Consider the following 122,126-nt stretch of genomic DNA (forward strand, 5'->3'; position numbering starts at 1 on the left):
TCCCTAAATACATGCTATCTGAATGGGATATTTAAAGGCTTTCATATAAGAAGAAAAAGTTCTTATTCCTTACACAGAGTTAAATATGTATTTAAAGGTTGCATGTATCTATAAAAAAAAAAGTTTGTTCTCGCAGTAGCCGCACTTAACTAAGAGACTGACTTTGGCAGAACTGAACCCAAAAGATGTGGGTCTGTGGAGCACTAAAGTTACTTCAGTTTACCACATCTTGTTGCATTCATTTGACCCTCTGAGAGTGCCCTCATTAATTCAAATGTTCATTGCCCACTACGTATCAAGCTGAGTTCTAGGCTCTTAAAAACAGGTAATATTTAACAGATAAAATTTAAGTATTTCCATGCAAGTATGGCTCTAGGTCTGAGGATAAAGCAGCAACTGAGATCAACTTAGGACCCTCCCCTCCTAGAATTTATGCTCCATGGTTGGGTTTCTCAGCCTCAGCACTATAGATGTTTTGTGCTGCCGTGTACATTATAGGATTTTTGCAGCATCCTGGTCTCCACCCACTAGGTGCCAGTAATGCCATCCCTAGCCTCAAGTTGTGACAACAAAAATTATCTCCAGACATTGCCAAGTGTCCTCTAGTTATTTTTAGGGTGGTTTGTGGGGGAGAACAGGTATTGAAGGGCAAAATCACACTGTTTAAGAACCACTTATCTGGTGGGAAATACATTAATTTCAGGTGAGTGTTAGGGGTACAAAATGAATGGTTTAGTATGGTGAATGAGAACATAGGCTCTGGAACCAGATTTCTGGGGTTTCTAATCCTAGCTTCACCACTTCCTAGTTTGTGACCCTGGTTAGATGCCTCAATTTCCTTATCTGTGGAATGGGAATAATAGTGGCACCTACTTCATAGGAGTTAAAGAGAGTAAAATAAATGCAAGTATCATCCTCTAGGTCAATATATTTTTAATTTTGTATTCTGCTGATAGAAATAAGGCTGTAGTTACACAGAAAACACCATTGTGTCCCATACAAAATAGTAACTGCACCTTAGGGATGCAAATCATACGTAGAAATACTTAAGTGCTTAAATGGAAAAGTGCTAAAGTAATTCAATCAGAAAACTTGAGTTCTTTTTCATGTCCCCAAGGACACTTGGAGAAACTTGAATTTTAGAAGAAAACCGGAAGGATAGTTCACTGAATTTTTCTAAAAAGTGTAAAAGCCCTATTTGACTTTTTATGTTGACTCAACTCTTTTTTGTAAATATTTACCTCGTGGATATTATGCATAGAAAGCTTTAAAACCTCCATTACCTCCATTGCTTTGCTTTTTAATCATCTTTACATGTGGGGCAACAAAAAAATCAAAACTCATCACTGCAGTCTATTTTTACTTTACCTCAATCTGTGTCTTCATTGAATTAAATCCCCATCTGTTCTCTCTCCTCTCTATTAAATCTTGAAAATACAGGGAGGAGTTATAGTATTTTAAAATTAATATTACTACAACCTTATCTGAGAAATTTTAGCATTTGCAGGCTTATCTCTCTCAACTTATCATTGAGCCTTAACAACTTGTGATTTATAGGACTCTTCAAAAAATCTGTAACTTGTTGCAGTGCATCAATACAGCTTGTTTTTTACAAGTGCATGAGAGAAGTGTTAGGTTGAGAGTAGAACTACAGTTCCCTTAACTGGCTATTGGGAGAAATATGCAGCATGAGCCTTTATTAGGATATTGATACTTACCAAAATAGGCTACTAAACCTATTAATGGAAGAATGAAGTTTGTAGTTTTGATATTTATCTTAGAAAGGTAGAAATAAAATATTGCTAAATACCTCCGTTTTCTAAATACTACAGGTACTTTTCAGATTTAAAAAACCTATTTCAGCCCTAGCTGGAGTGGTTCAGTGGATTGAGCACCAGCCTGTGAACCAAAGGGTCACCGGTTTGATTCCCAGGCAGAGCACATGCCTGGGTTGCAGGCCAGGTCCCCAGCATGGGGTGCCTGAAATGCAACCGCACATTGATGTTTCTGTCTCTTCCTCCCTACCCTCTCCAAAAATAAGTAAATAAAATCTTTTAAATATATATATATTTCATGTTGTACATACTTTGAACTTGCTCTCAATTTTTTCTTAATCCTCACCAGAGGATGTGCTTATTGATTTTAGAGCAAGAGGAAAGGAGAAAGAGCATCGATGCAAGAGAGAAACATCAATCAGTTGTTCCTGTAGGCTGCACCCCCTAGCCAGGGCTGAACTCATTCCCTAAAACATCATTGTTAGTGGCCTATATATTACGGATCTACCTTAAGAATTAAAAGATACTGGCCTATATTAGGGAAAGCTAGCTGATTTTTGTATCTAAATCAACAGATGTATTCAATATAACGTGTCTACCTTGTTTTATCATTTATAGGCAATCAGTAATTTCTAATTTGTCCCTGATGTGTGGCTCTGTGGTTTGGGCATTGCCCCACAAACCAAAGGGTTGCCAGTTGGATTATGGTCAGGGCACATTCCTGGCTTTCCAGCCAGATCCTTGGTTAAGGGAGTGTGAGAGGCAACTGATTGATGTTTCTCTTACAAAGTGATGTTTCTCTCCCTCCCTTTCTCCCTACCTTCCCCTCTAAAAAATAAAGTCTTTGAAAATATGTGGAGACAGTTTTTACTATTTTATGAATCTAGTTTAACCTGATTTTCCTAATACAGTGACATAAATGAAATAATAAGCATTTTGGTCAAAATGCAGGTTTTTCTGAAAACTAGACAGCTTATAGATCTTACAGGATTTTTATGTGAATCAGATACTTACCTAAGTTTAAAGGTTTATAGCAGTTTTTAAATAGGCAGAAATCAAAGCCTTTAATGTTTTTGTTATCTGCCATTATTACCTATTAAAATTGCTATTTATAGTGTAGTAGTTTATGTCCCCTATGAGCATTAAGTTCAGAACAGGGAACTATTACAGTCATGTGCCATATAATGTTTCCATAAATGACAGATCACATATATGGTCTAGGTGTGTAGTAGGCTATGCCATATAGGTTTGTGTAAGTGCAACCAATGATATTCACACAACAAATCATGTAACAAATTTCTCAGAACATATTCCCCCTTGCTAAGTTGATAATGACTTCATTGTCAAACTTTGAATGCAACGTGCTGTGTTTGGGGGCAAAGGGAAGAAACAACGGATAAATCCAGTCCCTGCTGGCAAGGTACTCAACGTTATCAGTGGTGGAAAAGACAAGTCAAAAAGTATCAAATAAGTGAAAATCTAATAGGATATTCCACTAAAAGATCATACTCTGTTATCCATACTATGCAGATGGCTAACAGGAAAAGTTGGATTTTGCTTTAAAATGTATGTATTGTTTGCTTTATACTCCTATTGGTTTTACTCAGGTCAGTGTTAGATTCTCTGAGCAAATCAACTAGTGATGGAGAACTTCATGGCTGGCAGAAAAAAGTGAGTATCTTTCCATACTAGAAATGAAGTAATATGATTCAAGTAACTTTTGACCATGGTTTGAAAGATATCCTAGGGAAGGGTAATGGCAGACCTAGACTTAACCCAGCCATCTTGTAGTCTGCTTGAGTCTAAAAGCATGAAGTAAATAAGGTTGGAGCTGTGATGAGAAGGGGAGCCCAAGAAATTCTTAAAAGGAATAACTGGAAAATTGGTTAATGGCTTAGATGCAGAGGCTGAAGGAAAAAGGAAAATATCTGATTATATTAGCAGAACCAGAGGGATTGAGCACCAATGATAAATTAAGCCAGCAAGGAATCGTTTTTTAGTGCATGACGGAACGAATTTTTTGGTAAGACAAAGTCTGTGTTAAGTGAAATATTTTCATGAGTATCTTCTGGAAAGAGTCTATGTTAACAGTTGGACATTGAAGTCACTGATGTACAGGAGGCAACTGAAACCGTGAATGTGAGTGGAACTTTTTACAAAGATTGAGCATGGAGAAAGAAAAACAGGACAGCCTGGCCTAACTAAGTGAGCTGGGCTTAGGCTGGGGCTGGGGAGGTGAGGGTTGTGAACGAGGACTGCTGGTACAGAGACAAGGCGAGACAAGGCTGCAGAGAGCCTTCTGAAGCCGAGAACACAGTATCTTTGATAGCAAGAGAAGGTTCCCCTCTTCCGTGCTATTGGCCAGCAGAAATCTCATTCTGGGGACACATCATAGTTTATATCTGTCTCTGTATATACTTCTTAGTGGAGAATTGGCTACTAATCTAAGATGATAGGATAGCTTTGGAAATACTGTCCTCTAAGTAGTACCAAGTCTATGGATGTCTGTGCAGGAGCTAGAAGGTTTGTTTCAGAGCCAGTGTTGACAAACTTCAAATTCAGCTGCACCAAGGCCACAAGACATCTTTGAAATACATGTTTTTGAAACATTTCTCCACATACCTTTCCAATAATACGAAAATTTTTGCTCTCTTTTTTCTTAAATGATATTTTGGTGTTTTACCCAAAAAAAGTGTGTTGGGGAATTCTAACTGGATCCTCATGTTGATCTATTTCTATTATTTTTCTAAAAAGATAATGTCCTAAACAGTATGTATTAGTTCCTAGGGCTACTGTAACAAATAAGCACAAATTTGGTGGCTTAAAACAACAAAGTTTCTCACAATTGTAGAGGCCAAAATTCCAAAATCAAAAGTACCGTCACGGCCTCGCTCCCTCTAGCAGCTCTCAGAGAGAATCCATTCCTTGCTATTGCTGTTCTGGGAATTAGGCCACAATCACTCCAAACTCTGCCTCCCTCTTCATATCTCTCTGTTTCATCTCTCACTTTTAAGGACATTTGTGATAGCACGTAGGTCCCCTCAGGGTAATCGAGGATCTTCTCTAGAGCCTTAACCACATCTGCTAAGACAATGTTTAAAATAAATGTAACATTCACAGGTTTGGGCATTAGAATGTGGACATACCTTTGGGAGACATCAGCCCACTTTCTACTAACTTCGCAGTAGCAAAGACTAACATGGGTCTACATGAGAATAACCCAAAATATGCTGAATTAAATCAGACCTAGTAGGTTCCCTAAAGAGATTCCACCTAGGTAGAAAACCCCCAGGATTAAGCTACTCTTCAGGGATTCTTCTCAGGGAAGCTTAAAATCAGATAAAACTTTGAGGAGTCTACAATAGAGGTCTAGTCGGCTAGTTCCACAATTCCAGAATCAATATAGTGCCCATGGAATGCTGTGTTAACCATTGTCCCACTGAATTACCTTCCACTTGTGTTAGCATGCATCCTGTCTACCATAAATATTTTCTATTTTTCAGTGATGACAGAAATTTCCCCCTTCCACTGGGTGATATAAATAGCAAACTTAATTTTCTTTGTTTTTCATTTTCAGACAGACAAGCAGGCGTTTCCTCCACCTCACCTCCCCCCGCCCACCTTTAAATGGACGTGATTTATATTAGAAGAAAATTAGTGCTGTGAAACCAAAAAGTGTCATGACGTAGATTTTAATCCACTTCTGCACAGATTGGATGTTTTATTTACTAACTTTTTTTTTAAAAAATGGGAGTAATGGACAGCCACAAGTATTAAATGATAAAAATGCATATGGTTAGAATGAAGTACATTGAACATTCAAACTAATTAAGGATTAATTCAACACAATGGGTTTTGGGGGGGGGTTTATTCACATTTGTTAGCACACCCTGCATCAGGGGTGAAGTTTCTACATTGGATCATCTCCAAATAGACCTTATTCATTAGTTATTTGAAGTAATGATAATAAGGAGATGGTAATCATCTGTGTGTTTTACATGGCTGAGACACATGTCCCCAAAAGTTGGTTCAGCCATCCTGTCCTAGAACTGTTCTGGAAATAGTTTCACTCATTCATTCCTTTGAATTTTCTGACTTTCTGAATTGTACAAGACTTAACTGAAGAGTTATTAAGTATGTTATTAAACTAAAAGAGTAATTCCTGAACTATATCTTGGGCTTCTTGCAGAAACTGGACTAGCTAGTAATTAATATTTAACACCTGACTTTTAATTTTTCAGCCAGCTCTTAATTTTTCAGAAAGAGTCACCACCATGACACTTCATTCATCAGTGCTGTCATAGAGGGTATCCCTAAAGAAGGAAGTAGCACCCGTTACCCGGCCCCTCATCCTTCCACTCTACCCTTGGCAGGATGTAGCTAATACTGGATACAGAATTAATGATTTTGTTACCCTCAGCCCCCTGCCAAAGCTCTCATTCAGGGACAGTAAAGAGGACAGATCTCAGGATGTCATCCAAACAGGATAGATGTGATTTGTCTGCCCTTGAACGTGAATACCATTTACAGCGCTACCTGCCCCCCAGTCAGAGCTGTATCTGCCCAAGAGTCATCTACACAAGGCTATTACATCACAAGGAAGAAATTTCCAATGCCCTTATGCATAAAACTCACTGAGAGGAGCAATTGCGACTCAACTGACTCAACATCTTTATCTCATTTTGAAGAAGAAAAAAATTCCAGGAAGCAAAAGATTTTGACAGGTCTTGATCTGTGCAAATGAACCCTAAAACACCGTATGTGTTAAACCAAAATATATTCCGTATCTAGCTTTAAATCTGGTTTGACTCTAACTTCTCTTTTCCAAAGGAAAACAGTCTGTGGAATAGTAATAACTGTTAAAGAATAATTATTAACCTGTTGTTATTACATAGTAACAATCTGTGGTATCATTTCCATACATCGACTGTTTCTTCTGCTCTCCTGCTATCCTGTTAGGTAGAAAATGACAAAAGCTTAAGAAAATTGTCACCCAGTTTCCCCAAAACCAATTAAAAGTGGGGAATGGTGAAAAAGGAAAAACCAGTAAATGGTAGCTTAATTCTTGGTTCTTAAACATGGTGTATCTGTGAAAAAAGACATTTCTAGACTGAACAACTCACAGGCTCTGATAGGTAAGAATAATACTAGTTACCATTTCTTGGACCCCCTACTTTATGCCATCCACTGCTCTTAGCACTTACGTGTTTGTCTTACTCCCCAAAACAATGCTCTGAAATAGGGGCTATTAGTGTCGCCTAATAATGTTAATGGCTACATCAAACAATAGAATGAAACATTCATTATAAACATAGGAAAATGACATTATTTTTGCTGATTAAAGTGAATACTTCAAAAAGCTCAAAAAAACCTATAAGAATCATTCAGGAACTTGAAACGTGGCTGGATACAAGGTCAATATGTCAAAAACCAGTAACTTTTTTTCTACATCCACAATAAGCACTTAGAAGTTGATACAGGGAAAAATATGACACAAAAACTATATATGTCCCAAGGAATAAAGCTAACAAGAAAGCTATTAGAAAACCTTATTAAATGATATAAATCAAGATCTGAACAAATAAATTCTTGAATGGGAAGACTATAAAAGCAATTCCATCAAGTGAATATTTAATGTAATATTCCAATTTTAATTTCAACTGGGTAAGGTTTTGAAATTGAAATTGTATTAAATGATCTTAAAGAGAAAAAGAAATGGCATTAACCAGTAGAGTAGAATTGAGCCCAGAAGCAGATACCAGTATATAACAAGTTAATATATAACAAAAACATTGCAATAAGAAAATATTACTTATAAATGATGCTGGCACACTCATCAAACTGAAGAAAATAAAAGTTCAAATTCCTATATCATACAAAAAGCACATCGTAGATATATTGAAAAATTTCAAGCTCTAAGTAAAACAAAATCATAGGAGCAAATCAAAGAGATGAAGTGAAGTCTAGAGATAGTGGAGACCTTAGCTAATTCAAGACTCAGAAGCTGTTTTAAAATTAAAATATTTTATATAAATTTAATTGCCAAAATAAAATAATATAGATTTAACTTGCTTGGAAAAATATATTACAAAGTCAGATTTTGGAAAACAAAATAGGATTAATATCTATAAAATATAAATGGTTCTTAGAAATTGAAAACAACACCCCCCTAAAAAAGGATGAAAGATACTAGTAAGCGGAGAGAAGCAATTCCAGATGACCCATAAACGAAAAGACGCTCAAACTAGTCACAAGAAGGATGCAAAAAGTACCAAGGAACCCAATACACCAGCAAAAATTGCAAAGGAATAACACTGCAATCCCAGGAGGGAGCTTGGAGCGTGAAAAAGGAGTCTTACATTGCTGATGGAAATGTGCATTATAGTGCCTTTGGATAAACCAAAATTTTAACTTGCTGTCTGCTAATGTCTTTTAATATTCAAAATATGCGTATCAGATCCAGCTATCCTACACCTGATAACTAGACCAAAGAAACAAAAGGATATATACTCAAGACTTTAGTGACACACTATAAGCAAAAGCAGAAATAGGATAAATGACCATCAATAAATAATGATTGGATAAATTATGATTCATAGAATATTATGCAGCCATTAAAAATGACTTTGATGTTGCCCTGGCCAGGTGATTCAGTTGGTTGGGGCATCATCCTGTACACCAAAAGGTAGCTGGTTGATTTCCGGTCAGGGCACATAACCTAGGTTACAGGTTCCATCCCCAGTAGGGGCATAAATGGAAGGCACCAATTGATGTTTTTCACATCAATGTTTCTCACATTCTCTCTCTCTTCCCCCACCCATCTCCCTTTCTCCCATTCTCTCTAAAATAAATAAGAACATATCCTCGGGTGAAGATTTTTTTAATTACTTTGATGTTTCCTGATTGACTTAGAGTAGTGATTTTCAACCTTTTTAATCTAATGGCACACATAAACTGATTACTAAAATTCTGCAGCACACCAAAAATATATTATGGCTATCTGACAAAAAAATAGGTACAATTTTGACTGATTTTAATAATAATAATAATAGTAATCACCCTTTTTGCTCCAAAGGGACTTTTTTAAAAATCAGGTACTGCCCTGACTGGTGTGGCTCTGTTGATAGGCATCATCCTTCAAAGCATCAAGTCGCTTGCTGTTTGATTCCCCATCAGGGCACATATCTGGGTTGTGGGTTCGGTTCCTTGTTTGGCACATACAAGAGGCAACCTATCAATGTTTCTCTCTTACATTGATGTGTTTCTCCCTGTCTCTTTCTCCCTCCCTTCCTCTCTCTCTAAAAATAAATAAACAAAATCTCTATTTTAAAAAATCAGGTGTGTATACTTGTATATAAGGATTTCTGTATACCAAGATTTACCGATTAGATGCAATCTTACTGTGCAACGTGACTAATAAGATGCAACTATTTTTATGACCTATGTATTTGTGGGTCAAAACAGGGCACTCACACCAGACTGCTATTGTTGTGTTAGTTGCTGTCACTTTTTTTATTTGACAATCTAAAGGAGAAGAGGCCAGGGCCCCTGACTTAATAGCCAGGTATTGCATGTTTTCTTAAAAATATATTTCATTGGCCCTTGCCTGTGCAGCTCAGTGGGTTGAGCACTGGCCTGTGAACTGAAAGGTTGGAGTTTCCATTCCCAATCGGCACATGCCTGGGTTGTGGGACATGTCCCCAGCTGGGGGCATGCAAGAAGCCACCAATCAATGTTTCTCTCCCTCTTTCTCCCTGCCCTCCCCATCTAAAAAAATAAATAAATTTTAAAGATATTTTACTGATTATGCTATTACAGTTGTCCCAGTTTTCTCCCCTTTGCCCCCTTCCACCTGGTACCCCCTCTCCAAGCAGCATTCCCCCCCTTAGTTCATGTCCATGGGTTGTGCATATAAGTTCTTTGGCTTCTCCATTTCCTATACTGTTCTTAACATTGCCCTATTTTGTACCTACCAATTATGCTTCTTAATCCTTGCACCTTTTCTCCCATTCTCTCCCTTCCCCTCCCAGTTGATAACCCTCCAAATGATCTCCATATCGATGATTCTGTTCCTGTTCTGCCCGTTTGCTTAGTTTTTTTAGATTTAGTTGTTGATCGTTGTGAATTTGTTACCATTTTAATGTTCATAGTTTTTATCATCATCTTTTTCTTAAATAAGTTCCTTGAACATTTCCTGTAATAATGGCTTTGTGATGATGAACTCCTTTAGCTTTACCTTGCCTGGAAAGCACATTATCTGCCCTTCTATTCTAAATAATAGCTATGCTGGATAGAGTAATCTAGGTTGTAGGCCCTTGCTTTTCATCACTTTGAATACTTCTGGCCAGTTCCATCTTGTCTGCAAAGTTCCTTTTGAGAAATCAGCTGATAGTCTTATGGGAACTCCTTTGTAGGTAACCAGCTTCTTTTCTCTTGCTGCTTTTAAGATACTCTCTTTATCTTTAACCTTTGGCATTTTAATTATGATGTGTCTTCGTGTGACCCTCTTTGGGTCCAACTTGTTTGGGATTTTCTGAGCTTCCTTAACTTGCATGTCTATTTCCCTCACCAAATTAGGGAAGTTCTCTTTATTTTTTCAAATAAGTTTTCAATTTCTTGCTCTTCCTCTTCTCCTTCTGGCAACCCTATGATTCGGTTATTAGTACATTTGGGGATGTCCCAGAGGCTTCTTATACTATCCTCTTTTTTTTCCATTCTTTTTTATTCTTGCTGTTCTAGTTGAATGCTTATTTCTTCTTTGTGTTCCAAATTGTTGATTTGAATCCTAGCTTCTTCCCCTTCACTTTTGGTTCCCTGTAGATTTTTCTTTATTTCACTTAGTGTAAATTTCATTTCTTCCTTTATGTTGTTACTGTACTCAATGAGTTCTTTGAACATCTTGATCACCAATGTTTTGAACTGCGCATCTGATAGGTTGTTATCTCCATTTCGTTCAGTCCTTTTTCTGGGGTTTCATTCTCTCTTGTGAGTCATGTTTCTTTGTCTCCTCAATTTGGCAGCCTCCCTCTGTTTGTTTCTGTGTATTGGATAGAGCTGCTTTGGCTCCTTGTCTTAGTAGTGTGGCCTGTTGTAAAAAAGTCATTAAATATTTAAGTCATTAAATTATTGTTGTAACTTCATACTTAAATCAGAAAAAAGAAATCATTCAAAAAGACAAGAGTTTAGCATTTATTTATTTATTTATTTATTTTCCTTGCCCAAGTACATTTTTTTTATTGCTTTTAGAGAGAGAAAGGAAGAGAAAGAAATATCAGTGTGAGAGAGAAACATCGATTAGTTGCCTCCCATATGTTCTTAGACCAGGGATCGAACCCAAAACCTAGATATGTGCCCTGACTGGGAATGATATTCAAACCCTTCAGTTATGGGACGATGCTCCAACCAACTGAGCCACAGCAGCCAGGGCTAGGTTTCTTTTATTACCTGAAATTCAACCTTTTCACACAGTTATAAAACTTCAGCTGATCTTGTGAAGGACAAAGAAGCAGAAGGGCTCCCCTAGGATGGCAGTTTCCTAAAGATGAAGCTCAATCATTTAAAAATTGCAAATAGGAAGCCAGGATGCTTTTGAAGCATATATTTACCTAATTCCCTTTTGCAGCACAGACTCAAGCTTTCAAACAAGTTTCAAGGGCAATGTTCATGACAGACACAGCTTTCTCTTGGCATTACATTGCACTGCCAATACTTATATTCTATCATTTTATGCTTTAAATGCACTCCTATTGATAGAAACTGCATAGTTTGCTCTTATATGTCAATATGTTTGTAGCTCAATAGAAACATACTCAACATATTTTAAAAGTGAGTTTCTGCTCTTGATTTATGAAATATACTTTATTTTTAATCATAAAAATAACACCTTGAAAATTTTATTGTTAGATTTATTTTATTTTTATCGATTCATAGCATCATGGCATGTTGTATCCTCTTAAGGATACATTTTTATAGATCCTCTAATGAGAAGATATTCACTTATAGACAAAGAGAGCTGTATATATATGGTAATTATCCATTCACATTTTTAATAATTGGTTACAGTGTTTCTCAAAACATTATCATTTAGTCAGATAATGATGTGTGTTTGTTTTCCCTCTGTTCATTCCCCCTCCCTGCCTTCTTCTACCTCTCTCTTTATGCAAGTAGCACATGCCTCCCGTCTGCAGCCAAACCCTGAGGTCTGGACATGACCTGCATTAGGTGAAGTGGACTGAACAGTGAATGTCTTCATCTGTGTTCTTAGCACCACAGAAGCCACCCCTCTGGATTCTTGTGCAAACCTCAGAACAGAAGAGAAAATCCCCATCATGTCTTAGTTGAATTTCCTGCCTTCAACCCACTGAACCATGCACGATGAGGACTCAGTCAGAAGACCACATAAAAAGAAAAGTGACTTTTCTTACCCAGCTGAATTTATGGGGTAAGGTTCATGCTAGCTACCTTCTTTACATAACAAAATCTAAAAAGTGTAAATCATGTTATTTAGAGAAAATAGAACAAAACAAAAGACCTAATAAATCATTTTTCAGAAACGCAAATATGTGTTTGATTTGCAGGATTTCTATGCCAAGCAGAGATGTATATGAAAATAGTAAGGTAAAATGCACAAGCTGCAATAATAGTTTTGTGGTTTAGCTGGGGAATGTGTTATATCAACAGGGAATAATGATTTTAGTTTTTCAATTGCCCTCAAGATCATTTCCACTATTGATGAGGCCTAAGATGTCTGTAAAGAGGAGTCACTGAATTAATTTATTTGTCTGGCAAACTTTTTGTCAGCAGATTCTCCACTACCTTGAAAATGCCATTAACTACTCTGTGCTAAAATACTAGAAGCACAAACCACAATGAAACCTATATTGAGCTAACTCTTACTGTTAGAATTCTATGAAGCAATACTATATTTATGATTTCATGTTAAAAATCTTCCAGACATCAATGTTTAAATCACAATCCAGCAATAAAAAAGTAACTTGAAATTAGTTTTACATTTCGCCATTTTATTTTCCTCTTCGAATTGATCACAATTTGAGAGAATTAAGGAGAGAGAAGCTATAATATAAATTATTTGAGGGTTCTTCCTGTTTTTAAGATCCACAAGATTAAGATGACAAAGAAACCTTTTAAAGTGGTAGAGAGTACTGTGAAGTACCCATATATGATAGAATATAAGATAAATAAACATAAATTCAATCTAGTCATACAAATGTAGATACTCTTTCTAGAATATTTTTTGAGAAATCGAATGCAGTTTTGCTGATTGGAAATAACCTACTCATTCAAGAAAAATGTGAGCACCCAGCAAGTGACAAAAGGTAGAGATGAATAAAACAGATATGGCTTCTGCCTTCTTGCAGCTGAACAAAAGAGCAAACACTTATATTGAATATTACTACATGTGGTACATTATAAGATTAGTCAATGTTTACTGAGTGATTATTATATACCAAACACTGTTCAAAGTGATTTTTATATATTAATTCACTTAATCTTCACACTAAATCAATGAGGTGTGTACTACTATTTCTGTTATAGAGAAGTAAAGAGGTAATTTGTCCAAGGCTCCACTGAGTAAGTGGGGGAGCCAAAGAGTTTTTGTGTCTGTACCACCTTTCAAATTGCTGCATAAATATTATTTTATTGTTGGTACAAATTTTTTGAAGACAATACTCTCATTAACTCTATTTTACAGAAGAGGAAACAAATGCAGAGAGGTGAAATAACTCATCTAATATGAACTGACCAATATCTTACCCACTGTACCATGCTACAGTTCTTTATTGGGAAGAGAGAAAAGTAAGTGTGAACTAGGCTCCATGTTGACCCCATTTACCCTTGGAGTAAGGCATTTGTCCTCAAACCAGACACCACAACCACCCCCTACTCCCTGTCATCCACCCAACCTCACAAAAAAATCCCTAACTGAGAAGACATTCTTTCCTACAGAATCATATCAGTGTCTTGTGGAGTCCTTCCATTAGCCTCTTTCCTATCCATGAAGCCCAAATAACACATCCAAACCTTGGAGGGCACTCCCAGTTTATACTCCACATTTAAATATTTTTCTCCCTCCCCTGTTTCATACACTTCTTGAAATTTAACATTTTTTTCTATTATTTTGCTGCCTGATCTGGATTAAACTCACATCTTGCAGATTCCCTCTAAAATATATTTAAAGCTCTGTTTTGTTTCACATCACTGATGTTTAACTACTCGGAAATATCTCTGTCCCTGGCTGGTGTGGCTCAGTGGATTGAGTGCCAACCTGCAAAGCGAAAGGCAGCCAGTTTGATTCCAGCCAGGGCACAGGCCTGGGTTGCAGGCCAGGTCCCAGTTGGGGGTGTCCAAGGGGCAACTGATCTATGAATCCCTCACACATCGATATTTCTCTCTCTTTTCCCCTCCCTTCCCCTCTCTCTAAAGATAAATTTAAAAAAAAAAACAAGAAAAAAATCACTGCTACTTATGCATAAAAGTGTGTCAAAATTTTATTCTCATTACCAAGAGCTGATACATCGTGAACAGGAAACCAAATTAAGTAAAAAATAATTTGGGGATAATTTTGTACTATATATGCCATATATGCAACTAAAACATATATATAAAATATATAGTTATATATATAACATATATGACAAAAATATAGTTATATGACTAAAACATTGCCTTGTACAACAATGTGAATGTATTCAATGCCAGGGAATTACACACTTAAAAAATGGCTAAAATGGTAAATTTTATGTTGTATATATGTTACCACAGTTCTTAAAAATAAATAAAAGAGCTCATTGACATGAAGGGAGAAAAAAGAATAAAATATTGGCAACCAAGCACTAATATCAGTTTGCAAGATGTAATAGTTTTACCTCATAATAGGTTTGAAGTAAGAATATTTTAAGAAAGTAATGGCCAAATCTTATTTGGTAATTATGGCAGTGATTTAAAATATTCATGTATTCCATGTTACGATCAATTAAGTATATTTGAATAGGTTAGCTTACATTATTTTCCCATTAGTGAATTTCCTTTCTCCCCCAATCTGTATTTCCCAGGTCAATGCACAGTGTCTGGTAAATCATAGACATGATTAATATTTGTGAAAGCACGAATAAGCGATTCCTCAGGAGTATAGCCACTGAACTGCTTTCTATGGAGAACAAAAGGAGACTTTGCAATCATATTTATATTTACCAACATGAAGTATTAATAATTATGAGCTCTTCATACAGACAGGAAAAAAATATTTTGCTCTTATTGTAGCATCAGAGAAAAAAAAAAGAATTGGAATTGCTTCAATTCGATCTATGTTACTAATGCTTCCAACACCATGTCTCAAGTTTGATGTTGTCACATGAACAGATAATTATTATAAGAGTTAGATAAGATCATTTTGAATATGTATAATATGCCATGCATAATATAATGCCTGGTACTATTCTAAGGCTATACACATTTTAACTAATTAAATCCTCATAACAATCTTATGATCTAGTACTATTGTTACACCCAGAAAAAGAAACTGGGGCACACACTGGCACCCAAGTCACATAGCTAGTAAGTGGTGGAACCCGGTTGCGACCCCAAGCAATTCAGCTCTCAAGTCTAAGCTTTTGACCCCTTTGCTCTATTGCTATTTTTATATTTAGTCCTCATAACTACTTTAAGAGAATATCTCATTTATAGGGATTTTACAACAGTCAAATAGCTGAGAAACTGCAGAACTGAGATTCAAACCTAGAAAGCCTGATTTTCAAGACTGAGCTCTCAACCTCCAGGCCTCTTGAGCCAAGCCATGTTTTAAAACTACGCATTGTGGTTGGTTCATGATACAGTGAAGAACTGCTATTTGTGTTCAATTCATGATTTATTGTTATTTGCTACACTTTAGCATGTGGTTCAGTTTAGTTCAAGTCCATGACTTGAAATAAATTCCTTAATCTTTCTGCAATTCTCCTTCTTCAGGTAAAAAGCATATTATGAAATTATAATAGCATGTTTGCAATGTTTTGAGCTCAAAGAAGAGAACTGCTCCTCAAATATTAAAAAAAAAAATCTCAAGTCTGAATAAGCTGTTAGAATCTAAGTACTCCCCTTTGTTTTATATAAGCTGCCATGTATCCTATAACTATATACAATATTCTAACTTTTGGACATGGCAAAAAATATTAAGCATCTACCTTAATTTACTAGTTCATATCTGACTTATTAGAATACTTAATGAATTTATTAAAATATTTGTTTGCATTTCAATGGGACCATGCTGTGAAAATAAATTGCCTTAAATAAAACTAGGCACAGTGAACTAGACAATAACAACAAAATTATCCAGTCTCACCAAAGACAGCCACTATCAATATTTGGTATGATCTTTGTTCAGATTATTTTTTAAAGACTTCATCTTTTTTAGATCAGTTTTAGGTTCACAGCAAAATTGAGAAGAAGGTACAGAGATGTCCCATATACCCCTGGGCCCCAAACATGCAAAGCCTCCCCCACAGAATGTTTGGGAAATTATAGCTGAATATAGCTAGAGGATAGCATTTGAGGTAGGGAAAATGGCAAAATGATGTCAGTGTCAGAAAGGCAAATTGGATCCTGAAAACTGAGTCTTTTACTTTTACAATGCAATCAAAACAAGTTTGGCTGAAAAGGGAGGGACAGAGAAAAGACAACAGCTAGAAAGGAGTTCCAGGTGAAAGGATGCTTCCTTCTGAAGGGGAAGAGAGGTCAGGCAGATTTTGGAACTGAGGCAAACTGTGCCATCTGATGTGATTAAGTGAGAAATACTCAACAATACCTATGTAGTATCCCTGTACCCTGCCCCTCCAAATTTTTTTTAATTGATGAATATTCTGCAAAAATTGGTCTGAAGTCTTAGCAATATTAACATTTTTTGTAAGTGTCTGGGGACTAAAGTAGAACAAAAAGACATGACAACTAAATGCATAATCCTCTACTGAATCCTGTTTTGAAGGAGAGCTGTTAAAAAAATCATTGAGACAATTGGGGAAATTTGAATATGTGTTCTGTCAATGTTAAATGTTCTGATTGTTAATTTTACTGTATTAGATTGACCAAGAAGTTCGTTTGATTTTTCCGTAAGATGGCTTTAGTAGCTAATAGCATTTAGTTGTCTTTAACTTCATTCAAAACAATTTTGTTAGACTGTATCGTGACAGCTGTCATATCAGCATGCATTTAAAAACAAACATCGAAATTGGTGAATTTTTGTATAGCCATTTTAATATCAAAGGTGGAAGAAAATACACAACTTTTTCAGCATATTATGCTTTATTATTTGAAGAAAGGTAAAAAAGCAACAAATGCAAAGAAAAAAAAAGACTTGTGCAGTGTACGGAGGTGTTGTGACTGACTGAACATGTCAAAAAATGACTTGCAAAACCCTGGCTGGTGTGGCTCCAGCCTCGGAACCAAAAGGTCACTGGTTTGATTCTCACTCAGGGCAAATGCAGGTTTGTGGGCCAAGTCCCCAGATGGGGGCATGAAAGAGGCAACCAATTGATGTTTCTTTCCCTCTCTCTCCCTTCCGACTTTCTATTTAAAAATAAATTTTTATAAAAATGATTTGCAAAGTTTTGTGCTGGAGTTTCTCGCTTAATGCTCCATGGTATGGTAGACCAGTTGAAGTTCATAGCAATCAAATCAAGACATTAATTAAGAACAATCAATGTTATACCACGTGAGAGGTAGCTGAAATACTCAGAATATCCAAATCACTAAAGTTATTGGTAAAAGTGATGTGTCTTTTATTTTACAGAAAAAACCATATAGACTTTTTGGCCAACTCAATATTAGGTAGAAGAATGTTTTATCCTCGATTTAGGATATGCACTCTGAAGTACTTAGGAGTGAAGTTCAAGATGTCTACAGTTAACTTCCAAATGGTTCAGGCCCCCCCCCCCCCCCGCCGCCCGCGGGAAAAAAAAGAGAAAGAAGGAGAGCAAAATATTAGCAATTGGTGGAGTATATTGACACCTATTTTACTATTTTTACAGCTTTTCTGTAGTTTTGAAATTTTTCAAAATAAAAAGTTGAGGAGGAGAGGAAAGCAATGATGTTTGATTTCTTCAGCTTCAGGTTTGAGTATTTTGAGGATGGATGTTTACTTATTGAGCAGTTGTTCTTTCTTTTCATTTTTTAAAAAGATTTTATTTATATATATATTTTTAGAGCGATGCAAAGGGAGAAAGAGAGGGAGCGAAACACCAATGATGTCAGAGAGAAATGTGATGGGTTGCCTGGCCCACAACCCAGGCATGTGCCCTGACAGGGAATCACATCAGTGACCTTTCAGTTTGCAGATGAGGCCCAACCCACTGAGCCACACCAGTCAGGGCCTTAGCAACTGTTCTTTCCCAAGCCTTTTCTCTGGCTTCTTAACCATTCTGTAGTTCCTCATAGGTTTCTAGTAAAATCCCTGTCATTGAATCCAAAAACCCTAAAAATAAAGCTAGAATGTATACAGTATGCACCACACAAGTTTACTCAAAGTACTTTGAAAGAAATCCAATGAATATATTTTTAGGGTAGTATATGTTTATATCTACTAATTGAATGTGTCAAAAATGAACCCCAGGGCACTTCACAGCAAGTGTTCTCTCTTTACCTATGAACTGAACATTGGGCTAATCCTTTACCTAAAACCGCTCTACCTTTTTATAGTGTGCCTTATGGCCAATCACTTCAAGTACATTATATGGATAAAACACACTGGAACCCAATTGCCAGGAAACACATGGTAAGAACCTGAATCACTGGCTTACGCTTTGAATAAACTTGCCATAGCACTGACAAAAATCATTAGGATCACGATTCACTTTCCATAGAGAACAAGTGTGCTTTTGTACAGGAAAATGAGGAGAAGGGAAGAATGAGAGAGCACCAAGGTGGGACTGGTTAAGTAGGTTATTAAAGGAGAAAAATCACCATTTTGATGACGGCTGTGCGCAGCGTCCTTTGACATCTCGTTTTTATTCCTCTCAAGAATCTAGAGATAAAGGCGTTATCTCCATTCTACAGATGGGAAATCTGCGGTCGCAGGGGGTTTGGTCCTACAAAGAGACCAAAGCCACACGTTTTTTTCAAAACGTCATGATGTCTAAGCGGGAAAAAGGTATGAAGAGGCCTTTCGAGGAACGAAGGTTCCCAGGATTAGGGCAGAATGTAAATGCCTAAGACAAAAATTCGACTGATTTCTTCAGGGCCATAACATACTACTTTCTGTGTACGTGACGCTTTGAAGTACAGGGCAATACCATCACTTTTCATGCTTATTAAGGCAGGTGATCGTTTTCTCCTTAATAGGGAAACATACCAAGTAAGGAACAAATAGCCGTTATGGAAAACAATTTCAAAAACAGTAGGCTCCTTCTCACATGGAATACCAGGAAACGACTTCAGATTTTTTTTTCTAAACTACCAGTATACGTAAGTTTCGCAGTAGGAGAGCCTGGGCCTTGACCACGCCCACAAGTGCCAGTCTGGCTAAGTGGCAGCCGCGCATCAAGGCTAAAACTTGTCAGGCCCCGTTCCCGGAGCCCCGCGCTGTCCCACGCAGGCACACCTTCGCGCCTGCGCAGATCGGATCTGCTCCTGCAGGCGGAAGTTGTCGCGGCGCTACTGGCGAAAGTTATTTCTTCCCCGCTCCGCCTCCCACCCCGCCCAGTCTCCCCCGCCCCACCACACCTCTATTCTCTACGGCGACTTAGCGAGAACACTCTTCCGGGTCGAAGGGTTTGCTTCCGGAGAGCGGGAAGGCTGAAACGAGGTAGCTAGACTGAAAACAAATTAACAAGATTTTCGGTGGAGAAGTCTGTGGCCATGGACAGGTCAGTTCTGGTGGTGACCGCTGGGCTCGAACACTTGTCCCTCCTACCTGGCAGAACGAAGCAGGTAGAACCCAACTCCCAGAGGAAGCTAAGGAGGGCGCCGGTGCTGATTTCTAGGACTTTTCCGGGGCTGAAGGAGGCTCTGTAGCTGATGGAAGAAAGACCGCTTCGGTGGAAAAGGGATGCGGAAAGATAGTCCCCTGCGTTCCCAGGGCGGCTTTGATTTATCTATTGATTTTTTGCGTAACATTTTTCGCTACTGGGGTGGGCGAGGTAGGAGATGGCCCGGCTTGTGAGATGCTGAATGACCGGCCGGAGAGCACAAAGCCAGTCGATAACGGAGCTAGGAATCTCATCTCAGGCTTTCTGATTACAAGTTACAACATCAGATAGTTATTGAATTGAGTGTTCTTATGACCCTGACGCTATGCTAGCCGTCTGCGACAAAGATGATAGATTTATTGAAGTTTCTTGGTTTTGGAGAATTCGTTGTATAGTGGAGGAGAGGTACAGGCGGTTTTGTACTGCTCTGTAGGAAAATAAATGAAGCAATTAATTCTCCCTGCCACGGGAGGTATCAGGAAGACCTCTCAATAGAGGTAACTTTCTAGTTGGCCTTTGAATAATACTAGTAGCCAAGATTGAGTGCCTTAAATACTTCATATTATTGACTAACTTAATTTTCGCAACCATCCTGTGGGGCTAGATGCTATGATCGTCCTGTCATAGACAATACTGGAACTAAAAGAGGTTAAGGAACTTGATCAACGTTAGGAAGCTAATAAATAGAAGAACTAAGTTGCCAGCCTGGATCTGTGTGTCTCCAGACTCCAGGAGGCAGTTTGATGAGTTAGTGTTCACCAGGTGGACCGCGGGGGCAAGTTTTCTCTGTAAAACATGCACAAGGGTGTATGAATAGGAGAGTGCATGCTTTGTGTAGGTAAATGGTTGCATGTATATGTTTGTATGGGGGTGATGTTTGTGGCTGAATGTAAGGCTGAACTCACAAGCTGGGATCAGATTGTAGAAACCATGGTTGAAAATATGGACTTGATTCTGTAAGTGAAGGAGAAGCACATTACATTCTTTTCTTAAAATACAGGTCTCTTAATTCACACAATTTATTTTCTAGCCCTTAAGCTGAGAATACAGAGATTATCTGGAGCATTGTGACTACAATAGAGCTGAGTCAGGAGACACCCTTAGAGTACTAGAATTCCTTTTTACTTAGTCTCCCATCTCACTATGGTTTGAAGTATTTTGGAGACTACAGAAAATCCTTTTAAGAGGTAGCTCTTGCAATTTTAGGGAATTCTTCAATACAAGAGGAAAAATTTACCTTCATGAAGCAGTTATCTAGTATAGATTCCAAGTGTTGAAATAATTGCAAAGAGGAAAAATACACTGAGTGTTAGAAAAGCAAAGAAGTCTTTATGCAGGTAAAATTTAAGCAGGGCTTGGAGGGATAAGCAAGATTTGTAGCTGGGGCATTGTCAACAAAAAGCAAAGACGTGACTACTTAAATGATATATACCTTGACTGATTCAGGGTCCTTTGCTCCTAATATGGTTATAAAGTTCTTTGCAAATGCTGTATTCTTGTTTCATTCACATGAGCTTGATTATGCTATTTTAGGAGTGGCTTTGGAGAGATGTCATCCCCTGTGATCCGGGAGGCAGAGGTGACACGGACCGCACGGAAGCAGAGTGCTCAAAAAAGAGTTTTAAGTATCCTTTGCATTTTCAGTATCATTATAAAAATTGCAGCATGTTTGGAATAAGGATTATAGAATTTTCTTTTTTTTTAAAGGTGTTGAACATTAGGTGTAATAAAATGCTGCAGAAATTAATTTTTTTTGACTCCTCAGATATGTTATTTGGTAAATAGGCTGAAATTCAATGAGATTAAGATTTATGTCTTCCTAAAACTTAGGATACTCCATTACTAGTAACTGTCATATTATGGTTAGCTGCTGCTGAAATTAGATATCCTTTTTTAATTTGAAATGTGACTAAGAACTCTTAGTTCAATGTGCAGTAATCTAAGACCAACATCTAAGAACTTAAATGGTAGAAAGACTTATTTTACTCTTTGCATAGAAAAAAATGATAGCCATAAAATACCTTGTTGAAAAACCTATTCATATATTTTGTATAGTGTAAATAAAATTAATTTTAACATAAATGGTGTTTTTTCTATATGGAAAACTTTTCTTAACTTCCTGCAGTTCGGGCATCCCAAGATGAAATTTTTGCTAATACCACACCAAGAAACCAGGTTACCCCTCGAACACCCTGCTTATTTCGACCACCTTGTAAGATTATTTTGCTTTTAAAGCATTTAATAATAATAGTAGTAGTAGTATAGTAGTAGATAACACTAAAAATAGACATAATATATAATATTTTATTGCAATATCAATAAGAACAAATAAAAATGATTGCAGTTGCTATTCGTTGAACTCTATACTTTACGTAAATACTACTATAATTAGGATGTAGGTATTATCTGTTTTACCAAAACTGAAAGTGAGACTTGGAGAAGTTAATACTGATAACATAGCCAAGTAACTGTATAAGTAGTGGAACCAGAATTCAAATAATGATCTGCTTGCTCCAAAGCCCATTCCCTCTACACTAAACTGCCTCCTTAGTATGTTATTTTATAAAATTAGAATATGAACAATCCACTGACTCATTAGTGTCCTTTTTTTACTACTGCTCAGTTATGTTACAATGAGAGCATCTCTGTTTGCAGTAAAATTTTTCTTGATGGGCTCAAAAGTACCAAAATAAGTTAAAATATTCATATTGTGGAAGTGTTAATATGTAAAGTACTTATTTGGTTATAATCAAAGTAATTGAAAACTGAAGATTATTTGTTCTTTATTGTTTGTTTGCTTGTTTGTTCTCCTTTCATGATCAATGCTCATGCACTCTGGATTCTTTTTACTAACTTATTGTTTGTAGTTACTCCACCAAACCGAGGCTTACTCAGGCAGCCAGATGTTTCCTGCATTCTTGGAACAGGAGGGAGGTCTCCCCGGGTTACACAGTCTTCAGGGTTCTTGGGAAATCTGTCTATGGTATGTAGAAAAATAGGGCTGAAATTTTCTCTCTTTTATAAAAGTATGATGCTCTTTAGGAATCACTAGGGTACATTATTTGAATAGCAGAAATATAATATAAACTGTGATGTAGAATGACTTCGACCTAGGTGTTTAAAATACTGCAGTAAAAGAAAGAATTGCATCTCCCTGAGAAGAAGGAAAAAGGAGAGTTTTGTTGGAAAAGTAGAGTATTGATAGGCACATTTAATTCCAAAAACAAGATAAAAACAACTCTTCTATATTTGGCTCTGTACTTATTTAAAAGGCACAGATTTTTACATACATTTTAAATTGTCTAAACTTGTTTTCTGAAGAGTTGTTTTGTATGTTAAACCTCTCTTTGTCTTAGAAGTTTCACTTGATCTTTAAAATATTTATTATAGACGTGTGGATTTATAGAGCGTAACAGTGATCTGGTCATTGAAAATTTTACTCTGCTTATGAAACCGGCTTATTTTGGCAAGATTTATCTTGTACTTAAAAAGATAAGTGAATTAACTGCTCTGGGTTTAAGCAAAAGATGATTTTTATTATTTACTACTTCAGAACTGCAAGATTAATAGTAAAGTTATTACTCTCTTAAAGACAATGGTAGGATAAGTGTATTGGTTATTATAAAGGTTAAGGAATTACTGTTTAGTCAAATGTATTTTCTTGGTTTGCTTTGCCAGTTTTAACAATTGGTCGTAAGAGGTGGTCTTGGATATATAGGTTGCCCTGAAGAAAGTAAAATTGCTACATTAATTTTACCATATTTTCCAATGAGATTTGATCTTTAGACTAATGAGAAGTATCTGGAAGAGACTCAACTGTTAATCAGTCTTTAATAGCTGAAGCTTAGTTCTCCTCAGCCCGTTAGTACTATCTCGTACTATATCATGAATATACAGGGTTCCAGCACCCATCTTTAGCATTTTTCCTTGGGAGACTGATTTAAAGATACAATTTTATGATTCCTCATGCCTGGATTTTAAATAAAAGTGAATTTTTTAAAACTTTATTATGGGTATTTAAAAATATGTACAAAATAGAACAGTAGCATAAGTCTGCATGTGTTCATTCCTGTTTCAACAGTTACCAATATATGCCCCATCTATACACATAGCATTTTCCCTATATTACTTTACAACTCTCAGATTCCATAACCATTTCATCCATAAATATTTCAGTGCATACCTTTGAGATATAGGGACACTTTCTGTAACATAAGATAAGCACAGTACAGGCCTTGTTTGAGTGCACCTTGCAGATACTGCTTTTTTTTTTTTTTTTTTTAACAAATCGAAAGCAAGACCCTCCACCAGCAAAGAAGTTATGACTCACTGAGAGCTCAGATGATGGTTAGCATTTTTAGCAATAAAGTATTTTTTATTAAGTTATGTGCAGTTTTTTTAAAGATATAATGCCATTGCACACTTAATAGACTACAGAATAGTGTAAACATAACTTTTATATATACTGGGAAACCCCAAAATTCATGTGACTCACTTTATAGCTGTATTTGCTTTATTGAAGTAGTCTGGAACCAAACCCACAGTATTTCTGTTAAACTATTAATACATTTAAACCACCCTCATACACACACAGACTATAATAATCCCTTTACTGTTTCACGTATCTGCTTTTTTATTATCTATTTCATTAAGTGTTCACATTTCCTCATTTGTGTCAAATTTTTTAAGTTGGTTGGTTCAAATCACAAATTAAATGAGGTCAACACATTGCATTTGCTTGGTATGTCTTTTAAGGTCCTCCCTCATCCTTTTTAATTTACCATTTATTTGTTGAAGAAACTGGGTCATTAGTCCAGTACAAAGTGAAAAACTGAAGTGCAATTGGAGCAGTAGAACTTCCTTATTTGCCCATTAATATCAGCTTAAATATTACAAAATGTGATCTTTATTGGCTTTTTTTTTAAGTATGGAATAGGGTTAGGTAGCACAAAGAAGAAAATGATCAAAAAAGCCATACCTTTTTGTTTTTAATAGCTCCTGTGGCTATATCTTGAAAATGGAAAATATAAATAAGGTTAAAAAAATTTAATAGTATCAATGTCTTTATTCACTAAATTACAATAACTCCATTCCTTTTCTCTATCTTTCTTTTTTATAAGGTAACTAATCTGGATGACAGTAATTGGACCGCTGCCTTCTCAGCACAGCGTTCAGGGCTCTTCGCAAACACGGAGTCCCACGGTGTAACAGAGGACGTAACTCTCAGCGCTGTCATGTTACGGGAGGACGATCCTGGAGAGGCGGGTAAAATGGCTTTGATCTTTGTATCAGAGTAGGTTGTCGTTTTACTAAGGTTAGGGAAACTATCTCCTCCTGTTCCTGAATGTCATCATTAAATTTTTTGTTGTTAAGCTAATTAGCTATGGTAATGACTAAGCCATCTAGAAGTTTAGAACTTCGCCTTGGTTCTCAGGTGGAGCAGCATCTTTTTTTTTTTTTTAATTTATAAATCATGTTTATTCTATTACGGTTGTCTCAATTTTTCCCCTTTACTCCCCTCCACCCATTCCACCCTCACCCCCTGCTCCCACAGTCAATTCCCACTCTTTTGTCCACGTCCATGGGTCATTCATACATGTTCTTTGTCTTGTCCCTTCCCCTTCTTTCCACCATTGTCCTCTTTCCCCATCCCCTCTGGTCACTTTCAGTCTGGAGCAGCATCTTGCCATTTTATCCTTCAGTGTAAATAGCAACCTTTAGGTTTTTAGCAGACGAGTCTGTAATATTTTTATTCTTTTCATAGTTGTGCTGTTGAAAGAGCTTCTTTTTTTTTTTTTTAGGTTTAATTTTTATCTAATACTGTTGACATGTCTTTCTTTGGCCTGGATGCTGATGCTGTGTTTTCAGATAGTATTGAGATCTTTCTAGTTTTAGGTTGGTTATTGACATTCTCTTTTGGGGAAAAAAGATTTTGCTTTTAGTGTCTCTGTACCTACACATTATTACATAAGTTCTTTATCATTTTATCATCATCATAAGCTAACATTGTAAATAATATATATATTTAAAGATTAGCCCCTTATCAAGTGTATGGTTTATAAATATGTTCCCTTATTTCTTAGGTTGGCTTTTCATTTTGTTGATTATTTCTTTTGCTGTATAGAACTTTTTAGTTTGATATAGTCTCACTTCTTGATTTTTGCTTTTGTTGCTTATGCTTTTGGTGTCATAGCCAAAACATTATTGCTGAGACCAGTATCAAGAAGCTTTTTCCACCCTGGCTGGTGTGGCTCAGTGGATTGAGTGCTGGCCTGAGAATCAAAGATCTGCTGGTCCAATTCACAGTCTAGGGCACATGCTTGGGTTGCAGGCCAGACCCCCAGTAAAGGGGCATGCAATAGACAACCACACATTGATGTTTTTCTCCCTGTCTTTCTCCCTCCCTTCCCCTCTCTAAAAATAAAAAAATCTTAAAAAAAAAAAGAAGTTTTTTCCCTATATTTTTTTTCTAGAAGTTTTAAATTTTCAGATCTTATGTTTAAGTCTTTAATCCATTTTTAATCATTTGTATGAGTGGTATAAAACAGTTTAAAAATTTCACTTTTCTGCATGGGATATCCAGTTTTCCCAATACCATTTACTGAGAAGACTACCCTTTCCCCCATGGAGTATTCTTAGGTCCCTTGTCAAATATTAGTTGATTTTTATATGTGAGAATTTATTTCTGGAATCTCTAGTCTGTTCCATCAGTCTGTGTGTCTATTTTTATGCCAGTACCTACTCTTTTGATTACTATAGCCTTGCAGAATAGTTTGAAATCAGGAAGTGTGATGGCTCCAGCTTTGTTCTTCTTTCTCAGGGTTGCTTTGCTATCCTGAGTTTGAGTTTTAGTTTTAGTTTTACAAAACAGTTCTGTAGGAGGATGGTGATGATGGTAGCACAACAGTGTGAATATGCTTAGTGCCATTGGAACTGTAGATTTAAAAATGGTTATGATGGGAAATTTTGTTATTTTACCACAGTTATAATTTTTTAAAAAATACAGCAGTTAAAAAAAAGACTCCTAGCTATGTTTTTAAGTTTTCAGTTACCTAGACATATACATTTAATGTTTTTTATTCCTTTTCTTTTTAATATGTTCTAGCATCCATGAGTATGTTTTCTGATTTCCTGCAGTCCTTTCTGAAGCACTCTTCAACTACAGTTTTTGACCTGGTAGAAGAATATGAAAACATTTGTAGTGCTCAGGTAAGTGAATTCACTCCATTGTTGGTTAAACATCAGTAGTCATGGTTTCTTTTGAACAGCATCAACCTGTGAGAATTTCTGAATGGTATTTAAGGGAGATGTCCTAGGTACAATGGCAGGGTAGCATGGTTGGGAGGTCAGCCAGAGCAACTCTGCTTTTTACATACTAAGGGTCCATATAAGATTTATTTTGGGGACCAAAGGATTCTGCTGCTTTAAAAAAGGAAAATTTAAATATAGAAGGAACTCTTAAAACTCAGCAATAAGAAAACGAACAATTAAAAATGGACAAAACATGTTAATAGACGCTTCTCCAGAATAACATATACAGATGGCAAATAAGCATATGGAAAGATACTCAACATCAGATATCATTAGGGCATTGCCAGTTGAAACAGTGAGATGCCACTCTACTATTGGAGTGGCAAACATCCAAAATGCCAACACCACCTAGTGCTGTTAAGCATGTAGAGCAGCGGGAACTCTTCACCTATTGCTGGCAGGAATGCAAAATGGTGCAGCCACTTTGGAAGACAGTTTCTCAGTTTCCTACAAGTCTAAGCATACAGATAGCATATAGTCCAACATACATATTCTTTGGTATTTACTCAAATAAGCTAAAGATTTATATTTATAGAAAAACCTGCATATAGATGTCTGTAGCAGCTTTTTTCATAATTGGCTTAACTTGGAAGCAGCCAAGATGTCCTTCCCTCAGCAGGAGAATAGATAAATCAACTGTGGTACATCTAGACAATGAATATTATTCAGTGCCAAAAAGAAATAAGCTATTATGCCATAAAGAGACAAGGATGTGCCCTAAACGCATATTACTAAGGGAAAGAAGCCAATCTGAAAAGGCTGCATACTGTATGAATCCAAACATTCCGGAAAAGAGAAAACTTGGAGAGAATAAAAAGATCCATTGTTGCCAGGGATTAGGAGGGAGCAGTGAAAAGTGGAGCACAGCAGATTTTTAGGTGAAGTTATTTTGTATATTATAATGTTGGATACATGTCGTTATACATTTGTCAAAACTCATAGCATGTACAAAACCAGTGGTGAACCCTTATGTAAACTATGGACTTGGGGTGATAATGATGTGTCAGTGTAGGTTCATTGATTATAACAACTGTACTCCACTGGTGCGGGATATTGATAGCAGGAGGTGAAATTATGCATCTGTGGGGGCAAAGAGCAATGGAATTACGTACTTCCCACTCAGTTCTGCTGTGACCCTAAAACCACTGTAAATAAACCTATTAGAAGGAAAGGGGCTTCAAGAAACTTACATTTAAGAATAATTGAAATAATAGCCAACATTTTTTGAGCATTTAATATTCGATAATCAACCTCTGAACTGTTCCATTATAAAAAGCAATGGCGTTATTAAATAACAAAAGGAATAATAATCACTTTAGTGAATCACTAGAGTTAGGATTCCAGTGGAGAATTTAATAAATGAATGAGAGTACAGTAACACTTTTATTAAACACTAGCCTTAAGACAGACGTAAAATTACTTTGTGGCTTTTTTTCAAAGGGAGGGAAAACATTTTGTAGTGGTGATTCTTAAAGTTCTGAATGAGAATAATCATGTTTTTTTAATTCCGTTTGATAAGGAGGTACTATTCATAACCTTTGAAAAAGGCTTCCTTTAACCCGAGTCCTTAAACCTCCTAATAGGCGATTTTCTGTGTGTTTCTGGGCAGAACATGCATACCTTTCATTAGATTTTCATATGTGCTTCAGTCACAAAAAGGTTAAGAACTGTTTTAAACAAGGAGGGACTTACTTTGAAGTTTTGGCTAGAAATGGCATTGTTTTGGTCCCTAACTTAGGAAAATAGTTTTCTTGATTTGTTTATATGGTATAAATTTTTCAGATATAATTTGAAGATATTTTATTTTTAATTTTCATTTCTACTCTGTACATTCGTGTTACAGTTTTTATCAAATATAGGATAGATTTAGCTTATGTTCAGGATATTCATAAAGGGAGAAAATAATGTACCCAAGGCTGTTATTGTTGAGTCTAGGTTATGTCAAACTTTTACATATATATTCACATAAACACACCTTACTTTAAGGCCATTTCTAGTGGGAATGTTACATTACATTCAGTTTAAAAAGACAGTAGATAGGCAGGACAAATTTATAATATAAATATGTACATGTACAGGGATGGGCAAAAGTAGGTTTATAGTTGTTTGTGTGGAGAAAGACATACAGGTTGTTGGTCACTGGTTAAATTACCAGCCATTATTACCTAAAAGGTAAATCATAAATGTGAAATAATAACAATAAGATGACAAATAATACATATAAATAATGCAGTCATTAATACATGAATAATAATACCAGAATAAACTCTGTGTTTTGCCTACTCACAACTGTAAACCTACCTTTGCCCACTCCTGTATGTGTAATTAGTTTAAGCACAATGTACTTGAAGAATACAAAGTTGTTACTCAGAACTATGGAAAACCTCCTTACGTCTGTGTTTATAATTCAGGTGAATATACTGAGTAAAATAGTGAACCGAGCAACACCCGGACTTCAAAAGTTTTCAAAAACAGCCAGCATGCTCTGGCTTCTTCAACAGGAGATGGTCACATGGAGGCTGCTGGCTTCTTTGTATAGGTAAAGTTGTGTAGAAGTCATAAACAAAATAAACACAAGGTAACAAACAGGCATATTAATTTAAAAGTTAGGGTAGGATGTGTTTGGAAATAGATTCTGCTATTTTTGATGCTTATCATTTATGATGCCTTAGTTGCTGGGAGTGAGTTAGGGAGGAGTGAGTTAGAAGGAGGTCCTAAAGCTGGTAGCTACCAAATATTGGATATTGATAAAGATATAAGGAAAGTGTTACAAATACTGCAACATATAGGAGAGGATAGATTAAGAAAAAAATGGAAAAATAGAATTTATGTATTGTGGAAGTTTAAAAGAAGTTAACTAAATTTTCCTTCTCTCAGATGCTCAGTGATTTTGACTCATTTGTTGTCTCATGCTTACGAGAAAGTCATGAAAGAAAATCATAAAAAAAAATTTTTTGCCACGTGGAAAGATTATATTAAAAAGTTAGGTGTATGCATTAGTAGGTAGCTATTAAAGACTTTATTTTTTTTAAAATAGCAGTTTTGTTCAGATGTCAGTTACAGATTCAGAAGGCATTTACAACTTGTATCTTATTTATAAAGCATGATGGCTAAGTTAATTGAAACTCATATGTTAGATTGTAGGTTTATGCATGCATATAGCTTCAATGGTGATTTTATATATTTATGTGAAATGACCTTTTTAATTTTGTGGGTTTTTTCCATAGAGATAGGATACAGTCTGCCTTAGAAGATGAAAATATGTTTGCGGTTACTGTAAGTTTTTTATTAATTTTTTGTCATAAATACTTAAAAATTAAAATGTTTTTAGTAGTAGAATTTGATTTTTGACTATTGTGAGTTTCTTCATTTTTAAAATTTTACAAGTAAATAAAAAATACAGTAAAAGATAAAATAATCAAAAAGTCTGTTTTATATCTCTTACTGTGCAACCTAACAATTTGGTATTGTATCCTACCAGACTTTTCTATTCATTTTTATACATACATATACACATAGTTTGCTTTTTTGTTGTTTTGTTTTGGGGATTTTTGTTTGTTTGTTTGTTTTTTAAGATAAAGATGAGAATTTCACTGTGAAATGCTTGGTGAAACCTTGGAGAGAACCACTGTGGTGCTCTAGAGCTCTTCCTTCATATAGAGCGCCCACAAAGATGAAGAGTGCAGCTTCACTGTCTCCTATACCAAACATTGAACTTCTAGAAAATTCAGGGGGGTTGTCCCTCAAGAGGTGCAGCAAAAGCCGGAGGACATATTTTTTACGCAATCTGGGTAAAGTGTTAAAGGATTCAGTGACTTGGTTCCTAGCAAGGATGTCAGTCAAGATATTAAACTGTGCAGACTTCTCAGCAGCACTGGAATGTATTCCTTTCTCTCCTAGAAACTGTAGGCAGAGAGAAGATAGAGCCTGAAAGGAGTGTGTCCTCTGGCTCTGTCTCATTTGTAAATGGTCTCCCCATATTTTTCTTTTCTTCCTCCTAGCAGATTCAGGGGAACTCATCAACTTCAAGAGCAAGCACCTTTTATTTTTATTTTTTTCTATCGTATTCTATTCTAGTCTAGTGTAATCTGTTCTATTCAAAATAACTTTCAAGCATCATAACTCCAACCTGCCAAAAGCCGAACCCAATTTTGTTTTTTGCTGGATAGGAACCTGAACATTCCCTAAATTGGCACTTCTCAAACTGTTTTATGCACATCAGTCACCTAGGGATCTTGTTAAAATGCAGATTTTTTTAAAAGTAATTTCTTTAATAATACAATTTAATTCTTAGAGCAATTTAAAACTATGAAAAACATGATGGATAGTTCAGAAGTCATTTAATTTATAGTTGTTTTTTTTTTAAATCACAATGTTCCATGGTCTTTCAAAGACTGGAATTGTGGCATTTGCAGGGTTTTGTTAATTATAAAGGTGACTCAGCAATCTCAGCTAAACTGGTAGAGTCAGGAGGGTAATTAAGTTTTATAAAAACAGATATGGTGACTTCAGAGGTTGATATCTATATTTTCACATTACTACCATATAAGCATTTGTTCTAACATATGTCTTAGCTGTAGAATTCACCAGTTAAGTGCTAACTCCAGTATTACACAGCTTGACCTGTCCTTTTGTGTTTATTAGCATATTGGAGGGCTTCACAGTATACATGAGTCACCTGAGGATACTGTTAAAATGTAGATTATGATTCACTAGTTCTGGGGCGGGGCCTAAATTCTGCATTTTTAACAAGCAGCAAGGTGATGCTGATGCCGTTGGTCTGTATGTTACACTTTGAGTACCAAGGGTGTAGGCTCTGGTCTCTGCCCCATCTCCAAAATGTAATCCATCATCAAGTCTTGTTGGCCCTCTCCTATCTCTTCAGTCCCAACTCTGACCACTCATCTCTGCTCCTGTTGCCCCCACTTCAGCTGAAGCCATCATCATCATTTTTTGCAGGGATTATGGCTGTAGCTTTCATCTATTCTCCCTGGCTCTATACACACACAGTTGTTTTTTTTCTTTTAACATAACAGTGAGAGTTTTTTATTCATCAGTATTTCTTAGTTTTTTTAATGTCAATTTATTTAACTTTACCTTATTTTTTCATAGTATACCAGAGCATAAATATACCATAATTTTTTCAGACATTGAGCTAGATATATTTAGGTTGTTTCCAGTATTTTTGCTATAGCAATCAATAATGCAAGGAACTTTCTTTTCCTTTTTTCTTTTTTTTAAAGATTTTATTTATTATTTTTAGACAGAGAGGAAGGGAGGGAGAGAAACATCAATGTGTGGTTGCCTATCATGCGGCCCCTGACTGGAGACCTGGCACACAACCCAGGCATGTGCCCTGAATAGGACTCAAACCAGCGACCCTTTGGTTCGCAGGCCGGCACTCAGTCCACTGAGCACACCAGCCAGGATAGGAACATTCTTCATACTTACCTACGTATTTGAGTATTTCCTGTATTTCTAGAAGTGAAATTGTTGGGTCAAAGTTTGGTAGACATTGTTATATAACCTTCATAATGGAATGTACCAGCTTACATATACTCTCACGATGTATGAAAATGTTTACTCTGATATTAATCATTTGAATTAGGGAAAGTACCTCATTGTTTTAATATGCTCATCATTGACAATTAGTGAGGTGGAATAGTCATCATTCTTAAGCATTTATATTATATAAATTCTATATTCATTTCCTTTGCTTGTTTTCCTATTCTTTCCTCACATATGTTAGAGATAATCTTCTCTTTTCTGTTACTTATCTTTCAACTTTGTTTAAGGGGCCTTTATAAAGCTGACATTTCCATATATAACTGATCACATCTGTCATGTTTTCCTTGGTCATTTGCGATCTTCTATTTTGTGAGGGAAGACCTTTCCTATTTAAAAAATATTCTGCAGTGTTTTCTTCTAAATGTAAAACTTATTTTCTTTTTTATTTATTTTTAAAAAAATTTTATTGCTATTCTATTACAGTCATTCCAGTTTTTCCCCGCTTTGCCCTTCTCTGTCCAGCCTACGTCGTCCCCCCCCCCGCCCCCGCTCCCACAGTCAGTCCCCACACCATTGTCTGTGGGTCATTCATACGCATTCTTTGACTAGTCCCTTCCTCTTCTTTCCATCATTACGCCCCTCCCCCGACTCCCCTGGTCACTGTCAGTCTGTTCCATGTTTCCCTGCCTCAGGTTCTATTTTGTTCATTAGTTTATTTTTGTTCATTAGGTTCCTCTTATAGGTCAGATCATATGATATTTGTCTTTCACCGACTGGCTCATTTCACTTAACATAATGCTCTCCAGTTCCATCCATGCTGTCGCAGAGGGTAGGAGATCCTTCTTTCTTTCTGCTGTGTAGTATTCTGTTGTGTGAATGAACCACAGTTTTTTGATCCACTTATTTACTGATGGGTACTTAACACTGCTATGAACGTAGGGGTGCATAAGTTCTTTTGAATTGGTGTTTTGGGATTCTTAGGGTATATTCCCAGCAGTGGAATTGCTGTGTTAAAAGGCAGTTCTATTTTTAGTTTTTTGAGGAAATTCCAAACTGTTTTCCACAGTGGTTACATCAATCTGCATTCCTACCAGCAGTGCATTAGGGTTCCTTTTTCTCCACATCCTTGCCAGCACTTGTTTGTTGATTTATTAATGATAGCCAATTCTGACAGGTGTGAGGTGACATCTCATTGTGGTTTTAATTTGCATCCTCTGATGGCTAGTAATATTGAGCATTTTTTCATGTGTCTATGGGTCATCTGTATGTCCTCCTTGGAGAGGTGTCTATTCAGATCCTTTGTCCATTTTTTAATTGGATTGTTTCTCTTCCTGGTGTTGAGTCATATGAGTTCTTTCTATATTTGGGACATGAAACCCTTGTGCGATGTATCATAGGCAAATATGTTCTCCCATATGGTCAGTTCCCTTTTCATTTTGAGGATGGTTTCTTTAGCCATCCAGGAGCTTTTTAATTTGATGTTGTCCCATTTGTTTATTTTTCCTTTATTTCCCTTGCCCTAGGACATGTATCAGCAAAAATCATTGCTACGTGGGATATCTGAAATTTTGCTGCCTATGTTTTCCTGTAGGATGCTTAAGTCTTTTATCCATTTTCAGTTTATTCTGGTGTATAGTGTATGTTGCTGGTCTAGTTTCTTTTTTTGGCTTGTACCAGTGCAACTCTCCCAACGCCACTTATTGAAGAGGCTGTTTTCACTCCATTGTATGCTCATGTCCCCTTTGTTCAATATTAATTAACCATAGAGACATAGGTTTATTTCTGGGCTCTCTATTCTGTTTCATTGATCTATGTGTCTGTTCTTATGCCAGTACCAGACTTTTGATTACAGTGGCCTTGTAGTATAGTTTGATATCAGGTATTGTGATCCCTCATATGTTCTCAAGATTGCTGAGGCTATTTGGGGTCTTTTTTGGTTCCATATAAATTTTTTCTGAATATTGACTTTTTATCCCACTATTTTGCCAAATTCACTTGTTAGGTCGAGTAGTTTTTTAGTGGAGACTATAGAGTTTTCTATGTACACTATCATGTCGTCTGCAAACAATGACAGTTTTACTTCCTCCTTTCCAATTTGGATGCCTTATATTTATTTCTTTTCTTTCTTTCTTTTTTTTTCCTTTTTTTTTGTAGTCTGATTACTGTGGCTAGAACTTCCAGTACTATGTTGAATAAGAATAGTGAAAGCAGACACCCTTGTCTTGTTCCTGATCTTTAGGGGAAAGCTTTTAGGTTTTACCCATTAAGTGTGAGGTTGGCTATAGGTTTCTCATATATGGCCTTTATTATTATGTTGAGATAAGATCCCTCTATTCCCACTTCGTTGAGTGTTTTTATCATAAAGGATTTTATCAAATGCTTTTTCAGCATCCATTGATATGATTGTGTGATTTCTGTCCTTCATTTTGTTTATGTAGTGTATTACATTTATTTATTTGCAAATATTGTACCATACTTGCATCCCTGGAATGAATCCCACTTGATCATGGTGTATGATCTTTTTAATGTATTGTTGGATCCAGATTGCCAATATTTTGTTGAGGATTTTAGCATCTGTGCTCATCAGTGATATTGACCTGTATTTTTCTTTCTTTGTTGTGTCTTTATCTGGTTTTGAAATTAGCATAATACTGGCCTCATAAAAAAAGTTTGGGAGTCTTCCTTCTTCTTGATTTGGAATAGTTTGAGAAGGATAGGAGGTATTTCTTTAAATGTTTTATAAAATTTGCCTGTGAAGCCATTGGGTCCAGGGCTTTTATGTGCCAGGAGTTTTTGATTGCTACTTCAGTTTCACTGGTTGTTATTGGTCTATTGAGGCTTTCTGCTTCATCTTGATTCAGTTTAAGAAGATTGTATGTTTCTAGAAATTTGTCCATTTTGCCCAGGTTGTCCAATTTCTTGCCATATGGTTGTTAATAGTAATTTCTTATAATCCTTTGTATTTCTGTGGTATCGGTTGTAACTTCTCCTCTTTCATTTCTGATGTTATTTCTTTGGGTCCTCTCTCTCTTTTCCTTGATGAGTCTGGTTAAAAGTTTGTCAGTTGTGTTTATCTTTTCAAAGAACCATCTCCTAGATTCATTGATATTTTGAATTGTGGTTTTTTTTTTTTTTTTGGTCTCTATGTCATTTAATTCTGCTCTAATCTTGCTTATTTCCTTCCTTCTATTTGATCAGGGCTTTGTTTGTTGTCATTCCTGTAGTTCTAATAGATATAGAGTTAGGTTAAATCTTATTTTTTATATAATAAGCTCTTGAATTCATCTGGAGTAAGTTTGTCTATGAAGGAAGTAAGAGATTTAACTTATTTCATATGGAAAGCCATTTATCCCAACACCACTTATCAAATAAATACATGGTATTTATATATGGATCTTTTGTGTTGTATTGGTTGATTCATATGAAAGTCAGTACTACTCGATTGAGTCACTCTGGCATTAGTCACCGTCCTCCTTTTAAAAAATGTTTTTTGGCTATTTTTGCACACTTATTTTACAGATGAACTTTACAATTTCCATTTTTAAAAAGTTAATTGAGATATTTATGGCAGTAATATTGAATTTGTACATTAATTTGAGGAGAAATGACATTTTATGTTGAATTTTCCTGTTTATGATCATAGCATATCTCCCCATTTACTTAGATCTTTTATAGTTTAATATAGATTTGTACTTTTCATGAAAGTCCACATAAATCCTACTGTGAATGGTTTCTCTTTCCTATTTTATAATTGGTTATTATTGTCAAATAAGTTAATGATTTATGTGTGAAGCTCACATTTGGCCATCTTTTGGAACTTTTATTAGCTTTAGTAAGTTTTTCATTGATTTTATTGGGTTTTCTGTATTGACAGTAACTTACAGTTTTTCCTTAATCTTTCTTAATCTCTTATTTCTTTTACTTCCATATTCCATTGGGTAGCAGCACCCATACAATTATGTCAGTTAATAGGCCTTTCCTTTCATGTTCCTGACTTTTGTTAAGAATGATTTTGTTTTACTGAAGATTAAGTATTTTTTTTTCCCTAACTAAGTAAGAAGTGGGATGGATATTAAGGGCAGTCACGTTTAGTTTTGAAATTTTTTTGGCTTCTATAGATATATCCTTTATTACTGTAGTAGCTTGCATTAGCAATTTTCCTAATGTTGAATAATCCTCAAATGGAATAAACTCTTGAGTCATGATATATTCCTAAATCACTAAATTTTCTTAACTAATATTTTATTTAGATCTTTTTCAAACATATTTTCTTCATTTGTGTGACTTACCTTCTTCCAGTTTTGATGTCTGGCTCTCCAGAACAAGTTCATAAATCTTCCATGATTTTTTTTGTGCTTTGTGTAAAGAACATAGGAATTACCTGTTCTTCAAAGGCTTGGTAAAAACATCCCTTTAAAACCATAGAAACCAGATGCTCTTTTGGATTTTAATTACTTTTTATTTTATTTATTTGAAAGAAAGGAAGGGAAGGAGAAAGAGAGGGAGAGAAACATCAGTGTGTGGTTGCCTCACATGCCCCTTACTGTGGGCTTGTCCCACAACCCAGGGACATGCCCTAGACTGGGAATCGAACCAGCGACCCTTTGGTTGGCTGCCTGGCATTCAATCCACTGAGCCACACCAGCCAGGACTACTTTTTATTTCCTAATTACTAAAATAATTCATGTTTGAAGCAGCTATAGTGAAAAAAGGAAAAAATAAATATACATTTTTATGATAAATTATTTTAGCCACACATGTCTGTTAATCTGCTTTTTCACCTAAAATATTTATTGCGATCTTTTCAGTCTTTTATTTAACAAGAATTTTATTTTTTGGCTTTCCAGCAACACTTTTATTATTTTTTATTTTTTAAGATTTTTTTAAAAATTAATTTTATTTTAATTTTCTAAATTAAAATTATTGGGGTGACATTGGTTAATAAGAATTCTATAGGTTTCAGGTGTATATTTCTATGATACATCATCTGTATATTGCATTGTGTGTCCACCATTCAAAACCTGTCTTCCCTGTCACCATATATTTGACTCCCTTTATCTTTTGTCACTCCCATCCCCCTTCCCTGGAAACCACTACATTGTTGCCTGTGTCCATGAGTTTTTGTTTATTTTTCTTGTTTGTTCTTTTATTGCTTTCTCAATCTGTTAATACGTTTATTCTGCAAATACTTACATCATTCCAACCAAGTGATATGCATATCTAGGAAGATTATCTTACATTCAGCTATTTATTGAACTCATTGGTTTTAAGAGTTCTCTATTGATTGTCTGGGTTTTCTGGTAGACAATCCTATTTTGTAAAAATAGTGACAACTTTGACTCTTTCTGCATACTTACTACTACTTAGTTTTTTGGGTTTTGTTTTTTGGTTTTCTGGTTTTAAGGTTAAGTGAAATATTTGCTATAATATTTGCTTTAGCTAGATAGTGTATATATCATATTAACAAAATATCCTCATATTTATAATTTATGAAGATATTTACAAATGGCATTTTGGCATCTATCCAGATGTTCCTTCGGCTTTTCTTTTTGACTCTGTAAGATGGATTAATTATTAGGCTCCATTACCATATTATCCTTTTAATACACTGCTTAATATTACTTGCTAATATTTTGTCACGTGGCCCTTAAAGTTAGTCTTAAGAGTAATAAGGGCCTTGGATTATTAAGTTTTATGAACTTCTGCTGTCTAGACTAAATAGATTTTAAAGTTTTTAATATTCATTTTTCTCATATGTCACATGACTGCATTCATCCCTTTAGTATGATTTTTTTGTTTGTTTCATTTTTGTTTTGTTTCATTTTTCCCCTACAACAATATATCTAGGGAAAATAGATATTTTAAACTCCAAATGTAGCTGTGGATTTAAAATATAAAGTAACAGCAGCCACACATTGATACAGTAGTTTGAAATTTATTTATAAAAATTTCCTTAGATGGAATATACCAATTTGCTCTATGGTAAAATGTTTATGGGTGATTAAATATACTTATTTCAGATTTGCTTTTACTATTCTGTTGAAACAATATTCTTAGAGCATCTTTTTTCCTTCCTCCTGTTTTTATCTTTTTACTAGGCTCTTAATGCTAGTGAAAAAGCAGTTGTGGAGGTGTTATTTCAGAGAGATTCACTTGTCCGACAAAGTCAGGTATGGCTAGAATTTTTTAATATTTTTTTTATGAAACATGGAAAGAAAAGGTAAGTGACATAAAAGAACTTAAGTTGTTTTAATTTAAAACTTTTTTCTTAATTTTTTATTTTTATTTGTAATTAAAAGGAATTAAGAACCTTATTTTTGGTTTTCAAATAATAGCCCTAGTATTTCCAGGACTGGCCTGTTGAAAACTGTATTATTCCTACAGAAAATATCATTCTTTTGCCATAATCTTTATATATCTTTAAAAAGTAAAAATAGTGATTGGAAAAATTGTGACTTGGTATTTTTACACTAGAAACTTTTTGAAATTAAACAGGAATACTAAAAATAAAATACTAACAGATTTTATAGTTAATACACTTTTTTTTTTTTTTTTAACTTTCCTAGCTGGTGGTAGATTGGTTAGAGAGCATTGCCAAAGATGAGATTGGAGACTTTTCTGATAATATTGAGTTTTATGCAAAATCAGTATATTGGTAAGTCATTAAACTTTTATTCCAAAAACTTAAAGTTGGTTTTGTTTATTCACCTTTCAGCAAATACTTACTCACTTCTTTCTTCTTACTCGGTCTGACAGCAAAAACTCTGCCTTTATGGAATTTATAATTGTTTAGGGAAGGAAAAACAGATATGTATCCTGTTAGATATTAAGAACTTTGGGGGAAAAAACAGTCAGAATTGCTTGATAGAGGATGATAATGAGTACAATTTTAAGTAGAAGAAGAGGTGGTCGGGGATGGCCTGTCTAGGGAAGTAACAGGTAGTTAAGAATAAGAGGCTTGTAAGGAGTAATGGAGTCAAGCTATGCAGAAATATAAGGGACAAGTGTTTTGGTTAAGAACAGAAACAGCAAAGACCCTGAGAAGGTAAAGTATTTGTTCACAAGGAGGCCATTGTGAACACAGCAAAGAAAAGAATGGTAGGAAATAAGGTTGAAGAGAGCCAGCTCACATAGGGCTTTTACAGTCCGGCAAAGTTAAGGGTTTGCAACTTTATTCTACATGTGATAGGAAACTTTGAGAATAAAAGGATGTGACATGGTTTGATTCATGTTTTCAAATAATTACCTGATAGATTTTCTTAATAATCATAATTTGATCAAGAAGACACTTGTGCCATGTTTCCAGCTACTTTTGATTTTTTTTTTTTTTTTTTAATTTTCTTTTTCCCATGCCCTTCAGTACTTTTAAATTATTGCACATCTCTGAAACCATAAAGTACGCCTAGGTTAAAGGGACAAATTTATTTCAAGACTTGAAAAAAAATTTCAGATTGCCTTTCAATTAAGTAATATTATGTGTACAAAGTCTGCAAGTCAGTTATATTTTTTCTCTGCTTAACTAGGAAATTAGTGTTACTGAATGCTTATTAAAAATTAAATCTTCAAAACAAAAAAATTAAATCTTCAGCCCTGACTGGAGTGGTTCGGTGGGCTGGGCATCATCCTGCAGACTGAAAGGTCGCTGGTTTGTTCCATTCAGGGCATGCGCCTGGGTTGTGGGTCAGGCCCCAACTGGGGACATGGGAGAGGCAGCTTATCAACGTTTTTCTTGCACATTGATGTTTCTCTCCCTTTCTCCCTCCCCCACTCTCTAAAAATAAGTAAGTAAAATCTTTAAAAAATTAAATCTTCAGTAGTAATGGTTTTTCTGAGCAAAAAAATGAATTTTCATTTTCAGGAAAAAAATTTAATTAAAATGCCCTGTTAAGATTTTTTGCAAGCTTTTTCATGAATATAATATAGAGAACCCCAAAACAGACCCACACTCTTGGCCATTTCGTTTTCAACAAAGCATTCAAAGTAACCTAATAAGGAAAGGAATGTCTTGTCAATAAACTGCAGAAAAAACTGGAAATCTGTATGAAAAAAAAGATTCATCTTAACACCTCTTCTGCATCACATCCAACAATTTTTCAAGATGGATCCTAGTCCTAAATGTAAAAGCTAAAAGCATAAAACTTTCAGAGGAAAATATAGGAGGGCATCTTTATGACTAGGGGATAGGCAAGTGTTTCTTAGGTCACAGAAAGTGTAATTGGGACAAAAATTGACGTGACTTTGTCAACATTAAAAACTTCTCATTAAAAGACATCACTGAGAAAATGAATTGGTGGTGAGCTGCAGGCTGGAAGAAACATAGAACCCATGGTTCGTAAAGAACTTCAATTCAGTAATAAAAAGATAACCCAATAAAAAGTACAAAGATTCAAATAGATAACTTCATAAAAGCATACAACTGAATGGCCAATAAGGACATGAAAATGTGTTCAACATCATTAGTCATCTGTGCTAAAATGTAAAGTGCTTTTTTAGACTTAGCATTTTTGCATGTTTTTTCTGAGTTTATACTTTTTACTTTGACATAATTATTTTTTAAAAATGGACCTATTAAAATTGCTCCTTTAAAAATATATTGTACTTTTTCTTTCAGGGAAAATACTCTGCATACCTTGAAACAGCGGCAGCTCTCTTCTTATATAGGAAGTGTGCGTACTCTTGTCACTGAATTGGTAAGTATTCTCTTGAAGTGAAAGTTACCTTCAAAAGAGAAGAAAAATAAGGAAAGCTGTCTTTAAAGTTACATGATTTTTTTTAATGGCTTGTTTCTGTTTCCTGAAGATTTGCTTATACTATTTAAAACTACTAAGTTGTATTTTAATTTGATGCAGTGTATTTGAAAATAATCTGTGACATATGAATTATAAATTTCAAAAGAAGTTATGGAAAGTGTTCCTGATTAGCCAGCATTAAAAATAATTTTGGTCTTATAGCAAGGTTTGACTCTTTAACTATTAAATGGTGACCTATTGAAAGCTCTTTTATGTAGAGAAAGCAGGGGAAAAAACAAAGTTTTGTGAATTAGCTTGATGTTGGAAAGGACATTCATTCTAGGATATGAGTAACAATGAACTTGTAAAGAACAGTAGTCTAATTGTATAAATAAAGGCACAGAGCTTTGTGACAGGTGGCAGCATGTGAATTAAATGTTTATGGTGAACAGTGGGGGAAATAAATAACAACTGAAAAAAAATGCTAAAATTCCATTTGGTAACAAAGGTGGTTTTGGTGAAAATTGTTTGGAAACTACTGGAAAAGCTTGAAATAAATTGTAACTAAACTACGCAGTAGTAGGCAACTGAAAGTCATTTCCTCTCATCATCTGGAAAGTGGTGGTTTCTTTCTTTAGAAAGAGATCATGTTCCAAAATTGCCAAACCTGTTGTGCATTCCATTTTATGGATTGATATTCATATTGCCATACATAACAACATTGGAATAAGAATTACTTCCTTTCTTAAATGACATTAAAATAGCTTTTCATTTGAAATTCAACATGCAGATCATGTGTGCTCTTTGTTGAAGAATAAGAACAGTATATTATCCCAAATGTTTAAAAGCATATTTCTTTCTGTCTGTGGAAGGTAATATGTAGGAATAACTGGGTTTTGTTTGTGTGTTTTGGAGATGGGGTATTTATTAAAAATTTATTTTTAAAAGAATTTTATTGGGAGTTGGTACGTTTTATCTAGCATCAACCCCATAATGGGCTCTCTTCTTATAGTTCTCAGAAACTACCAACTAGCCCTTTCTAGTCACAGAATAGATTGAGATTCCATTAGTTTCTCCTTTGTACTCATTTTTCATCTAGGCCTAATTCTGTTCAGTATTAACTTGGCTATGTAGTTGCTATTACATCAGGGTAAAGATCATGTCATCTTGAACTATGAGTAGCATTTCTAGAGTTACCTGGCTAGGCTGGGCTGGGCTAGTGGTGTGTCTACCTTTCCTGACCTAGGCATGCACCTCTGTGGGCTAAAGGAGCCTGTTTTGAATGGGCAGCAGGATTGTGTGGCTATTTGGAATGTGTGTGACACTTTCCTTCCCGTTGTTAATTAACTAAATTGTAAATAAATTTATTTCTGTAATATACTCAGGAGAAATTTATCATCTTTTGCTGATATTTAAATGTATATGGGTACAAAGGACTTATAGTTGATCATTTTTTTTATAGGACCCTGATGCTCCCATAAGGCAGAAAATGCCACTTGATGATCTGGATAGAGAAGATGAAGTTAGATTACTCAAATATCTTTTCACTCTGATCCGTGCTGGAATGACAGAAGAGGTAAACACCTACACTCTGCGTGTCCAATTTTTAAAAATCGTAGACTCTTTAAGTTGAAAGAGATCTTTGTGACCCACCTAGTACGCCTTCTCAACACAGTAATCGCTTTCCCAGTATATCTAGATCTAACGGCTGTTTCAGCATTCCCCTGATAAGAAACACATTGCCTCAGAAAGCAGTGCACTAGAGTTTGCACAACTCTAATAGAAAAAGTTTTTAAGAAGTCAGACTTTGCCTCCCTATGCACTGTGTACCCTAGGCACATTTCCATTATTTCTAGTTCTGATTTTTTAAGAGTTGAGACTAAGTCTGACCCAAGTTGCTCTTTCAGGTGATGCTATGCATTTGAAGACCACCATGGCCCTCAGACTTCTTCCTTTTAACCTCACCTCTTTAAAACGTAATCTTCTTTGTGATAGTTAAGATCATGTGTATAGAGGCATACCTCTGTGAGATTGCAGGTTCCCTTCCAGAACATGACAATAAAGCAAAAGGTAATCTCTTTGCTGGTAGAGGGTTCGCCTTCAATTTAGAAAAAAATGCAGTATCTGTGAAGCACAGTAAAGTGAGATATGCCTGCAGAATGTTTAGTATCTAATCAGACAGCTTACTGGATGGTTTTGTTGACTTTTGAGATGAGGCGGTCTGATGCACAGAAGCTTCAACCTTTGGATATTATGTTGTACCTCTTTCACAGTCCTCTTGGTGACGTTCTTTTAGAATTAATTCAAAGTGTTGTCCTGTATTTTAAGAACTATTAGCATATATTAAGTAATTTCTTATAGTAGTAAGTCTTGAATTATTAAGCATCATTCTTATTTTTTAATTAAGAAAAGAAGTTGATATCTTATATTCATTTACTCAATATATTTAAGTCCCAGCCACTCTGCCAGGTGATGTGCAAGATAATAGGAATTGCAGTGGTAAACAAGGATCTATTTTTTTAAGACAGAAAACAAAAAATTATCTCATTCCTGAAGGCATGAGAAACGAGAACTTTCCAGGTCCCACTACCTTTTATATTACCCCAGATAGTGCAATTTTTTATTTACTTAAAGCTCTTTTTGTTTTATAACTCTTTTTAACATAATTGTAATCATAGTATACATTCAAGGTTTGTTTTTCTTTTAACATCTTTATTGAGATATAATTCACATACTATACAGTTCACCTATTTAAAGTACAATCATACCTACCTCAGTACTTGTCAGCTTTAGAATTCGTCAAACTCTATACTCGTATTTTGATGAGAAAAAAATGTTTCAGCACTCGGTGCTTGCTACAACTTGTGTGAGTCACCACGCCGCCCCACAAGAGAAAATGCTTCATGGTTTGGTACTCTTAGTTTCAGCACTTGTCACACATTTCGGAACAAATTAATGACGAGTATGGAGGTACCACTATATATACGTCAGTGATTTTGGCATATTATTAATTTTTTCTTATTGCAGCAAAATATATAAGAAAATTGGTCATTTTAACTACTTTTAGGTGTGTGTTTCAGGGCATTATTTACATTTACAACATTGTGAAACCATTGCCTCTATATCCAAAACTTTTCATCAACCCAAATTGATAGTCTGTACCCATTAGGCAGTAACTCCACATTTCCATCTTCCCCCAGCACCTGGTAACTTCTAATCCACTTTATCTCTCTATGAATTTGTCTCATCTAGATAGTTAATATAAGCGGGATCATACAATATTTGTCCTTTTGTGTTTGGCTTATTTAACTTAGAATGTTTTCAAGGTTCTACATTCAGTTTTTATCTTTATGTGGCATATCAAAATGTTTTCCGTGTTTTTACATAGCTTTCATAATTTGTTTATTTCATAATTTTTTAAAGTCATCTATCCGGAATGGTGTTGAGATAGTCTATACCTGGTTGTATGTATTAGGTTTTCTAGATTCAAGAAACCCAACTCAGATTACTTACAAGAAGGGAACTGATTAGCTTATGGAACTGGGAAGTATAGAGGATTAAATCTGGCTTTAAGCTGGATCCAGGGACTCAGAAGGTGTCCATAGGCTACTGTCTTTCTCCCAAACTCTTGGTTCTGCCTTCTTCTCTGGCTTCATTCTCAAGAAGCCACTCCTTGGGTCAGTAATGGCCACCAACAGTTTATATCTTCCTGCCAGCTAGCAGTCCCAGCAAGAGGACTGTATCTCTTTCTCAATGTCTTCAGCAAGAGACCTGGGGGCGATTCTTGTTAGATCACATGCCTAACCCTAGAGTTCAGAGATGGCATTAGGCCTACTATAACCCATAGGAACTAAGACTGGGGAAGAGATGTTCCAAAAGAGAAGGTGGAACGACACACATCATTCTATCTTACCAGCATAGTTAGCTCATTTGATTGGCCATATTTAACATAAAGAAATACTGTCAAGAGAGTAAATGAGCAGTGGCACCCTGTCATTCTAGAAACTAACAATATTTTTGTAAAACCTTCCCATAAATTAAGGGTCATCAACCTCTTTGGCCCCATTTGTCTCTAGCAGAGTTAAATGCCTGTGGGCTCTATGGGCACCTGTTGGTAAGCCCAAAACCAGAGCAAAGGGATTATTAGGAAAAGAATGACAGAGATCACAGTAAGAAATTCATATGGTAATAAAGTAAAATGCCATTACTAGTTGTCTACATCGTCCTTTGTAATGTGCTGTAAGTTATCTACGCTTGTCATAAGTTGCTTGTACTTTCCTGTAAGTTTCCAGCACTGCACTTGTTATATGACTAACGGCTCTTTCTTGTTCCTGAAGGCACAACGGCTCTGTAAACGTTGTGGTCAGGCATGGAGAGCTGCAACACTTGAAGGCTGGAAGCTCTATCATGACCCTAATGTTAATGGAGGTATTTTAGTAGATTTTATTCTGAGAGTTGGGGGTATATTTAGCTGTAAATGACAGTCTTTGTGAAGTACAGCTTTTGTGTTTAGAAATCAATGAAAGATCTCATTTTAAACTATTTACTTTATTTCTTTCACTGTTTCATAGGAACAGAATTAGAGCCTGTTGAAGGGAACCCATATAGATGCATTTGGAAAATAAGTTGTTGGAGAATGGCAGAAGATGTAAGACACAATAAAATGTTTACTGATACTGGTTTTTACTCTAATTAATTTAAGGCCTGCTGAAGGTGCTATGAAATGTTAAGAGTAGTGTAAGACTAAAATTCCTGCTTTCAAAGAACTTGCAATCAAATTAAATAGGAATTGGCAGGCTTAGCTACTAATCAGAATTATTCAGACACTAAGTAGTAAGAATTAAACACTGATATAAGGCAAAAATTTAAAGGAGATACAAATTCTGAATTCTGAGAATAAGCATTGGCCTATAACTGGTTCCCAGGAAAGAGAATTAAACTGAACTTCTAAAGATTAGTAGAGTTTGGGCTATTAGGCATGAAAATAAGGAATTCTAGGTAGGACCTTAGGTTATGGTGCAACTTCTGCATTCCTAAAAATCACTGCAGCATGCAAAATTGTACAAAAACCCACAAGACTTTTGGGGGGAAAGGAGCTAAGAGCACAGTACCCAAAAACCACCAGTGATACATAAAAAGATAACTTAGTAGAAACAGCAGTTTTACACTGTTAAATGCTTAGGAAATACATAAATACTACCGTAAATGTGGCACTTTACCTTGAAAGAGACCTGAAGTTTGCTTGTGGAGTGGGGTATCAGAGGGTTCCAGCCTATGAGTCATTGTGAAGTGGTAAAAGGAAGGTATCCTGAAATCATGTAGAAAATTGTAATACTTGATGTGTATTCATTTAGCTTATAACACACCTGATGAATTGAGGTAGCTGATAGATGTTTGAGGTGTGTTACTTTTGTATATTTCTAAGTGACCAGTCCAGGAGGGTGTAGTTTTCTGCATTCACTTAGTGTTTCTTGAGAGTGAAACTGTGCATAAGCAAGTGGGAAATTTGTGTTATGTTCAGATTGTTTCTTGGCATATCAATTGCATTGGAACAAATTCACATTTTCAAAATAACTGTCTGTAACGGAAAAGACGATTGAAAAAGGTAAATTAAGGACAGGCAGTAGTGGTCCTCAAGTGCTGTTCTACAGAATGAGAGGTGGTTCGTTTTTTGTTTTTTGGTGGTTTTGTTTTTTTTTAATAGATAGTAAGATAGTGGTGAACCTTTGAAACCTCAAGGGCTCATGACAGCAGAGTTTTAAGATTAGCATGGCAATAGAAAGTAGGCTTAAAATTGAATGGACTAAAGTCCAAGAAACTAGTTAGGAGCTTCTCAGAATTATTCAGACACTAAGTCATTAAGGACCTGTCCTAGAATGATACTGAGAGTGGAAAGGAGGGGAGCAAGAACGGTCAGGACAAGTAATTAGAAAGAGAAGGCAAAGGAGGACTCTGATAGAGTCTCTGACGTCACTTGTATGGATGATAAGAAAACGGAAAGTGCCATTTATAGATTCGGGAAGTAAAATGGAATGATTTAATGAATACAATTAATTCTACTTAGGAATTTGATGCAAACTGATTCCTGACAGGTTCCAAGTTCTTTGTTTTGATATTTTTGGGTCAGTATCAGGGAGTGTTAGATAGTTAGAAACTTTCTGGCTTAAAAAACTTGGATAAATTCTATCTGGAATAAAATTTGACTTTTATAAATAAAGAATCCATTACGCTTCAACCTGTTTTCACCCTGCATTTGAAATTCAGATGTTTGACTTTTCCTGAAGATTTTAGCATGGAGTATATCACCAAACTAAGGGATCCTTTCTTCTTATTATCCTACTAGATCTCTCACTAAGTTTAGAAACTATCAAATACATACGTTCAGTTTAGCAGATATTGCAAAATTTCAGATTATGGAAAAAAATTGACATAGTAAGAAAAACAGTTTTCCAAATTTATTTATATTTCTTGTATTTCAGGAGCTTTTTAATAAATATGAGAGAGCAATTTATGCTGCTTTAAGTGGGAATCTCAAACAGGTATGCAATCTATTTTAATCATTCCTTTTTCCCTGTGAAACAAAATCAGATATATAAAATAGTCTAATAATTGTATATAATAAATTTATAAACTTAGGTTAATTTTTAAGAGTAGCAATGAGCCCTGGCTGGTGTAGCTCAGTGGAGTGAGTGTGGGCCCACAAGCTAAAAGGTCGCCGGTTTAATTCCCAGTCATGACACACGCCTGGGTTGCAGGCCAGGTCCCCTGTTGTAGGTGTGCAAGAGGCAACCAATCGATATATCTCTCGCACATTGCTGTGTCTCTCCCTCTCTTTGTCCCTCCCTCCTCCCCCACCAAAAGTAAAATAAAATCTTTTAAAACAAGGCTAAAAGAGTAGCAATGATAAAAGTAGTCATGAAATAGACTATTGACTTGAGCAGCTTAATATGATGTATCCCATATACCAAATGATGTTTTAATACATGAAATCAGACTTTAGTTTCTAAGAATTGTACACTGAATTACAACATATATTTATGGATGACTGTAGTATGTGTAGCTTTATACAGAAGTGTACCACTGAGGCACAGTAACTGGATTATCTAACAGCTATTTACAGCTATTTTGAAGTATGTTACATTAATTGGTTAAAACCACATAATAGATCATCATGGAAAATTGATGTTATTGAGTATGTAGTATGGAAAAAAATCTTAATAGTTCAAACTTAGAAGATGTGGTTTGGCAGGGTATGGGTGTTATTTGATATTTTACATTACAATCCACAATATTTTTTTATTATAGCAACTTTATAGTCCTAATCAATGGATGTAACTGCTTTCACTTTATTTTTTGTTGACTGTGTTTACATGTTTCTGTTTTGGAATGGGGAAAAAGCTTCTTCCTGTCTGTGACACCTGGGAAGACACAGTGTGGGCCTACTTCCGAGTGATGGTGGACAGTCTGGTAGAACAGGAGATCCGGACATCAGTAATAACTCTGGATGAAACCGAAGAACTCCCTAGAGAATATTTGGAAGCGAAGTGAGTTTGTTGGTTTGTTTTAGTCACAGGGATTTTTAGTATACGAGGTCTGTCCAAAAAAAGTCCAGCCATTGTTAATATAACAAGAATGGTTTCTGCAGCATCAATATAACCTGGCAGCCAAGGGGAGTGGACTGGAATGCACATGCATGAACAATGACAACTTCACTGGTCTGGTCAGAGGGGGCAGTAGATCTTGTTGAAGGAGCATGTGTACTATGTGGCGTGGCATTCAAAATGAATGAGCAAGTAGAGCAATGAATCTGCATCAAATTTTGCATTAAGCTTGAACATTCCTCCATGGAAACTATTTGGATAATTCAAAAGGCTGCAGCTATGGGCAACTGATGATTGGCTGCTTAATCACAACAACACACCTGCCCATGCATCACATCTAGTGCAGTTTTTTGGCATCAAATCACCCAGGTGACTGAGCCCCCCTACAGCCCAGATCTTGGTGCCCTGCAACTTCTGGCCTTTCCCAAAACTAAAATCACCCTTGAAAGGGAAGAGATTTCAGACCATTGATGAGATTCAGGAAAATACAACAGGGCCGCTGATGGGAATTGGGAGAACTGTGTGAGGTCCCAAGATGCCTACATTGAAGGGGACCGAGGAGTCATTGTCCTATGTACAATGTTTCTCATATCTTGTATCTTCTTCAATAAATGTCTCTATTTTTCATATTACATGGCTGGATACCTTCTGGACAGACCTCTTACTCTGAAGTTTTATTTTGTATCCCTTGTTCATATTATTAATATTTTATCCCTTTCCTGTTCTTTCTTTTGAAGTTGGACCTTAGAAAAGGTTTTTGAAGAACTTCAAGCTACTGATAAAAAGGTAAATATTAATATGAATATTTTATAATAACTGGAATAGGAAACAATAAATGTTATGCTGTGTGCACTGTAGCTGGGAGGCAAAAAAAAGAAATGTGAAACCTTGCTATCTTCTCCCTTCTTTTCCTCACCTATTATCCAAATGAGAGATATTCTTTAAAAAGAAAAAACCTAATTATATATTTAAGTAATACATTATTTCTGTTCCTTTGGTTTAGGATTGGTCTCACCTAAATATATGGTATGAATGTAAGCTAATTTGTCCCTTTCCTTTTCAAAACTAAAAACACATAATGGAAAATAATAAGACTTTTTCTAGATCTCAAAATAATCTAACATTTTTTAAAGTAATATGCTTTAAAAAAAAATTTTAAAGATTTTATTTATTTATTTTTAGAGAGAGGGGAAGGGCGGGAGAAAGAGGGGAGAGAAACATCAATTGTGTGGTTGCCTCTCACACACCCCCTACTGGGCACCTGGCCCACAACCCAGGCATGTGCCCTGACTGGGGATCAAACCAGCGACGCTTTGGTTCACAGGTCAACACTCAATCCACTGAGCCACACCAGAAGGGCTGCTTTAAAATTTTTTTAATGACCAAAGTAATAGCCTATGTCCTTGGAACACAGTAATCCAATAATAAAACCTTTATAATAATTTCCTCTGAACACCTTTATGGTTATTATCATTACCCTGAGACAGTAAAGCATATTGAAAAGTATCCTTCCATATCTTTCTCCATACTTTTACAAATATGTAGAAATAATGTAGATATTCTGTTATAGGACTTTGGGTTTTATTGTTGTTTTCCTCATACTAATATACATTACTTTACAACTTCAATTTTTTTTTTTAATTTAATGATACTCTCAAGTTAGTGGATATAGAGTTAACAACCCAACTTATTCTTTATAGTGGGTACATAATGTGCAGTAGAATGATGTATAATTTTTAAATTATCCCAATTTTAGTGATATTTTGGTGTTTCTAACGCTGTAATCAACATTTTTCATATATGTGTGTGTGTGTGTGTGTGTGTATGCGCATATCTACTAGTCCTTTATCTTTTGGATATGTTTCCTGAAAGAGGGGTTGCTGGGTAAAGGGGTATACATATATTAAATTAATTAACTGGTGGTAGCAATTAATTTATACTCTCACAAATAATTTAATAAATTTTATTGATACTAGTATTTGATACTGATATTGATAATATGCTATTACAGTTGTCCCAGTTTTTCCCCCTTTGCTCCCCTCCACCTGGTACTCCCCATTCCCTCCAGCGATCCACCCCTTAATTCATGTCCATGGGTCATGCATTTGGGTTCTTTGGCTGTTCCATTTCCCATACTGTTCTTAACATACCCGTCTATTCTGTAACTACCAGTTTGTACTTCTTAATCCCTGTACCTTTTTCCCCAACTAATACCCCTCCATATGATCTTTATAGCTATGATTCTGTTTCTGTCCTGCTTGTTTACTTAGTTTGTTTTTTAGATTCAGTTGTTGATAGTTGTAAATTTATTGCCATTTTAACATTCATTGTTTTGATCTTCTTTTTTCTTAAATAAGTCCCTTGAACACTCCCTGTAATAACGGCTTGGTGATGAACTCCTTAGCTTTATCTCGCTTGGGAAGCACTTTATCTGCCCTTCCATTCTAAATGATAGCTTTTCTGGATAGAGTAATCTAGGTTATAGATCCTTGGTTTCCATTACTTTGAATACTTCTTGCCAGCCCCTTCTAGCCCACAAAGTTTCTTTTGAGAAATCAGTGGACAGTCTTCTGGGACCTCCTTTGTAGGTAACTCTCTGCTTTTCTCTTACTGCATTTAAGATTCTCTCTTTATCTTTAACCTTTGGCATTTTAATTATTATGTGTCTTGGTGTGGTCCTCTTTGTGTCCATTCTATTTATGACTCTGTTTGCTTCCTGTACTTCTATGTCTGTTTCCTTCACCAAATTAGGGAAATTTTCTTTCATTACTTTTTCAAATAAGTTTTCAAGTTCTTGCTCTTTTTCTTCTCCTTCTAGCCTGGCCCCACTATGATTCAAATATTGGTATGTTTGAAGTTGTCACAGAGGCCCCTTAGCCTATCCTTGTTTTTTTGGATTCTTTTTTCTTCTTGCTATTCTGATTGAATGTATTTCTTCCTTATGTTCCAAAGCATTGATTTGATTCTTGGTTTCATCCACTCCACTTTTGGTTCCCTGTAAATTTTTCCGTATTTCAGTTACTTTAACCTTCATTTCTGCCTAGGTCTTTTTTCCCCTTTTTTACCCACTGAGTTCCTTGAGCATCCTAATAACCAGTGTTCTGAACTCTGCATCTAATAGATTGCTTATCTCCATTTTGTTTAGTCCTTTTTCTGGAGTTTTGTTCTGTTCTTTCATCTGGGACCTATTTCTTTGTCTCCTCATTTTGGCAGCCTCTCTGTTTGTTTCTATGTATTAGGTAGAACTGTTTGGACTCCCTGTCTTAGTAGCATGGACTGTTGTAGAAAAGCGCACTGGTAAATTGGATGGGTGGAGCCTCAGATAATTGCCAGGATGGTGCAACCTGTGTGAACCTGCTTGATGGAGTCTTTGGTATGGTGTCAGTGCTCAGTTGCTCTGTCGGGGGGAGGGCTCAGAAAGGGGCCAATGCCACTGCCTGGCCTCTGCAGTTTTGTCTGGGAGGAAGCTGTCCCCCAGCACTCACTTTGATGCCAGACACTTCAGTTTCTCCCTGTATGCCACTGGTGCCCTTCCAGCTGTTGCCCTGGTGCTAGAGCCCAGAGGGAGTGAGTCTGTGTAAGTCCGAAGTCTGCTGTGGACCCTTTATAAGAGGAGGCACCTGAGAATCCTGCAGTTTCTTCTGCTGACCCAGCCCCCACTGGCTTTTACAGCCCAAAGTTATGGGGACTTACCTTCCTGGCACTGGACCCCTGGGCTGGGTGGTCTGGGTTGGGGCTGGAATCCTTTGCTCCCAAGGTATCCCTCCTGATTTTTATCCCCCACATGTTGGTTGTGGGACCACCCCTTCTGCTTCTCCTCATCACTGTATCTCCACCTCTCCTTCCAGTCTGAATGAACGTGGCTTCTTTAATTCCTTCGTTGTTGGACTTCCATACAGCTCAATTTTCTGATGATTCTGCGTGATAGTTGTTTTGTAGTTTATTTGTAATTTTTGCTGTGGTTGTGCAAAGAGGTGAGCCATTTTTACCTATGCCTCCATCTTGCCCAGAAGTCCCCACAAGCAATTTATTAATGTGTTTATTTCCCTGCATTCTTTCTGGTCCCAAATATCACTCTTTATAATTTTTTGCCAATCCATCAGAGTAAATGGAAAACAGAAGTGCATTGTTCTAGTCACATTTTTCTGTGTATTCATAAGACTGAGCAAGTTTTCCTATGTTTATTGACCACCTGTGAATTTCCTGGTCTGATGTTTTACCCAATTTTCTGTTGAGTTTTATGTTTTCCTTATTGTATAATGAGCTTTTTGTATAATAAGGAAATTAATGCTTTCTCTGTCAAGGACTTGTTGCTAGTTTATTATTTTGGAGATTACAGGTAATAGAAATAAAACAAGAAAGTCAAGGAACAGATAATTAGAAAGGAGGGAACATTTTCATATGATAAAAGTGTAATCTAAGACCTCAAAACTCAGTAAGTTACTCAAATTAATAAGAATTTGTTAATCTAAATTCAAGAAAAACTTAACAAAAAATCGTAGCCTTTCTGTACTTGTTACTAGTTATAAAAAGATACAGCCCTTCCCAAAACTCCCATTTAAATTATTAAGATACCTAGGATAAAAAAATTAACCAAAGGTTTGAGAGTCTTCCTAAAGAAAGCATGAATAAATAGATATGCCATGTTCCTAGATAGGAAGACTTAATGTAAATGTCATTCATTGCAAAATTACCAGAGAAACCTAGTGCCTAAGGAGATTATTTCTAGACAGAGAATTTCCAAATAGAAGAATAAGTAAGAATGGCAAGAAAATTTGGGAAAGAACAATAGTTATGGGATTGCTGTCTTCACAGTAAAACAATATTAGAGATACAGTAAAACAGTATGGACTTGGCACAGGAATAAATCGATCAGTGAAATTCATAATTTTCATATAAGATCCAAGTATAGATGAGAACTTAACAGATGACAGAAGTGACCTTTCATATTAGAGGGAAAGGGGAGGTTTATTTAGATACATGGTGTGAGCATAATTGACTTTCGATCCAGAAAGAAAGCAAAGCTAGATCCCTACCTCACGTCATGTATTAAAATAAATTCCAGATGAAGCAAAGGTTCAAATGTGAAAGAATAAATGCTAAGGGAAATTTTAGAAAACTAAATAAAATTTAAAAATGCTGGACAAAAAATAAACTATTTGCTACAAGAAACCGAGCTGCAAGTTACTCTAAATGGTTTTTTCTACTCTGCCTAATCACTATTTTGATGGCTTTGTATTACTCTTGGTGCCATGTGCAGAAAAGAATACTCAAAGAATGCTGTAAAGAATGGCTGTTCGAGTTGATAGAAATCTTTATAATTTATGTTGCTTAGGTCACAAGTGCCCTTCCTTTCTGGGTTTCTGGTCCACTGTGGAGTGCCAAGGAAAGCAGTAGTAAATTACAAAAAACTAAAGTTTAATAACATTCACAGAGATTAAATGGCTTTGTCACAGTTCTCTGCTTTCACAGATACTATCCAGTCCTAGATTTGTAAATCTTAAGCATATTCTAAAGGCAGTATCCTTCCCATATTTTATTTTGTTTTGATTTCCTAAGATCCTTCATTTCCAACTTTTTCTTTACGCATGTGTCTTCAAAAGTTTGACATTTTTAGTTTAACAATGAGTATATACTACACAAAGACCACTAGAAGATTTATGGAAAATGTAAAAATTTTTTCAGAGAGTTCTGGAAGAGAATCAAGAACATTATCATATAGTTCAAAAATTCCTTATCCTGGGAGACATTGATGGTAAGATTATAATTTTATTTTACTTTGTATGATTTCCTTGTTCTCTTACTGTAATTTTGTAAAAAGTTGTCAACGCAGTGCTTATGACTTACCACGTCTTTTAATCTTTATAAATATTAGCATATTTGAACACAGCTTTCTACTTAATTGTTACAAAGTTTTAGTTTTGTCCAGAGTCTGTTTTATGTGATGGCTATTAACAATACGATAGTGACTTAATAGCACCACAAGGATGTGGTAAATATTCCTGGTAATGTTTATTTATCTCCTTTTGATTTTTATCCCTATTATTGAATCTTTGCGTTAATGGCTTGTAGGTTTGATGGATGAGTTTAGCAAATGGCTTTCCAAAAGCAGAAATAACCTGCCTGGACACCTCCTCCGCTTCATGACTCATCTCATTCTGTTTTTTCGTACGCTGGGACTACAGACCAAAGTAAATAAAAATGAACTGTTTACTCTTCTCTGCCAGGCTGATGCTTTATACCTATCATCAGTATCATCAGGAACACACTGCTTTTTTGTTGTTTTCTAGAAGTAGTCGATGGGAAGCAGAAGTCCTTTATACAGTCTCCTATGGTCACTCAGTGATAACTCACTGTGGGTGACCTATTAGGGTTCTAATCTGCGGCTGCAGAACGCTGGTGTTCGTCTGGTTTCTGGTAAATTCGTAACTTTAATCCTCGTTAGTACCCAATTCTGAATCAACCGGCTAAGCTAACTGAACCAAACTAAGTTCTGTGTGAGATTTTAAGCTTCTGTTTTCTTTTTCTTTTTCCCCTAAGTGATGAATAATATCATTTTGTTAGAATACATGTAGAAGGCAGAATGATACAGTAGTTAAAACTGTGGGTTTTAGAATAAGAATGCTGGGTTCACAGCCTAACCCAGCAACTTCTAGTTTTATAATTCTGGGTAAACCAAACCTCCCTAGCTCTTAGTTTCTTCCTCTGTAAAATGTGAACAATAATAGTAACTGCACAAAGAATATGGTATGGTTAAATAAGGTAGTACATGAACTTCGCTATGCACTTAGCCTATCATAGTTATTCTTCAGTGCTAAATATTCAATCGCTAAAAAATATAATAGCAGAATTTTATTAGATACAGTGCTGGCACACATAATTAGTTGTGTTCATAATTGAATTATATCTTTTTTTCCTATGAAGGAAGAAGTTTCCATTGAGGTTTTAAAGACATATATACAGGTAAACTTTTAAGAATTCACAATTTGATTCTTTTTTTTTTTTATTTTAATGAAAAGAATGATAGTATTTTAATACCCAATAGCAGGAAATTCATCAGAGATCTTTTAATTTCAGAAGTTCATTTTTTAGAGTTTAAAATTATTCTGTTTCATAGCACCACTCTATGTTTGTATGAATTTCTCTGAAATACATTTGAAATTTTGAATGAACTGTTAAAAAGTACCACTGATCCTAGAATGTGCTTCTTTATTGACAACACTCATCTTTTTCTGTTTTTTAGCTTTTAATAAATGAGAAACACACAAATCTTGTAGCATTTTATACCTGCCATTTGCCTCAAGACCTAGCTGTTGCCCAGTATGCGTTATTTTTGGAAGGTGTTACAGAATTTGAACAGCGTCACCATTGCCTGGAGCTGGCCAAAGAAGCAGGTAAAAATGATTGAGAACTTCATCTATTGGACTTCAGTGAAATTTATCCTTTTAGTTTTAAACCTTATTTCTCTTGAGAGAATTTTAATGAAATTCTGTTTTAGGAATAAAATATACTATCACTCATGTATAAAACATATTTTAATTTTGGCATTTTTAAAACAGTGTCTGTCATATTTTGTTATACTTTTTAAAAATTTTTAGCCCCACACCCTGGCTGGTGTGGCTGAGTGCCGGCCTGCAAACCAAAAGGTCGCTTGCAGGCCAGGTCCCCAGGTGGGGGTATGCAAAAGGCAACCAATCGATGTATCTCTCACATGTCAATGTTTCTCTCCCTCTTTTTGTCAATCTCCCTTCCCCTCTCTCTAAAAATAAATAAAATCAAACAAATAAAATAAATAAAAATGATTACCCCAAATATACCAAATTATTGTGACTGTTTAGAGAATATTAGTGTGAGCGATTAATTCTTGCTTTCACCTCTTCAAAAACTTCTTTAGATTTGGATATTGCTACTATAACAAAAACTGTTGTTGAGAATATTCGAAAGCGGGATGATGGTGAATTCAGCCATCATGACTTGGCCCCAGCCCTGGATACTGGCACTACTGAGGTAACGTGAGGAGGAAGGGAAGTGTTGGGCTTTGGTGAACTTTTACCTTAAAATACTCTGGCTGCTGCTGCTGCTTTTTTTTTAAGAATCTTCCTTTGTCAGCCAAACCTTTTAAATTATAAAAGTTGGGAGCAAACTTAAGGTCTTTCATAAGGGTTTATTTACAATAGTATTAAGTTAAAGGAAGCTTCTTTCATTGAAAAAACCCTGACCATTGGATTTTTGCTCATGAGATTATTCTAGATACTTGGTCAATCACTAACTCTGAGGTGGTTTACTTATTCTTATTTTCAGAAAGAAATGAAAATTTTATCCAGGAAGGAAAAAAATTTTAGAGTAACATTTAAAGGAATCAGTGATTAAATTGGTGAGACATAGAATATATAATTCCAGATTTACAGTCAAGTTTTTCTGTAATCTATTAAATGTGAAAATGAACTAAGGAAAGCTAGATTCTTTCACAATTTTATGTAACTTGAGGGAAAATGATGTTCACTGAAGTGCAGGTATAAATTAATTCTAGTCATTTGCAGAATATCTTAGAAAATAATAAAATTGATGTTTCTTTTTTTTTATTTTTAAATTAAATGAATAGGAGGACCGTTTAAAAATTGACGTAATTGACTGGTTGGTATTTGACCCAGCACAGAGGGCGGAAGCATTAAAACAAGGCAATGCGATAATGAGAAAATTCTTGGGTATGCTGTATTTTTATATTCTTCCTTAAAGTTTTTGTTCAAATCCATATATTCTTGAACTTTGGTTTTTGGGGTTTTTTTTCCCTAACCCTTCCAATAGGGGAGGGTACAAAACAGCCACTCCAATATCAAACTTGATGTTATGAAATAAAATATATTTACAGTAAATTTTCATGTCCTACTTAATTTTGCATATAATCTTAAGGCTTTGAAAAACGTGATCCTTTTTTTTAAGATGCAGAAGTATGTAAAAGTAACTTCACTTAGTGAATCCTTTTGTGACTACATCATTGAGATAAGGAAAAAGTCCAGCCATTAGGTAGAAAGGTCACCCAGACCTTTAACAGAAGTATATGGGACCTGATATGGTTACCGCTCACTGTAAAAGTTGCACACCAGTGATTAGACTCCATTAGAAACCATTACACAGAAATCTATATATATTGAAAATTTTTTTATCTTTTTCACAGCATCAAAAAAGCATGAAGCTGCAAAAGAAGTATTTGTGAAAATTCCTCAGGATTCTATAGCAGAAATTTATAATCAGTGGGAAGAGCAAGGAATGGAAAGTCCACTTCCTCCTGAAGATGATAATGCTATCAGAGAACATTTGTGCATTAGAGCTTATTTGGTGAGTTTGTAAAGAAAACAACAAATGTTTCTGTCTTCATGATTTCCTGATTCATTCTCAGACTCTGAACGGTTTCCAAAAGTGGCGATTGGCTCATTATCTTATCTCGCATGTGACTGTGGTACTGACCGATCCACAAGGGCACTGAAATCATGACCTGGTCTTCATTAGCTGAGACTCTAATTAATGTTAACCAACCAAGAACATCTCACGTGGCAGACAGTGTATGTGATGTCTGAAACTTATGTTTTCTTAAGATTCTTTGAATGATTGTTTTGACTTTAATATTTCTGCTTTTGGCAGTAACTGAGAAAAGCAATATATTCTCTATTATGACTAATATAACAACATACTCATTCAAAATCCATTCAACAAATAATGAAGTCATTACAGTGGGTTATGTTCTAGGGCTAAATCTGTGGGTGGCTTTCTCTCCTTGTCTTCTAGAAACTAATAGACCAGGTAAAAAACAGACAAGTAAACATATGTACATCACAGAGGGATAACATTACAGAGTGATAAATGTGAAGATACGTATCTAATCAGGGTGCTAAGCTAGGAGTAGGTACCAGAAAACAGAATAGTTTAAACCTTGGTGGTGTTTGTCAGTTGACAAAACATTTATTCTCAATGACTTTTTTTAAAATTAAAGCTAAATATTAAAGTTTTATTTCTTGATGCTGCAAAATTATTTCAAAGAACTTAATTTTAAAAAACATATGTTGAAAGTTTTCTTTTTTTTGTATTTTTCTATTTTATTTTATATATTAGGAAGCCCACGAAACCTTTAATGAGTGGTTTAAGCATATGAATTCAGCTCCACAAAAACCTAGTCTGATACCTCAACCAACTTTCACTGAGAAAGTGGCTCATGAACACAAAGAAAAGAAGTATGAAGTAAGTTGAATATAGATGAAACCTGTCTATTGCATTTTAACAATACATGCCATATATATAAAGAGGTCATTTTTCAGCAACTATATTCTTATTATAACACGTGATCTTGCTGTTAATGTTCTAATTGTGGGGGGCGGGGGGGGACCTTCTGTTAAGTTATTTTTCTATAGGCAATTACCCAGACTCGAAACATACCTTCAGATGATAATAGAGTATTCATTTACAAAGCTTTATTTTAGTGTTTTATTTGACTGCAATCTGTCGATGTTTATGTTTATTTTGGCTGGCTGAATTGTCAACACTTTAGAACAGTGATTTTCAACTGGTGTGCTGCAAGAATTTTTAAAACACGCAGTACCTGACTAGTCAGGGGGCACTACTGACCTCTTTTTTCCTTAGATTGCCAAATAAAAAATGACAACGGCCAACATAACACTAACCCTCCTGTGTGAATGCCTTGCCTTGAACCATAAATGTATAGGTCATATAATAGCACTTATTGGTCACGTCACATAATAATGTTGCACCTGATTGGTTAATTCTTGGTACCAGAAATCCTTATATACAAATACAGGTGCCTGATTTTTTTTAAAAGTCACTTAGTAGCAAAAAGGTAAGCAATTACTGTTATTTTTTGGCAAATCAATAAAAATTATACCTATGTGTCAGATTGGCAAAAAATATTATTTTTTGGTGTGCCGAACAATTTTAGTAATTATGTGTGCCATGAAATGAAAAAAGGTTAAAAATTGCTGCCCTTTTTTTTAAGCTGGCTTACTTTGTTTGTTTGTTTATTTGTTTATCCTCACCCAAGGACATGCTTATTGATTTTTAGAGAAGGAGGAAGGGAGGAAAAGGCAAACATCAATGCGAGGGACAAACATGGGTCAGTTGCTTCTCAATACACACCCTGAACCTAGGTATATGTCCTAACTGGGAATTGAACTTGCAACCTTTTGGTTTACGGAACGACATTCCAACCAAGCCACACTGGCCAGGGTGGAAACTGTTGTTTTAGAATGATGGTCCATTCCTGACCGTACTTTACAAATACATTATTTAGTGGTTTTCATCCATGATATATCTGCCTTATGTTTGTTTTGCAGATGGATTATAGTATTTGGAAAGGGCATTTGGATGCCCTAACTGCTGATGTGAAGGAGAAAATGTATAATGTCTTGTTATTTGTTGATGGAGGCTGGATGGTGGATGTTAGAGAGGTAAGCTGTGTGTATTGTTTATGGCTAAAAGCAAAAAAAAAAAACCCAAACAATCTTTTGTTTTGTTTTACTTTGAATAGGAGAATTTATAGTTCTTATATAACCTTTGTACTTATAACTGAACATCCCATAATTTAAGCCTAAAGTGAAACTACCAGCTAGAAATGGGAATATTCTACTTGGGTAAACTATTTCTTCAGAATTAGTATGATCACTCAGAATACTCCAATCTAATTTTTTAAAATTCTAGACCTAAATTTTTTAATTATACATATATTCAACTCAGTTTAAAAGATACAAAGGTCTTAATAGTATGAATAAGACATATATAAAGCAGTGGCTCTCACCTCTGAACTCTCCATTTAAATGGCCTGGAAGCTTTTAAAAAATACTGGGTTCCACCTCCAGAGTGTCTAGTTTAGTTAGTCTAAGGTAGGGCTGGGCCTTTATTTTTTTAATTGCCTAAGAGCTTCAATGTGTAGGCTGCTTTGCGAACCAGCTAGGAAAGTACTAAATGCCATAAGAAACACACAAATTAAGAATTCTCTACTTCAAGAAATAGAAAGGTTGCTTCTACCTAGAAAAGATGTGGACAGGATGCTTGAAAAGTAGTCATTTTAACAATTTGATAATCCCCTGACATCTCTCTGTAGGATGCTGAAGAAGACCCTGAACGAACACATCAAATGGTTTTACTGAGAAAGCTTTGCCTGCCCATGTTATGTTTTCTGCTTCACACCATACTGCATAGTACTGGTCAATACCAGGAGTGCCTGCAGTTAGCAGATATGGTGTCCTCTGAGCGCCACAAACTGTATCTGGTAAGTCCTAGAGCATTTGCACTTGTAAATTTTAGTGGTTTGGTAAGCTCTACTTAGATTTTCTTAAAGAAATAGTAACAATCTAATTTTAATGACTGCTTTTTACCCCCCAAAAAGCACATACATACTTCCTAAGCAGTAGAAGTATGTAGACTGGCTCAGAGAAACAGTTTTGAAACTCCTAACCATGCTAACATACTGGCCTCTGGCTACATAAATATTAAAGGGATTTTTTTTCTTGTGTTAAGCTAATCAGGTTGATTAGATGACTGTAAGTTCTTGTTCTTTGTTCTCATTCTTTTTTCCTCCTTTTTAAAAATCAGGTATTTTCTAAGGAAGAACTAAGGAAATTGCTACAGAAGTTAAGAGAATCCTCTCTGATGCTCCTAGACCAGGGACTTGATCCATTAGGATATGAAATTCAGTCATAAATCATCTACTCTTTGTAATTTCACTAATTTCCATGATAAATGGAGCTTTTTGTAAAATATACATATTTGTAATTACTGGGTTTTTCTTTTGAATTGTCATGGGGAAAATGTTTTTAAAATTTAGACATTTGAATTTTGTATTTTTCAGAATACTATGGCAATACTGAAATTTTAGTGTATTATATCAGTATTTCCTTGTGTTTGTTAATAAAATTATATAAAAATTAAAATTTTCTTTTCCTACAAATTCCAGTATTGTTTCTCTGTTATGTAGTAAGAAATTAAAATTCTTATTATCCTTCTTTTTTCCTCTGATCATAAGTACTCTGGTATATTAAAATTATGAAGAGGCTGGTATGTAATATCTCATCATAAAATTTAGTATTTTTTAAATATTACAGATAAGAGGAATATAGGAAGAATATTGTCTAAAATAATATTAAGGTATTTTCTTCTTTATTTTGACCACATTTCTAGTGTATAAACACTCATTCGGCAAACCTGCTACTAAAGTGGAGATGTAAAGACATAGTGTAGGATCTAGGACACAGTAAACTCTGAATCCAAAATGAGCAAAATCTAATGCAGCTCTTGTAGTAGGGGAAATACAATAAATATAAATTGCAAATGCGATTAGACATACAAGCAATCTGAGCAGGAATAAACTATTTCCATCTAAAAGGTCTCTAAGGAAATAGCCTTTGGGCTGGGGATTAAATAATGCACTAAATTTGTAAAGGCAAAAATAAAGCAAAGAAGGGTGAGGCACTACAGATTAGGAAATCAGTATAATTAAGGCCAAGAAATAGCACTGCATGTTTGTGAATCAACAAATATACCACATAGACTAGAGTGTAGGATTCATAAATGGGAAAAAACGAAGAGAGAATGTGAGTCTAATAGAAAACATGATCTCAGTTAGTAACTACCCAACTATCCAAACTAGCTAACATTTGAACCTTCTGAGGAATTTGTTAAATATATATTTTATTTATAGATGCCACCTCTAAAGATGTTATGCTCAGGAGGCCTGGAATGGGGTCGTTGAATTTGTAGAATAAGCAATGGATGATTTCTAAATTGCTAAGTCTGAGCCATTCTGGCTTAGATCAGAGATGGGTGTTGGTACTCCTCCTGTACCTAAAGCAGACAGCAGTAGTTGAACGTAATGCAGTCTTCTTGGCATCAACTAGGAAGAGGTGTAGAGACAATGGATCCTGCCTTGTTTTTATGATAGATAAAGTGATCCAAAGATGAAATATTTACTTAGCAAAACCTCTTCAATATTTTTTGCCCTGGCTGGTGTGGCTCAGTGGATTGAGTGCCAGCCTGCAAACCAAAGGGTCGCCTGTTCGATTCCCAGTCAGGTTACATGCCTTGGTTGCAGGCGGGTCCCCCGTAGGGGGTGCCCAAGAGGCAACCACACATTGATGTTTCTCTTCCTTTCTCCCTCCTTTCCCCTCTCTAAAAATAAATAAATAAAATCTTTAAAAAAAAAACTCTTCAATTTTTATCTCTTTCCATGTATCCATTTTAAAATGAGGTAGAGTCATATGAGCTGATAAGAGTAAATCTAACAAAACATGTATGGGATTTGTATGTTGAAAACTACAAAATACTGATGAAAGAAACCAGAGAAGAATAAAATAAATGGAGAGACACACCATGTTCATTTACTGGAAGATTCAACATGGTAAAGCTGTCCCTTCTCAAATTGATGTTCATGTTTACCACTGTTCCTATCAGTATTCCAGCAAAAAAAAATTGATTGTATATTAGTTGGGATGATTGAATTAATATCAGTTTTCTTAGGTGTGATAATGGTATTGTGGCTACGTAGGAGAATGTCTTTATTCTTAGGCGATGCATGCTGAAATATTTAGAAATGAAAGGTCATGAAGTCTGCACTTTATTTTGAAATGGTTTAGCTTTTAAAATAAAAGCAAGTATGGCAGATGTTAACTAGTAAATCTATGGAAAGGGCACAAGAGTTTATTTTACTAGTCTCAACTTTTCTATAGATTTAAAATTTTTCAAAATAAAATATTTGGGTGAAGTTTGATAAATTGTGACACAACAACAGAATATCTATATGGAAAATTAATGACCCCCACTTTATACCATGTACCATCAATAGGAGAATGGCTAAAAACAATTGTGGAGTGTTCATACAAAAACAATACTACTCAGCAGTATAAAGAGGAAAGAATTGATCTGCTCAACTAAAGAATTTACACACAAAAAGAGTACATACTGTGTGATCTATTTATATGAAGTTCTAGAAATACATGGTAGAAGAAATTAGAACAGTGACTTCCTCTTGGAGGTAGGCTTTTCTAGGAAATTTTGTGTGGTGATAGAAATGTTCTATATATTAACAGTGGTGTGCGTTGTATAGGTGCATCCATTTGTCAAAAATTGTACAGTTTATAAATTGAATGGAAGGGTGGAGAGTGGGTATACATGAAACAAGAATGGCAGTTGAAACCAGGCGATGGGTACAAGAGGGTTTACCATACTGTTTTAAGTTTGCATAAGTTTGCGTTTTTTCCATAATAAAAAGGAAGGAAATGGGCTAGAGAGTTGGAGAAATATGGGTTTGAATCTTATTCCCAACCCATTTTAGCTGTAAGATAACACCAGTGAACCTCTATTTTCAACATATGAAAATGAGAGTAAGAAAATTACATTTCAGGAAGTGTAAGAGTTAGGGCTCCTGTGCTTTGTTGAAGGAGGTAAAGAAAGCCACTTTGCCAACTAAATCAGCATTGGCAGGTACAAGTTCTGGAACAGTAAGGAACTGGATGGACGTCAAAGATGGGGTCAGACTGAGGGAGGCCTTAAATGACAGGAAGGGGGTCAGAGGGGCATGGGTGGGATACATCAATTTGTTGTTCCACTTATTTCTGCATTCATTGGTTGCTTCTTGTATGCGCCCTGATTGAACCTGCAACCTTTGCATATCGGGATGACACTAACCAATTGAGCTACCCAGCCAGGGCTTTAACATTTCTTTATGACATCAAGTTATGTATATTGTTAATAGCTTAGAAACATACAATAAAATTGCACTAAGAACAGAACAAATAAGTGGACCTTTACATTTACTGCTATTTTTTGCCTGATAACATGGAGGATTTTGCTGTAAAACACACTGGTTCTTATAAACTAGCATTTATTGGGAGCATGAGAAGGGCATGGAACTTGTTGAATGTGTCAAAATGAGTTAACAGGATATTTTTAACTTTTAACCCAATTTTGAGTTCATATTTTAACCGTTTTCAAATATAAGAGAAACAGAGGTGTGGTAAAAATATAACTTACCTTGCTAAGATCATCAGTCCAAATCTATAATCTCAAGGAGACAATGATAGGCCAATGAAAATCTAGTCTCAATGGGGAACAGTGACGGTAAACACGATAAAGTTTTGAGCAGGTAGAGTTCTGTAGATCCAAACTGGGAGGATGGCAATGTAAATATACGAGGGAAAAGGTACATAGTACAGTACGATGGTAGAGTTTGGTGGCATAATAGGAAGAAAAGCATATCAGAGAGACCACATTAGAAAAGCTAGACTTCAGACTTTTCCTAATAAATAGACACACAGATCAATGGAACAGAATAGAGCGCCCAGAAATAAACCCACACCTTCATAGTCAATTAATATTTGACAGAGGAAGCAAGTACATACAATGGGCTAAAGATAGTTTATTCAATAAATGGTACTGGGAAAATTGAATAGATGTGTGCAGAAAAATGAAGCTAGACCACCTCCTTGTACACCACACACAAGAATACATTCAAAATGGATCAAAGGCTTAAATGTTAGACCCACAACCCTAAAAATCCTAGAAGAAAACATAGGCAGCAAAATCTTGGGCACTGCTCGTAGAAATTTTTTATCAGATATATCTCCCCAGGCAAGGGAAACTAAAGAAAAGAAAAATGGGACTTCATCAAACTAAAAATGTTTTGCAGAGCAAAGGAAATCATCAACAAGATAAAAAGACAACCCACAGAATGGGAGAACATATACACCAATACATCTGATAAGGGGTTAATATCCAAAATGTATAAAGTACTTAAAAAAACTCAACACCAAAAAAAAAATCCAATTAAAAAATGGGCAAAGGACCTGAATAGACATCTCTCCAAAGTAGCCATGCAGATGGCCAATATGAAAAGATGCTCAAAGTCACTAATCATCAGAGAAATGCACATAAAAACCACAATGAGATACCATCTCACACCTGGGAGAATGGCTATCATCAATAAGTCAAAAAATAAGTGCTGGTTAGGATGTGGAGAAAGGGGAGCGCTTTTGCACTGTTGGTAGTAATGCAGGCTGGTGCAGTCACTGGAAAGCAGTATGGAGATACCTCAAAAAGTTAAAAATTTATTTGCTTTTTGAACCACCGATCCCACTTCTGGGAATATATCCAAAGGAACCCAAAACACTAAGTTGAAAGAACATAAGCACTTCTGTGTTCATTGCAGCATTATTTACAATCAACAAGCTATGCAGCCCAAGTGTCCATCAGTAGATGAATGGATAAAAAAACTATGGGACATTTACACAATGGAATTCTACTCGTTTGTAAATAGAAGAAAATTTTACCCTTTGCAACAGTATGGATGGACCTGGAGAACACTGCTAAGAGAATATTATGCTAAGTGAAATAAGCCAGTCAGAAAAAGACAAATACCATATGATTTCACTCCTATGTGGAATCTAAAAAGCAAAGTGAAATAACAAGCAAAACAGAGACAGACTCATAGATGGAGGACAGATGACAGCTAGTGGAGGGGGAGGTTAGTGGGTGGAGGGATTAAGCCAAAAGGAAAAAGGACTCATGAACATGGACAATAGCATGGTGATTACTGGCGACAGGGGACTAAATGGTAATGGAAAAAAAAAATAATAACGATTATGTTTTTTTAAAGGATGATTTAAACCTTCAAAAAAAAAACAAACTTATTCTCAAATGTTAGTTTGAGTCATTTCTTGGGGAAGCTTTTGACCTCTGTCCCTCCCTAAGTTTAGATCAGTTTCTCTTATTATACATTCACAGGATCATATTGTATTGCTTCAGAACATTTATTTGTTATGGTTTATAATTGTTTAGTACCAGTCTTCTCTCACTAAATTCTATGACAGAGGGTCTGGATTATCTTCCAAGTGCCAAATACAGTGCCTTGCATAAAGCAGTTGCTCAACATTTAAACAATTCTTACATCAAAGAGGAAGTTAAAACTCTCAGACAACTTAGTAATAAAGGACAATGAGAATATTACATTGTCTTGGGGACCGTGGGCAAAGCTATTCTCAAGGAGGAAACTCCCAGCTTTAAATCCTTTAAATAAACTGAACATTCCATTCAAGAAATTGGGGAAAGTCGGAATGAAAAAGTCATGACTTGAAACAAAATCAGTAGAAGTAACCTTTGAAAGCCCCATAAAGTAGACAAATTTACTGATAAGGCTAATCAAGGGGCAAAGAAAGCCGAAATGCATAATGTTTAGACTGAATAAAGTGGTGTAACAACAGATGAAATAAATTTAAAATATCGTAGAATACTATGTGCAATTCTAACGGAGTATATTAGAACATTTAAGTAAAATGGACATTTTCTTAGGCAAACATTGATTCAAAAGGAAGAAAATCTGGATCGTTTACTAACCATGATAAGTATATGAAAGTTCATCATTCTATTATTCTTCAGTATGTTCGGTGGACTAAAATTGCTCAGCACCTGTCTCATACGTATAACTGACCAAGAGTGTTTGCACAACTCATTCCATCAGCTTGAGAGCAGCAGTCTAGTAAATCGAAAACCCAGGAAATGTCAAACATCAAGAAAAGGGTACCAGTTGGGCCCAGCCAAGGTCGAAGTTAGGCGACTAAGGGGACATAGAGGACCTAGGGAGCTCCTCGCCGCAGCTACAGCCCCATGCGCCTGCGCAGGATAGAGGCCTCTCCAAGACCAGCGGCGGGCGGAACGGCGCGCGCGCCCCGAGTCACGTGGCGGTGGGCGGGGCGCACGGGACGTGCTGCCGCGTCGTCGCGAGCTCCAGGGGCGGTGGCAGAGCATGTGTACACTGCTGTTGCTCGCCTGGGACCCTCCGCCGCTTCAGGAGCTGAAACTAGGAGCTGCGCGAACGCCGCAGCGGAGGAGGAGGGCAAGGGCGGCCGGCGGCAGGTCCGACGTCCCTCTCGAAAGCTGAAGGGCCCTGGCTTCGTGGTGGTAATGGCATCGCTGGCAGACCGAGTGCGGGGCAACGGGCGCATCGCCGCCGGACTCTTGCTCAACCTGCTAGTGTCCATCTGCATCGTGTTCCTCAACAAATGGATTTATGTGCACCATGGCTTCCCCAACATGAGCCTGACCCTGGTGCACTTTATGGTCACCTGGCTGGGCTTGTACGTCTGCCAGAAGCTGAACATCTTTGCCCCCAAAAGTCTGCCGCTTTCCAAGCTCCTCCTCCTGGCTCTCAGTTTCTGTGGCTTCGTGGTCTTCACAAACCTTTCTTTGCAGAACAACACCATAGGCACCTATCAGCTGGCCAAGGCCATGACCACGCCGGTGATCATAGTTATCCAGACCGTCTGCTACAAGAAAACCATTTCTATCAAAATACAGCTCACGCTGGTGAGTAGCTTCAGCTTCGCAAGGCGCACCTCCTGGACGTCTTTTTCACCGGGAAATTTGAATGTTTAACCTTGCTGCACGTTCTTTCCCATCATCTTAAAATCCACACATGTCATCTGTGAGCATGTGAACTTAAGGCTTACTTGGGGGAAGTGGAAAAAAGCCATCCTGGCACTCCATTGGGCTCTTACCCCAAAAGTGTACTTACCCCCAAAGTTATTAAAAACTACTGTTAGATATACTTAAATGCTGCTATCGGTTAAAAAAAAAAAAAAAGGGAAAAGAAAAGAAAGCAAGCTGTATTGGATGATGCAATTCAGTGTATCAGATTATCTGCAAATTCTCAAACTGAAAACAGCCCACCTACCCTAGGGGAACCAAACTGTATGATAAATGTTAAAGGTTTAGAATAAAATATGTTTCAGACTATGTCATCAGCGACATTCTGCAGAGATTTCTGCATCTTTAAATATAAGGAAATGGATAAAATAACTTAAGCAGTTAATAACTCACAATATTAAAGATCCTAATGTTTTTGTTATATGTTTGTTTATATGTTGTTTAGCCACTAGTTTGGGGGTTCTTTTACTCCTATGTCCATGCATGTGGTGTTCATTTCTCGCAAAGTGCAATGCCTTGACTCATTATTTTACCCAAAATTTTAAATAGAATTAAATGTGAACATGAGAACTATCATTTAATTTTAAGGAAACAGGATTAACAGTGTTCTCAAATAGAGAAGAAAAATTTATAGAGGTTCATTATTTCCCAATGATGATTTTTTAAACTAACGCTGTAAGACACCATGAATGGCATTCTCTTGAATTTAATCTGAACAACATTTACCTCTTTTTCTTTACAGATTCCTATAACTTTAGGTGTAATCCTAAATTCTTATTACGATGTGAAGTTTAATTTCCTTGGAATGGTGTTTGCTGCTCTTGGTGTTTTAGTTACATCCCTTTATCAAGTGGTTGGTAATTTTTTTTTTCTTTATGTGCCTTTTTAGCAGATTTCATAAATTTTGAAGCTGTATCCCAAGGTTTAGAAAATACAGTATAGAGACAATAAACTGTTAGGAAGAAAGCATAATTGCCTAAATTGTCTGACTCGAGGTGAAGAGAAGAAAGGAGACAGAAACTTGATGCTCACCAAATACCTCCCTACCTGTTTTGTAAGTGTATAATACCCATGCTTAACAGTCTGAGTTTGGGGTGGTGTTATGTTATTTTTTGGGAAATCTTCACAAAATGAGTAGTAAGACTTTTTACCTGAGAACTAAGTTCATTGGTTATATTTGTCATTTACTCTTCAATTACAACATTGTGAAAGAGTGAGTACACTTTCAAAAAATTGAGTGGAAAAGGAAAATTATAGATTTATAAATCTTTGCCTTAAAAAAATATTCTGCTGTTCCAGCTTATATACTGGGTGTAAATAATTTGTCTATATCAATATTTTATAGCAATGGGTATTTCACTTGTGCTAGCACAGTGCCTTGCCTATATAGCAGGCATTCATTAAAAATTCATTCATGTATCCACTTACTTCATTACCATAAAATCTGAACAAGTATATTTTTTGTGTTTTACATAGTTTGGAAAAGCAACTTGGTAGGGTACATTGAAACAGTATTTTCTCTATACTGAAAACCTTGGACTGAAAATTCTGGGTGTGCCTGCATGGGGAAATTAGAGTCAAAATGGGTAACCAGTTTCACTCTTTTTGCTCATAGCATCCACTGGCTGTAAGCTAAGACCTTCTTGTTGAGTGTTAGGAGTCTAATAATACAGCCTTAGCACCTTATACTTTGTAATACTGATCATTTTAGAAACATTGTTATGTGAACAGTCTGAGGTTGAATACATATTTTAGTGGCAGAGAAGCAGTCTAAAAAAGATACCAGTGGCATGAAAGGATGGAGCACCCACTCAGTCTTGTCACTTGGCTCCCGGATACTGTCTTTTTCTGCAGAGAGTTAGTTATCAGAGGAAGCTCAGCTTTGTGCCTCAGGAAAATTATACCTGGATGTACTTAAGTGAGTTTAAACTTTTTTACTTGCTACAGTAAATGAACATTCTTTTTTGCTAAATGAACTTTTTTTTTGGCCCAATATGTATTAAATATTTATTAAATACAGCAAGAAATTTTATTTGTTGAACATTAGACTTTCTTGTATTCATTATATATAATTTAAATTCAGAGTACTCACTGGTCATGCCAGTATGACCATTTTCGTTCACATAAGTCTCAACATCGTTACAGATTAGAATCAAAGGATTCTATATCCCTCAGGTAGATATTTGAAATGATATTGGCCAATGAATGATTGTAGACTAACAAATAGACAGAGTTCTCCATTATTAGCAAATGGTAAAAGTAATGTTACAAAATAGGTATATTCGACAAAAATTCATTTTAAGGAAAGTTGTATTTTCCCATTGGGTGCAGGTATAATTTCTAAGTGATTTCTGCTGGGGCATTGAAAGGAGTTAAAAGAATAGTGATCAGGTAATAGATTTCGTTGCAGAAAGAGTGTGGATTCATTCATTCACTCAGCAGACATTTCTTCTGCTTTATGCTCAGGCTTGAGGATACAAAGATGAGAAGCAGCTACAACCCAGGCATGTAGAAATGCATGTAGGCAGCTAATCATAAGCAGCTCAGAGTACAGGGGAAGTTCTGTGGTCCACCAGGGAGGAAGTGACATTCTCCCAGAGGGCAGTGAGATAAGTCTTCCTGAAAAAGTTAACAGTTTAAGTCAAAGTACACATGAATTTGCTTAGCAAAGAAATACTGGAGAGGTCTTTCTTTGCTGTGACGTAGGGAGCATTTTTGGAGAACTTGATTTGTTCGGTGAGACTATCGTGGCATTGTGGAAGGACAAGGCTTTGCGATGGGTGAGACCAGATGGCAGAGTCTTAAATGTCATGCTGAGGAAGTGTGCTCTTCATCCTGCAGGCACCAGGAGAAGAGTGTAGGCTCTGGTGGCAATGAAGAGTGAGTAAGAGGGAAGAAAGGGTAGCAGGCAGAGCAGTTAGGAAGCTCCCCTTGGTCCCAGGGGAAGACAGGAAGATGCTCACCAAGAACAGTGGTAGTGAAGTCGGTAAGGAAAAGCACTCCAGAGATATTTTGGCGAAAGAATTAGTGAGATTTGACTAAATGTGAGAGTGAGGAAAGTAAGGAGTCTGATCCTCAAAGGAGATTATATCAATCACTGGAACAACACAGGAGGAATTAATTGGGGAACGGAAGTAATGAGCTTGGTTTTGAACAAGTCCCTGTAGATTATCTCAGTGAGGATGGCGAGTCAAGTGTTGAAGATGTGAGTTTAAGGATGTTCAAGGAAAGAGGTCAGAGCAATAGAGGTCAGCAGATAGTAAAAGAAATCAGGTACGAAGATTAAAGAGGAAGGCAAGATATCTACCTTAAAAATAGTGAAGGAAGAGGTGAGCGAGGAAACAGTGCAAATCAGAGGTCAGGTTCTCCCAAGAGAAATGTGCAGATTCTGCAGACAGCTCCAGCAGGAGGAAGGTGAGGGGAGTCCTTCAGATGTGGCTATTGGAGGTGATGGTGCCCTTTTGGGGGAGCAGTTTCATTAGAGTGGGGGGGTGGGCAGAAACCAGGCTGCACTGCAGGAAGGGAAAGTGGAAGCCCTGATTTACCACCATTCCAGGTGGTTCTGTGTCAGAGACCCGCAGCTGCCTGGTGAGGCCGCTAAAGGGGCGGAAAAGCAGGCGTACCCTCTGCGTGCGTCGTGTTCACTGCGGTGCCCTAAGGAGCCAGCGGCAGAAGAATCAATTCTTTGTCCTTCGTGTTCACAGAAGACCCTTAGTTAAGCCCAGCAGGAGTTATGTGTCAGATTTCCTCCTCTTCTATTTTTGTCTTGATTAATTTCTATAGACTTGGAGAATATGTAACAGGATACCCAGATCTACAGGAAAGAGAATTATGTAGGAGCAGTTATTCAGACGCCTGGCTGTTTTTGCCAGATCTTATTCAAACAGTCCTATCGAGCTTTCTTTTAACAGATTTGTGAAACATTTTGAGGACTGATGGGATTTGAGGCTTTGAGGTATTGGTTCTACTAAATGATATAGTTGTTTAGGGTTTGTGATCATCTAATTTTTTGAGGTGTACTGGTGGGAGATTACCCACAGAAAAGTCATCCATAAAGAGGAAAATTCCTGTTACCATTTACTGGGTTTTTGAAAGTGAATGAAAAGACCTCACATACCTTTCTAGCCACATACATTGGCAGCCACCTGGGATGACTGAGGTTCCTGTCAGTCTCTAATTAGTGTGCCCGGCTCCGCCCCAGTCTTTTGGAGACATTTTTAGAAAGAGATCTGACACTGCATCTGTATTCCTCCTAATGATCAAAATTTCCATTCCTGCCATATTTTCCTGAGATCTCTTATACTTGTGGTCTCCTGTATGCATGGAATTTCTCCATTTACTAGGACCAGGAAGAAGGAATGGATTTTTTTTTCTCCTTTATAATTCAGGAGACAGCACATGATCAGACATTGAATTTATAAAACTCCTTTCATCCAACGTGCTTAAAGAACACTTAAATATATTGTTGATATTTGAAATCTTGTAGAATAATTAGGCATTTCCTCTGCCCCCTGCCCTGAGCCCCACATTCCCATCTTTGTGGCTAGAGTTGCATCTTTCCTTTAATAAGTAATGATATGTTTTTTTCTGCCTAAGTGGTTTTATCTCCTAATTTTCAGTGGGTAGGAGCTAAACAGCATGAATTGCAAGTTAACTCAATGCAGCTGCTGTACTACCAGGCTCCAATGTCATCTGCCATGTTGCTGGTCACCGTGCCTTTCTTTGAGCCCCTGTTTGGAGAAGGAGGACTGTTTGGCCCCTGGTCAGTTTCTGCTTTGGTGAGTTCTAATTGTTTTAGTGCCTGAGAAACAAGATCATATTAATCCCTCCATTATTAATGCAATTTTAATTTGCAGGGCACTGTTTCAGATCCATTCTCACATTTAATATTCATAATTACCCTTTAAGGGAGGCAAGGTAAGGATTTTTTTTTTTTTTTTTTTAGATGAAGAAACTGAGGCACAGAAAGGTTAAGGGACTTGCTTGGGGTCAGACAGGTAGTCAGTGGCAAAACCAGGCCTAAAATTCAGGTCTGCTGATGCCTAGTCTCTGTTCTGACCACCCCAAGCTACAACCTACAAATAATTTGGGCATTTACTTTTATTTTACTTTTTTACAGTGAAAATATGGGCTAACAGATTTTGTTTTGCTTTGAGGTTTGTTTGTTTTCTTCTTCTTAAAGAAATGCCATTAACACCTCTTTTAATACTGGTTTGCTGGTAATGAACTCCTGAAGCTTTTTCTTGTCTGGGTAGCCCTTTTTTCCTCCTTCAATTTTAAATGATAGCCTTGAGGGATAGAGTAGTCTTGGTTGTAGGTCCTCGCTTTTCATCACCTCGAATATTTGGTGCCAATCCCTTCTGGCCTAAAATGTTTCTGTTGAGAAATCAGTTGACAGTCTTGTGGTAGCTCCCTTATAGGTAACTAACTCTCTCGGTGCATTATTTTAATAATATAAATAGTACATGGTCATTGTATAGATTTTGAACATACATAAAAATATAAAGAAAGTGAAGGTCTCTGAGAATCCTGCCAAACTAAGATAATCACCTTTATCATTTTTGTGATTATTTCATGGATCTCTTTTTCAGATACACAGATACATGCATGCATGTGTGTTTGTATGTATACTTTTATTTACATGAAATGTTTTCATATATGCTGTTTTAATCGTGGATTCTTTTCTCCCCAGCCCCCCACCAATACCCATTTCCACATCTCATTTCCCCATCCCTGCCCTTTAAAGGAGGTCATGTCTACATTTTAGTGTTTGTTCTTCCATGTTTTTCTCCATGGTGTACCTGCCCATGTATTGGCATACACAATACACACATGAATGTATACATAAAGTAAACACTTGTTTCTTTTAGACAAATGGAATCATATCACATGATTTTCTGTATCTGGCTTTTCTCACTTAATATCTCATGTAAGTCTCTTTATATCGTTCTTTTCAATGCCTGTATAATAGCTCCAGTTCCAGTTCTTGACCACTGTAATGACCAGTGTTGCAATAAACATTCTGTGCACAGAGGGATATGTACTTTGGGGGCATTTTAAGATACAAAGTATAATCCCTGACATAGGGAAGGAATGTCTGCTTTCCATACCTTTAACTTGTGGAATGCAGTCAGTATGAATGTCTTTTTTGTTGGTGGTGTTAACTTATCAAACTTCCAAGCCCTCAGTCTGTTCTAGGCACTATGCTAAGCACTTTGCAAATATTAACTTACTTAATCCTGATAACAACTTTATCGTGTGGATAGATACTATTCTTCTCCCTGTATTTACTGATGAGGAAACTGAGAGTTAAGTAACTGACTCAAGATCCCACAGCTAGTCAGCAGAGCTAGAGTTCGAATCCATGCATTCCAGCTACAAAGTCCATATTCTTAAACACCCCGCTGTGCTGCCTGGGAGCAGATTGATAGTTGTTTCAAGTTCACATGCTTTGACATGAACCCTTGTTTTCCAAAGTAGAAATCACTGGGCCAACTTTCCGATAATATTTCCTCTTAATTTTACGAAAGTTGTAGTTATCTTGGTTATCTGGTCTTCAAACCATTGCAGCTTAGACACCTTAAATTAGAAAGGGAGAAGTTTTTTGTCATAGGCCCTCTGACAGTTGAAAAAGAGGTGAGCAGCGGAAAGGCCATTAAAAAAAAAAGTCAAAGAGACTGCCCAGCAGTCTGAGGCCATTTAAATAAGGGAAAGTCACCTTTCTTCTTTAATATCCCTAGGGGGCATCATTGTCTCAAAGGAGAGCTTGTAACTGTATATGTAATGCTAAGTCATCAAGAAATAGGTATGTTACCATTCTGTGAACTCAGTAAAATTAACAACGACATGTTTCTAGAAACAGTTTCTAATATTTTTTAAATTTTTTTATTTTTTATTTATTTTAGAGAGAGGAAATGAGGGAGAAAGAGAGGGAAAGAACCATTGATGTGAGAGAGAAACATCGATTGGTTGCCTTCCCCACGTGCCCCAAACAGGGACTGAACTCACAACCAGACATGTGTCCTGCCCAGGGGCAGAACTGGTGACTTTCGCTATGCAGGACAGTGTCCAGCCAACTGAGCCACACTGGCCAGGGCTAGAAACAGGTTTTAAAAATCTTTAAGGAGCAAGTATCTTTCAGTTGAACATCTTACTGGGCCGGCTTTTATAAAACAAATGACATGTTACTCTTTTTACCTAAATAGGACACAACTCCAACCTCTCTCGTCCTCTTGTGACTGCACTGATCTAAAAATCGATGAAATCCACCTGGGACAGAAAGAATCTTGAACTACAACTTTTTTTATCTCTTTGGAATTTAGACTTCTTATTAATTCAAATCATAACTAATATTTTTATCTAAACTCTTATTTTAGAAGTAGAAAATGACCTTATAACTTTTCTAAAATATCGTGATATGGGTTTGAACAGAGTGTTGTATGTGCATGCAGTGGCACAGCCCACTTTGTCCCCGTCCTCAGCCAAGTTGTCTTATTTATTGTCCCATGGAAACACCTTGTGTTTTCATGCTTCCATGCTCTGGGCCGCAGTGTTCCCCCTGCTTGGAATCCTACGCCCTTTTTTTCCTTTACTGTATACATTTGAAATCCAAAGACTTTTCAAACTATCCTGGCCCGAGATGACAAGTCCTGTCTAGAGAGTCATATAGAACTCATTGTTTCTTTGCCTGTAAATGAAGGAGCTCATTTTCTTTTATTGCCTGAGCCAGAAATCTTACATTGCACGCTCACTTTCATGTGGTTAAGAAGTAGCATAATAGAGTTGGTTAAAAGCAGGGACTACAGAACCAGATGGCTCGGTTTCAATCTCAGCCTTTGCCACTTCCTGGCTGTGTGATCTTGGTCAAGTTACTTTGTTTCACTGTTTTCTCATCTATAAAATGGGATAATATTTTACTACCTCATGGTGTTTGTGAGGATTAAATAAGGTAATATATGTAAAGCTTTTAGAACAATCCTTGTCACATAATACGTACTATGTAAGTGTAAGTTGTGATTATCATGACTTTGATTATGTTTGTAAGTGGTATCTGAGCTCTTTGAAGACAAGAATATATTGTGTTCCTCTCCCAGCATGGCCTACTTTTGTAGATATCCAATGACTACTTATTGGTTTAACTTAAATGAGAACAAATATGGGTAATTCAATAGAAGAAAGATCTTGAAGGATATATGCTAAGGTATTAATCGTGGTAGGTGGTTGAGATTATAAGAAGTTCTTATATTCTTTTTGCTTATCTTTATTTTCTGATTTTTCTGTAATGAAATGTTTTACTTTAAAAAGAAATTTTTCCTCAGATAAATAAGAAAAGTGAGCCTGGAAATTCACATTCAGAGGCAGTATATTATTGGGGAACTTTTCTTTGAGTTGTGTAGACAAAATTACATTTCAGAATGTTGTTCATTCTGCTCTTTTACCCTCAATTTTTGTTGTCTTTCAAATTGATTCTTTTAAAAATCTTGTTCCTAATGGTTGATATTTGAGTTTTTAGAAATGCCTAATGCGATGTATTTTTACTTGATGATTATAATGATTGAAGATGCATTAATGACTCTGTTGGTTTGCTTGTAGCTCACGGTGCTGCTATCTGGAGTAATAGCTTTCATGGTGAACTTATCGATTTATTGGATCATTGGGAACACTTCGCCAGTCACGTATCCTTTGCCTAATGACTTACAAATGCATGGTCTTTTATATTTTCTAAAAGTCCACCACATTAATTCCTTGAGTCTCACAATTACCGTTGCATGGCCTAAATTAAGTAAAGTGAGTTATTTTTAATCTTTAATCATTTCATTCCACACTACAGTCTATAGAAATGTAAAGAAATATGAACTGGGAAAATGAATTCGCTTTTTACATCATGAACATTTTTGAATGTTTTTAAGTCACAGTCGGTCATTTTCCATATCAGAATTAACAGAGAGAACCATTCCTTGCCCATAGTGGGGGAGTGAATAGTGGGGTGGATGCTGGGTTGTCAGTCGGTTTTCAGCTCTCTGTAGTAACGGGTGCGGTTATCCACAGAGCAAAAGACAACCAGACCTCTGAAATTGACCTAAGTGACCCCTGAATTTTAGGGTGTGTTTTTGTGCTTACGTGGATATGGGTGTGCCTGTTTTTCTCAATATTAGTTCACAAAATGAAGTCATACTTTAAAGGCCTGAATCAAACTCAGCTGCCTATTCTTAGTATTCTGCTTGTCATTCTGTTTCACTTCGCATTTCATTAGCTCCACTCTTAGACAAATGCAGAGAATGGATTTCTTTAAAGCAGAGTGGCAGTTTAGTAGTGTTAAGTGAGAGGGTACTGATTTCTAAAAATGAGTGAACACTGATGTCATCAAAGTAAAAACACAGCATATTTGACAACTGTCAACAAATAACAATGATAATTTTTTAAATGAATAACAATGTTTATTTTCTGTCAGGTACTTTTTGAATCACACTGTGTATATTAGGCATTTAATCTCACAGCAGCTCTGTGAGGTAAATTTTATTATTTTATTTTACAGAAGAGGAAATGGAAGAGCAGAGAGTTTAAATAACTCAAAGTTGTGCAGCTGAGTAGGGTTGTATCCACATTTCAAACCATGCAGTTGGTCCCAAAACTTCTGCACCTTGCTGCCAAGTCAGGGTATCCAAGTGTGTGCCCTTACTAACATTCACCCATTCAACAGACATTTATTGAAAACCCACTATAAACTGTTCATTGATATAATATTTACATATTGAATATCTACTATATATCAGGCACTGGAGATACAGTGAAATAGACAAAAATTTTAGCTCTCACAGGTTTAAACAGACTATAAAGAAATAGGTAAATAACATAGATACTAGTGGTAGATAGTGTTAACTGACAAAGATAAAAAATAAAGCAGGAAAGAGGATATGAAATGTTGGGGACAGAGTTGAAATTTAGGGAGAGAAGGCAGGAAGGCCTCTCTATAAGAAGGGGACTTTTGAATAAAGACCCAAAGGAAAAGAGGTTGCTCCATGCAGGTCGGGATGAATAGCATTCCAGGAGAGGGAACAGCAGGTGAGAGGCCTTAAGGAACAACGAAGCCTATGTGATTGGAGCTGGGGCGCGGAGAGCGGAGTATCAAAGGCTCTGAGAGGTGACCGGGAGCCGGGTGGAGCAGAGCTCTTACATAGGGTGATTAGTCTGAGTGAGAAGGGAAACCGTTGGAGTTTTGAGCAGAGAAATGGTATGATTTTACCTATGTTCTAATAAGGTCACTCCAGTGTACTGTTAAGAGCTTTCCCCAGTCAGTGCTATTGACTCTTACGGCCAGACAATTCTTTGTTGCAGGGGCCTGTCCTCTACCTTGTAGGATGTTTAGCAGCATTCCTGGCCTCTACCCACTAGATAGCAGTAGCTCTCCCTTTCTCCAATTATGAGAACCAGAAATGTGTCTAGACCTTACCCAAGTGGCAAAATCAGCCCCGGCTGAGAAGCACTGGACTAAATGAGGTAAGGCAGGAAGGGAAACCATCAAGCGGCCTCGTAATACTCAGAAATAACGGTAATTTGGTAGCCGTGGACATAGTGAGAAGTGATTGGATTCTGGGTATATTTTCAAGTAGAGCCAACAGGTTTTGCTGTCAAATTGGATGTGGAGAATATGAGAGGAAAAAAGGTTGACTCGCATGGTTTTGGCCTAAGCACCTGGTAGAATGGACTTGCCATCAGCTGGGGTGGGACAGCCCTGAGGAGGAACTTTTGAGGTGGGGAGGAAGAGCTCGTGCTCAGTTTTGGGTGACAAGTCTGAGAGCTCAGGTTCTCAGCTGGGGATGGTCCAGAGAGAGTCAGTGGCATGTAGATGTTTAAAGTGGTAAGATTGGTTGAACTAGCTAAGCAAAGGATGAACTAGCTAAGCAAAGGAGTAGAAGAGAAGACACCCAAAGATTGAGTCCTGGGTCATTCAGTGTTTAGATGAGAGGAGCCAGGCAGAAGAGGCAGGAAAGGAGCAACCAGGTGGAAAGGAAGGAGGGGGCGTAGGAACCAAGGGCCTGGGAATGCCGCTGCGAGAGGACTGGTCATGGACGGAGGGGTTTCACAGGGTGGGGGTGCTGGTGGTTTGACAGGAGCTCTCAGAGGGCTGAAGTGACAGTTGAAGTGGAATGGAGTGGAAAATTAGAAGAAGTGTACATATCAAGTATAGACTACTCCTTTTCTCAGTTGACAAAAGGATTCACTCCAGAATTTCTTTACATTTGCCTTCCCTCTGGTATAAATATCTTTAGCACATTATGAACTACTTCAAAAAGACTGAGGAGTAAAGAAATGCCAAAGTGTTAGAGCCAGTGCACTTGAAGATAGCTCACAATTGAAAATAAAGCACATTTGATTATGGTTCTAATGTACATCCTTGGGAAGATCCCCTGTCTCGCAGGAAATCACCTCTGTTGGGTCAGGCAACCTCAGGTACCCTTGTGAGGCGGGCTGCGCTCTCCTGCCCGATGGCACTTCCAGGCTGCGCAGCTGGCCTCACAGCCAAGGAAGGAGCCTAGGCTTTGCGGTCAGACAGATCGAGGCGCGCATGCCCCGCTCTACTCCTACCCATGGGCCTGAGCAAGTTGTGAGAGCTCTCAGCTCTCACTCTCATCAGTTATGAAATGGGGGAAACGGTACCTACAATCTTGGTTGTTATGAGTCTGAGAGAATATATGTCAAGCTCTTGGCAAATGTTTATCAGGCATAAATATTGCTATCGATAACTATTATTAGAGCTAATACACATGGTGCTTAGTGCCTGGTATATCATCGGTGCACAATATTATATTCTTCCCCTTCCCAAATTTCCATCCTAAACATAAGCATACTGGATGCGCTTACCTTGAGCCAGGTCTCTGGTGCCTTACATATCTCACCTCACTTGCCAAGGGAAGTTTTATTAGAAATGGTCCTCTAAAACAGAATCATAAATTGCTGTACAAAATATCTTCTCTATACCTTGCTCTGAACTCCTTTCCCAACCTTATATTGTAGCCTCTTTTCTCCTCTTTGGAAAGGGATAAGTTTTAATAGGGATAGTTGACACAGTCTTCTATCACTTAACTAATTGCTAAAACCTACCTACAGAAACTAGGATTGACCCAGTACTTCACGGAAGTTTCTGTTTTTCTTAACATTGGGGGAGGAGACAGCTGCTGTTCAGTCTGTGTGTCATGCAGTTCTTTCCAGCCCCAGGGAGCCAGTGCTGTGTGTGTGTGTGTGAGAGAGAGAGAGAGAGAGAGAATGAGAGAGAATATAACATCTAGCTTGTTACTCCTTTTTATCCTTATCCAAAACCTCAGCTATAACATGTTTGGACACTTCAAGTTCTGCATAACTCTGTTTGGTGGCTACGTTTTATTTAAGGATCCGCTGTCAGTTAATCAGGGTCTCGGCATGTTATGTACATTATTTGGCATTCTTGCTTATACCCATTTTAAACTCAGTGAACAGGAAGGAAGTAAGAGTAAACTGGTACAACGTCCTTAATTGGATTTTTTGTGGAGAACAGAAAGTCACCCCAAGATTACAAAACGTGAGATGTGCGAGTTGCTTTCAAAGAAGAAGAAAAATTACATTGCAGAATTCATTGAATGATGGTTTACAAAAAGTAACACAAAAGAAATTTTATTTATAAATAATGACTTTAATGTAGTGTTCCTTTTTTTCAAAAACTTAATTCAATCTCCTTTTCAAAGATGACAGTTGTATGGAATATATAGGATGGTTTGGTTATATCAAATCAAGGACATGAATTAAAGTTCTGTAACAGTGACAAAGGACTTCATATCGCTGGACTACAAATGTTAAGTGTTCAAACTGTTCCAAAGAAGGATGCATAAGACCCCTCTACCTACTCAGGTGGTCCCCAGTGTGAACGCTATAATTTCAGCCAGCATTCAAGTCAGAATTTAAGTCTAGCTTTTCTATTTTTGTTGATTTAGGATAACTTCTGCTTATTTCATTTATAGAAAGTGAAATACAATTTATAGAAAACAAAGTGTAGTACAGAACATCATAAAATAAAACCCAATACCAAGAATAACATTATTCTAGTGGATAATTGATGTCAGAAGTTATGCAGCCCTGACTGATGTGGTTCAGTGGGTTGGGCGACGTCCCTCAAACTGAAAGGCTGCAGGTTTGATTCCCTGTCAGGACATATGCCTGGGTTGCAGCCAGGTCCCCGGCTGGGTGCATGCATGAGGTCGTCGAAAGATGTTTCTCTCCCACATTGATGTTTCTTTTTTTTCTTTCTCCCTCCATTCTCCTCTCTAAAAAAAAATAATAAATAAAATATTTTTAAAAAGAAGTTAGCCCTGGCTGGTATGGCTCAGTAGACTGAGTGCTAGCTTGCAAATCAAAAGTTCACTGGTTTGATTCCCAGTCAGGGCACAGGCCTGGGTTGTGGGCCAGGCCCCCAGCTGGGGGTGTGCGAGAGGCAACTGATCAGTGTGTGACAGTGATGTTTCTCTCCCTCTGTTTCTCCCTCTCATCCCCTTTCTCTGAAAATAAATGAAGATAAAATCTTTTAAAAGTTTTCTTTAAAAATTAAAAGAAGTTATATGTTATTCCCGCCCCCCCAAAAAAACAAGTTTTTTGAGGTGGCACTCAGTGAATTCTAGAAACTACATTTCGTTAAAAAACAAATTAACTCCACATTCAAATGACCCAAAGGAAAGACTATAGATGTAGTAAGTGTTCTTATTATCTTGGTATCTTGTTATCAAGTGTTCTCCTGGCCTCTTTGAGCCCAGGCTGCTAATTTCTTAATTCCACCTCTCTGCCCTTCCTGCCGCCAGCGCCAGCCCCGTTGGAGGCAGCTGTGGAGCTTTCTCTGGCCTTGAGCATTTGGAGTGAGCTGTGTCCAGCCTCCCTAAGATGGCTGAAGGAAATTCTTACACAAGTCAGGGCAAACGCTGTCCAAACACTAAGCAGGACCTTAGTGAAAATGTTAGGAAAGATCTGAAAGAGAAGTAGAAAAACGGTCAATAATTAACTAGTTCTATGAATGTTTAAAGGAGTAATTTTTTAAAAATCAGGGTAAGAGGAAATACATAGTGCCACATATTTAATTGCAAATTTATTTCTGCCTTCCAACTTCTTGACATTAGAGCATCAAAAGCAGTTGTTGATAACTGCTCACAATAAATTAACTGAGATAGATAAACCCTCTTGTCATAAATAATTTTTTCTAAATATTATTTTTAAACTTTAAATAAGAAAACAACTCTTAAGAGGATGAAGAGCCATGTGGATTTTTTAGGGATTTTTCTCCTGACCTGTTTGAAATGAAAGCCTCAAAGAAAATCTCTTTTGACAGAATTTTGATGTATCAGTCAATCTGTTGTGCAATTAGTATGTGATTTTCTATTTGTGTTTTAAATATTCTTTGGTTCTGAAAATATATTTTGTTGTGCTAAGAAGTAAAAAACAATTTGTCTTACAGATGGGCCTCAGACATTGTTTGTCTACTAACATTCTCTGTGTATGTCTAAATTAACATGTAATTATGTCCCCAAAGCTGGGAAAAGTATTTTCAGCACCGTGAGAATTATGTAACTTCTGCGCACTAACAGCTGAGTTAATTTGTGCCACGTACAAATGCCCATTAACTGTAAATACAACTTGGGCCAGGGGGGTCGATTATGATCAGTGTTGGGAAAGGGTTATAATAAATGACTGATATCAGTAGGAATGCAGTGAAAAAGTCGGAGCAAAATAGGGTGGGATACATATATATATAAGTGAATAAAATATGTATTACTAGAACTAGAGGCTGATAAACATTTGACCCTGAAGACAACGTCTCACTGAAAAGGAAGTTCATGGAAGAAAACGTGCCAGATTACCAGGACCAGCCATAGAGACAAACTGGAAACACGGTGCCATGGAGGAGCACATGCCGACCTGTGTTACGGGTGTTAACTGCACTTGTTTTTTATCCTACGTTAAATGACTACACTTCAGTTTTTACCTGTTACAAATAAAGAGAACCTGATGTTTTTACTCTTGTACTGTGTATTAGAACCAGTGGAAGAACAATAGCATCTTTGTGTATGTGCAGTGGGAACGCTGGCCTGTCTGGCTCCCAAATATGCAGAATCTAATGAAACAAAGTCCTCTTGCCCCCTTTAAAATAACAGAGAGAAGCAATCTCTTTCTGAAATGAACCAAACTTTCTTATGTTTCATTTTTTTAAAGTTTTTAAATATTGCTGCATGGAAACCATTAGTCACCTTTTTAAAAAATGCAATCAAGCACGCCACATTGACTCTGCCCATCAGCAGTTGTTGGGTGAATGAATATGCAGAACGGCCAAACGCAAAAGTCTAATAAAATACATGGAGGTCGGCTTTATTAGACACATCCTGTTTTGCGTTTCTGTTTCCAACCTTGAACTGGATCGTACTTGCTAACATTAGGAATATAATAATTTAATTCACTCAACAGAGGTCTTTTGTATGTATACTGTGTGCCAGGTACTATTCTAGGCACTCTGCAAAGACAAGCCTTTTGTGCAAAGACAGTCCTATGTTTCCAAGAGACATCTGTCTAGCAGAGAAGGTAAACATTAATTAAATAAGAACAAAGTGAACTTATGTTAAAAGGAACATGGTTATCTGGAGCATATAAGCAAATATTCTGGCCCACGATTGGCTGCCAGTGAAGGTGTCCATGAGGAAGGGATTGTTGAGCTGAAATCTGATGAAAGCATGCAAGTTGGCTAAGCAAAGGGAGGGGGTTGCATTTCTGGTAAAAGGGAATAGCACATACAAAGGCCCATTGGTTGGAGGGATTATGAATGTAAGTAACTGCAAAAAGGATGGAGAATATGGGAGGGAAAGATAGGGTGTGGCATGAGCCTGGGAAGGCAGGCCAGCCTTGGACTACACACTGTCTTGTAGGCTATGTTAGAAATCTATTAAAAAGCAAGAGGGTATGTCGCGAGCAATGTTACAGTCAACCCCATTGTTTTGAAACAAATGGAGAACCAGAGAGATGCCAGGAAACAGCTGGGAGAGGAGTGTAGAGAGATGTGATATCTTGAAAAGCTGCTGGCGTGATGACAGAAGAGGGTAGACTGAAGAGAATTTAGTAGATGGACTCCGCTGCACCTGCGATAGATTGGAAATGAAAGACATGGGAGACGGTGAAGCCAATGATCACTTGTCTGACTTGCACAGCTTGACAGAGAATGATGCCATTCTCTTGGGAAACACAAGGGAGAAGGAAGATGAGTTCATACGTAGCCATCTTGATTTTGAGGCATCCATTTAAAGATGTTTACCAAATAACCATACAGGTCTAGAAGTTAGGAAATTTTTGACTTAGAGTGGAGATAAAACTTGGGGAGTTAGCTGGAATATTTGCAGTAAGGATGGAAAACAACCAGGATGAGTTTGGTATAAAGCAAAAAGACAGTCTATTGTACAACTGAACCTTGAGGAACTCCAGCATATACTGGTAGAGGAAGGTAATTCTGCAAAGGAAAGTGAAAAGGAAGAGGAGGGTAGGAGGAAAATGAAGATGACGATGTAACTGGAGCGAGTATGGACAAATGTGATAATATTACCAAGAGGTCAAGGTACGCATGGACAGAAAAATAGCCATTGTATAGACAGTTTGTTGTCGACCTTAGTAAGACTCTTTCAGCGGAGTGATGGAGGCAAAAAGTCAACTGGAGTGGGCTCAGTTGCCCGTGTGTGGAGAGGCTACAGAACCCAAGAATATAGACAAGTCTGTTGCTAATGCAACATCCAGTATTACAAACAATATTGAATCTTGCTTGACATGAACTGGGAGCTTTCTGTGTGTGAGTCTAAGACATTGTAATGGTTATTTATTATTACAGAATTAAAATTGCAAAGCACCAAATATCCAGTGTACCCCTAGAAACAGTGCAGATGCTTCTGAAACAGGGATGATATTTTGCTCTGAAAAGAACTTTTATTTTTGGCTCCCAAGTTCTCGAATGTATTCTTTTCATATAGGTTGCTATTAATAAAATCAGCAGTTACTTTCACCAACTGCAGACACTTTGGAAAAACAATTTTGCATGCCAACTAAGGGCTAATCCAGTCATGCATTTTCTTGTTTCTGGTACTGCTAAGGTTAAAAAGAAAAGGAAACCTGCCAAGAAAAAGGCCAGTATCAGTCTGGGAACTAGTGTGGTGCAGTGGTACAGAGCTATCCTGGACATCAGGGTTGTGGCTTTCAGTCCAGACTCTTCCATTTCCTAGGACAGCCTCGCCATCAGGCGACTCACGTGACTTTTCTTTCTCAGTTCCATCTATGAAATGGGAGCATGGATCCCATGATTTCCAAAGGGCCCTCCCGCTCTAAGACCCCCTGGTTCTGTTTTCTCAGACTAAATTTATAATTTCTCATTTTTTTATATTGAGAGCACAATTAAATAAATGAGAAAGAATTTATTTGACCCTTCTAAGGATTGTTTTCTTCAGGAGCATTTCTTTACTTATGGGTTCTTTTTTTTAGAAAGTAGTGGGTTGGCCAAAAAGTCCATTTAGTTTTTTCCATGAAACAAAAGACACTTTTTTCATTTTCACCAATAACGTGATTGGTTTGGATATTTTGAGTGTGTTAGCTATCTCCTGCTGTTGGCTGGGTAGAGGCCAAGGGTATTGCTAAACATCTTCCAATGCATAAGACAGCCCCACAGCAAAGAATTATTTAGCCAAAATGTCATTAGTACCAAGGAACTTTGCAAACCACTTTTGACATGTTCAATCAATCATAGCACCTTCTCCATACACTGTACCAATCTTTTTTTGTTGCATTTTTACCTTTCTTGAAATAATACACCAAAAATGTTGTGTATTTCCTTCCACCTTCAATATTAAAGTGGCTGCACAAAAATTCACCAATTTTGATAGGTTTTTTTTTTTATGCTCCCTGATAAGACGGCTGTCATAATACAATCTAACAAAACTATTTGGAATGAAGTTAAAGACAACTAAGCACTTACTAGAGCCATCGTATAGAAAAAACTGAACAAACTTTTTGGCCAACCCAAAATATGCAAAACATGAAATGTGACTTATTTTCATGATTGTTATATTAGAAGACACGATTTGATTCATTTGGCTTATCAAAACTGCTTTACACGTCATATAAAATCATTGAGAGGTGAATTATTGCCAATTCAACTAATTATTTATATTTTTTGCTATGCCATTTTTAGTGTGGAAAACAGCACATCACCCAAACCATAGTAATTCACATTTTTCTATTTAACTAAAAATATAAGTATTAGGTATGCCACAAGAGCAAGACTGTATATTTATTTAACCAGCCAGAGCTATGCATTTTTTTTTAAAGACTTTATTTTTTAAGAGTAGTTTTAGGTCATAGGCAGTTCTAAATTTTGAAAATTTTTGTTACCCATAAGAGCTTATATTTTTCCTTTTAAAATCAAATGATCTGTATCAACCAAATGTCATCATTTTCCCTTTCCTGTTTGTTCTTACACTCCCAAAAAAGTCAGTTTCCTGTTTTCTCAATTCCCCTTTTCTTAAAATTGCAGCTGGCCATTGGGTACAGCAGAGTGATGGGTAGACCCTTAACCCAGGATTTGGGAGCTGCAAAAAAAAAAAAAATAGCCTTTGTAGGAGATCTGGAATCTCTGACTGGGACTGACTATAGGAATGATCAGATACTTGAGGTCTGTCTGTGCCTGGACTTCAGAAGACTAACCTCTGGACTGGTGCTCTTAGAGAACTATGCAGTGACTCATTGGCTATATTGGTTAGAATCAGAATGTGCTATATAAGTTACCAAAAACTTACACAAAGAAAAAAGGGGAGGTAATTGGTTTCCTATTCTTTGTGCACCCTCACTCTAGTGGCTGGAAATGCTAAATTCTTTTTCTACCGTGTTACTTTGTAATTAGGGATAATCATATGATAGCCCACCAATAAACCATAATTGGAAGTTTGCTGAGGATTTCTAAGGAAGCTTTTGCTTCCTGATAAAAGGACTGGAAGTGGTTGGTACTGCCAATTCCTGCCCTGTTCCTGCCTTGAATGTAGTCGTGGATGTGTAGACTTGTGCTAACTGGTAGAGGTGAAGAGAACCTGATCCCCAAGTGCTGAGCTGCTAAACAATGCCATCAGGTGCATATTTCCAGGCTTGTTCTAGATGAAAAACAAACCCTCACCCTAGCTGGTGTGGCTCAGGGGATTGAGAACCCGCCTGCAAACCAAAGGATCGCTGGTTCCATTCCCAGTGTAGGGCACATGCCTGAGTTGCAGGCCAGGTCCCCAGTAGGGGGCGCGCGAGATGCAACCACACAGTGATGTTTCCCTCTCTTCCTCCCTTCCCCTCTCTAAAAATAAATAAAATCTTTAAAAAAAAAACATTAAAAAAGAAATAAAAACAAACCTTCATTTGTTTAAAACCCAGGAAGCAACATGTAAATTTAACTAGATAAAACGAAAACAGAGTAGTGTCTAGTCCGACCCCAGCCATACTTGCACGGAATCCTGGAGGGCGAGGTGGAGAGGAGAGAAGTGGGTCGGTGGACACAGGAACTCAAAATGGAGTCTGAACCTTGAGATATTCCTGGCTTGGGGTGAATGAACCAATTCAAACCAGGAGCAGACTTTCCAACCAAGTGGGAGGTGGCCTAACTGGTCCTCCGTCGTCTTCTTTATGCTCCCTGATTTTGGTCACCCCTAGGTACCCAATGCTCCCCTCCCTCCAGGCACAGCTGTATACCTGCTTGGCTGCTACCGCAGTACCAGAAATCCAACTCTGCTTCAAGTTGAGTCTGTAAATGAGGAAAACACAGGATGTCGCCTCAAGATATGTGGCTGGAACCCAGAATGGGCATGGTATAAGCAGGACAGCGTTCCAAGAAGGGGGAATTCATGAAGGTATATGAAAAACTCAGAAAAGCTAAAAGAATAAATAAATGTGATTAATACAGTTGACTCTTGAAGAATAGGGGTTTGAACTGCGCAAGTCCACTTATCCATGGATTTTTTTTCAATAAGTACTACAAAAGTATTTTCTCTTCCTCATGATTTTCTTGATAGCATATTCTCTCTAGCTTATGTTATTGTAATAATAGAGTATGTAATAACATATAACATACAGAGTGTTGTTAATCAACTGTTTTGTTATTGATAAGGATTCTAGTCAACAGTAGGCACTGAGAGGGGACCAAACTTTTGCCAGCCCAAAATTTGCCTTTTGGAGATTTTACTTTAGGCTACTCATTAAGAAACAAAAAGCTCAGAAAAAAAACCTGGACCCTTCCCTGCCTAAAGGAATTTAGATAGGAAAAAACTGCTCACAGGAAGGGAGCATCACCGTAGCAACGCTATCAGACACTAAATGTGATGAAAAGGGGGAACGTAGCAAAGCCTGCCTCCTGAACCTCCTTCTGTGGCCCAGTGTCTCTGGTGGCCCAGCAAAAATTTGATTACATGTTTGCCCTTTTCTCCTTTATCTGTGAATTGACTACTTTGAAATCCCAGGCCCCTGGCCCCGGCCCTTTTCCTTTGTTAAAAATGGCACATAAATCTCAGCTGCCCAAAGTGTCTTCAGGACTTAGATTCTTATGAAGCCCCCATATGTACACCCATAATAAATTTTGGACATTTATTAATGTCTTATTTTGATTTTTAACCTAACTGGAAGAATTTAGAATGTGGGAGAAAAAATGATGTTTATGTCCCCACAGCTATTGGCCATTAAGTTTTTTGGGGAGTCAAAAGTTATACAGGGATCTTCGTCTGTGGGGAGGTGGGGGAAGGCACCCCTATCCCTCTCCTCTGCACTGTTCAAGGTGAACTCTAAATAGAGGTTGCTGCTAAGCATACAGGGAATAACAAAGGGGCACATTTTTGGCCCCTTCACTGGCTCCAATTTCTAATATCTCAGATTTTTAAAATTTTTTATTGTGGTGAAATACACATAAAATTTGACATCTTAACCAGTTTCTAAAGTTCACAGTGCAGTGGCATTGAGTACATTCACATTGTTGTATACACATCACCACCATTTATCTCCAAAGCTCTTTTCATCTTGCAAAACAGAAACTGTATCCAGTAAACAGTAACTCCACATTCCACCCCCAGCAGCAGCTCCTGACAACCACCATTCCACTTTCTGAGTTTGACTACTCTAAGTACCTCACGTAAGGGGAACTATTTCTAGTTTGGCTTATTTCCCTGAACATTATGTCTTCAAGGTTCATCCATGTTGATAGCATGGGTCAGAATCCTATGTATGTATGTATGTATGTATGCATGCATCTATTTGATTTGAGAGAGACATCAATTATTGTTGTCCTGCTTATTTATGCATTTATTGGTTAATTCTTGTATGTGCCCCAACCAAGGATCAAACCCACAACCTTGGGGTATCAAGATGACACTAACCAACTGAGCTACCTAGCCGGGGTCCACCTTCCTTTTTTTCTTTTTTCAATTTTTAATCCTCACCTGAGGATATTTTAGAATTTATTTTATGGCAAGTAGAAGGGGCAGAGAGAGGGTTGGTTGCCACTGGGGATTGAACCCACTACCTTTTCTGGTGTACAGGATGACGCTCCAACCAATTGAGCCACTGGCCAAGGCTAAATTTATTTTTCAATTACTGTTGACACACAATATTATATTGCCTTCAGATGTACAACATAGTGATTGGACATTTATATACCTTACAAATTGCTCACCTCAACAAGTCTAATACCCATCTGACACCATAACCATACATAGGTATTACAATATATATATATATTTCCTACGCTGTATTTTACATCCCCCTGACTTTTATAACTAGTAGTTTGTACTTCTTAGTCTTTCACCTTTTTTACCCATTCCCTCCTCCCATCTGGCAACTATCAATTTTTCCTTGGTATCTATGAGCTTGTTTCTAGTTCATTTGTTAGTTTATTCTCATGTGGTATTTGTCTTTCTCTGTATGACTTATTTCACTTAGCATAATGACCCCCCAAGCCCATTCATGTTGAAAATGGTAAGATTTTATTCTTTTTTATGGCTGAGTATATGTGCCACCCCTTCTTTATTGATTCATCTATTGACAGACACTTAGATTGCTTCTATATCCTGGCTATTGTAAATAATGCTGCAAGAACATAGGGGTTCATATTGTTACCGAACAAAAGGACCCAGTGGGGGGATGCCCAGATAGCTATTACCGAAACAATGACACCCTCCTTCCCGGGACCCCTCGGTTGAGGGTCCTTTGCCCTCCGCCCTTGGAATTATGGCTCTGAATGGTGGAGTTTGGTGAAAAGGAAAAGGTACTATTTACTCAAAAGTTATGCAGGTTTGATTAATGGCTAAATGTCATCGTTAAACCTCAAAATCCCTTCAAAACAACCACCAGCACACACACCGTCCGGCCTTCCCCCCTTTGCCCAGTTAGGCCAGTCAGGCCAGTCAGGGGTACCGTCCTTCAGAAGAAAGAAAAGAACAGAAGTCTGGGGCTCGGCTAGGCAGGCCTCTCGCGGATCTCAGCACCATCTACTGCGACGCCGCAATCTCCAGCTCTTAATCCATAACCATGTGGCACCTTCTCCTGGCCCACTAGCAAGAGTCCTTTCTCCCCTCTTTCTTTCCACGTGGTCTTCACACCGTACCCCAGAGTCTGTTCCCTTTGCCTCTCCTGCAGGCCCCTGTCTCTCCTCCTTCCGTCTCCAGTTACATTCTGTATTAAATCTTTTAAACCTCCCTGATTAGCTTTGGTGATATGCCAAATAATCCTCTTTACAAATGAGGAACGAAGCTATCCTGTTATTGACATGCAAACTGACTTCTATATGGCCCTGCTCAAGGCTCCCATCCCCCATGGCGGCCCGCCCTGGGGTGGGGAGAATATATTTTTCTTGGACACCCCAATCTCTGGACCCCGTTACAAAATACCCTTTGGGGGGCGCCTGGCTGCGCCCCGTTACAATATGTCATTTCAAATTACTGTTTTGGATTTCATCAAATAAATACCCAGAAGAGGGACTGCTGGGTCATATGGTAGTTCTATGTTTAATTTTTTGAGGGATCTTCTACGGTTATCCACAGTGTCTTCACCAAATTACAATCCTACCAATAATGAAGGAAGTCTTCCTTTTCTCCAAAATTCTCACCAAAACTTGCTCTTTGTTGATTTATCAATAGTAGGCATTCTGACAGGTGTGAGGTGACATCTCATTGTAGTTTTGATTTTGTGTTTCTCTGATGATTAGTGACATTGAGCATCTGTATTCCTCTTTGGAGAAATGACTGTTTAGGTCCTCTGCCCATTTTTTAATCAGATTGTTGTGTGGTTTTTGTTTTTCTGGTGTTAAGTTGTATGAGTTTCTTATATATTGGATATTAACCCCTTAACAGATACATCATTGGCAGATATCTTCTCCCATTCAGCAAACTTGTCTTTTTGTTTTGTTGATGGTTTCCTTTACTGTGTAAAACTTTAGTTTGATGTAGTCCCATTGGTTTATTTTTTTTCTTTTGTTTCCCTTGCCTGGAAGGACATACACAAAAAATAAGAGTGATGTCAAAGAGTATATTGTTTATATTTTCTTCTGGGAGTTCTATGGTTTCTGGTCTTAAATTTAAGTCTTTAATCTATTTTGAGTTTATTCTTGTATACAGTGTAACATGTAACACAGTGGTCTAGTTAATTTTCTTTTCTTTTTTTTTTTTTTTTTGTTTGCATTTATCTGTCCAGTTTTCCCAACACATTTACTAAAGAGACTGTCTTTAACCCATTATATATTCTGGCCTCCTTTGTCATAGATTAGTTGACCACAAAGGCTTGGGTTTATTTCTGGTCTTTCTTTTCTCTCCCATCAATCTAAGCGTCTGTTTTCATGCTAGTACCACACTGTTTTGGTTGCTATAGCCTTAGAATGCAGTTTGATATCAGGTAGGTCCAACTTTGTTCTTCTTTCTTGATACTGTTTTGGCTATTTGGGGTCTTTTGTGATTCCATATAAATTTTTGGATTATTTGCTCTAGTTCTGTGAAAAAATGCCATCGATATTTTGATAGGGATTGCCTTGAATCTAGATTCCTTTGTAACAATATTAATCTTTCCTATCTGTGACCATGGTATATGCTTCCATTTATTTTTATCTTCAGTTTTTTTTCTTTCAATGCCCTTTAGTTTTCCAAGTACAGGTCTATTACCACCTTGGTTAAGTTTATTCCTACATATTTTATTAATTTTGATGCAATTGTAAATGGAATTACTTTCTTAATTTCTCTTTCTGATAGTTCATTATTGGTGTTCAAAAATGCAACCGATTTCTAAATATTAATTTCGTATCCCGCTACTTTGCTGAATTCATTTATTAGTTACCGAAAGGACAAAGCCAGCCCCGTGGTTGTCGTGGCACCATTTGCTGAGCAGGCCTATGACCTGGTTAAACACGACGGCCACTTTACTCTACTGAGCTTGTCCCCAGGGCTGGAAATTACTGGAAGCAAAAACAGAACTAACCGGCTCCCTACAGCCACAGGCAGAAGAGAACTGCAGCCTCGGTTACAACCCCCAACAGCCCAGGGGCCACACAACAGTAATACCTATGCCCTTTTTTAGGTCCGCGTATAATCCAGTAAAAACTCGAAGCCCCCACCCCTCAAGGCTGGTGTATCTCTCCACGCCGCATCCCCCCCCCCCCCTTTCTTGGAGAGGGAATAAAGACCTTTCTCTACACTCTTTATCTCTTTGTGAATTCTTTTGATGAGGGACTCAAAAGTTTTAGTTTAAGTGATAGCTAATACGCTTAGTATTCAAGGCATGTAAAAGCTATTTTTCCAGGAACCGAAGGATGACCCACCCTGACTCCAGGAACCCGTCAGCAGTTCCACCTCTGCGCCTCCGGGGACGGCGAGCCGTGGAGATGGTATCGGAGCCCCTGGCCTCCGGGGTGGGGGGGGCAGGACGACCACCTCCGCCCAGGCCACGGCTGAAGGAATCCGCCCGGGGCGGGAATGCTGCAGTTTCTTTAGTCCGATTAACTTGTCCCCGAATTCCAAACCCCTTACTACACTTTGTTCTCTTGGGGGGAAAAAAGGCCATTCTAAAATGGAATTTAAGACAGTCTGTTAGGGTACAAACCTGCCATTTTCTCAGATCGCCGGCCGTCTGAGTAAAGTGCCCGTAAGGATTGAACCCCGGTCTCTGCTCCCTGGGTCTGGTAGGGGACAGGCAGCCGAACACCCGCTTTCCCGGTTAACTGCCACAGCCCACGTCACCGACCACTCTAACAGTTCTCAAAGGTTTTTATTTTTTTGTTGTGGGAGGAATCTTTAGGGCTGTCTCTCTTTAGTATTATTTCTAATGCAGGACATCTGGTTATCCTAGATCAGTTCCTCCTTTTATTTAAATGAGTCCTATAATTTTGTTTTACATGTCAGCGTAAGAAACGTTCAAGCCCATAGAGACTTTCTGGCGAGTTTGAGCCAACTTGATGGCAGTTGCTGGGAAGTCACATCTCAACAGATTGAGAAATGCTCTGGAGAATGGCAGTTTAGCACGTTATTTTATACATTAGAATCAAAGGAGAAGCCATAAGGGTGTTACATGAAGTCCATTGGTGATAGATTATGGGAGACAGGAGAAAGCAAAGTGGGGAAACCTCTGGGACTGGATAAAAGGTAAAGTAATAGATGTATACTTCTTTTATATAGGTAGGTAAAGGATAGTTAACAATCAACACTTTAGCCTAACAGTAACAAGGGGATTTGTAGTCCCCGCTCTGGTGGTTGTGCCCAAGGGGTTTGGGAAAAAGGGACGTTACCTTGACATTCCAAAGGTTTGTTATCATAGGTGCAAAAAGACAGGAGACAGGCTCAGTGAAGGTAGAAACTGACCTTTGTTAGGGAAAAATACTGTCCTCGGAAATGACTACCCACCATGGAAGGCTTTTAGTTAATAAGTTTTAATTTTAGACCATCCTTTGTGGTTACTTGAGACCTCAGTTTTTCAGGCTTCCTGGCAAGCCTCCCCTGAGCTTGTCAGGTTAATATGTGGCCCCTTTTCTTCCATACGCAATATCAATACATAATTCTTAAAGTCACGCCATTTATGAAAACAAAAATTTCTGTGTACTATTCCGAGAGCCTTGCTCCTTTTTTAATTTTGAGAACTTTTTCCACCAGACCTCAGGTTGAAAGGGTGCGGTTTGCCGCCCTCAGCCTGTGAACGGGAGGCCTGTCTTTGCCAGCACCTCCCTCCTAGACAGAGCATTGATTCAGCGGGAGCAAGCCTCGACTCTGGGCTAACCCAGAATGAACACACATTCACAAAACAGGGAGGAGAGAGCAGAAGAGTCTTGTTAAAAACAAATTGGGCTTGCAGTGAGCATCTTTGGGGAAGGAAAATTCAGGTTGAGTTTAATGACAGCATTATTTTTAATAGTATACGATTTGTGATTGCAATATAAACAAGTCATTTTGGGGATGAATACAACAATATATGTGACAGGGATGAAAAATCAATTACTATCCTTGGCCCCTGGACGGGCAGCTCAGTTGGTCAGTGTTGTCCTGATATGCCAAGGTTACGGGTTCAGTCCCCAGTCAGGGCACATTTAAGAATCAATCAATGAATGCATAAATAAGTAGAACAATAAAATCAATGTTTCTCACTGTCTCTCCCTCTCTCTTTCTCTCTTAAATCAATCACTAATTATTTTTAAAAAAGAAAAATTAATTACCACTCTCACTGTAAATGTGACAAAGTATTTGTAATTTGTAATCGATGATATTTCTACTTTCCAATTAATTCTGAATGTTCTCATGCTGAAAATTCCCTGGATGAGCAAGGATTCTCTGTTAAAGAGAAAAAGCAAGATCCTTAAAGCATTAGTATAATTAGTAAAGGGACCAATATTCTGCCACCATGAAGCTGCTTTATCAGATGTTGATTTTAAGCTGTTTTTTTAAGAAATAAAAGACTCAGGAAGAAACTTTGAACCTCCCCCGCTTTCCTACTGGGGAGATTCAGACAAGTATATAATACCCCTTATTTCAGGCAAAGCCTGATGATAACTATGTGGCTTGGCTTCTTAGCCTTGAGAGGCAATTAAAGTTTAATCAGGTGTCAACATAAGAAACACTCACACCTGTAGAGAATTTTTATGAGTTTATCCAGGGGTGTCCAAACTGTGGCCCACAGGCCGCATGCAGCCCAGGATGGCTATGAATGTGGCCCAACACAAAATAGTACATTTACTTAAAACATTATGAGATTTTGGGGGGGATTACATGTCACAATGTATTTAACGTGTGGCTCAAGACAACTCCTCTTCCAGTGTGGCCCAGAGATGCCAAAAGGCTTATTAAGCCAAACCGATGACAATTACTGGAAAGCAAAATCTCAACAAACTGAGAAAATGTTCCCCCAAAAAGGCAGTTTTAGCACTTATTTTATATATCAGAATCAAAGGGGAAGCTGTAAGGAGGTTACATAAAATTCACTGGTAATAGATTAGGGAGGTGGGAGAAAGCAAAGGGGGACAATCTCTGGGACTGGATAAAAATGTAAAGGAATAAACACATACTTATTTTACATATGTGGGTATAGGATAGTTCACAGTTGACAGTTAATTTGATAATAACAGTGAGGGGGTTTATGGTCTCCGCTCTGGTGGTGGTTGTGCTTTGGGGGGTGGGGAGTGGGGGAAGGAAATTACTTTCGTATTCCAAAGGCATGTTATCAGGTATGTTATCTTAGATGCAAAAAGGCAACAGACAGGCTCTGTTAAGGTGAAGATTGACCTTTGTTAAAGAAAACTACGGCCCTGGGATGTGACTACCGGCACGCACGACCTACTTTGAGTTAGAAAGTTTTCTACGTGGTGACTTTAGGTCTCCCAGTTTGTGAGGCCAGCATGCAGGCCTCATCTGAGCTTGTCAGCTTTACTGTGTGGCCCATTTTTTTTCTTTCGTGCACACTAGATATTTGTGTGAGATTCCAGCAAAGCAGATTTAAGAGAGGCTTTATGACCAATTGCTATTCTTGTTGTGTTTATGCAAATAAAAAGGCCAAGTTCAAACTAAACTTGCCCTGGCTGGTATGGTTCGGTGCGTTGAGCACCAGACTGCAAACTGAAAGGTTGCCAGTTCAATTCCTAGTCAGGACACACACCTGGGTTGTGGGCCAGGTCCCCTCTTGAGAACAGGCAAGAGGCAACCAATAGATGTTTCTCTCCCTCTTTCCTTCTCTTCCCCTCTCTCTGAAAATAAAATCTTTTTCTAAAAAATTAACTAAATGCAATAAATAAATTAGTCTTAATTTGGCTATTTTTGATAAAAGGTGATTTCAGGTGAGTCTAGTTATTAATTGTCTTTAAAGTTTTATGTTTCACCTGTAAACTGGACTGGATCCTGAATTTTTCTAGTTTTCTTAAGTATTTGGCTACAACCTTCTGAATTAATGTTCCTTTTTCCTCCCATTCTTTGACTAGGAATTATTGAGAATTAAGGCTTTTTTTCCTAGACCTTGTCATCGCAAATTGCAGCTAAAGGACATAATACAACGGTCATGACATAAACGAGAAATCACCACAACAGCTCACACTTACACAATCTCAGTAACTGATGCTGTGTAGCTACAGAGAGATTACCTGAGCACCCAACGACATCACCAGAGACAGTGAAACTGCAGACCTGGAGAGTTTATCAGATTGTTGCTCTCCGCCTTCCTTCTGGCAAAAGAAGCTTTGAGCCTTACAGCCAGGAATCTTCTCTACTCCCAGCCTCACAGAATCAGAAACTGGTTCATCATTTGCTCTGATCATTAAGATTTCTTGTTTTTTATTCTTCTGTCTTCAGAGACAAATCTTTAAACACCTGATTGCTTGCTTACACAATATAGGTCTCACTTTGGGAACCCATCTGTATCACAGCCTCCTGAAATGAGACGCAACAGTTTAACTGAACTGATTTTATTCTCAGGGCTGAATGATTGAATCAAGGAAATGTGGAGCAGTCTACCAACTTACCTTCTGGAATGTGAAACTTGATTATTTAAAGTTTCAAAGGAGGGACTGAAGGGACCAAGTTTCTGCCACTAAGTTTACTAAGAAACAAGACTCAGAAAGAATCTTTGACCCTGCCCCCTTTCTTACAGAGAAACATGCTTCAGGAAGATTTCAGGTTGCCACTTTAACCTCATTTGAATTAAGTGCAGTAAATGGAGAGCTTCAGACAGAAATGTGTTAGCTCGATAACCCTGTGTTCCCTTCTTTCTGAGTCACCTAACATGAAGTTTTCTGTCATGTGTGTACCCTTCTTACTCAGCTGACTTACTCAGCTGTAAATTTCCCTTCTCACTTCTGAAATCTAATACCCAGTTCCCCTTTACACCTTTATCCAAAAACATCTTATATGTTAGGTGGTTAGTGATGCAAGATGTGAAAGAATTCACAAAGAGAAGAAAGAAAGTGTAGACAGTAAAGTTTTTATTCACTTTCTAAGAAAGGAGAGGGGCATAGTGTGGATACACCAGCCTTGAGGGGTAGGGGCTTTGAGGTTTCACTGGAGTATAATTGGATTAAAAAAGGGTGGGCGTGTTGCTGTTGTGTGGCCCTGGGCTGCTGGGACGCTGTAACAGAGGCTGCAGTTTGTTCCAGTGTTCTCTTCTGCCTGTGGCCGTAGGGAGCCGGTTAGTTCTGTTCTTGCTTTGCAGTAATTTCCAGTCCTGGGGACTAGCTTGGAAGAGTAAAATGGCCGTCATGTTTAAGAAGATCACCACAGGCCTGCTCAGCAAATGGTGCCACAATAGCCAATGGGGCCGGCTTTGTCCTTTCATTATATACCCAGTTTTGCCTCACTGTTTTTTGAATTTTCATGAATTTATCATGTCTATGTGAATTCCCTATGTACATGTATTAAAATTTGCTTTTCTCCTACTAATCTGTTACTGTTCATTTGATTATTAACCCAGCCTAGAAGAACTTAGAAGGTGGAAGGAAAAGTATTAATACAGTTTTAGCCTCTGTTAGAATCTCATTTTGTTGAATAAACCCATTATAGTTACACTTGCAAAAGGTCTGATTTTCCGTTTTGGCTGATAGCTATAACCACTCTGCTTCGCGGATAATAAAAACACTGCTTTGCAGATTTTTTTTTTTTTTTAATGAATGTGTTTCCAAAGTGGTTTCCTTTTGATCTCTTTCTCCTTCTAGCCCCAGTTTCAAATATTCAGCAAACCTCCATCCTGACCTCTACTCTTTATTAGAATCTTCTTGAGAGCAGAAAACTCATCTATCTTGTTTGTCTGCAGTGGATAAAATAGTTTCAGGCAGATATTGACATTATGTTTCACTATCAGCTCTAAACTGATAATTCTCAAAACTGTATATTTAGATCTGTGCTCCTGTCTACAGTTCATTGTTTTTCTTTCGAGTAAAAATGGTGTCCCATGAAAAAAGCCACTTACTCCAGTTCACAGCACAATTAGGGGAGATTTTTTCCCTTGGGATGACCACTGTACATACTTTGGTATGCAACAGAGTGTTTGTGTGTATTTCCCATTATATTGTTGAGGCAGGAGATAGTCAGGAAGGAGGATATTCTGGCGGCGCCCCAGGGCTAAGACAAAGGACAGATGGTCAGAGACCCTGTTCTAAGACTTGTTGTTCCTCACTTTCTGGAAAAGGTGAGTCACGGTGAATCATGACTGTACCTGCACAGAAGATGCTAAGTGACCCCTGCTTCATTATAACAGCATTATAATAAATTAGCATTGTGGGACCCTCTTCCCCAGTGGCCAGTCAAGGAAAATTATGGGAGACCACATGCACAGTAGCGTTAAGGTAATATAACTATTTGTACATGTGCAATAACCCCCCCCCCCAAAACTAGCCCGGAAATATCTGCTCTGTAAGAATAGAAGCCCTGCAGCCCCTGAGGTCAATCTCTGCTCGGAGCTGGCCTGCTCCCATGCCCTGTGGAGCGTACTATCGCTTAATAAATCTGCTCTCTCTCTTTCACCTATAAATTCTCTGTGTTCAGTTCAATTCTTTGTCTGTGATCACCAAGAACCTGGTTACCTGTGCCCACCTGTGACGCTGTTACCAGACAGGGGCCTGGCCCTGAGCGGGTCTGCCTAGGGCCAGCTGTAGCATGTGGGTCCTTGATTTCGTGTAGGAAAGATTTCACAGCGTGAGTCCTGGTGACTCTAAGGGCACATTTATAAAAGTGAAGGGCAGTAGGAACATATAAGAAGCAGCAGGAGAGCCTAGGCTGCACTGCCTAAGCTCACTGGGAAATCAAAGAAAAGGGGGCTTTGGGGACAGGGCCAAAGGATTAGCCTGGGACAAAGCTGCCTGCTGCCCAGTGCCTTAGAGTCTAGAGACACCTGTGAAGAAAGAATTGGGGGAAGAGAAAGGGAATGGCCCAGACTGCAACCCAGAGGGAGAGTGCACCCACATCTTTGTCTTTAGGCTTTTACCTCTCCTTGCAGGTGGGAACCTTAGGGTAGGTCTCAGGGGAGGGTTTGGTAGCATGTGCGTCATTCTTCCAGGTGTGTCCTTTCATGGTCATAGTTTCCACTGACTGGTCAGTGGCAGGTCAGGGGGTCATCAGTTATTGTAACTGGTTCTGGTGTTGCCCATCTGGGTCTGGAGCTGAAATACAGCTGAGGCCTAGATGCTGTCTCCAGGGAAGAATGTTTGGGGGCGAGCTTCTAGTTTTCCAAGTTTTGCTTCCTGCCAGGCCTTCAGCCTTCTGGTCTTTAGTCCTGGTGACCATCTGCACCTGCCTGTGACTTTCTCGGCCATTGTGTTCAGCTATCTGCCTCAGTTTCCCTATCCTACTTGCCAAGGAATTTTCATATTTCTCACTATCCTATCAGAATATTGACAAATTGTAAAATGAATAATCTGAATGATTTTGACTGCTTCCAAAGACATTCTTAAGGGACTGTTAAGGGAAACTGTCTTTTTTTTCTTTTTTGTCCTTTTTTTACTGTGCGTGCGAGATGGTGAAGAATAGTACAATGACTGCTGGTACAGCTGGTGCCACAGCTGTGATTTATGCCAGGGTGCCCACCATTCTGCCCGCCATCAGTGCAAATGTCCACAAGGCAAAACAGCAAATAAAGTCTTTGTATTATTATGAAAGTAATTTAGACTTTACAAGAGCCTTGCAGGGGTTCGTAGCCCACGCTTTGAGAACCTCTGCCCTGGGCTTTCAGGAGGTCATGGTAAACAAGACAGCCTAGTCCCTGTCCCACGGCATGGAGCTCAAGTCCCAGGGATGGTAGACAATCACCACGTAAGTAAGTAAGTAAGTAAGTAAGTAAGTAAGTAAGTAAGTAAGGTGATTTCAGAGGTGATGCATTCCATGAAGAAAATAAACGGGGCAGCGATAGGTAACTGGGGGTGGAGGAGGGGTTGCTTTTGAGAAGGCCCTCTGAGGAGGTGACATGTGAGAGGAGAGGTCAGTGATGAAAGGCTATCCATCATCAGGAGCCTGCGGGAGAGATTTCCGGAAACATGATGCAGAAAGACCTGAAACCCTGAGGCAGGACCTGGTATTTGAGAGATGGAGGGAAGGGGGCAGTCAGGTCTGGATGAGGGCAGTATTTTTATGGCCCTTAAAATTTCTTTGGGGGATCCCACGATGTATATATTAACTTAATTCCAGCAACAATCTTGTTATTTTCCTTCATTTTACACATGAGGAAACTGACACATGCAAAGAATAGGAAAGTTGGTGTCAAAGCTAGAACACCCAGGCATTGTGGCCACAAAACCTATATTCATCATATTTAGAGACTCCTTTTGAGAAAACAATCAACAGATTAAAAACTTTCTTGTTAGTGCGTATGAAAGCGTGTGTGTGTGTGTGTGTGTGCACGTGTGTGTACTATATGTAACTTATCCCTTTTTATTTGAGTTCTAGGAAACTGAAAGCTCTATCACTTGAGGAGGAGCTATGGTTCAGTGAAGGGAATTCCTCTGATTAATTTCCCTGAAGTGTTTCAACCTGAGCGATCACACATGCATTGATTGCTTATGGAGCGTTGGTCTTAGTCTAAATACGATATACCCAGAGAGTAATGAGCTGTGAAGCTGACCAGTCTACCTGTGACAAGTTCCTCTGTATAGGGGGAGTTACATTTCTAACTTCTGTGGATGAGAGGTTACAAAGATACAGGATGGGACAAAAGTAAGTTTACAGTTGTGAGTATGTGGAACAGTTTATTCTTGAATTATCTTTTATTAATTATTACATTATTTTCCATATGAACAACTGTAAGCCTACTTTTGCCTTACCCTGTATAATGCCCTACTGTGACAGGGTCGGTCTGGCCAGATCACTGAGGAGCAGAGGAGGGGACCCTAGAAGGGGCACAAGAGCCAGCACCCATCCCCACCAAAGAAGGGAGGGATTTGCAAGAATCGCTGAAGGCAGCCCAAGATTGAAATCGGAGTTGGGGTTTGACAGGCTTCTGTGCACTGGGGCAAATGTAAACAAAGCCAGCGAGGCTGTGCAAACCAGCATATGTTGCCCCAGCAGCTGAGCAGCCCCTGGCACACTCTGCACAGAGCCTGCAAGGGCTGTGGGGGCCAGACGCCCCACCTTCACAGAGACACTTGTGCCCCTGTGCACAGCTGGGAAACTCTTGCCCCTTCCAGAAAATGATGGCCGGAAAATGGTCAAAGACACTGTGGGGCTGACAAACATGGCAGATGTTAGCCCGCATTGGTTAAAGAGCCAGACAGACACTCTGCCACGCATGGGTTGCTGGGCCAGGACTTTAAAAGCAAAGAGCACACAGAGACCCGGCCCTTTTTTCTTTCCTTCCCCAGTGTGGGCCTGGTCAGGGGTTGGGGGTCAGCGGCCCTGGAGACCATGTGGCCAGCTTCTAAGCCCCGCATCCCTCCCACACAGAAATCGGCAGCAGCGTGCTATGCTGTGCGACTCTGCCAGGCCTGGTGCACACGGACTCCAAGAGATGCCTGGAGCTGAATTGCAACTGGGAACCTGCCAAGTTACCTGGTGAGCATGCTACAGCCACCTGCATCTCCCAAAGGATGGTACTTTTAAAATGGCGGAGAAGAGATTCCAGGCTCATCTTTGAACTGGTCTGGCCTGACAGAAGGTGGAGGGGTTATTGGTCTTTGAGTGTTTTAAGGGGAGCAAGGATCTGAGGCAGAAACCTGCCATTATTACAAAACCGTATAGCCTTTAACTAAACAAACCCTTTCCTTTTTCACCAAAGCTCTGACTCCAGAGTTTGCCTGTGGTGGAGAGCAGCAGAACCCCAAGTAACTGTACGGTAACAGTAATGGCGCCCAATGTGTAGCCCTGGCCACCTGTGGTAGATCGACTCTGAGAGCATGGCTGTGGGGGTCTCCCAGTCTTGGGGAACTTCCCTGCACCTCCTTCAACCGTGCTGGTCACTGGGAACTCCAGAATGGTGGAAGGAAACATGTTTGGGGAGGAAAGGGATGCCAAAACCATGTAAGCTGAGCTAGCATGCACCCTGGGGGTTGGGCAAATGTGGGCACTCCAGCATTTGGAATGGGTCATGTGCGTGCTCTGCCCTATGGGATAAGCCACATGAGTATTGCACCACTCAGGGATCCGATGGGGACAGTTCTGGTTCTAGGGGCCATTGAGTTGGAGTCTGAGGGGGGCCATTTGAGTTCGCAACTGGAATCCAGTGGGAACCATCTGAGCTCTGGAGGCCACGAACCAGCATCCAATGGGGACCACTCTGGGAGCCACAAACCAGGCTCTGAATGAGCACCTTCCAAGCTTTGGGGGAGGCCACTGAGGAAATGGGTCTGGGAAAGAGACAGACCCTAAAAGGGGATGAGGGTCACTCAAGTTTTGGGAAACCACTGTTCAAAGGCCACTATTTGTTCCTCCAGCCCCACACGTGGGTCCCCAGGAAGGCCATACGGCCACAATCTGCAGCAGAGGTTGGCAGAAGGTGAGATCCCAAAACCTGGAAATGGAACAGTGGATGCCATTAGGAAATGGAGTTGTGGATGCCAGTTTTGTTTATATGTTTTCAGTTGCCTTGGATTTTTCTGGTCATAGTCTTGTGCCTCCTGCATGTCTGGACCAAAAAGGGCAGTTCTGTGTTGGCTCCTGGAGGGAGCCCACTGGTAGAATTTTAGCAGCCTAGGGTACGTACAGTCATTACCAAATGTCTAAGGAGGTGTTGGTTTATTATTGCAACACTGCGTGGCCTATATATATTTTAGACGGTGGGGGGGAAATGGCCCCTAAATGGTTCCCTGAGTTACTATACCGTCATGCAGTTGGAACAGTATTGCCAATGTTTAGACAGATGGGATGAAATCCATTATGTCAATGCATTTAGGTCACTGCATTATAGGGTTTCACCAGGGACAGAGAACAGCTTCCTTGTTGGTGCAGAAGAGGGAAGAGGCCGCAAAACCTCGCCCTGATAGTAAGACACAGGAAAAAAATGAGAACAAGGAGATAATTCTCATTAATGCCCTGAACCCAGGGGACTCATGGTTGGTGGCAGGAAGGCCTCCCCTGTCACCACCCCCTCCATCAGCTACCCCTGAGGTAGGGCCCGCAGAGCCAATGGCTCCACCCTTGTATGACAAGGGATAAGTCCCCTCTCAAAGGTAGCGTGTCCAGTTTGGCCAGGGAACATCCTCATCCAGACCAAGACCATTTCTTCTGAGGCAATATGCTATAGGTGGAGTAGCTGAGGAAGGCCTGCCTGCTGGCTACTGTTGGGCCCATATTCTGTCTTCCACTTCAGACTTACTGAATTGGAAGAATTCCAACCCCTCATATTGAGAAGTTCCTCAGAAAATGACAGACCTTGTCACCTCTATTTTTGCCCCTCATCATCCAAAATAGGCAGATGTATAGATTCTCCTTAATATCCTGACAACAGCAGATGATAGGCAGCTGGTTATAAATAAGGCTAATGAAGAGGCTCGATGCCTCCACCAATAGAATCCCAATGGGGATTCCAACCCAGCTGGGGCAATCCCCTTGACAGAGCGCCAGTGGGACCCAAATAGTGGGGACCTACCCCACTGGAACATTACAGAAGGTGTATCTTGGAAGGGCTTAAGAAAGGGATGCCCAAGCAAAAGAATGTAATATAAGCTGTTCAGCAAAAACCAGATAAGAACCTGTCTGAATTTTTGGAGAGGGTCCATCGGGCCTCTAGAAGGCACACGGGTGCTGACCCACAGGCACCAGGAAACGTGTGGACAGTGAACGTGACTTTTATTGGGCAAAGTGCCCCGGATATCAGAAAGAAACTTCAGCATTCAGACAGAACATTAGGAATGAACCCCTCCTAACTGGTGGACATGGCTTTCAAAGGTTACAACACTTTGGAAACAAGGAAGTTAAAACAGGCCACAGTGTTCTTAGAAACAGTATGGGGAAATCAGAAGAAGAGATGAGACCTGAAAGGCAGGAGAAAAGATCCACTAGGCGCCAATCAATCTGCCTATTGCAAGGAGGACCATTGGAGGAGGGAGTGCCCAAAACTCAAACGGGAAAATAGAGAGGATGGAGACCCTTGTCAAGAAATGCAACAAAAAATTGGGAATCTGATGATGAATGAGGAGGCCTAAAGGCTCCCCTAAACATCTCCCAACCTATTTCCCCACAGGGCCCTCAGGTACAATTGATCGTGGGAAACAAGCTAATTGATTTCCTTGTAGATAATACGGGAGCTACATACTCAGTACTGAATACAAAATTAACCAAGAAAAGTGGATGTAGTAATGGTTACTAGAGTGACTGGACAATGACAAAAACAAGTGTTTCGTCAACCTCTGGAATGCCAGCTTGGGGATCAAAATTTTATACAAAATTTTCTCCACGCACCAGACCTCACCATTCCATTGCTGGGCTGATATTTCCTTTGTAAGTTGCATGCCCAAGTGACCTTTACTCCTGAGAAGCAGCAACTATGTGTAGAGAAGTCTGGCTGAAACACGCTATCCAGCTCCAGGCACTTCCGACTTGCCTGGAAGGAACCAGAGGTAAATTCTTCCCACCGAAGATCAATGAGGAGATTAATCAAGCCACTTGGACAGACAGAACCCCAGGTGGAGCAGTTAACATCCAATCCATCCAAGATGGATTGTCTTACAGACTACCACTACCTTGAACCCCGCCACCCTGCTCCTGGACTCAGGGAGACTCAGTCCGGCCGTAAAGTGGCTGGGACCAACCGCTGATAGCACTAGACTGGGAGTCACACACAAAGGGGAACAGGAGCCAATGAGGAGCTGGGTTTGGACTTCCTCACGGCATTCAAGGTAACAGTGGACCACCGTTCACTTCAGAGATCTCCCAAGAGATTGGACAGGTATTTTGGAGACCTCAAGCCACAGGAAAGACTGAGAAAATGAAGAGGACTCTGCAAAAATATACCAGGAAGTACATTTGAAATGGGACCAGGCACTCCATGTTGCTTTGCTCTGAATGAGGGTAGCACCCAGAAGTGGGCTTGAATTGAGCCCTTTTGAATAGTGTATGGAACCCCTACAAATCTCTGTTTTAGGAGTGCCCCCTCTATATTTGGAGCATGAGTCAAAAATTAAGCAATATGTACAAACTTTAGAGGAAGCACTAAGTTTGCACAAGATTGCTCATTGCAAGTCCATCTATTCATCTGATGAGTCCTCACACCCATTCTGGCAGGGGGACCAAGTCTTGCTAAAGACCTGGAAGACATGGATGAAACAGGCATCACCTAAGGAGGACTCAGACTCTGATGCCCTGACTGATGCTGGACCTGTACCCCTAGAGGAGACGTAGAGTTCCTCCTTTGGAAAGGCTCCCAAAGCCAAGTCCCTTCTGCCCTTTTTGCATTTCCCAGATGGTGGCTTCCTCAGCAAATTTATTCTGCTGGGGTGAAGGCCAGGTGCCACCCAAAGTCCTATTCCACAACAAGGATTTAGCAAGAAAGAGGCCCAAAGCCTGCGTTCATGGAATGTGTTTGCAAATGTAGGGACTTTTAGCCGCTTGATACTGACTTAGAGGATTGGAAGTGAGTTATGGTTATTTCTAAATGAGTATAAGGTATATAGAAGGTTGTGAAAGTTTTAAACTTGAAAGGAAAGAAACCTTAGCTGTTGGTTACAGTTACTCTTGGCTTGTCTTCTGATCTAATGGGGGCTTGATTTGAATTTTGCTGTTTTGTGTACACTGGGAATCCTCTGCCTCTACCACGTGACTGGTGAGTGAGAGAATGTCTCTGCCTTCTACCTAGGAAAAGTTGCTTGGTGCTGGTTAGAGTCTAGCTGGGGCGAGACAGCATGTCTCTGGCAAGAGACCAGTTGGCATACTGGTAGGCAAAGGAGTGCCTCTGCTGCACAGACTTCAGGAGATGCCTGGAACTGAACTGTGACTGGGAACTTGTTGGGCTACCTGGATGAGCATGGTACAGCCACCTGCATGCCCCAAAGGATGGTACTTTTAAATGGGAGAGGAGGGATTTCAGGTGCATCTTTGAACTGGCCTGCCCTGGCAGAAGGCAACAGGGTTATTTATCTATGGGTGTTTTAAGGGAAGCAGGACTCTTAGGCAGAAGCCTGCCATTATTCCAAAAGCACATAACCTTTCAATAAGCAACCTCTTTTCACCAGACCTCTGACTCCAGAGTTTGCTTGTTGGCAGTGAGCAGCAGAACCCCAGGTGGCTGCATGGTAACACTCCTGCCAAGTCTATGCAGAGAGGCAGAAAGTTGTGATTTCCTGTCTATGGGCAAACCTCACCTGAGACCCCACAGGTAAGGGCACCTAACTGTCAGCTTTGGTAGGAAAGTGCACCCTGCCTCCTACAAGGACAATGAGACCATCCTTGTCACATGTTTTTTGGGTGGTTTTTTTTTTTTCCCAGTGTTGATTTTAGAGAGAGAGAGAGAAAGAGAGAAACATCAGCCTGCTGCTCCACCCATCCATGCACTCATTGGTCAACTCCTGCACGTAGTTGACCAGGGACTGAACCTTCAGCCCTAATGGATTGGGTCAGCGCTCCCACCAACTGAGCTACTCAGCCAGGACCTTTGTCAGATTCTTGAGTGCCAATCCACAGGCACTGGGTGAAGGGTCAAGTCTAGCTCAGAAAGTTATCATTTGAGGCCTGCCCAGGTAGCTCAGCTGGTTGGAGCATCACCCCAATACACCAAGTTTGCGGGTTTGATTCCCATCAGGGCATGTGCAGGAATCAACCAAAGGGTGAGTGGGTAGAACAACAAATTAATGTTTTTCTCTCGCCTCCTCTCTCTAAAGTCAGTTTTAAAAATTAAAATTCTTTTAAAAAATGTTATCACTTGAGGTCTGTTTTACTTCCTGGTTGTAGGCGCTCTGTCATCTGGGTTGCAACAGATCCGCGTTCCTTACTAAGAAACTAACCCCAGTCCAGGGTTTCGCCATCTGTGTGTGAGTCCTGGTAGTGGACTGTTGCTTCTGCTCACCCAGAGGCCCTGCTCTGATCTTCTGGAAACTATGTGGGGTTACACATTTAACTCATTACAACTCAGGCAAATAAAAAAATAACACATTAATTTTGCCTGCAGTTATTCCTGAGGCTGGACCTGCGGTTTAATAGGAAAACTAATTGAAAGTGCAATATTACTTAAATCTGGTTGGATCTGATCATGTAAACAGTCAATTTAAACAGTGTCTGTTAGCATAGGTAGCTGGTTTCTTATAAATGAAGGGAGTTAATGGAATCAGACATTAAGCCTAACAAACTAGGGAGCTGAATCAGATGGTAAGATCAGAAATTAAGCCTCATTCACTAGGAAACCACACAATCCATCCATAGGCTCCTTGAAAAGGCCAAAAGAATCTCCCCGGGAACAGCCAGTACGGTGCTGGTATTCTCTGTGGTGTCATTTATTTTCTTTACATATAAAAAGGTATCATAATAAGATATCTGTAACTTGCTTTTCTACCCAGTTGGACCTACTGCATTCTTTCAACTGCCTCATACAAGTACATACATAGTTTGAATGTACACTTTCCTAGCCTTTCTTCTATTCATGGCTCAGTGTTTTTAGTTTTTCCTTATGAGGAACTCTGCAGTGTATATGCTTGTACATGTTTTCTTGTGCACACATGACAGTGTTTTTCAAAAGTAGACACTGATGTCTGGAATTGCTGGATCATAGACTACATGTATTTTTATTTTACTCAATATTGCCAAATTGCCCTTCAATGTGGCTGTATCAATTTTATATTCCCATTAGCAGTGTGTGCATGTTTTATCACACCCATGTCAATATTTTTTAATGTGTTTAATTTTTGCCAATGTAATGGTTGGTAATTATCTGTTTTTCTTTCTTAATTATATTTTATTGATTATGCTATTACAATTGCCCTGATTTTTTCCCCCTTTGCTCCCCTCCACCCAGTGTCCTCTAGTCCCTCAGGCCATCCCCCCACCATTGTTCATGTCCATGAGTCATGCCTATAAGTTCTTTGGCTACTCCATTTCCTATACTGCACTTTACATCCCCATGGCTGTTCTGTAACTACCTATTTGTATTTCTTAATCCCCTCACCTTTTCACTCATTCTCTACCTACCTCCTCCCATCTAGCAATGTTCCAGTAACTAACTTTTCTCTTGCCTTTAAGTGTCTCTCTTATACTTAACCTTTGACCTTTTAATAATGATGTGTCTTGGAGTGGGCCTCTTTGCATTTATCATAATTGGGACTCTCTGAGGCTTCTGGACTTGTATGTCTATTTCCTTCACCAAATTAGGGAAATTTTTTCTCATTATTTTTTCAAATAGATTTCCAATTTCTTGTTCTTTCTCTTCTTCTTCTGGCACTGCTATGAGATGAATGTTTTGCCTCTTAATTTTGTCCCAAAATCTGTTTATACTATCCTCATTTTTTTGGATTCTTTTTTCTTGTTGTTCTGATTCTTTGTTTTTTTGCTTCCTTATGTTCTAAATCATTGATTTGATTCCTGGCTTCATCCATTCTGCTGTTGTTTCCCTGTAAATTGTCCTTCATTTTAATTAGTGTATCCTTCATTTCTGACTGGGTCTTTTTTATGCTGAGGTCCTCACTAAGTTCCTTGAGCATCCTTCTAACCAGTGTTTTGAACTCTGCATCTGATAGATTGCTGATTTCCATTTTGTTTAGCTCTTTTTCTGGAGTTTTGATTTGTCCTTTCATTTGGGCCATGTTTCTTTGTCCATTTGGCAGCCTCCCTGTGTTTGTTTCTATGTATTAGGTAGAGCTGCTTTGACTCTGTGTCTTGGCAGTGTGGCCTAATGTATTAGGTGTCCTGTAGGCCCAGTAGCATAGCCTCCCCTATGACCCAAACTGGGTATTCAAGGTGCACCCACTGTGTGGGCTGTATACACACCCTTTTCTTATAGCTGAGCTTTGACTGCTGTTGGCAGATCAATGGGAGGTATTTACCCAGACCAGTCAGCTTTAAGGACTGGCTGTGACCACTGACCACCAACCTCCACCCTCTGTGGAGGACCAGATATGCAAGGGCAGGGTGGTGGGACACCGACATGATCTGTAACTGTGCACCGGGTGTTGGGCCCTGGGGTTTCCCAGGTAGGCCAAGGTCAGCCCCAACCTATGTTTTGCTGGGAGCACCCCGCCTGAGTTGTAACACAATCTGAGATGGCTGCCACTTGTTCTGGGCTTTGAGATTCCCAGGTGAAGCCAAACTGTGACTCTAATCTCACTGCTACTAGGGCTCACTGAAGCCAGGCGTAGCTTGTTTGATAGGATTTAGGAGCCAAGATCAGCCATTCTTATGGAAAAGAAGCTTGGGTGGGCCCAAAAGTTGGGTGGGTCTCTGTGGATTTCCAAGGTGGGTCACACATTGTTAGCCAGGTTGATGGAGACTCAGATATGGCAGCAGCCTACCAGCCCCACGGGGAGCCCAGCAATGGGAGAATGGCCTCTGTTTACCATGATGCTGGACACTTTAGTCTCTCCCTGCATACCACTGGTGCCCTTCAAGCTGCCACGCCAGTGCTGGAGCTCAGAGGGAGCGAGTCTGAGCAGGTGAGTCCATTTATGAGTTCCCCAAGAGGAACTGCTTAGGGCTCCAGCAGCCTCCTCCACTGACTCAATTCCCCTTGGTTTTCGTAGCCAGAAGTTGTGGGGATTTATCTTGTGGCACTGGAATCCTGGGCTGGGGGTCCTGGTGTGGGTCTAGGACTCCTTGCTCCCGAGATACCTCTCCCGAATTTTTATCCACATGGGTGTGGGACCAACCCATTCTGCATCTGTGCCCCTCCTACCGGTCTGGATAGATGTGGTTTCTTTAATTCTGTAGTTGTCAGACTTCCATTCAACTCAATTTCTGATATTTCTGAGTGATAGTTGTTCTGTATTTTAGTTGTAATTTTGCTATGGTTGTGCAAAGAAGTGAGCCGTGCCTGCCTTCATTGCCATCTGACTGGAAGCCCAGCTATTCTTGATAATTGGTAAAGATCAGCTATCAGATGTTCATTGGCCAATTGTATGTATTTTCCTATACTAACTTATCCTATTATTTTCCCATCTTATGGAAAAAACCAAATGAACTTTTTGGCCAACCCTATACCTTTTAACCATAATGCTAAGCTGCGGGGAATACAATAATAATCTTAAAAATTTAAAGACCACGGTTCTTGTATTTTACCAGAGTAGAATGTAGAGCAGGTTGCAGTTACCAAGTATTTGGAAGTTCTAAACAGCAGGTCTAAAATAGAGGTAAAACCAAGCTATTTGAGCTCAGAAATAAGAGAAGACCTGCAGTCATTAACTGGAGAGGTCAATGACCTTCAGGGTTTCACCTATTTGATTGAGATTCAGCTGTCAAGTACCAAGTAAAAACCCCAGGCCTTTCCTGAAGATTGGGGAATTACAAAGATTAACTGGACCAAGACGATTGGACATTTAGGTGATTTCCAATTTTTCGCTATTATCAATAGGTCTGTGATAAACTTCCCTGGACAAAAAGCTTTATGTACATCATAACTTTATGATTATCTCCTCACTAGTGGATTCTCTGGATCAAAGAAAGGTATGCTAATTCAGTGTTACAATCTATGTAAAAGTTATTTGCTTTCCCCTACCCTTGGCTATATTACATTTGGAAAGAGAGGGATTTATAGGTCTCCATGAAAAATAAAACAAAATGTCTGATAATTTTGTAAGTAAAAAATTTTATCTCAAGGCTATTTTAATCAATTAGAACAACTTGTAGGTTATGTTTATACAGAAAGGAATCCACTTTACATTATTGCGGTGACCGCTGGGGTCCAAGTAGAAAGTGTTGTCAAGTGCTTTAACTGGTTGGCCTGAGGGAGAGGTGTGATAGCAGGAGAAAAGGGTGGCAGAAAAAGTTAAAAAGGTAATACTATAAGAAATAAATGTTACCGAAAAATGGGCCCGTGGTAGGGGCGCTCAGATGCTATTACTGAAAGAACACCCCCCTTCCTTCCCTGGGGTCCCTTCGTTGTAGGTCCTTTGCCCGCCACCCTGAAATTATGGCTCTCAATGGCAGAATTTGGTGAAAAGGGAAGGAACTATTTATTCAGAAGTTATGTAGGTTTTGAATAGTGGTTAAATGTCGCTGTTAAAATCTCAAAATCCCTTTAAAAGCACCCACCAACACACAGTCCTGCCTTGCCCACTTTGCCCAGTCAGGGGTACCGTCCTTCAGAAGAAAGAGAACAGAAGTCCGGGGCTTGGCGAGGCAGGCCTGTCGCAGTTCCCAGCACCATCAGCCATGTCGCCGTGATCTCCAGTTCTTAGTCCAAAACCATGTGGCGCCTTCCCATGGCCCACTAGCAAGAGTCCTTTCTCCCCTTTTTCTCCCGTGTGGTCTTCACATTGTTCCCCAGAGTCTGTGTCCCTTTGTCTCTCCCGCAGGCCCTGTCTCCCCTTCCCAGTTATATCCTGCTTCCTCGGCCTCGTGGTCAAAAAGCCTCTAGCACGGCTGCCCCACCTGGGTTTTAAACCCCTGCACAGATCCTCCTCCACAACCCCATCTCTGACTACTTGGGCTGGCGCTGTTACTGGGGGAACGCCTTCCCAGTTCCCTCTCGTGTTAAAGTTGTGCAAACCTTCCTGGTTAGCCTTGTTAATAGGCAAAATAACCATCTTTGCATATGAAATATAAAGTTATCCTCCTGTTACTGACATGCAAAATGACTCTCAATGGTCTTGCTCCCTGTCTCCCATCCCCCATGGCAGCCTGGGCTAGGGTGGGGGAGGGGGAGGTGAGAATATTCTATATTTTTCTTGGACACCCCAATTTCTGGATCTCATTACAAATCCCCCTTGGGGGGTCCTGGCTGTGTCCTGTCACATGAAGACAATGACAAGAGAAAGGAAAATGGAGGATGAGAGGGCCCAGACTGCTCTCTCAAGCTCTGCCCATGCTTGTCCATTTTCTTGTGTAGTTGTCCTGTCTGATGCTTTCAATTCAAATGTTAGCAGTTGCAACTTCCTTTATCCTCAGAGGAGGAAATTGAAGAGCAAGCCCAATTATAGGCTGAGAAGTAGTTACTGGGGCCAAAATGAGAAACGAGCACAGAATGTTTTGTTTTTAACAGAAAATCCATGTGTTGCAATTTGCTAATTCACCAGGATCTTGAGGCTCTGACCCAGAGAGGTTAGTCGCTCTCCCTTTTAAAAGATTCCCTCCCTAGTTTGATAACTGGTGGTTATCTTGTAGTTAAACACAATAGGAACTTTAAAACTCTCTGAAAAATCTAAAAATGAATTCAAATACTAATAGACAACATTCCTGTATGTTAAAATGTTAGTCAGGTGACTACTTATTTTACTTCTTCCTCCCCTCAGGGTGGTTCCCACTTAAGGGAAGTCACTGACCTAAAATGTAATTTAAATACTTTCCAGAGGATTTGTTTTTAAGATAACAGAAGAAAAGTTTCTCTAGAAATAAGTTAAGATTTAGAAAGCCAGTGATAGCAATGGGTCCCTCTAAAGACCAGAATTTGGCACACTCTAACTGGTTTTGTTTTCAAACTTAGAGGCTTGATCTGTTTTAAAACGCTTGTTTCAAAAGGCTAAATGTTTTCTTTCATCGCCTTACCCAAAAGTGTCCTCATCACATATAAGCTATTTAAAGACATAAATCCAAATTTACCACATTAAAAATAGAAAAACAATAGAGTAATTTTTAAAATTAAATTATTGTCTGATTTTAAAAGTAGGGCTGGGACAGTTGCAGAACGGGTCAAAGGGTAAGCACTTGCAGCTGGAAGATGAGTAAGGTCTGGAGATCTAATACACAACATAGGGGTTATAGTCAACAATACTGTATTCTATACTTCAAAGTTGCTAAAAGACTTGATATTCAATGTTCTCACCACAAAAAAAGACATGATTGTGTGAGGGGATGGTTAGCTAATACTGTGGCGGTAATCACATTGTTACATAGGAATGTGTTAAATCTGCCTGTTCTACACCTAAACTTTTACAATGTTATATGTCAATTTTACCAAATAAAAGTTTTTTAAAAAGTAAGTAAACAAAAAATACAAGAAAGGCCAATGGATATTTATTTAATATATAATTTACTTGATTCGTGATATGTTTGCTAAATCAGTGGATGTTTAAAACTATGTGGAGGGATTGCGCAAAAGGGAAGAAGGACTCATGGACACGGAGGACAGTAAGGCAATGGGCATGGTGAGGATGAGGGTGCAAGGGGGATAAATGGTAAGGAAAACATACAATTAAAAGCAAATTGAAAAAATAAATAGCCCTGGCTAGTGTGCCTTGGTGGATTGAGAACCAAAATGTTGTCAGTTCAATTCCCGGTTGGGACACATGCCTGGGTTGCAAGCCAGGTCCCCCGTTTGGAGCCATGTGAGAGGCAAGCAAATCGCTCACACATTGATGTTTCTCTCCCTCTCTTTCTCCCTCCCTTCCCCTCTCTCTAAAAATAAATAATTAAAAGTTAAATAGAAAAAAATGTTTTCCTAAAAATTTAGTAAAGCCAATATCACTTAAATGGTTGAAGTAAATCATTTAAATTTTACCAAATAAAAAAGAAAACTAGAATCTTTATCACAATTACAAATAAGTAAATAAAAGTGTGTGTGTGTGTGTGTGTGTGTGTATGCGTGTGTGTGTGTGTGTGTTTTAAGTACACTGGAGTCTAGAACTTTTCCTAGCATAGGTGAAAACAGTCATTTAGCTCATATGGAAGGATAAATCCTGTGCGACCAGTCACATTAAGAGTTATTTGAAAGACCACTGCAGCCCTCTCAGACAGGTATCAATATATTTTAAGCAGGAATATGGCTGTGATCCTTAATACACATCTTTAACAAATACTTACTGGCACAATGCAAGACAATTGAAAGACAGCCTGGTCAAAACAAAATCCTCCTGATTTTGGGGCTTATAATGCAGGAAGTATTTTCAGAAGGAAATAACAATTTCCTTTTTTTCAGACGGAAAAAGAACTGTGTTTTTAAAAGAGAGACTGATAGGGGCATGCAGGCATAGGTGCAGACACAGACTCCATGGCATCTGCATGAAGGGGAGTTGTCTGGGCAGAGACATGTGGGCTTGGCGGGCAGACGGAAACTCTTGACAGTCACCATGAGTAACGATCACTCAGTTACTTACTCAGAGAGCCTCAGCATGGTTCAGTTGGTGATACGTTAATATTTTCTTGTTCACATTCATGTTTCATTGCGTAAAAGTTTAGTATTTTGCACATAGCTGTGTTCTCTGAACTTTAGACAGAGGGCTCTGTGATGAAAAGAAATGTCTTCTATTTCTTTCTACTTCTCTAGTTTTAGTACAGTGTGCTGCATGCAGAGGACTCATGCTACCAACTGAATAAAGGACTGTTTCTTTGACTGTACCTAGATGGGAAAGTCCCCTTGGTTAGATTATCCATTCAGGGATTTTGTATTCCTAGAATGTAATTGATCATCTGTAACGAGTGTTCAGTAAATAAACTACCAAGTGAATGAGTACATATTTCCCTACTCTCGTATGTCTATTTCCATGTGTCCAGTTAAGCCACTCATTGAAGCACTCAATCATTCAGCAGATAACCATTGAAAACATGCTGCATGCCAGTCATTGCGTGTGTGCTGGCGATACAAAGGTGAGTAAAAACAGACAAGACCTAGCCCCTGTAGATCTTATAGTCTTTAGCAAGCATTACAAAAGTCAGAGGTAGAAACTGGATCAAGCGTATACTATATTTACTTCCTTGTCAGGAGAGAAAGCACAGGGTGGGGAACTGAATGAAGCTGAATTATGCCCCAACTCAGCACATTCCACCAATAGTCATTCCAATGGCAGGACCCAATAGAGCTCCTGCTGCTGCCAGGTTTCTGTTACCAAAGCCATCTTTCGGGCTACCAGCAAAATTTCTTGCACATCTGCTATTTTCTTCAGGGACCATTGATCTGCAGGAAACTCTAGCAACGCTTCCACATCAAAGGAGGGTAGCGTGCTACCCAACTGCACTTGTCTCTTCCGCCAGTTAAGTAGCTCAGCAACTTTCATAGAAGATATGATTGTCACAGAACAGAAAGAATTTGTCCACTTGGCGCTAGCAAAACCAAACGTTAAACACCAAGAATTGCAAAGGAGAAAGATTGGTTATTTTATTATGAAAGGCACCACTCAGGAGAAAAGGATCCAGGGTTCGTGGAGGGGTTTTAACAAACTATAGATATGATCCCTGAAAGCATAGTTTTCGTGGAGGGTTTTTAAGTGTATAGGCTGAACATGTATGGAATGTAGAAGCACTGGTGGAGCAAGTTTTAATTGGAGGACCTTGGGGCATCAACACAGGATTTTTCTGGACATCCGGACCCTCTGCCTCTGAAAGGGTTTGGTGATCAAGGTCTGGTTATGTCCCAGTCCTTTGGTTCCATGGGGTGGGCGGAGGGGCAAAATTTGTTTCCAACTGCTAGAGATAAGAGTTCTTTCCCTGCACATGCATTGGCTGTATGACTTGCAGTTTTGGCCTGTTGTCTCTGAAAAGCAACTCAGTATCTCATTAAACAAGATGGGACCTTTTTGAGCTGGTTCTGAGGTTACATGATTACAAGTATCAAATTTGGTTAAGGGGTATGGCAGGTTATAAACTCTTCATTCCTCCAAAAGATGGCTTATATTGCTCCTGGTCCTCCCTTAAAACGTTCAGTGGTAAAAGTCATCAAACCAGTTGAATTCATATTAACCTTGTGGGAACAAGATCACAAATTTGGCCTTATTTGAACTTAATCTTGAAGAATGGACTAACTATTTTCAACAGGACAATATCCCCCAATAAATCACTGAGCCAAATAATCTCTAAAGACAGGATAAGATATTGACTATGCTCCACTATCATCTGATTACATTATTCTGTTAAAAATTTGATTCATCAGTATCTTTAAAAAAAAAAAAACCCCATTATAACTAAGTAGCATTTATTGCAGTAAATACAGGATAGTTTAATATTAGAAAACTAGCCCAATATACAAAGGTTAGGAGTTTGGTCCCCAGTTAGGACACATACAGGAACCAACTAATGAATGCATGGATGGGTGGAACAATAAATCAATGTTTCTCTTTCCACCTCTCTCTCTCTCTCTCATCAACAAATAAACATTTTTAAAATAATAGAAAATCTATCACTATAATCTTACCATATAAACAGATTAAGGAGAAAAGCCATATGGTCTTCTCCACATGCATAAATAAGCATTAGATATAACTGAACACTTGTTATTTAAAAAATTAAAACAAAACAAAACAAATCAAAACCCAGCCCTAACTGGTGTGGCTCAGTGGGTTGAGTGTTATCCTGCAAACCGAAAAGTCACTGGTTCAATTTCTGATCAGGGCACATTCCTGGGTTGCAGGCCAGGTTCTCGGCTGGGAGTGTGCAAGAGCAACTGATTGATGTTTCCCCTCTCTCTAAAAATAAATTAAAATCTTAAAAAAAAAAAGGATGTAAATCCGAAAAAAAAGATGGAGCAATATGTCATGTTCTTGTCTGAGGAAGAATCCAGATTGAAAAGATGTCAAATTAATCTATTAATCCAATGCAATTTGACTTAATATCCCAATAGGATTATTTTTTATGTATTAGACAAACTAATTCTAAAAATAACATCCAAAAAGAGCAAAAACAATGCCGAAAACAGTTAAGGAGAGCTTTCTCTATTAGCTATTGAAACTAACTAGAAAGTTTAATACCCTATGGCCCAGAAATTTCTCTTATGTATATGTAGCCTACTGTACTGTTTATGGATTCATAGGTTTATAGCCCATGTATAAAAACATGGACTCAATGAATATACATCAAGTTCATACTTATGGTTGCCTCAAGAGAAGGAGGGAACTGAGATTAACAATGAGAACAGGGAAATTTCTCCTTTTTTCTACAGAGGTAAATTGACATACAATATTATATTAGTTTGCTCTGGCTGGTGTGGCTCAGTTGGTTGGAGTGTAATCCTGTAACCAAAAGGTCACTGGTTTGATGCCCTGTCACGGTACGTGCCCGGGTTGCGTGTTGATCCTCGGTGCAGGAGGCAGCCGATCCATGTTTCCCTCTTGCATCAATGTTTCTCTCTCCCTTCCCCTCTCTCTTGAATGAGAATAAAACAAATCTTTATAAAAACATATTAGATTTAGATATATAATTCATTATTTGTATATATTGCAAAATGTTCAACACAGTAAGTCTTGTTAGCATCCCTCACTATACATAGCTACAGAATCTCTTTCCTTATAATGAGAACGTTTGGGATTTACTTTCTTAGCAACTTTCAAATATGCAATTATATCCTCATGACTTCTTTATTTTATAACTGGAAGTTGTACTCTTTGACCACCATCATCCATTTTCTCCACTCCATGACCACACACCTCTGGCTACCACCAATCAGTTCTCTGTATCTGTGAGTTTGTTTTCTTCTCTTTTTAATTTTTTTAAGAGTCCACGCATAAATGAGATCATATAGTATTTGTCTTTCTCTGGCTGACTTATTTCAATGAAAATAATGCCCTCAAGGTCCATCCATGTCACAAATGGTAAGATTTCATTCTTTTTTGTGGCTAAATAATTTCCATTGTGAGTATATATACATTGTCTTTACCATCATCTGTCGATAGATACTTAGGTTGTTTCTATAACTTGGCTCTTGTAAATAATGCTGCAATAAGCATGGCAGTACATATATCTATTTGAGTTAGAGAGGGATTGCTGGATTATATAGTAGTTCTATTTTTAATTTTTTTGAGGAAACTCCATACTGTTTTCTATAGTAGCTGCACCAATTTACATTTCTAACAACTGTGTGTGAGGGTTCCCTTTTCTCCACATCCTCACCAACACTTAGTTTTTGTCTTTTTTTTTTTAAAAAGGTTTTATTTATTTTAGAGACAGGGGAAGGAAGGGAGAAAGAGAGGGAGAAAAACATCAAAGTGTGGTTGCCTCTCACACACCCCCTACTACAGATCTGGCCTGCAACCCAGGCTTGTACCTTGACTGGGATTAGAACAGGTGACCCTTTGGTTTGTGGGTTGGCACTCAATCCCTTGAGCCACACCAGCCAGGGCTAATTTTTTTTATCCTTTTGATAATAGCCATTCTAAAAGTGATATATCATTGTGGTTTTAATTTTCATCCCCCTGATGATTAGGAATGTTGAACACCTTTTATGTTTTATGTTTATGTTATATGTTTTAACATATCAACTTTTAAAAATACGTTTTATTTTAAAAATATATCTGAAGAAGAAATGACAAATGTGAATTCTAAGCAGTGGTTACATTGGATATGAATTGTTTTGTAAATGCTTCTGCATATTTAAAACTTGTCAAAATAAACAAAAATTAGTTAATTCTAAAAATAGAAACAAAAAGTACATCTGAAGCTGGTGCAGAATAGTATTGAGTTTAAACTGTGGTTGAAAAATAAAGTAAAATAATTAGAAACAAAAAGGCTGTGTTTATATTCACCATTTGCTGGGAGTCTGCTTTTTGAATAACACTATTCATTTCTAGATGTTTGGAATTTGAACTACCTCGGTAATTTTAGATGATGTCATAAATATCGTGAAACTTACAGCATCCTGAACATTCTAAATACTTTCTGAGATACATTCTGTTTGTTTTTAACCATTCTTTAAAAATAATTGTCATTAATAAATACAAATATGACATGGCCTTTGGACCAAGATAAAATTTTATTGTGGATATGTTTGCAGAGTTTAGGTCCCATATGATATAAAGATTCTTAAGATATCACCATCTCTTAGAACAAATGCGGGTGTCAACAATACTGCTGAAAATTAAGCAGAAATTTGCCCCAGAAAAGCCTTGAGTAAGCACAGCAAGGGCAGAGTAACATGAGATAACTGTGGAATGTAGGGAAACAACAGCAGCTGTATCTTTTTCTTGATGTTAAAGTCACAAACAACAGAAACTGTTTTTAGATTGAACAGATCCAGTGTGTTTTCTCATTTTTTTTGCTTTTACTTCCAGCAGTATTCAGTATCATAATTTGACTCGTCTGGTTTTTGAGACGCCTTTCTATGGCCCTGTGTTGGTTGGTCTTCTAGTCATTCCTCTGCTTCTTCACTGTACCTACCCCTGCAGCTTATCCTAGTCTAGTCTCTTCTCACCATTGAGGAATTTTTATTTAAGTGTTGAGTCAATCATCATTGCAAAACTCTTTCTCCAATCTGAGCTCAGAGCCAGTTTTTCTAGCACTGAACTCTTCCTTCTATGGTGTATTTTCCAAAACTCAACAGTCAACCAACTTTTCAAGTTCTCCAGACTTTTTGTCAGTGGTATCATCATTCTGTTTGGGTAGAAATTAAAGTCATCCTGCCCTGGCAAGGTGGACGGCTTAGTTGGTTGGAGCATCATCCTGCACACCAAAGAGCTGCGGGTTTGATCCCAGGTCGGGGTACATATAGAAGGGAACTTATAGATGTTTCGTTCTCTCCCTCACCCTTCCTCTGTCTCCAAAATCAATAAACATATCCTTGGATGAGGATTTTTTAAAAAATAAAAGATTGTCACCCTGCTAGTTTCTATGACAGCAGAGAGTATAGTATCTTGTTCACCTCTTGGGGGCTATGCTTGATACACAAGGCAAATTTTCTTTTCTATTTATTTATTTATTTATTTATTTATTTTGTAAAGATTTTATTTATTTTTTTATTATTAGAGAGAGGGGAAGGGAGGGAGAAAGAGGAGAGAAACAGCAATCTGTGAGAAATCATATCAATTAGTTACCTTTCACAGGCCCCTAACGGGACCTGGCCTGAAACCCAGGCATGTGCCCTGACTGGGAATTGAACTGGTAACCTTTTTGGTTCATAGACCAAAAGCCACTGAGCCATACTGGCTAGTGCTCTTTTCTTTTTTTTAAATTGAGTTTATTGGGGCGATATTGGTTAATAAAATTTTTAATATTGTTAAAAAATATTTTAACTTCCACAGTTAAATTTTTTTGTTTGTTTGTTTGAAGAAAGGGTTTATTAGGCCATTGCTAGCAAAGAAAGAAGACCAGTTTTGTTGCTTAAAGTCTAAACCAGCAGCAGCATGGCCAGGTAGAAAAGACAACATGTTTCATCCTGGAGGAGTTTTGCAAGTCTTTTTTACACATCAAGTAGCCAGGAGAAAGCCTTTCAGACAGAATTTACATTAGCTATAAGCAAAGAGATGGGGGAAGGTGAACTGGGGCTAGTTCTGGGATTGGGGCAGCAATGTCTGTAAAACTCCTGTGTAAGCAAGAAACAGGCTCCTGGGGTTCTGTGGCGCCTGGTTGTTCTTGCTTTTAAGATAATCTCAGAAATAACCACCTGGAGGTTAATTTAATAATTCAAACATGTATTAAGGAGTGTGAGCAATCTTCTGTTGGTTTTGCACCAGAGTTGTTAATAATTAACCCTTTTTAGTCTCTTCCACCCTCTGGGCTGCTGTTATTTAATTAAGGACATCTTAGAATTTTTTCCTTGTCAATATCAATTCCTTCAAAGATAGAATCCTTGCCATCCATCTCCCCCAACACTCTGAATATGGTAATTTTTGTCCTTCATTTACGGTTCTGTTATCGGTGAAACAGGTCTGTGGTACTGCAAGGAAAAGGATTTTCTGAGACCTGCAAGGCAGGATGGGGCTCCATGGTATAAACTATTGATGATGGAAAATTAAGGGGGTTCCCCTCTTGACTTCCCAATATCTCAGCTCTATCTCTCCAAGGAAAAGGCCCAAACTTGTCGTCAGCAGGGCCAATATAAAGTCCACTGTCCGGAGTCCAGCTGCAGTCCGGTGCTGTGTTGCTGTATGGAGGCTACCACCTGGAGCGTGCACGAGCAGTCCAATGGCCATAGACAGAAGAGACAAGTGCACAGTGTGCATGTGGATCACTGGGCAAGGGAGGGAGGGGGAGGGAGGGGGGGAGAGAGAGAGAGAGAGAGATTTGTTCTACTTCTTATCCATTTATTGATTGATTCTTGTATGTGCCCTGACAAGGGACTGAACCCACAACCTGGCATAGCGGGACAACACTATAACCAACTGAGCTACCTGGCCAGGGCCAAAACTTTTGTTTTTACTTTTTTGCAAGTCAAACTGATTTATTGTTTCACAAACAACTCTTTACATTTCACTTCTGGACTTTTCTGATAATATTTTTCTTATGCCTGAAATATTCTCTGTTTTAAGTCTTACCATCCTTGAAGGCACACAATACTCTAGTCCTCTGA

General features: G+C 38.2%; 2 protein-coding genes across 4 annotated transcripts; both read left to right on the plus strand.

Annotated features, from left to right (window-relative positions):
- The first annotated feature begins 19,541 nt into the window (after positions 1 to 19,541).
- Positions 19,542 to 61,700, plus strand: NUP107 (nucleoporin 107). Of its 2 annotated transcripts, XM_054580074.1 has the most exons (28): positions 19,542 to 19,645; positions 21,281 to 21,372; positions 21,873 to 21,959; positions 22,615 to 22,730; positions 24,868 to 25,012; positions 26,853 to 26,956; positions 29,470 to 29,597; positions 30,286 to 30,334; positions 38,665 to 38,736; positions 39,133 to 39,221; positions 41,178 to 41,256; positions 42,758 to 42,871; positions 45,633 to 45,723; positions 45,867 to 45,943; positions 47,775 to 47,834; positions 48,694 to 48,839; positions 49,634 to 49,682; positions 54,582 to 54,651; positions 54,969 to 55,087; positions 55,821 to 55,859; positions 56,140 to 56,290; positions 56,791 to 56,903; positions 57,499 to 57,601; positions 58,072 to 58,232; positions 59,004 to 59,129; positions 60,236 to 60,349; positions 61,003 to 61,170; positions 61,494 to 61,700. In XM_054580074.1, exons 1-28 carry the CDS (start codon positions 19,638 to 19,640, stop codon positions 61,599 to 61,601), a joined length of 2,778 nt encoding a protein of 925 aa, XP_054436049.1. In that variant the 5' UTR covers positions 19,542 to 19,637; the 3' UTR covers positions 61,602 to 61,700. The 2 variants fall into 2 exon arrangements, with proteins under 2 accessions (XP_054436049.1, XP_054436050.1); XM_054580075.1 differs by lacking the exons at positions 19,542 to 19,645; positions 21,281 to 21,372 and having other exon boundaries at positions 21,888 to 21,960; positions 22,588 to 22,730.
- A 5,966-nt stretch (positions 61,701 to 67,666) lies between these two features.
- SLC35E3 (solute carrier family 35 member E3) lies at positions 67,667 to 83,567 on the plus strand. 2 transcript variants are annotated; one of them, XM_054580077.1, is made up of 5 exons: positions 67,667 to 68,252; positions 69,115 to 69,225; positions 72,992 to 73,150; positions 76,965 to 77,047; positions 80,696 to 83,567. In XM_054580077.1, the coding sequence occupies exons 1-5, from the start codon at positions 67,851 to 67,853 to the stop codon at positions 80,880 to 80,882; spliced, it is 942 nt and encodes a 313-aa protein (XP_054436052.1). In that variant the 5' UTR covers positions 67,667 to 67,850; the 3' UTR covers positions 80,883 to 83,567. The 2 variants fall into 2 exon arrangements, with proteins under 2 accessions (XP_054436052.1, XP_054436051.1); XM_054580076.1 differs by lacking the exon at positions 69,115 to 69,225 and having other exon boundaries at positions 67,680 to 68,252.
- Positions 83,568 to 122,126: the final 38,559 nt, after the last annotated feature.

The sequence above is a fragment of the Pteronotus mesoamericanus genome, unplaced genomic scaffold, assembly GCF_021234165.1.
Source record: "Pteronotus mesoamericanus isolate MK-2021 breed Mesoamerican mustached bat unplaced genomic scaffold, CSHL_Meso_final contig_56, whole genome shotgun sequence".
Lineage (NCBI taxonomy): Eukaryota > Metazoa > Chordata > Mammalia > Chiroptera > Mormoopidae > Pteronotus > Pteronotus mesoamericanus.

What these genes read in the sequence shown, in the direction of transcription:
- NUP107 (XM_054580074.1), top strand. An exon ending in GTGCTGGAATGACAGAAGAG is followed by an intron (nt 42,872 to 45,632) that starts GTAAACACCTAC and finishes TTGTTCCTGAAG; the next exon opens with GCACAACGGCTCTGTAAACG. An exon ending in GATAATGAGAAAATTCTTGG is followed by an intron (nt 57,602 to 58,071) that starts GTATGCTGTATT and finishes TCTTTTTCACAG; the next exon opens with CATCAAAAAAGCATGAAGCT.
- SLC35E3 (XM_054580077.1), top strand. Translation starts at nt 67,851, where the DNA reads ATGGCATCGCTGGCAGACCGAGTGCGGGGCAACGGGCGCATCGCCGCC. An exon ending in TTACATCCCTTTATCAAGTG is followed by an intron (nt 69,226 to 72,991) that starts GTTGGTAATTTT and finishes CCTAATTTTCAG; the next exon opens with TGGGTAGGAGCTAAACAGCA. An exon ending in GGGAACACTTCGCCAGTCAC is followed by an intron (nt 77,048 to 80,695) that starts GTATCCTTTGCC and finishes CCAAAACCTCAG; the next exon opens with CTATAACATGTTTGGACACT.